Raw genomic sequence first — 128510 nt, 5'->3', positions numbered from 1 at the left:
GAACTTATATTCAATATAAGTTAGTCACTTATATTGTCTCATTTTGATATCTGGTGTAATCTAGCACAAGTTACTTATTTGTATTAGATCCTTGACTTTCTTCTTCCGCTAATCAAAATGTTTATTCATTACATGTTGGTGTTTATGTCATCTTGTTAGTAAAAGAGTTGCTTAAGTTGTGTTTGTTGCTTGGTTTTAAACGTTCCATGGGAAAATCATTTCAACAGAATGTGAGCTTGCTTCCAGCCTATACTTGAGCTTGCATCATTAAACCAGAAAAGTTTACTTTTACTTTTATTATCTTTTGTACGATTCTAGAACTCTGCATATACTAATAGTGTATTATTCTTATCTAGGGTTGTAATAATTAAATTTTTGCAGTTGTAAACTTATTTATGTAGATATGCTTTGAAGCATGAGATATTCATTCCTTTGGATGAGAGAGCTGAGCTCTCATTTGATTATATATCTGCTTTGAGGATTGTGAGGGTGAGCTGAACTCCCCATGTTATTATTTTATTAGTTTATAGGTCGGGTGAATTAAGACTTCTCATTGGATAGTTTAATTTATGGCTGGATTCTGTCCGTTTGATTTTTTGAACTTGGACTCTATTTATGAGCTTTATGATTGGGCCAAAAATAGTTAATCTTACTATGGGCTTTGAGGGCCTTATGCTGATCCAAGTCCTAGTGCTAGTCCGGCTCAGAAATTGGATCGTGACAAAAATGAACACAAGAATATTATAATTTTAGGTGTAAGATTTTAAATGAAATTAAAATCGAAATTAAAATCAAAATAGAGTTGAAATTAGAATTAAAATCGTACCAAAATTGTTTGGAACTGAATTAAAATCGTAACTGAAATTTGATTCCTAAAAGTAAAAAAATCAAAGGTTTGATTCTAGTTTCAGTTCTTAGCTAGAACTAGATTGAAATTGAAACCAAACACCCCTATCACCAAGTATCAATTGATGAGCTATACAATAGAAGGTAGTCATTTCCTTTTCTTATTATAAACGTGAATTTTCGTAAAATAAGTAGATAGAGAGATTCGAATTTGAGATGTCCCTATCCCTTACATAGTAAAATAAGTAGATAGAGAGATTCGAACTTGAGATGTCCCTATCCCTTACATAGTCTTTTTGTCACCATATAAATTTTTAATCATATTATGGACTGTTTTAGTTTGTCAAAAACTAATTCAGGAATGGGAATAAATGGATTTTATTCCCTTTATAAGTGTTTGGAATCTCAATTTCTTTTAGTTCCATTCCCATTTCTGTTTTTAATTAAATTTAAAAATTATAATTAACTAAAATTAAAAATATGAAAATATTATTTTTATTTTTTCATATAACTAATTAAAAATAAAAAAATAAAAAAATATATAAGAATATAAAAAAGTAATTTTATGTTAATTTTCATTTAGATTAAAAATTTTTTGATTTATATATAAAAGCCAAACACCTTAAAAAATTTTAATTTCAAATTCACAATGAAATAAATATAAAATAAAAATTTACCATTTTATTTTTATTTTCGTTCCATTTCGGTTTTAATGTGCAAACCTTACAATCACTATGCCTTTTGTTTTGTGGCTTCTATGATTACTCTGTTTGAATCAAGAAGAATTACTTTGATTCATTCAAAAAAAAAAAAAACCTTAAACTTTACGAAATTATTATATTTTATTTCATAAGTTTAACGTAAAGTGGTATTTAATTTTATAAACACTTTGTACAAAACATATTATGGAAAAAGTAATAACGTATACTTTGAAATATATATATATATATATATATATATATATATATATATATATATAATTTTTTTTTAAGTTGATACAATAAAACATTATAAAATTAATAACAACCAATTTAGTTATTTACTTTTAATAATAAAAAAATATAATACCATTATTATTAATTTAAAATAATATTTTAGTAAACTATTTATAAAAATACTAGATGCTTATATTTTTATAAAATATCGTATTTTTGGTTAATATAATAATTTTTTTATAAAATAAAGTTTTACAAAAAATTTGTATCACTTTATGTAAAATTTATAAGATAAAAATTTATAAACTTTATGAAGTTTTAGTTGAAAAAAAAAAAAAAAATTGTCCTACTTTGTTTTAGATAAAGTAAGCATTAAAACTACCCCTTTATTAACAAAGATTTAAATTCATATGATATGTTATATCAAATTTGAAAAAATTATTGGGTCAAAAGGTTTTATAGAACCTTGTAATTGATTCATACAAATATCAAATTACAAAGGCAGAAGCACTAATTAAATCGTTTATAGAACCTTATAATTGATTCAAAACCATTTGACATCAATCAATAATTATATAATAAATTATTTAACTTAACTTAATCTGATAGTTAAAGATATATGATTCAGTTGATAGATTTAAATTTGAGTCTTCATTTTTTTAATCTCTGTAATGAAAAAAAAAAAAAAAATCTTAATATGAGGAAAAAAAAAAAAAAACTGGCAAGTGGCAGCTTGTATGAAACGCAGCGTAAAGTTGGTAGGTCTTGCGAAGACAAATTCCATGACTATGACTCTTGTGAGCAAAAAGTCTTAAAGTATAGAAGAAGAAACGCACAACTACCATATCATAATACAATAGTATTTTATTGTATTAATAAAGACTAGATATATAGTTTTGAGTAAATTATAAGTTGGAAATCAAATTTATTCAATTTAATTGATTGAAACCTTGCTCTAATCAATGGTCGGGCCAGACCAGGAAATCGTCTAGGTTCTGGGTCCAATTCAGTCTTATCATATTTATTAGGTGGGTCAAGTCAAGTTCGACCTTATCACTTTACAGATTTAGAAAAAGAAGACTTCGATTGTAATTAAGATAAAAGTAAGTGTTTACTAAGATTTTTACGATTAATTTTTGTTAACCGACTTTAAATTATTTAATTTTTGTCACTATCAATTATTATTTAGAAAAATAACAAAAAATCTAAAATTTACAAATTTTTATAATTACATTCTAAATTAAAAATGTTTATAATTACACTCTATTTTAAATTTTAAATGGTATGATTTTAAAATTTTAATTTAATTTAAAGTTTTATAAAGGTTTGATGAATCCAAAAATACTATTGAGCACTCGTAGGCTAAGGAATATATAAAATGATAATTTTTTAAATGATCATGAATTGTAAAATTTTAAAAGACCAAATCATTGGCAGATGGGTCTTCCTCGATTACTTATATTTCTAAATCTTAGAGAGATTACTTATATTTGATGGGCATTGGTGGAACGAGACAATATCAGAGATGGCTAGTCTTCTTCATGGCTCGCATCTCTTCATCAAGATATAACTAGTTTCTATCTTTGGGCAGGCCCGCATCTCTTCATCGAGATACATGTAATGGATGAATATTTGGCCACGTTGCGATTTTAATTCATAATTGAATCAGAATAAAATTAGATTAAAATAAGTTTAATTTGAATATATTTTAAATTTATGAATTAATATTTAAAATTTTAAATTTTTTTAAAATTAATTAAAATTTATTTTTAAATATCTCAAAACGTTTCAAATTCGATTACTATTATTTAAAAAATATTTGAATTCGTTTAATTTTATATTTTTTAATTAATAATTTATATAAAAATTATTTTTATTAATAATTATATTTTAAAAATTTAATAATTAGATAAAATATTTAAATTTTAGTTTATTAAAAATAAAATATATAAAAATTTATAAATATTATTATGAAAAAATATATTTTATATTTAATTAAATATTTATTTAAATAAATTCAAATATATTAATAAAATTCTTTTTAAATTTCATTATATGCTACATAAATTCCTCTTATTAAAATTTGATTAGATTGATTCTTTTTTTTTTTATTAAATGCTACCCAACTTGAACTGAACAAAGACCATTCAGCCCAGTTTAACATCAAAATTGAGTTTTATTTTAAAAATTGACAAAAATAAATAATTAAATTTAATTAAAATTAAATTAAATTAAAATGAAATTGAATCCAGATTGAAACCAAAATTAAAATAAGAAGGAATCCTATAATCTAAATCCTTGTCCCTCTAAAACACTGGGGATCACCCTTACACGGATGGATGTTTCCTTGTCATGCATAAATTTTTGTTTAGTCAACTCGGCTTGAAATCAGACTAACTGCTAATTATTTATTCATCACCAAAATCGAAAGTATTAATTTGTGGAAGGCATGACAATATATAATTACAGTTTTGAAATTGAAATTCGTCTGGGCCTATGTATTTATTTCTACCCACCTGCCCTTGACTAAGAAACAAGACTAAATTTATACTTTTGTAGAGACGGCAACGCCATGAAGTGATTTTCTAATTTGAAACAATTAATTTTATCCTATAAATTTTATTTTATTAATAAAATGATGATCCTATTTAAAGTTTATATTTAAGTAATTATTTATTTTATATTTAGATAATTATATATTATTTATTATAATGTATAATTAATTAAATATTTGAAATATTTAATTAATTTTTCTATAATATATTATTATCTGTAAAAAAAATATTATAATTATTTATTAAATAAAAATATATTTTTATATAATTATTTAATATATATTTTTATTGAATAAAGCATAATGGATAAAATAATTTTTATTAAGAATATTAATAAATATAAAATAAAGAATTTAATTGTAATTTTTATATATTTATTTAAATAAAATGAAAAATAATTAAATTATAATTTTCTTAATAATATTTATAAAGTATAGATAAATTATAACTTTAAATGAGTTATAGATGGTTATGAATTTTCAAAATAAATTGCATGAAATCATATCAAAAAAGTTTTATAATATAATTTTTTCTTGAAAAATTACAATAAACTAATTTTTATACTATTTTTTTATTAAAAAATATCACTATAAATAAAATTAATCCTTTTACAAAATTATAGGCCATAATAAAAAAAATTAGCTATTTTTCTAGTATTTTATATTTAGATAACTACATAATGTAAAAATATTTAAATATTTTTTAGGATAAAACATATTATATAATATAATAATACACTTAAATTAAAAATTATAAAGTGATTAATTTAATATATTTATAATTAAAATTATATATATATATATAATTTTTTATTTGTTTCAAATTCAATATGATTTGACTCTTAATAAAGAATTAAAATGAAATTAAAACAATAAAATAAATTTAATTCCACGCTGTTTTCATCGGTTAAATATGTTACTTTGATTTGAGATCCCTAACGACTATACACACCCTCTATTATAAAAGTTTCTGTAATCCCATTAACATTTACAATCCAAACACCTCTTTGTTGGATAGAGAAGCTGTCACGACCCGATCTTATGGGTCAAATCGATATTAGGACTTGAGTCGGTATAAATTCTTTAAAATTTGTAATAAGTTTTACTATTCTCAAATTTATAATCAAAATTAAAATTAAGGCCCAACATGCATATAAAATAAAATAAAAAGTTATATTTTTATTTAGGCCAATTTAACCTGATAACTATCAGAAATCAAAATTAGGAGTTTTCATTAATGAATACTATAAGTACAAAACTCAATATCACAGTGGAATTCTAGTTATTGAACAAATAAATAAATAAATAGACACAAGAAACTATTAAACTAAGAAGCACAATTTGTGAAGAAAAATACATGTTAGACTCAAAGAAATAAACTCGCTCCTCTTATAATCTAGGAAAAAATATTTAAATAAAAATAAATATTCGATTCAGAAAGTTTAGATATTGATTATAAGTGCAATTTCTATAACTATCTATAACTAGTACAATCCTATTATGAAATGAACATCCAATACATAAAATAAATAATTTGTCCAATATTCGCACGAGGAGTTAATTTGGAGTTACTCACATATTCAGTGTATCACATTAAAAAAAAAAAAAAAAAAAAAATATATATATATATATATATATATATATATATATATATATATATATATATATATGAAAACTGATCCCTATATAGCTCTCTTAAACCAATTCCTATATAGTTTTCTTAAATCAATACCTAACAACGAAGTCTTCCAAATCACTTAGGACGGTTTAAATCTCTAGAGGTTCTTAATCTTCTTAAAAATGCTTTTTGGGGTCGAATTCCTGCGTCAATTGGCCAGCTTTCCAACCTACTGTTTCTTGATCTTTCCTCCAACACTTTTGGGGGTCCAATTCCACTATCAATTGGACAGCTTTACAAACTATTAACTTTAAATATCCGTAATAATTCACTGGATGGGATAGTTTCCGAACTTCATTTCTCATAACTCGGGAGCTTGATGCATTTGAGGATGAGTAGGAATTCATTAGTTTTTGATATTGGCCCCAACTGGGTGCCTCCTTTCCAACTTGTACAGACTTGGTTATCATCTTGCAAATTAGGACCACAGTTTCCACAGTGGCTCAAAACACAACAGTATATTGAAATATTAATGATGTCTAATGCAAGCATCTCAGATAGCATCCCTTATTGCTCTGGAAACATTTCCTCCTATTTTATGGGATTGGATCTATCTCATAATCAAATTTTTGGAACCCTGCCAAAGTTGAGAAAACTCTATAATGGTAATGGATACAGTACCATATTGTTAAATTCAAACACGTTTGAGGCTTCTATAATTGATTTTCCTTCTGATTGATGCATGCATTTTAGATCATCATTTAGGAGTAATTTTTGCACATAATTTACCCTTATTCATAGCTATTATTTTAGATATTAGTATATATTTAGTCAATTTTACAATTTTCACATTTCTTAGTTTAATTTTTGGAATTTATTTGTTTTGTAGGTTAAATCTGGAGAAATTTGATGTATTTTGATCAGAGTAGCCATTTGGAGGAGATTAAAATCGAATTGCAAAAATTTTGAAGTTGAAAACAAAAAAAAAAAAAATGGCCGAGCGACACAACTCGCAAAGACAACCGAATTAGCTCATGTCGCAGTTGTGTCGATCGTCGATATTCACGCCGAAGCGACACAACCCGCGACACAACCGACTGGCTTATGTCGCTTTTCTTGGAAAATTTTTGACGTGGCATTTCCGTTACTCCAGCCTTTTTACCTCACTTTCTCTGGATCCTTCCCCCTTTTACCCATTCTAGAACAGTCCCCTTGCCTATATAAAGTGCCCTTTATCACTTTCTTTCCATAGAGAGCAAGGGAGGCATTTTTAGAAAGATAGAAAGAGGGAAAGGGAGGAGCATCTTCTGCATCTTCTTCCAGCAGCAAGGATCACGTTTCTGCACTTTTCTGCAGAGATCCTTCTGCAATTTGCTGGGTTTTTCTACCCCTTTTAGCTTACATTTCCATTATTTCTTCATTTCTTCATTTGGGTTTGTCTTTAAACAATGATTTGTGAGTAGTTGATTGAGATTCTAGAGATGGGTTTGTAAATATTGATTTGTTTTGTGGCTTTGAACTGATTTAGCCATTTAAATGAATATTGTTATATTTTGATTTATTGCTTGTGTGCTTATTTCCTTGCTTGATGAATGGGCCCTCATTAAGTTAAGTTTTAATCCTTAATAGATGGACTGAAAAGTGAATATTGGGGATGGATAATCTTGCAATAAACTTTATTTTCTTGGTGTTAGAAATAAGCTAAGAAGATTAAGGGGAACTTTCCAAAAATCAATTAGAGCATTAATTGGGTTTTTGTTAGATTTGAAATACCGTGAAAACAGGGTTTGATTTAATGAAAACCAATTTTGAGATGCTTGAAAAAGGTTTCAAAAATTTAAGAATTGATTTCCCTCAAAATTGCAATTCTCATGTGTTTGGCTAAATTAGGGAAAAATCACATGCAAACAATATTGAAAATCCAATATCTAGAATCAATTTATTTTTCATTGAAATTAGATATAAATTCTCCAAACCTCATAAATAGCAATTTCAATTTAAATCCAATTTAAATTTAAATCCAATTTCTAGAATCACTTTATTTTTTTTAGATTTAATTCTTCTTAATTTCATAAATAGAAATTTCAAATTAATTTTTGGTAATCTAGTTTAATTAATTTTAGTTAATTGATTGATCTAGTTTTAATTCCTCAAATACCAATTTTAATTCCAAATTTCATTTTACATCTTTAATTTTTGTCTTAATTTTAATTTTTAGATTTTATTTTTAATATCTTTTAATTTTTGTCATTCTAATTAGCTTATACTTTTATTTCCAATTTAAGCACAATTCCCTGTGGGATCGATATCAATTTTTAAAACTATACTCTGTGACCCGTGCACTTGAGGAAATCAAGTATAAAGTTTTTGGCGCCGTTGCCTGGTAATTGTTTATTTTTAAATTGGATTTTAATTGTTTTAAGCTAATTAGAAATTTTATTTTCTTTTATTTTCACTATTGTTCCTTGTGTTTTTTTTTTTTCAGGTACTTTTCTTGTTTATGAGAAAATCAAAAAGCACAAGTGATACTGAATTGTTGTTCAATCTCGAAATTGAAAAATTATCGAGCCAACAAAAAGGAATACAAAAAAAGAAAAGAAGCAGAAAAAGAAGAACAACAAATATTTGGGCAAGAGGAGACAATCGAAAATATGGAGAATCAAAATAGAGCTATTGGTGGAGATAATGGAGGAAACGAGCAAAACGGGCAAAATGCTAATCAAAATGATCCTCAAAGAAGATCCATGTTAGATTATGCTTTTCCTAGATGTACTGATGTGAGAGATAACAGACCTATTATTGGAGCTAATCAATTTGAATTAAAAACTGGTCTTATTCAAATGGTTCAGAATTCACAATTTGGAGGTAGCCCACTTGAAAATCCTCATTCTCATTTGAAGAAATTTTTGATGATATGTGGTACACAAAGACAACCTGGAGTTTCTGATGAAGTTATTCGGCTCACCTTATTTCCATTCTCTCTTCGGGATTCAGCATTGGAGTGGTATGATTCACTTCCACAAGCTATTATAGCTACTTGGGAGCAGTTATCTCAAGCTTTTCTATCTCAATTTTTCCCACCTGGGAAAACTACTCATTTGAGGAATTTGATGGTAGCTTTTAAACCAAGGGATGATGAAACTTTGTATGAATCTTGGATGAGATTTAAGGAGCTTGAAAGGCAATGTCCTCATCATGAAATACCCAAATGGATGATTGTTGAATTTCTACACGAGTTACTCCACCATAAGAAACACAATTGATTCACAAGCAGGAGGAGATTTCATGAGAATGACAAGTGAAGAATGCTATGATCTATTAGAGAAGATTGCTCATAATACCCATTTATGGGGAAATCCTAGAGCACTTGAGCCAAAGAAAGCTGGGATCTATGAACTAGACTCAGTTAGATACATGAATGCAAGATTTGACCAGTTGACTCAGCTTCTTAGTGATTTTTGCACAAAGGCAACAACCTCAACTCCTACAACTATGCAACAAGTTGCCTTCACAGATGGAACTCAAAGTTGTGGAGTTAATTACTCTTCTTATGGTGATGATTATTTGCAAGAACAAGCTGCTTATGCAGGAGGTTATCAACAGAAACCTATGGGAAATGCTTATTCTAATGTGAACAACTCAACATGGAGACCACAAGCAACTTTTGCTCAACAAGGCCAAAGCTCAAATTATGCTCATAACCAGCAGTTTATGCAGCAAAATAGGCCTCAATTTCAGCCTCAATTTCAGCCCACAAGGCAGCCACCACCTGGATATCAAGCAAGAGCACAACAATCCCTTCCATCCCATGAACCGAAGCCATCTTTGGAGAACATGATGGAGAAATTTTTTGCTGAACAAAGCAAGATGAATAACAAATTGGAGGAAGAAATGCAACACATGAGACAAACCATGGATCAATTACAAGTCCACAACCGCATGTTGGAGACTCAATTGGCGCAACAAGCAAGCTCATCAGGAAGCAATTCCTATGGGAAACTACCTAGCCAACCACAAAACCCTCATGAACAATGTAAGTTGGTGACCTTGAGAAGTGGTAAAAAAGTTGGTCAAGAGAGTGAAAACAAGAGAGAAGAAAAAGAGAGCACAAAAGAAGAAAATTCAGTCGAGAGCAAGAAAAATGAAAAAGAAGAAGAAAGCAAAAGTGAGCAAGATGAAGGAGAGAAACCATACATCCCACCTGAACCTTACAAACCCACCCTTCCCTACCCTCAAAGATTCATCAAGCATAAACTAGACAAACAATTTGGCAAATTCCTTGAAGTGCTAAAGAAGTTGTATATCAATGTGCCATTCACTGAGGCACTATCCCAAATGCCAAGTTATGCCAAGTTTTTGAAGGAGATTCTTTCCAACAAGAGAAGGCTAGAAGATTATGACACCATCAACTTGGGAGAGCAATGCAGTGCTATAATTCAGAAAAAGTTACCTCCCAAACTCAAAGATCCGGGTGTGTTTTCCATCCCTTGTCATATTGGTGATAATTGTGTGGCAAATGCTTTATGTGACCTTGGAGCTAGCGTCAGCCTAATGCCTCTTTCAATATATGAGAAGTTGAATATGGGAGAATTGAAGCCCACAAACATGTATCTTTCATTAGCTGACCGTTCAATTAAGTATCCGGAAGGCATTCTTGAAAATGTGCCTATCAAGGTTGGGAAATTCTACATTCCGGTAGACTTTGTCATTTTGGATATGGAAGAAGACACAAAAGTTCCTATCTTATTGGGAAGACCCTTCTTGGCAACAGCTGGTGCATTAATTGATGTGAAGGGTGAGCAATTGACGCTTAGAGTGGGAGATGATCAAATGATATTCAACATCAATCCAGCCATGAAAAGGAAACATGAAGAAGTTGAGTCTTGTTTGCTGGTAGACATTATTGATGAGATTGTTCAAGAGCATTTCAGAAAAAGCTACCCACAAGACCCACTTGAAAATTGCTTAGTCCATGGTGAGAGCATTGATGATGATAATCACAACATAGCTGCTTTTGCACAACACTTGGAGAGTTCTCCACCACATCCTGAAGCCACAATTTTTCAACTTGAAGGAGTGCAAAATTTGGAGATCAAACCACCATCATTAAAGGTAGAGGATGCCCCAAAGGTAGATCTTAAACCTCTTCCTTCCAACCTCAGGTATGCTTTTCTTGGACCAAATGAAACATATCCTGTTATAATTAATGCATGTTTGACTGATATTGAGATTGACAAATTGTTGAGAGTTTTGAGAAAATATAGGAGAGTTTTGGGTTATGCAATTGATGATATAAAGGGAATTAGTCCAACAGTTTGTATGCATAGGATTTTCCTAGAGCCAAATAGTAAACCTTCCATTGAACACCAAAGAAGATTGAATCCTACAATGAAGGATGTTGTGAAAAAGGAAATCCTAAAATTACTAGCTGCTGGAATTATTTACCCCATTTCTGACAGTGAGTGGGTTAGTCCTGTGCATGTTGTACCAAAAAAAGGTGGAGTGACAGTTGTTAAAAATGAGAATAATGAATTGATACCCACTAGAACTGTTCTGAGGTTGGAGAATGTGCATAGACTATAGGAAGTTGAACAATGCCACAAGAAAAGACCATTTTCCCCTTCCTTTTATGGATCAAATGTTAGAGAGATTAGCCAAGCATTCATTCTTTTGTTACTTAGATGGGTATTCTGGTTTCTTTCAAATTCCAATACATCCTGATGACCAAGAAAAAACTACCTTTACCTGTCCCTATGGCACCTTTGCCTATCGAAGGATGCCATTCGGATTGTGTAATGCGCCTGGCACATTTCAAAGGTGCATGATGGCCATTTTTTCTGATTTTATTGAAGAAATTATGGAGGTCTTCATGGATGACTTTTCAGTTTATGGTACTAATTTTGATTCATGCTTGACTAATTTGTCTAAAATCTTGCAGAGGTGTGCTGATAATGATTTGGTGTTGAATTGGGAGAAATGCCACTTTATGGTCCAAGAGGGAATCGTTTTAGGGCATTTAATCTCCAATAGGGGAATTGAAGTGGATAGAGCTAAAATAGAAATTATTGAAAAAATGCCCTCCAACCCTTTGTCAAAGAAGTGCGAAGTTTCCTTGGACATGCTGGGTTTTACCGGCGATTTATTCAGGATTTTTCTAAACTTGCTAAACCCTTAACAAATCTTTTGAATCATGATGTTAAATTTGATTTTAATCAAGATTGTATGGTTGCTTTTTGCAGGTTAAAGACGGCATTAACAACAGCTCCTATCATGCAACCCCCAGATTGGACTTTGCCATTTGAAATCATGTGTGATGCAAGTGAGTTTCTTTGTTGAGCCGCCCTGGCCAATGGAAAGATAGGAAACCTTATGCCATTTAATATGCAAGACGAACCCTTGATTAATCTCAAGTTAATTATGCCACAACTGAAAAGGAGTTCCTTGCGGTAGTATTTGCACTCAATAAATTTCGTTCTTATTTGGTCAACTCAAAGGTAATTGTTTTCACTGATCATGCAGCAATAAAGTATTTAATGAGCAAGAAAGAAGCTAAATCTAGGTTGATTAGATGGATTTTATTACTTCAAGAATTTGATTTGGAAATAAGAGATAAAAAGGGTGTTGAGAATGTGGTGGCTGATCACCTTTCTAGGATAAAGCGAAAATAAAGATGATGAAATTGTGCCAATTGATGAGTTTTTCATGAATGAGCAATTGTATGTGTTGAATTCTGCACTTCCATGGTTTCTCGATATTGTGAATTTCTTATCTTGTGGTGTCTTGCCACTGATTTATCTTGGCGAAAAGAAAAGATTCTTGCATGATGTTAAATTTTATTCTTGGGAAGAACCTCTTTTGTTTAGAAGATGTAATGATGGAATAATTAGGAGATGTATACCAGAGGAAGAAATAAATGATGTTATTTACCATTGTCATTCCTCTGAATATGGTGGTCATTTTAGTGTCTCAAAAACTGTTGAAAAAGTCTTGACATCAGGTTTCTATTGGCCTAAAATGTTTAAACATGTGAGAGACTTTGTAAGCAAATGTGATAGGTGCCAAAGAGTAGGCAACATTTCCAAGAGGGATGAGATGCCCCAACAGTCCATATTAGAAGTCGAATTATTTGATGTGTGGGGAATTGATTTCATGGGGCCATTTCCATCTTCTTATGGAAATAAATATATCTTGGTAGGGGTGGACTATGTATCTAAATGGGTAGAAGCTATTGCTACACCTACCAACGATGCAAAAGTTGTGGTGAAATTTCTGAAAAAATTTGTTTTGACAAGGTTTGGTGCCCCACGTGCCATAATTAGTGACGGTGGTAGCCATTTTTGCAACCACCAATTTGAAAAATTGATGAGAAAATATGGGGTAAAGCATAGGATTGCCACACCATATCACCCTCAAACAAATGGCCAAGTAGAAATCACAAATAGAGAAATCAAGCAAATCTTGGAGAAAACTGTCAATAAGTCCAGAAAAGATTGGTCCCTTAAATTAGATGACACTCTTTGGGCATATAGAACAGCATTTAAAACCCCCATAGGAACTACACCTTATAGGTTAGTTTTTGGGAAATCATGCCATTTGCCCGTAGAATTAGAACACAAAGCTTATTGGGCCATTAGAGCAATCAATTTTGATTTACAAGCTGCTGGACACAGAAGACTTTTGCAACTTGATGAATTAGAAGAATTGAGACTTGATGCTTATGAAAATGCTAGGATCTACAAAGAAAGAACTAAAAAATGGCATGATAAGCATATCAAGAAAAAGGACTTTAAAGAAGGAGATTTGGTTCTCTTATTCAATTCAAGGTTAAAATTTTTTCCAGGAAAATTAAAATCAAGGTGGTCCGGTCCATTCAAAATTGTGAAAGTTTTACCTCATGGTGCTGTTGAAATTTTTGGTGAAAAATCGGGTAATTTCAAGGTAAATGGGCAAAGGTTGAGGCATTATTTAGCTGGTGAGCCAATTGAGAAGATAGCAACTTGCTATCTTTCTCATTCTCCATAACATTTTGAGTGAGTATGGTCAAGCTAAAGACCTAAACTTAGCATTTTTGGGCATAACTCATAATTTTTCATTGATTCTTTATTTCTTTCATATATATATTTGTTTTAAGTTTTTCTATACTCCTTATTCAGAGTTTAACATTGTTCTAATTTCCTTGTGCAGATGGGATGCAATGCATTGCAAGCAAATGAGCATAAAAAAAAAAAAAAAAACATTTCATGTCTTTAATTTCGTTGCTTAATTAATTAGTATTTTGAACTTATTTAGTTAATATTTTGTTTGTGTTGTTTTTCTTGAACTGTTTACTTATTCAGTTTTTTTTTTTTTTTTAGTTCCTCATAACGTACATTTTTCTTTTATATCTTTAGTACAATTGCTCACTTGCTTTGATTTGCTATTTCGGATTTACACTTGATGGTTACATTTTTGAGCTTAACTTCCTATTTCAACTTTTTGAGTTTAATTGATTTAATGGATTCCATTGCCTTTCTTTTCTTTGCAATGAGTGCAAGAATTGTCCAAATTTTACCTAATTAAATTGGCTGCACTTCAATGAGGTAACACTTCTTATCTCAGCTTGTGTCACTTTCAACACAAGTTGTGCTATCGCTTATGCAACAGGGTAATAATTTCTCTATGCACATATAGCCAAATTATCCCATTCCTTGCACATTTTTAACATTGAGGACAATGTTCATTCTGAGTATGGGGGAGAGGGTAAATTTTTTGCAAAAATTATTTTTCCTTGCAAAAATTATTTTTCTTTTTCATTTGCATATAGCGACACACTCATTACTTCATACTTGTACATATTCACATACATACACTGCATATAGCTTCATATACTTAGTTATGCATACTTAGTTGCATATAGGTTGACTATACATTTATACTCATGCATTTCATTTAAAATTTTTGGATTTTTAAACCAGTCTTTGAACTCCATAAGCCACTTATTCAAGCAATCCAACTTGCCTTTAGATGGTTAGTGGAATGAAAGTTCCAGCTGGGTACAAAGTCTTAAGCATTATTCTTTCTCTTACTTAATAGCTGAAAATTAATACATTCATCTAGGTATGCAGATTCTGATTAGTTATTTTGAGTTTTGAGTGTCTGGATAAGCCTTTAAGAAAGAAAATGGTCATTGTCGTCTCACCATTCCTAGAACAAGCATCTTAGATCTTTCAAAGCGAAATTTTTAACTTGCATTTGATAAGAATATGATTTAGGCATTTCTTCATATTTTAAACCTCACATTTAGCCTTAACCTACCTTAATTTCATTTTAACCCTTGCAAACCCCCTTGAACCTTAATTCCCTAATTTCTTTGGAACCCAAATCATTTACCGAGCCATTAAACCTAAACACTACCACCTATTATGAGAATAATATTTTAGCAATTAAGTGCATAAAAAAAAAAAAAAAACTTGGAGGATTGAAACATCTTGAAAAGTGCTAGAGTAATTGTGAAAAGTTGATAAAAAAAAATAAATAAATAGTCACAAAAATATCCCAAAGGTAATTTTGGGTGTGACGTGAAATAGGGACACATACAAAATAAAAAAATATATTATAAAAGTAGTCCCTTTATTGTGTTAGCACTTAAGATGCATTGTGAATTTCTTTCCTCTTGATAAAAAAAATTAGTATTATAAAAAAAAAAAAAAAATGGATGCACTTTGAGTTTCATGGTTAATATTATTCTCATATTTTGTTTACCTTATTCCCTTTCTTTGTTAACCACAATTTTACCCTATTAGACCCCATTACAACCCTTAAAAAAAGACCTAATGATTCTTTGAAAAATGCTTGTTACATTAGTAGAGTTAGATCTTTTATGCTTGCATATGGGTTTGGCAATATAATCTTCCATACATTACTCACCATCTATTTGAGACACATTGGCTATCTATTTCATTTAGGTTTGTTTTGGCACAATTGACTCTTGTAGTTGGTTGGTATTTGTTGCTTGGGTTGATTGGTTAATTCTTAGCTATTCTGTAATAGTTGAGAGTGCTTGCTTCATTCTTTGTGCTTTTGCTGGTGGGAATTTGGAATGTTGGTGGCTAGAGGTAAGTTGGTAGTTTGGATTAGTGAATTTTTGAGTTTTCAAAGACTGATTCTATTCCCTTCCAAATGAGTTTTAATGAAATTTTGCTTGAGGACAAGCAAGAGTTTGAGTATGGGGGAATTTGATGCATGCATTTTAGATCATCATTTAGGAGTAATTTTTGCACATAATTTACCCTTATTCATAGCTATTATTTTAGATATTAGTATATATTTAGTCAATTTTACAATTTTCACATTTCTTAGTTTAATTTTTGGAATTTATTTGTTTTGTAGGTTAAATCTGGAGAAATTTGATGTATTTTGATCAGAGTAGCCATTTGGAGGAGATTAAAATCGAATTGCAAAAATTTTGAAGTTGAGAAAAAAAATGGCCGAGAGCGACACAACCTGCAGCACAACCGAATTAGCTCATGTCGCAGGTTGTGTCGATCGTCAGATATTCACGCCGAGAGCGACACAACCCGTGACACAACTGACTCGGCTTATGTCGTTTTATCTTGGAAAATTTTTGACGTGGCATTTCCGTTACTCGACCTTTTTACCTCACTTTCTCGGATCCTTCCCTTTACCCATTCTAGAACGGTCCCTTGCCTATATAAAGTGCCCTTTATCACTTTCTTTCCATAGAGAGCAAGGGAGGCATTTTAGAAAGATAGAAAGAGGGAAAGGGAGGAGCATCTTCTGCATCTTCTTCCAAAGACAGCAAGGATCACGTTTCTGCACTTTTCTGCAGCAGATCCTTCTGCAATTTGCTGGGTTTTTCTACCCCTTTAGCTTATATTTCCATTATTTCTTCATTTCTTCATTTGGGTTTGTCTTTAAACAATGATTTGTGAGTAGTTGATTGAGATTCTAGAGATGGGTTTGTAAATATTGATTTGTTTTGTGGTTTTGAACTGATTTAGCCATTTAAATGAATATTGTTATATTTTGATTTATTGCTTGTGTGCTTATTTCCTTGCTTGATGAATGGGCCCTCATTAAGTTAAGTTTTAATCCTTAATAGATGGACTGAAAAGTGAATATTGGGGATGGATAATCTTGCAATAAACTTTATTTTCTTGGTGTTAGAAATAAGCTAAGAAGATTAAGGGGAACTTTCCAAAAATCAATTAGAGCATTAATTGGGTTTTGTTAGATTTGAAATACCGTGAAAACAGGGTTTGATTTAATGAAAACCAATTTTGAGATGCTTGAAAAAGGTTTCAAAAATTTAAGAATTGATTTCCCTCAAAATTGCAATTCTCATGTGTTTGGCTAAATTAGGGAAAAATCACATGCAAACAATATTGAAAATCCAATATCTAGAATCAATTTATTTTTCATTGAAATTAGATATAAATTCTCCAAACCTCATAAATAGCAATTTCAATTTAAATCCAATTTAAATTTAATTCCAATTTAAATCCAATATCTAGAATTACTTTATTTTTTTTTTAGATTTAATTCTTCTTAATTTCATAAATAGAAATTTCAAATTAATTTTTGGTAATCTAGTTTAATTAATTTTAGTTAATTGATTGATCTAGTTTTAATTCCTCAAATACCAATTTTAATTCCAAATTTCATTTTACATCTTTAATTTTTGTCTTAATTTTAATTTTTAGATTTTATTTTTAATATCTTTTAATTTTTGTCATTCTAATTAGCTTATACTTTTATTTCCAATTTAAGCACAATTCCCTGTGGGATCGATATCAATTTTTAAAACTATACTACTGTGACCCGTGCACTTGCGGACACACCGTATCACTGATGCAACCGTATTGGATATCTCCAACAACTTGCTTCAGGGCCAGATTCCTGAGATGCTTGGCAAGAGAATGCCACGATTGAAATTTTTATTAATCTCCAACAACCATTTGAATGGGACCATTCCGGTTTCTTTATGCAGGATGGAGAATTTAAGTCTTCTTGATCTCTCAAAAAATAAGCTGTCACGAGGACTTCCTCATTGTTGGAGAATTTTGCAAGCTTTAAAACTGATCGATCTATCAAATAATATGCTGAGTGGCCATGTTCCAATTTCATTGGGTTCCATAAAGCAGCTCCAGTCCCTACATCTGCAAAACAATAGTCTCCAAGGAAAGATCTCCATGTCATTCAAGAACCTCAAAGACTTAAAATTTCTTGATCTTAGTAGGAATGCTCTTGCTGGTCTCCTTCCTCCGGGGATAGTTGAGAACTTATCTTCATTGAAACTATTAAGCGTTCACTCCAATAAGTTGGAAGGTGAGATCCCTCTGCAGCTTTGCTACCCTTCTTTTCTTCACATATTGAACTTGGCAGACAATATGATGAATGGAACCATTCCTGGTTGTTTTGGAAATTTCACAGCAATGGCTGTTTATGAAAAGGCAACTGAATATTGAGGCAATGAAGCTTTTGCTTATAGTGAATCTGAAAACTGCGGCAGTTATGGTGAGCATCTTTTGGTTTTTCTAGTACACTTCATTTTCTATGTTCGATTGACTTTTGAGAAAATAATTTCTTTGGAGACATTCCAAAAGGGCTATTTAATCTTTCAAATCTAAAAAACTTGAATTTATCATGGAACAAGTTAGACGGGCATATCCCCTGGAACATTGGCAACTTGAAATGGCTCGAATCACTTGATTTGTCTAAAAATGGTCTTTCTGGCTCTCTTCCTTCTAGCATTTCTAATCTGAACTTTTTGAGTTACTTGAACTTGTCGTTCAATAACTCATATGGCCAAATTCCTTCGGGAAATCAACTCCAGACTTTGAATGATGAATCCATCTACATTGGCAATAGCGGACTTTGTGACCTTCCGTTAGAAAGTTGTCCAGAGGATGGAGGTTAATTGCCTACAGGTCATCAACAAGCTGAAAATACGAGGAAAGACAATATTGAAATGCCATGGTTCTACAGTGGTTTGGGAATGGGTTTCTTGACAGGACATGTTGGAGTTTGTAGCATTTTGTATTTCAAAAAGTCATGGAGGTATGCGTGTTTTCAGTTAGTTGACAGTGTCTACAATGAGCTTTGGGTAGCTGTTGCAATTAAGGCAAATCAACTACAGGAGATTTTTCGAAGAAAAAAATTTGAAGAAAATACTTAAAACAAAGTCAATTCTCTCTCTCCGTCTATCTCTCCAATGGTCACTAGCGTGGATAGGCAAACTTAAACCATTGATGTAGGTTAATATAATGTAAATTCATTAGTATTTTACTTATTATTTTTTAAACTTACTCTACCTTTTAATAAATGTAGGTTAGAGGTTGGAGGACCGCAGCAGATGTGCCAAAATTAAATAAAAACTCCAGTCAAGATTAGCGGAAAAAAAAAAATTGTGCTATGAATTTCAAGATGATTTGCTTAAGGATAAATTTAGGTCCAGTATAATAGTCTCTTGCTATCTCTGTTTGTTCTTATGGTTGTGGGTACCTCAATGTCCTATGAATTTGATAGCCTCTCTGTACTTATTTCAAGACATGGAATGCATCCATAAGAACGTAATATATATATATATATATATATATAAACATTAGAGAGTAAATTATAAAAATAAGCTACTTGGCTTCTTAAAAAACGCATGTGGCATATTAAAAAATTTAAATTAATAAAATTTAGAAAATAATAAAATAATTTATTAATTAACTTATTTTAAAATTTAAAATTAAATGATATATATCTTTATATTTTTTATGGAATAAAAAAATTATATTATTTAATATTAAAAATATATGATATTATTAATAGAAATATAAAACTATTATTGGAGTTCTCATTTACAAGTTTAAACTTTTAGGTTGAGCGATTCCTTGACATGGTATAAGAGTCTCCTAGATTAAAAAATCCATAATTTAAATTTTGACGAGTTTAGTGAGCTTTTGCGTGCAGAGGTATAATAGAAAAATATAAAAATATTATTGGAGCTCTTGTCTACAAGTTCAATCTTTTTAAACTTTTAGGTTAAACAGTTCTTTAACAATTATATTATTACATTCTTAATGAATGTATATTTAATTTATTTTAATTAATAAGCATATAATTATTCAAAAATTTAATAGAAATTTATATTAAATTTAACAATTTTATCATTTATTTTCAGAATTCTAAATCCTCAATCAAATTATGTCGTTTAGATTTGTATCAAGATATATCAATTGCTTGTTTAAACATTTGATATATTTATAAGATTTTTGAAATTATCGTAGAGCTTTTGATTCCTAGATAAAATAAATTTAGTGGTACTTAGGACAAGTTAATTACCTAAAATATACTGAATTTAACCACTAATCTTTTTAAAAACAAAATTAATATTTCAACCGAAAATATTCACAATTTATAAATTAATTTAAATTTAATTTAAAATTTTTTATCGAGTAATATAAACTTAAAATGATTGGCTATAAATTTAAATCTACTGACACGATACATTTGTATCTACTAATTGACCAAGTGTATACATATTCCTATCTGACTCGGGAAAGCAATGTGCATCACGTATAGGCTCAATAGAGTTGATAGAAATCCCAACAACGTAGAATTCAATTACTTTTTTCTAAGTCCATTGAGAAAAGTTATCACAATAAGCTCAATAAAATTGCTAGAAATTTGAATAATTTATTTTCCAATTGGAAATATGATGCCAAATCAATTCAGTAACTTGTTTTTCTAAGTCTATAGAGTAAAATAGGGGTCGGCATAAATAAACTTTACTTGAAATGACTGGCTATAAATTTAAATCTATTAACACGACCCATTCGTCACATCTATTAATTGGGCCAGTGTATACATATTTCTATCTATTTAGGGACAACAATGGCTCAGTAAAGTTGTAGGAATCCCAACAATTTGGAATTCAACAACTTTTTTTTCTAAGTCTATTGAATGAAGTAGGGGTCGCAAAAAGTCATCACAATAAGCTTAATAAAGTCTATACAAATTGCTTTAATTGGAAATATGAAGCTAAATCAATTCAATAACTTGTTTTTCTACGTCTATAGAGTAAAATAGAGGTCGGTATCAATAGACTTAACCCGAAATGACTGTTATAAATTTAAATCTACCTATATGACCCATTTGTTACCTCTACTAGCTGACCAAGTGTATATATATTTTTACCTGGCTAGGAACAGCAACTGGCTTCTCGCACATTTTATTTTTATCTATTTTTCCTTATAATTAATGATTATTATATGTTAACATTAAAAACAAATCAATCGGTACTTTTCACGAGCCGAGGCCGGGCTAAACTATCATTCGCATATCAACCTGAATATTGTCTCCAACCTCAGTCGGAGGTTCCTGCAATTGTAAAATGTGTAGCCCCATCTAGGGTTGGCCATGGTTCAAGAACTGTCGGTTGCATTTCTTGAACCATCGATTCAAGTTCAATTAAATTATGAACCTGAACTAAATTGACATGGGATGGTTTGGAAGACGATTTCTGAACCGTCGGTTCTTGTTCGAAACCCTGTTTAAAACAATTTAAAGGATGATTAAAAAAAAAGATTTAAGATGGTTTGGAGGACAATTTGAGAGCAGTTTAGAGGTGGCTTAGACAAAAAAAAAATTAGAGAAAAATTTAATTTATTTAAAATTAAGTTACATTTGTAAAAACATTTTAATTTTTCTTAGAAATCTTTTAATCAAAATAAAATAAGAAAAAAGAGAATGAAATTAAATTAATTTAAGAAAAATTTAATAACAAAAGACTTGGACTTGATTAAAAAATTGGAGATGAAATTAATTTTTTTAAAAGAAATTAAAAAAAAAAGGTACATAAACTTAATTTTACCTATGTATCCTCTTGGGATTTAGAGGAATCAAAGTTTCCAGTTCTATTGCTTGCCCTTTTTTTAAAAAATTGTATGATAATTTGATAATTAAAAAAAAAGTATAAAAGAGAACAAAAAATAAAAATTGAGGATATTGGAAATTTTATTGAGGATATAAAATAATAACAGAGTAAGATAGTATTGAAAATTTCAGTGAATGTATAAAATGATTAAGTAGAAAAATTGAGAGAGTACTGGGATTAAAAAGAGTGTAGAAAATAATTATTTAGAGAATTTGAGAGAAATTAAGAAAATATTGACAATTAAAGAGAGTGTATAGAATAATTTTATAGAGAATTTAAGATTTATACAAATAAATTAGGGGTAAGGTGAGGTATTTATTGAGTTCTTTTATATTTAAACTACCGATTTGATCCAATTAGAAACCATCGGTTTAATTCGGTTTAGAACTGCCAGTTCACAATTCTTGAAAAATATAAATCTGAGCAAAACTGTAAAACGGCAGTTTCAGTCCAGTTTGAAGCCGGTTCCGATTTTGACCGGTTTTAGTTTCATTTTGGTGACAAACAATGACGTATCCTTACCTACTCAGGTTTTCAGATCAGTTCCCCGTATTAAGTTACTGGACCCAGGAATCTCAAGCTTGGCAAACTCTCCTGCAACCAAGCTCAACAAAGCCTTAGAATAATCCAACTCCTACCTTACGATATCCCAAATCCCAGGCCAACAGTAGACCATTAACTGAAGCACAAAGCTCTACTTGCATAGAAAATTAATGTAACATGAATAAAAAGATAGCTTGAGAAAAGCATAAGAGACGAAGAATATTGTGGGGAATGAAAAACCAACTTCATTTCTATTGTACAATTGTTTATATACAGCTGAAGGTCAACAAAGCATCCAATATCTCATTGCCAACTCAACTTTAGCTAACTGACTACAACAACAAACTCCTAATAATGATTATCGCTTTTTTATTTTCTATTATGTTCTAGATAACTTACATTCTTCATCCCCCTCGAGATGGAGATGGGTTAAGATTAACAATCCCATCTTGGAAAGAAAAAAATGAAAAAGATGTGAGGCTAATGGCTTAGTAAAGAGATCGGCAAATTGTTCCTTGGTAAAAAGATGAGTGGTGCAAATAAAGTCGTTGAGGACTTATTGCCGAACTAGATGACAATCTATATCTAAGTGTTTGGTTCGCTCATGGAAGACCGAGTTTTCAGAGATATGAATTGCTGCCTTATTATCACAATACAATGGGATAGGCAATGAAAGATTAATCTGAAAATCACGAAGCAAGTATGATAACCATTGTAATTCACATACCATCAATGCCATGCTTTGATACTCTGCCTCAGCAGACGACCGACTTATTGCGGTCTATTTTTTGGACTTCCACAAGACCAATGAAGAATCCAAAAACATTGATAGCCCGTAAGAGATTTTTGGGTTATGGGACATGTGGCCAAGTCCGCATCCAAAAATGCTTGCAACTGAAGATCATTACCAACGAGGAAGAAATTGCCTTTAGCTAGGGAGCCCTTAAGATAACGAAGTAAATGCATAGCTACATCCCAATGGGGCTGCCTAGGAGCTTGTAAGAACTAACTTAAACGCTGAATAGAATAAGTGATGTCCAGACTAGGTAAACGAAGGTAGAGCAATCGACAACCAAATGTCAATACCTTTCAGGCTTAGATAGTAATACACCAGTATCATTATCAAGCTTAATTCTTTTAACCATCGAGTAATCAATAGCCTTGGCGTTAAGAAAAACTGCGTCTTTTAAGATGTCCAACATGTATTTATGCTGATTAAGGAACAAACCAGATTGAGTTCTTGCAAGTTCTACACTAAGAAAATATCTAGCATGCACCATATCTTTGATGGTGAACATGTGATCAAGAAAACACTTGACGTGAACAATAACACTTTCACTGACACCCATGATTAACACATCGTCTACGTAAATAAGCAAGGCTAGAAAATCATTGGCAGAACCTTTAAGAACAAATAATTATCATGTGTTGATTGTCGAAATCCATACTAGTGCAATTTTGAAGTCAACTCCTTATTCCATTAACATCCCGCTCTTACATTAATGTATCCATAGAGGTAAGCATTATTAATATCAAGCTGATGGATAAACCAACCACAAGTAGTTGCAATGGCTAGGAATACTCGAACAGTCATTGTTTTTTGTGACTAGAGAAAAAGATGCATTATAATTAATGCCCAGAAGTTGATTGTATCCTTTAGCCACAAGTTTGGCCTTGTAATGGTCCACAGTTCCATCAAGATTATATTTCATCCTATATACCCAGTTTGAATCAATAGCTTTCTTAGTCGGAGGCAAATCTATAAGAACCCATGTTTTATTTGCTTCTAGAGCAATGAGCTCTTTGTTCATAGCAGCATCTCAATTGGGATCATTTTTGGCATGGTAATATGAAGTATGCGTAGGAATAGGTGAAACATTAGCAACAAAAATAATATAATCAGGAGTAAATGTGAGGTTATGAAAAATAATAGAAGAAGAAAATGTACCTTTGTCATTCATTGAGACCATATTGACGTTGATCATGATTGAATCAAAAGATGCAAGTGTGTCATCAAGTCGAACATTAGCTACAATCACATAACCATGAGGGTCTATTTGTAACTCTTGTATTTTTCCTTATGGGCAAAGGATTTGGTGTAGGTGATGTATTTTGTATAGGTGGTGGTGTAGGTGATATACAAATAGATTGAGTATCCATATTGTATAACTTGTAAGCTTTGTAACCCAGAAGATATCCCAAGAAAACACAATGAAATGCCTGCTGGTTGAACTTGGTTTTGTGAGGTGATTCATTAATTGCATAATAGAGAGAGCAAAAAATCTTCTTTGTTTAGTAGTCTGGGGGTTCACCATTTAGTAATTCATAAGGTGTCTTCCAATGAAGAATCTTGGATGGAAGACGATTAACAATATAAGTGGCTGTAAGTAGTGATTCTCCCCAAAATTTTGATGGAAGTTTAGACTGAAACATGAGTTTGGTGGGTTTAAGTTTCGTCATAAAGAAGAAATGTCCAAGTTGATATACTATGATCATCAATAATGGCCAACATATAACTTGCACCCATAATGGAAGAAACTCTATACGGGCTCCGAAGGTCAATATGGACAAGTTGGAAGGCATAGGTAGAATAGGTTTGGCTGGCATTGCTGTTTGGAAATATGGCAAATATCACAGGTGGAAATAATTGGTTCGTGTTTTATCTGTGGGACGTGATTGATGACCTCTTGTGAAATGTGTCCTAGCTTATAATGCTAGATAGGAAAAGAAGCACTATTCTCTTTATTTGAGTCATGAACAGGAATACAAGAGGCGTTAAAGGCTTTGTTTCTAGTAAAAACATCATATGTTTGAATAAGGCAAGACTTGATGTTGAAAGATTCACTTTCCAACCTGTATAACCCGCCTTGCATATTCCCAATAGCAATCACATCCTTAGTCAATAGGTTCTACAAAAGACATTGGTTGGGTTAAAAGGTAACACAAATATTTCAAGAAGTGGTCAATTTACTAATAGACAACAGATTGTGCTGAAAAGTGGGTATGTGGAGTGCATCAAATAGTTGTAACTTTGGATGTAATTTAATATTGCCTATTATTTTTATGTGGCTTGAATTTTGGATATATTTTCATGAATTTGAATTGTGATTAGACTCAAAAGTTTTGTGTTGTGACTCGATTGAGATAAAAAGTGAGATCTATAGTGGTAGCAGAGAGCACGGGCCGACAGGGCATGGACCAGTATATTTGCCTTTTGTAGTAGAGTTGTGAGATATTCAGGAAACACATTGAGATTATTGTCGAACCACGTTAAATCCTGTGTTATTCTTCTTTTTTTTTTTCCATACTGTATAATTGTGCAATTCGTGTGTGTCTTAAATTTGTGTGCATATTATAACATTGCCTATATGATGGATAGCTTTAGTTGTACCGTTAGGTAAGTATACGGGTGGGGTATTCTTGAGAGGATGATGATTATCAAATAGGTGAAAGTTGCTTGTCATGTGAGAGGTTGCTCCTGTGTCAATGATATAGGTATTCATTCTTTTATGTCTAGAACAATTAAAAAAACCATTACTCACAAATCCTGAAAAATTTTCAGAGTTTGCCTTTGCCATGGACTTACCTTTCATGTATTTGACAATTTTTTCTTGTACCATCGCTATAATGCCCCAAATTTACAGACCACGTTCATTTTATTTTAGCAAGCATATCAACTATTGAATATGGTATGTAAATTTGACTAAATGAGGGGTTAAATTAAAAAGCTTGTAAAAGCATCTATGGACTTAGTTGCAAAGTTACTAAAGTTTGGGGGCAAAATTAAAATTTTGCAACTTAGCATCTAATTGAGTTTAATTAAGTTCCCTAAATATGATTAATTAAGCTAAATACTCACTAATTAGAACAAGTGAAAAGGGGACAAGTGGCTTAATGTAACACCCCTGATTTTTTATATATTATTATTGGGCTTCGTGTAGGTATCCTCAATTCGCGGAAATTCGACAGTTGTCCGGATCTGTGAATTTCCGGCCAGACAGATCAGCTAATGGAAAAGTCTCCGAATTGGATCGAGGTCTTGGCTACCCCACCATTGTCAGGCATCCCGAGCACGTTCCCGAAGTCGGAATCGGCAAAGGTAAACCTGAACCTTGCTTTTTCGTAATTTTCTAGTGCTTAAATAGGATTAAAAATCCATAAAATATTCGTGGTAGCTTAGAAAGTTACGATTCTTTTTGCAATAGCCTAGTAATATTGCTAAGGACCGCGGGGCAAAAATTTTAGAATTTTTAGAGCTTATTTGGGCAGTTTTTGCAAAAATGATCAATTATAAGGACTAAATTGTAAATTTACATATTGTGATTGAGGACTGTTTGGATGTGCCCAGGAGGGGCTGTGTGATATGATTGAGTTGTGGATATATGGATTGTGGATATAGAAGTGTGTTTTGAGCTCTTTTGCAGGTTGGGTAGGTCCTAGGTATAGGGGAGATTCTGCCGGATTTTCGGCACGACTTAGGACGTATTTGGTCTTTTTCCTTGTTTGTATAGAGTCAAATTTATTAAATGATTGTCTTTGTAATTGTCGTGAGCCGATGACCTTCTTCCTACTCGCCCACGATGACCGTTGTCCAGTCTGTGAGTAAAATATTAATTTTAATTGTAATTTCGATATTATTATATGTTCAGCATGCCCATGCATCACTTATATGCATATATTTATGTAGTTAAACTCTAGGCACGATTTTTGATGCATTGATAAATGTTAAAGTGCCATGTATGTTGTTGTGGTAATTTGGAGCAGTGTGCGTGCGTTGGCGTGCGTGTGATGTGGTGTGGACTATGGATAGGACGGGTAGACACGGCTTGAGTTCTTCGCTGGGACCCAGTCCTTCGGGGTAGACACGGCTTGAGTTCTTCGCTGGGACCCCGATTTGGTATTTAAGTGGAAGTCCGAGCTGAGTTCTTCGCTGGCACCAGGTTGGATTTAAGAGAGCTGTATAGGGGATCAGCTCCCATATATTATGATTGATGTTACAGGGTGCATGAGTGCTCCAAATTACCTTTTTGATGTTATGATGTGAAAATGATGTGGATGTTGCATTTCACTCTACAGGGTGCATTAGATTTAGATAGTTATAGAGATTATGGTTAAAATTGATATTTTACTCTCTGAGTCGAACGCTCACTCCTGTTCATTATTTTTCCAGGCCACAGGAGGATATTTTTGAGGTTAACCTGCTTCCTTTCCTCGCAGGTTGTTTATCAATAGTTTTGTAATTTTATTTACTCCTAGAATTTCCGCATGTGTTAGAAATATTTAAATAATTCGGGTCTGTAATATAAATTGTCATGTGGACCTGTAAAATTATATGCATGTTTGATGGATTGGATGAGGGAGCTGAGCTCCCATTTATTTTTATGCCGATATGAGTATGTGGAGGGTGAGCTGAGCTCCCCAATTGATGATATATTTTGTTTACAGGTCGGGTGAGTCAAAAACTCCCCGTTGAAAGGTCCACTTTATGGCCGGACTCTGTCCGGTTGGTTTCTTGAAATTGGGCCCAAATGGGCCTTAGAGTTGGGTTAATGAACAGTTAGGCTTACTACGGGCCTCGGGGGCTTTAAGCTGGCCCAGGTCCTAGTGCCGGTCCGGCCCATAGGTTGGGTCGTGACAAATATGGTATCAGAGCTTAGGCTCCAGATTCATAGGGAAAAATTATCTAAGTGTTGGGAAGAGTCTACTAGGAGTCACATGCGGAGTATAGGATTCTGTTTCGTCTTTTCCTGTAATTCTTTGTTTCTAGATTCTACGTTATACCTCGGGAAATATAAGATTACCTCAGTTAGTGTCTGGATTTTCGTGGAGTACACAGAAATGTGAAATAGAGTTAGTAGACATGTGAGATCTATCATGAGGATACGTACTCCAAGAAATGTTATATTTTTGTCAGTATGGGTTTAAATGGTGTGCCCATTTCGTGTAAGGCACGAGTACATAAAAGTGAGTCTTAAAAGTACAGTTGCCCTAGATAAGGATGAGGATACCACTCTGGCGGTCATCGGTAGATGACCCAGTCGAATAAGTTTGTGATAATAGAAGATTCGGAGAGATAAGAAATTAGGAGACCTAGTGCACGGGGCGTATCGTAGTAACTATACAATGTTCTCGATGTCCGCTCTGTAGCTGCACTGATGCACGACATGAGATTATTGTGTAGAGCTGCGTGCATCCCGTGGTGCTCCATAATGAGGGTGTTTGAGATGGCTTGTTTTGGTACGATTATGCGAGCGAGTTACGTATTTGCAGAGGAGTTGGGAACTCTTGGTTAAGAGTCTAGAGTTAGAATATTGAAAGGTCACGGTTGGGTGATAACTAGAGTCGGTGACTCGATTACTGACATGAGCTAGAGTTACATCAAGAGTTGCCAATGACTGGAGGTTTAGGACTAGTTGCAAAGTAAAAGTGACACCTATAGAGTGAGACCATCTAGTCTTGGTATGGAATTTTGGATGATTTTTGCAGAATGCGGACGTTTTGCTTAGAACTTAGTGAGAATAGGATACCTTGTGTGTATTAGCAAGATGTAAAGTGCAACCCTACTACCTAGGGAAGGTAGAAACTATGAATTGATGATTTATAGAGCTATGATATGATAAAAGAGTCATTAACTTTACATGGTTACGGCAAGGTGGTAGATGTAGTACCTTTGTTGCGACAAGTTAGGATATAGTCCTATCTTTTGAGAATGGATCGAAGGTTATTACCGATAATGATGACTTATGGAATAGTGTCCCGGATGGGGTGTAGAGTGTGGTAGAGAGTAGTTGGCTCGGGTATCTGGAGAGGATACAAGTTCCATTATAGGAATCATATATAATCGGATCATGATGGATGTAAGTCCTTTGAATTGGATGACAGTTTGGGTGCGGAATCTTAAGTTTTAGCTAGTTGAGTAAACATGGAAAATAATAATTATAATAGTGTTAAGAGTAATAAATTAGCGAAGATAAATCACAGAAGGCCAATGGATAAAGAAAGTGCAGAATAAAAGTTTGGACAATTGATTGCATATGCAATATAATCTAAATGCTAGTGGAAGTACTAGCTAGAGTGGTCAAAGGACCAAATCTGAGTATACAGGACATATGATAACGCGATAGAGACTCTGAAGATATAGTTAGCAAATCTTGCTATTATGTTAGGAAAAAGAATGAAACCAGGATAGAATGGTCAAGTTCTATTTTGGGTAAGACAAAGGAAATAAATGAAAGGACAACCTAAAGAGCGCATAATAAAAGGAACAAAGTTAAGATATAGGATAGGCTAAGCGTTATTCTTGGCAAGGAGAATGACAAGGATGGAAAACCCAAAATGGGACCACATTAGTGAGAAAAGTGATGGAGGTATGGAATACAATAATAATGAGTAAATGTTAGAAGGTGTGCGATGGTATTGCGGACTACCTAAATAGGTAGAGAAAGAGAAGTTAGTAAGCGATAAGTTGAATAAAAGTCTCTAAGGGATCAAATAGGTATGATGAGAGGAAAAGAATGATAGATAATGACACATAGGTTTTAGGTTAGACTTTTGAGATAGTGAGAAGGTAGTTAGAGGTTCGTTATGAATGTCAGGCAAACATTTTTAGTGTGATCAACAGAATCACTTTGTAGTGAATCAATAACGACAGGACAATAGTAGGTGTATAACGAAAAGTGACAAGTCTGGATGGTTATAAATCACTAGAAAGTTCAAGGATCAAATTAATGACCCTAGATAAGGGTGGAATTAGTGTTGGAAGAATTTATTAGTGAGAGAAATCTTTCAGGAATCAACAAAAGTTAAGGGCACAATAAAAACGATGATAGATATGAATCATAGGTCGAGTATAAGTAAAGTTAATAAATTATAAAATATTATGTCAAGAAGGAAAATGGTACGGTAAAGGGTTCATGCAGATGATACCTTATAAGTAGAGCATAATTGTGCTAGGAGATGATGAAATTTGGAGAGAAAGACCAAGAAACTTAGGTGAAACGTTATAATATGACAATCGGGTGTAGTTGAATATAAGAGGATATTTTCTTTCTTTTCAAGTTTAGCTTGTGCTTTTGGTTCTAGAAGGTTATATAAGGAAAAATGAGTCAAGGAGACCTAGTTATTGAGAGTTTAGTAGGCACAAATTCATACATAATTTCCTGATATGAGAATGACAGTAAGTGCATACCTAGTATTAAGTATGAAAGGACGAACAGAGTAATGACAGGAGTTAAATTGAGTTAGCTACTAAGGCTTGCAACTGTTTTAAACTATGAGCTGGAGGAAGTGCTATTTATGGTTGAGATTCAATAGATGAAATTGTTACTGATGGGTAATTTGAGGTTGAAGTTTAGAAAGCTATGGGCAGTATATATGATTATATTAAGGAGAATGAACACGTGAAGTATCTTGTTTGGAATTAAGGCATGACACATATTTCCTACAGCCGTGTTAGTTCAGATGGAACTTATAGTTTATGGGGCTCATATTCATCCAGGATAAGCAATTTCCTACTAAGGCTGGTAGGGAATGATAATGTTCTGATAGTTAAGTTGGAAAAAAGGGGGTACAAAAAAAATTTTCTCTATGGGTAATTATAAGTGTTACATAAGGTGAAGAGTGTGCTGATAGGAGTAAATCATAGGGTTAGAATTCTCGAAGTAATGAAACTAGTAATCAAGATAAGACTAAGAAATAAAAAGAAAGTTAAAGTTGATGATGGGATAGACATCTTTGAAGGAAAAGGTGTAAGGATGAGATAGAACTAAAATTAAGAAATAAGTACAGCAGGTTGAAAAGATACCAACAATACCAAAAATAGGAAAAGGGAAGTGGATGAGATCCAAAGGACAGGAAGAGAGCTCGATAGAGTCAGTTATAATGATGAGGATAAGGAGTGTCTAACCACTGCCCCTGTGTTAACACTACCTATGAGCGGTGAAAGATACACCGTGTACTGTGACGCCTCCAGAGTTGGCCTAGGGTGTGTTTTGATGCGGAATGGAAAAGTAGTGGCTTATGCTTCAAGGCAGCTAAAGAGACATGAGCAGAACTATCCCACCCATGATTTGGAAATGGCGGCTGTAGTCTTTGCACTAAAAATCTGGAGACACTACCTGTATGGTGAAGTGTGCGAGATATACACCGACCATAAGAGTTTGAAGTACATCTTTCAACAGAGGGATTTAAACTTGAGACAGAGGAGATGGATGGAGCTTCTGGAAGACTATGATTGCCCCATCGGTACCACCACAGGAAGGCCAATGTAGTAGCAGATGCTTTAAGCAGAAAATCTTCTGGCAGTTTGGCGCACATTTCAGCAGAGAAGAGACTGTTGATTCAGGAGGTACATGAGTTGATGGATCAAGGTTTAATCCTAGATCTTTCAGATGAGGGGGTATTGTTGGCTCACTTTTCAGTGAGGCCAGACTTGAGGGACAGAGTTAGAGTTTCCCAGCACAGAGACCAACAATTGATGAAGATTATAGAAAGAGTACAGCAAGGTGAAGGTGGTGAGTTCGGATTTGCCAATGATGGCGCCCTAGTGCAAGGTTCTAGGATATGTGTGCCCGATGTGGACAATCTCAGAGATGAAATCATGCGAGAGGCACACTTACACTGTACAATGTCCACCCAGGTTCCATCAAGATGTACCATGATGTGAAAGATAGCTATTGGTGGAATGGCATGAAGAGAGACATAGCAGACTTTGTGTCCAAGTGCTTGACTTGTCAGAAGGTGAAGTTTGAACACCAGAGACCGTCAGGGAAGCTGCAAGAGCTCCCTATCCCAGACTGGATGTGGGAAATGATCTCTATGGATTTTGTGGTTGCCTCGTACCACGCGAGGATATGATTCGATATGGGTAATTGTAGACCGCTTGACCAAATCGGCTCACTTCTTACCAGTAAAGACTACATACTACGTGAGATGCGGCTCTACATTCGAGAAATAGTCGATTGCATGGAGTTCCGCTTCCATAATATCGACAGAGGGCCCCATTCACTTCTCGGTTTTGGAGAAAGTTGCAGGAGGCACTTGGCACACGATTGAACTTCGACGGCTTTCCACCCTCGACGGATTGAAGGACAATCCAAACACTGGAAGACATGCTTTGCATGAGTGTTTTGGATTTTGGAGGTCAATGGGATGAGCAGCTAGCTTTGGTGGAGTTTGCCTACAACAACAGTTATCACTCCAGTATAGGGATGCCACCCTATGAGGCACTATATGGAAGAAAGTATAGGTCTCCTCTGTGTTGGACAGAAATGGGGGAAGCGAAGGTGCATGATGTAGACCTAGTGCAGTACACTTCAGAGGTAGTTCCTTTAATCAGGGAACGAGGACGGCTTTATGTAAGAGCTATGCAGACCCCAGACGGAGGGATGTGGAGTTTGCAGTGGGCGACTATGTATTCCTGAAGGTTTTTCCAATGAAGGGAGTCATGAGATTTGGAAAGAAGGGCAAGTTGGCACCTCGGTATATTGGACCTTTTGAGGTTACGGATAGAGTTGGAGCAGTTGCCTACCGGTTGGAGCTACCACCCAACCTTTCTCACGTTCATCCCGTGTTTCACATCTCTATGCTCAGGAAATACATTCCCGATCCTTCTCATGTACTACAGTCGGATGTAATAGAACTAAAGGAGAACTTGACATTTGAGGAGCAACCTGTAGCCATAGTGGACTACCAAGTGAGATAGCTAAGATCAAAACAGATCCTTATGGTTAAGGTTTTGTGGAGGAGCCAGTCAGTGGAAGAGTGCACCTGGGAGTCAGAACGGGACATGCGTAGCAAGTACCCTTATCTGTTCAATGTGTAATCATGTACTTTATTCTGCCTTGTGTAAAATTCGAGGACGAATTTTTACGTAAGGAAGAATGTAACACCCACGATTTTTATATATTATTATAGGGCTTGGTGTAGGTATCCTCAATTCGCGGAAATTCAGTCCTTATCGGATCGTGAATTCCGGCGATGCATCGACTAATGGAAAAGTCTCGAATTGGATCGAGGTCTTGGCTACCCCACCATTGTCGGGCATCCGAGCACGTTCCCGAAGTTGGAATCGGCAAAGGTAAACCTGAACCTTGCTTTTTCGTAATTTTCTAGTGCTTAAATAGGATTAAAAATCCATAAAATATTCGTGGTAGCTTAGAAAATTACGATTCTTTTTGCAATAGCCTAGTAATATTGCTAAGGACCGCGGGGCAAAAATTTTAGAATTTTTAGAGCTTATTTGGGCAGTTTTTGCAAAAATGATCAATTATAAGGACTAAATTGTAAATTTACATATTGTGATTGAGGACTGTTTGGATGTGCCCAGGAGGGGCTGTGTGATATGATTGAGTTGTGGATATATGGATTGTGGATATAGAAGTGTGTTTTGAGCTCTTTTGCAGGTTGGGTAGGTCCTAGGTATAGGGGAGACTCTGCCGGATTTTCGGCACGACTTAGGACGTATTTGGTCTTTTTCCTTGTTTGTATAGAGTCAAATTTATTAAATGATTGTACTGTAATTGTCAGGTGAGCCGGGACAGCCTTCTTCCTCTGCCCAGCCGCCACAGTGACCGTTGTCCAGTCTGTGAGTAAAATATTAATTTTAATTGTAATTTCGATATTATTATATGTTCAGCATGCCCATGCATCACTTATATGCATATATTTATGTAGTTAAACTCTAGGCACGATTTTTGATGCATTGATAAATGTTAAAGTGCCATGTATGTTGTTGTGGTAATTTGGAGCAGTGTGCGTGCGTTGGCGTGCGTGTGATGTGGTGTGGACTATGGATAGGACGGGTAGACACGGCTTGAGTTCTTCGCTGGGACCCGGTCCTTCGGGGTAGACACGGCTTGAGTTCTTCGCTGGGACCCCGATTTGGTATTTAAGTGGAAGTCCGAAATGAGTTCTTTTGGCACGTTGGATTTAAGAGAGTATAGGATCAGCTCCCATATATTATGATTGATGTTACAGGGTGCATGAGTGCTCCAAATTACCTTTTTGATGTTATGATGTGAAAATGATGTGGATGTTGCATTTCACTCTACAGGGTGCATTAGATTTAGATAGTTATAGAGATTATGGTTAAAATTGATATTTTACTCTCTGAGTCGAACGCTCACTCCTGTTCAATATTTTTCCAGGCCACAGGAGGATATTTTTGAGGTTAACCTGCTTCCTTTCCTCGCAGGTTGTTTATCAATAGTTTTGTAATTTTATTTACTCCTAGAATTTCCGCATGTGTTAGAAATATTTAAATAATTCGGGTCTGTAATATAAATTGTCATGTGGACCTGTAAAATTATATGCATGTTTGATGGATTGGATGAGGGAGCTGAGCTCCCATTTATTTTTATGCCGATATGAGTATGTGGAGGGTGAGCAGACCAACACAATAGATGATATATTTTGTTTACAGGTCGGGTGAGTCAAAAACTCCCCGTTGAAAGGTCCACTTTATGGCCGGACTCTGTCCGGTTGGTTTCTTGAAATTGGGCCCAAATGGGCCTTAGAGTTGGGTTAATGAACAGTTAGGCTTACTACGGGCCTCGGGGGCTTTAAGCTGGCCCAGGTCCTAGTGCCGGTCCGGCCCATAGGTTGGGTCGTGACACTTAAACACATGTCAAGTGGAGATTAAAAGTAAAGGAAATAAAAATCAAGAAAAAGTGGTCTTTTTCTCCCTAGCATTCTGCCGTCCCAATTCTCTCTCTTTTTTTCCATTTTCTTTCATCCAAACTCACTTATAAAAGCCATTTCATATAATTAAGATGTTGTTTTAGTGATGGAATTGAAGAAGTTGATGATAAAGTCATGAAAGCATGGTAAAAGTGAATGAAGAATCAAGTATTGGTGAAGCACAATTTGTTGATGTGGAGAACGAAGACCATGATCTGAATTAGCCTGGAATTTTTGGTGGAAAGTTGCTACAATTAGGAGCAAATTTCTGAAATTAAGTTGAGGTAAGTGCTTTTCTAAGCTTGTTATAGAAATTATTACTTTATGAGGCATTGGTTGGTGGCTGCCAGGATAATATACCCAGTGAGCAGTCTGTGTTAACTTGGTTATAAGTTGAGTTATAGGGCTCCAATTGAGATGTAATTTATACCAAAATTTTCTTAAGATATAGACCTACAAATTCTTTGTTTTGACTCAGACCTAATTCTTAGGGCAAAGTGGTTGAAATTTTAGAGAAATTTGGCGTTACAAAACTAGAATTCCTGGAATTTCAGCAATCAGTCCTGTGACCTCTGTGTAGGAAATAGAGCATATCTTCCTCTGTACAACTCCAACTGAGGTGATACAAGATGATTTGAAAACTTAAAACATAGGCCTAAAACTTTGCTTTAGAGACCCTCTACAAATTCTAGATGTAAATTATTTGAATATTGAGTGCAAATCTGAGTTAGAAATCTGAAACCCTAGAATTCTCAGGACTCTATATCTGTGAACAGTGGGTAGTAATTTAGCTATAACTCATGATTTAGGCTTCCAAATTAGGTGATTTTTGAACCACTGGAAACTTAAACATGTAGGAACATATCATATAAAGACTACTTTGATTGAATCTATCTTTAAGATGGTCAAATTGACCTATGAATAGAAACTATAAATCCTAATTGTATCCAAACCTGGTTAGGTAGAAACTGGACAGTATGTAGAAAAATGAGTTTAACTTGAGATCTGGACTTTGAAATGGGGTGATTCTTGATTTAAATGGAAGGTAAGACATAATATTAAACTTTCATGATGGAATACTGTCCAAAAATTGTGGGTAAGTAACCTTAAAATTAACTAGAAGAAAAGGCACAGAATCTGGAACCTGGTGGGATGCATTCTAGACTAAAAAGTTTATAACTTACCATGGGAAACTCCAAATGAGGTGATTCTTATTTTGTTCGAAAGTTAAGATCCAAGGGATCAACTTTCATGAATGAATTGATAAAATCTGATTACAACTTATTCAAATTTACGCTCCAAAATGTGTCCAGAATCAGCCCTGTAACTGATAAAGTTGAAATTTTACTTAAGGACAGCTGTTGATTAATTGACCATAACTTTTGATCATTGAATCCAAATTAAGTGATTCAAAAACTATATTAAAGCTAAGACATAAATCTAAAAATCTTATGAAGAAAGCTTAAGCTAATTCTTGCATTTACTTGGTCTGATTTTTGATAGAAAATAGTATATACCTTTAGGAATTTGCAAGATTTTGCCGTGATCTTCATTAATGCAAGTTGTACATGTATTTAGTATGCTTGAATGCAAAGGCTATGCATATATGGAAATGGCATGAGGATGTTGGCACACATATCTTGACAATTATGGAAACAAAGGATGTTGAATTAATGTTAATTAAAAAAGTTGAGCCTAAGTAAGTATAGACAGTGAGTATAGGATTGGATAGGTGGGCATGCTACCAGTCAGAGTTACCAAGTGGTCAGTACTAAAAATGAAAGCTAGTGATATACCGGTTAGAGCCACTAAGTGGTCAGTACTGATAATGAAAGCCAGTGATATACCGGTCAGAGCCACCGAGTAGTCAGTACCGAGAATGTAAGCCTGTGTTATACCGACCCAAACCACCGAGTGGTCAACACCGCAAGTCCTATTATCCAATCTATATACTATCTGTCATAAGTTACTATGGCATAGAAGCAAAGCTCCCATTTGTGATTATAAAGGATTGTTGAGTTAATAAAGTGCATTTAACCTCATTAAATGGTATGATTAACAAGTATGGATTTATTGACTTATATTTATGTCATGATGTTATATAATTGCTTTTAAATTTTTAAATACTCTTGCATAAATATTATTAGCATATTTTGTGTTAATGTGCATAATGAAAATTATTTTATTCTAAATTAAGAGTGCACCACTAAGCTATTTAGCTGAGTGCGGAGATTATTTTCTCATGCAGGTAAAGTAGATAAAGTGTAGATTTTGGCTGACAAGAGGTAGATTGAATCTCTAGAAAAGTCTAGAGTCACTGTACCTCGAACTTTTAGGTAAATGCATCATCATCATCCTCATTGCATATCTTTACTCATGTGTGTGTACATTATGTTATAATAAATAGTTTGTAAACTTTATTTTGGGAATTGTAATCATAAGTATGTAAATTTAATTTAGCCACACGAGTTGGTTAATAAAATTTTAAATTAAAGATATTTCTAGTGTATATGCAACATGAGTGAAGAATCGATGTTGATGAAATTTGATGATTATTATGTGATGGAAATTATATGGAAATTGAGAATTTAACAGGTTATGAATAATATTTTAACCGGTGAATTGTTAAAATTTAAGAGAAACTCTTGCAGTTTTTTCATTTAACAAAAACAGATAAATTATTGTAAATAAATTGGTAAGAATTGAATAATAATAAATAATGATACAGAGATAAGTGCTCCATGCACCGAATGTAACAGCTCATTTTTGATTTCACTATAGATCGGGTAACGGATGTTACAATCGCTGCAGAATTTGCATTCCAAAGATCAACAATACTGAATTGTGAATTGCTTTCCACATCTAATGATGTATCCTGTGATCATGTATGCCTTACAACTCTGATCTGGTATGGTGTGAAAAGAAAATATGCCGAATCTACAAATCTAGCCGGAGATCAAGAAAGAATGGTGAGAAAAATAACCGCCAGATCTACACAGGTTTTTTGCTCTGATACCATGAGAAAAGCATGAGAGACGAAGAATATTGTGGGGAATGAAAAACTAATTGCCAATTCAGCTTTAGCTAACTGTCTACAACAACAAACTCGTAACAATGATTCCTGCCTTTTTATTTTCTCTTATATTCTAGATAACTTACATTTTTCATAGCTGCTAAATGTTATATTGATGAAACTATTTTTTTTCAACTCAGGATTGTGTTGGACAATCTCACTCACCCGTTAATTTTATTCCCAACCCTTGCATCCTACAAAATCGTCAAAAATGGATTTTCTTGGGAACAGATCTTGGTTAATTAATCTGCATCTTCTTGATCAAACAGTTTAGTGCTGTTGAAATGGTCTCAATGTCAAGTCCCTTAGAGTTTCATTTTTAGGCCTTTAAGTGTCCGGTAATTCTCCTAATATAAGCCACTTTAACTCAACAAAGAACTCAAGCAGGCATGCATGTTTTCAGCTTGCTGACAGATTTTTACAATAAGCTTTGGATAGCTGTTGTAACTATGGTAAATCAACTACAGAGAGTGTTTGATAGAAACAAAATTTGAAGCAAATACATGAGAAGGTCAACTCTGTGTGTTTTCATGCATGAGTCTCCAAGGGCAAACTAAAACTTTGATGTATTTAAGCTAAATATGAAAACTCATGACTGATCTTCCAGAAAACAAGAACTTTGGTTATTTTGGCATGCTAATACATTGTTGAGCCAACAATGTGCGGCTAATTTATGATACTCTTTTACAAGCCTAAAACATTAGGTCCAAGTTCTAATAAGCAAAATGTTTTTCATTTCTTCTCTCTTTTGGTTAATGGAGGAAAGAGATGCAGAAATGCCCATATCACAAGTTTTGAGTTTTATTATTAGTTGAATTTGGGTTAAACAACTTTTTCCACAGAAGAAACACAAATTGTCAGAGAATATCAAGTGGAAGCAAACATGGTTCTCATTTTTCAATTATTAATTTCAAAGTGATCGTTGATGTATTTATAGCAAGCTTAAATTCAATAATCAGCCAGATAAAAGCAGAGTTCCACACAAATGTGCAAGTCAAAACGTCCGTGGCTATGAATCCTGCCATGACCCCCTAGTTAACATAAAGCTTCAGAGAGAGAACACCATTTAAGTTCTTTCAATCATCAGAACCGAGGAAAATTAAGAGCCATTTAATAACCCAGATGCAAATTTTTGTCAGCGCAAGGCCAATATGAACAGTTGAATTCTGATAGAAACGTGTAAAATTACATGGCCAACGAAGAAAAAGATAAAGAGCACAAAAGTTTTTCAGGCATTTAGGTTCTCACTTGGGGTGGCCAACGGATCGAACTGGACCAAAATTAGCAATTTCAACTTTAGAATCAAGGAGACCAGAATCGGAAGGTTCCGATTCCGTTCTGATTCTAGTTCGGATTCAATCAAATTGAATGATTGAATTTATACGGAAAATCCGGTTTTGAACTGAACTGGACAGTTCCCATCCAGTTCAAAGTCAATCAAAACAGATTTGATCAACTCCGATTTGATTTTGTTGATATTCTAATCGGCATCAGGAAAGCATAAACACAAAAAGATAAATATGCGTAAAACAATCTAATCATTTATATAAATTCTAATTAAAATGAATTAAATTATAATTTGACGGACACTCCCTTCGAAATTAACAAATTTTAATTTCAAATTTGAACTGATTCAATTTTACTCCGATTTCATTCCAAATTGGCCCCCGGCAAGGTTTAGTGGCTTAGTGCTCATGACTCATTTTCGCAAGAAGCTTATTTCCAATGAGATCTAAAACGCAAGAGTCCTACGCGTGGCTCTAAACATGTTTAATAATTGAATCAGCAACCATGAAAGATCTTTTATCAAAAAAGAAAAGCAACCATGACTTGCAGGTGTTGATTGTACTGCACTTAACCCCACAATGTTTCTCATTTATCTCCTCATGAAGCCACTCATTAAGAATGAAGCTCAACCACAACTCAATTCCTAAAATAGTGCAGAAGGTTGACTGCATGTGGGATATCAGTTTAAATACCAAACAGTTTCCTATAAACATGGATGTGGCATATCAATTTCTGATTAATATGGATGCTAAATAGGCTATAAAACTATCAAAGTTTCTTAATGTTATAGGGAAAGATGATGGAAAGGAAAGAATGGCGCAAAGAGCATAAAGCAAAATTAGCTAATACAACATTAGGAGTGTGCGTGGAAGTTAACTACATTGAAATTCTCACATTTTAGTCTTTAGATTTAAATAATATATGTTCGCAATTGCAAACCAAAAAATACAAATTTATATTGTGCTCATATTGAAGAAAGTTTACATAAACATAGAAAACTATGATCCTCAAAGGTATAGTTGTATGGACAACACATGATTCAAAAGCGTGTCATAATACAGAAAGAAGCAATCAATTAGAAAAGAAAAACCCTCAAATGGCACAGCCCATAAAGCAGAGCTTTCTGAAACAGTTGGTGCTAAAATTGTGTATGGTCATCATGTGACCAGCTTCATTGTTACACTATGGTTCTCAGTCTTACCTGCTGGCTAAGCACAATTCATGCAATTCATTTAGTATCCATTCCTCCCCACCCAATACCAGGACTCTTGTCCCTCCAACCACACACGTGCTATGGCCCCAGGCAAATTTAGGTGGCTGGCCAGGAACATTGAGAATCCTCCATGATGGTTTCTCCTCAGAAGGATCCAACAGGAAAAGTTGAGAAGGAGAATGCAGCCCAGCAATTGAACCACCAAAGATTATAATCCTCCCACAGGGCATGGTGACAGCCACATGATCAAGTCTTGGAGGAGGAGCCACAGAAGTTTGGCTGCCTATGCCAGTGATTGCATTACAATCTAGTTGCCTCCACAGTGGCTCTTCATCCTCCAAATCAATGGTGTAGGCCTCACCTGATCTCAATCGCAAGTGCCCATCAAGGCCACCAAACATAAGAATTTTTGTTCGACCATAAACTGAGAGTGAATGTCTTAATCGAGATGGAGGAGCCCAAGAAGTTGGAATCTCTCTCCACATTGGCTTGTCTGTAGTGAGATCCAATAGGCAAGTGTCACTCAGAAGTAACCCAGCATCTGTGCATCCAACTGAGACAACCAATTTAGAACCTTTTATTGTGCAAGAGCTACGCCAAGATCGAGGAAGAGGAGGAGTTCCACCAGAAACTTCCTTCCATGTCGGCTGTTTGGCATCCAAGTCCAGAACAAAAACATCATTGAGCAACCCTTCCCTTCCACATCCTCCAAATACCACCAACCAGGAACCATTGAGACAGGAGAGTGTGGCCCCAGCGCCCAGGTGGAGATGATTTTACACTCACCCGCTGCCACTCTGGATTTGCAGCATCAAGATTAGGAACAAATGTATCATCCATTGGCTGCATGTCAACTCCCTCCCCTCCAAACAAAACAAGTCTATTCCCTGCCGCACACGCACTGAAATTACAACGAGAAGGCTCAACTGCTCCTCCAACTGTCGGTTTCCTCCAGCACACAGCTTCAAGAGTGGTTAATTCCCTAGCCAGACGTCCCCAACCTAACTTCTTAGTCATCAGCTCCAGTGCACCAGTGACTTCTCTTCCCCAAGCATTTTGGCATAACATCTTCCTCACATGCTCATTTTTTGTTAATTGGCGAATCCTTCTGCATACAGACCCAATGGATGCAAAAGCGAGATAAAATGTTGTGAGCCAATACTTATCTGATAATTGAAGTATCCCACATATTTCCTGATGATGATTAAATGGTGATTGTTCACTCAAATTAGAAAATGCAGCTGATTGATCACACTGCTGATTGCAAGTCTCTTTGAAAACTGGATAAGACACATGATTCAGATCTATTTTTGCTTCTGAAAACACTTGAATACCAATGATGTGTGTAACAGTCCCATGATCATCATGTATAGGTGCAAGTCTTAATCTGTTTACCAATGGAGTAGCCTCCTTCCAAAAATTGAGAAGCACACCCTGGAATTCGACACCTTCCTCAAGACATCTTCTTACTTCAGAAACAACAACAGGATCTACTAATGGATGCCATCTTTGAGCACGAGGATCCCTATATTGTAAGAACCGACTGAAAACAATTTTCCAAAATGGTTAATATGTCCACAACATAGAATTCTCAAAATAAATAATACAATGACAGAATTGCAAAAAGTATAGAATAAAAGCATAGAATTGCAAGAAAAAGTGAATGTGTGTGAAAGAGAGACTGAAGTTGTTGCAGTTTTCTATTTATTGATTTGAATTCTCAAAACAAGTACAATTTCCAAAATGGTATATGTTGGAGTTGATGAGATTTAGTAGGTAAAAATATATGTGTACAAGCAAAGAAATAGCCATACTCAAGCATGGTGCAAGTATGGGCTATGTTAACTAAAGAAAACATTCTTTCCATATAAAGGAAGAGAGTGCTTGATAAGCACCCAAATGAACATTGCCTAAGGATGCAGACCTCTAATGGAACCCAAGAATCATCAACACCAAAACAAGTTTTCTTTGAACAAAATAAGATGCAATCTCTATGGAAAAAGAAGCACCAGAATATATATTTCAAAGAGGAACAGATCAAGTGTCAACACAATAATCCAACTTGTGAGAGATTACATTGATCATCAAGTAAAATAGGCAAGTGATCAAATTGCCTAAGTTCTAGTTCTTCCAGAAACTAGCAAGAAAGAAAACTCAAACTCTCTCTAAGGGAGGCTCTCATATACAGCAGAAATAAAAAATGAAGGAAGAAAATGGTATTCTCTTCCTTATAAACCTAGGGTTACAGAAACACAAGCTAAAATTGTTAAGACAAAAGTTACAAATAATTGTGCCATGTTGGCTATCCTAACAAAAATAGTAAGTGCATTAATTATAAAGACAAAAGATGGCAGCAGGATTAATTGCAAAAGGGCAGAAGGTAACAGCAATTAGTCGCTCTTTGTGGCAGAATATTGAGGCCCACTTGGTCAAAAAGTAGCTCTCTTTGATTCAAATGAACCAATAAGCTCCCTCCACGTGGTGTGAACCCTACAAACACCTAAGTGGCTGCCAAATGGACTCCAAGGTGGCATGAGGCATGTCCAAAGTGGCTAGTGACGTGGTCGGTGACGTGGCAATGGAATCTGACGTGGCTGGTGACGTGGCAATCAAAGCTCCAACTTGGCACATGGTGATTCACTTAGATTCTTGGAGCAAGCAAGCTAGGTCTTCCTTATGCAGCTCCCCTCCTAAGCCGAAAATTCTTTTATGGTCCATGAGCATGCTTTGAAGTTGCTTAGCTCTCGCCCTAGTGATTTCCCCTTTGAAAGGTGGTGGTGCTCCATGATGATCCTCATCATCCTCTCCCACTTGAAAATAATTCGTCCTCGAATTTGTTTCTGCACCAAGGAAATGAGTAAGATCAGTTACATTAAAAGTATTACTAACACCATAATCACTAGGCAATTCTATCTTATAAGCATTATTCTTAATTCTTTCAAGCACTTGAAAAGGGCCATCACTTCTAGGATGCAACTTAGATTTCCTTTGGTTAGGAAACCTTTCCTTTCTCAAATGGATCCATACCAAGTCACCAGGTTCAAAAATCATAGGCTTTCGCCCCTTATTAGCATGAGATGCATATTGCTCATTTTTCTTTTCTAGATGCAACCTAGCTTGTTCATGCATCTTTTTAACCATTTCAGCCTTTTTCTCACCATCCAATGAAGCAACATGATCAATAGGCAATGGTAACAAATCCAAGGGAGTAAGTGGATTAAAACCATAAACAAGCTCAAAAGGAGAGTATCCACTAGATGAATGCACAACCCTATTATATGCAAATTTTATGTATAGTATGCATTCCTCCCAAGACTTTAAATTTTGTTTCACTAAGGCTCTCAAAAGTGTGACTAAGGTCCTATTCACTACTTTTATTTGGCCATCAGTTTGGGGATGGCAAGTAGTAGAGAAAAGTAGCTTAGTTCCCAATTTTTCCCAAAGAACCTTCCAAAAATGACTCAAGAACTTGACATCCCTATCACTCACAATGGTTATAGGTATACCATGTAACCTAACAACCTCCCTAAAGAATAGATTAGCAACATATGTAGCATCATCATTTTTGTAACATGGGATAAAATGAGTCATTTTTGAAAACCTATCCACAACAATAAAAATTGAATCATGACCCCTTTGTGACCTAGGCAATCCCAAGACAAAGTTCATGGACAAATCAACCCAAGGATGCTTAGGCACGGGTAAAGGTGTGTATAGCCCATGAGGCATCACCTTAGACTTTGCTCTCTTGTAAGTCTCACATCTAGCTCATAGTCTCTCAACATCTTTTCTCATGTGGGGCCAAAAGAAATGCTCCCTAAGGACATCTCGTGTTTTGGCAGCACCAAAATGCCCCATAAGGCCTCCACTATGACTCACATTTACAAGCAACTCCCTCAAAGAACTTTTAGGCACACACAATCTATTTTCTTTAAACAAATATCCATCATGCCTAAAGTACTTTTGGAATGCAGATTTCTCACATGAATGGAATATGGCAGCAAAGTCATCATTATGCTCATATAATTCTTTAACATACTCAAATTCCAATTATTTAGAATCAAGAGTAGTAACAAGATTATACCTGCGGGAGAGTGCATCAGCTACCACATTCTCTTTGCCCTGCTTATATTTCACAACATAAGGAAAAGACTCTATAAATTCTACCCATTTAGCATGTCTCCTACTCAACTTATGTTGGCTTTTGATACACTTCAAAGACTCATGATCAGAACATAGTTACCTGGAACGCGGTACACAGCGGTTCGTGGTACGGGAACGGGAACGCGATACGCCACTTAGTTAATTTTTGGGTACTTTAGGGGTAGGCTTAGTCGGTTCGCTCTTTCGGGACGCTGTACGTTGGAATAGTACTTTGGGTTCGTTGAGCCTAAAATAATGATCTTTTTAAATTTTTTGTCATTACCAATCTTTTATCTTGTGCAATTTTTTATTTAATTTTGTTAGTTTTAGAAATTCAATAGGATATATTAATATTGAAATAATATAAAGAAAAACCATTAAATATCAAATCAAAAAAAAAATCAAACTTCAAATATAATTGCATTCCATAACACAAAGTATAATTTCAAATGCAACATATATTAAGACACTAAAACATGATTGAAATTTAGAAAAGTTCATAAATCAATAATGTAGAAAAAAAAAAAAAAAAGCTAGTTTAAATCAATTTCAGTTTTTCCTTTGCTTCTTCCCTTTGTTTTTGGTGTAGTTATCTTCATCTTCTTCAATGGTCTTTGTGACATCAAAATCATTGTCATCATCTAACGATCTCCATCCCATATCCTCTAGTTTTATAGCTGAATCCTCCAAATATGAATTTTCTGGATCCATATCCCATCTTTTATGAGGTCTTGTCACATAACTCTCAAAGAAACGAGATTGAAAGCGAATATTTGAGTGAATAAATACTAATTTATCTGCCCTTGTACAATTTAACCTGTTTCTCTTAACATTATGAATATAAGAGTATGTACTCCAATTCCTTTCAGCTGAAGAGCTACTAATTGGTTGAGATAATACCTTTTTTGCTACCTCTGCTAGTTCTGGAGTTTCAGACCCATATGTTGACCACCAATCAATTGAATCCATTGTTACAGCATCAATTTGAGCTGCTGGCATGCTGTATATCCCTTTCTTCATATGAAAAATTACAAATTGCTCACGTAAAAGCTTTTGTTCTGCCCCATTTTCTGCTATCCTTTCAAAAGCATCCATAACACCTAAAACAACTTCTTTATCAAGATTTGGAGCCTTTCTAGGTACTCCTCTAGGAGCTGGTGTTTCTAAGTAGTGATGATCATAAAATTTGGGTGTGAGAGCAAAACCAAAACAATGCATGGGAATATTCATCTTCGCCCATCTTTCTACTACAATAGCTTCCATTTGTTCATAACTATCTTTATATTTATTATTTGTCATTATATCCTTTAATTCTCCAAGCATGCTGTCCATTTTTTCATAAATCTCTCCTAGCTTTGGGCCTTCACCATCACTAAACTTAATCAACAAATACAGTGGCTTAGTTATAGCTACTATATTTTCTACTTCCTCCCAAAATTCATCATCACTAATTGTTTCAGCAACTAACGCACCCGTTGTCTTCATTTTCTCATCCCCATTTTTTGTCCACTCCTTCCATGATTTAAGAACAATAGTGGTTGCAAGAGCTTCTCTACAAACTAACAACCTTTTCAACAAGATGTAATGTGAAGCAAATCTAGTTTTTGCTACTTTTAGCAATTCCAACTTGATTGTGTCCTATAGATGGATAATGCTTGTGTGTGATTGATAATATATTTCACAATGCATTTTCCTCTTTTATAAGTATCATTTAACCAATCAAACTTTTGAGCAAAATCCTTGAAAATTAGGTTGAGAGTATGGACAACGCAAGGAGACTAAAAAATGTGTTTATATACCTTCTCTATCTCCTTTCCTGCAGCTTTGCAATTTGATGCATTATCAGTAATTACTTGAAGAACATTAGAAGGCCCTACTTCTTCAATAGCCTTGAGTAAGTATTCAGCTATAGCATGACCTAAAAAAAAAAAAACATTTTAGAATAATTTTACTATAATTTAATGCTCAATTTTCAACAAAAATAATTGACATTCGAAGATATATATAACCAGATATATATAACCTGTTTTTTCGATGCCTGAAAAGTCATCAGCATACATGAACATAGCTCCTCGATTGTTAGCTGCAATAACATTAATCAAAGGTCGATGTTTAACATTGGACCACCCATCAGAAACAACAGACACCCCTTGAGTATACCAAGTATCCTTGATCATAGCTAAGTCTTTCTCTACATCTCTTTTACATTCATCTAACAATATAGTTCTTGCTTTTTCATAAGAGGGTGCTTTATATCCTTTTGGGGCATTGTTAATTGCTGTAATCATCTCACAAAATTGAGGATTTCGTAGAACATTAAAAGGAATTCCATTAGCACATAGCCCTCTCATCACTTTTAAGTCCACCGCATCCCTTTCCATCATGCTAAAAGCACTTGCTATAGGATTAGCTTTAGCAACAATTGGTTTAAGCTTTGTGCAAATTGTGGAATTTTTTAGAGATGAAGACACACCTGATTTCTCTGCTTCTTCAACCATTCTTCTCACCTTTTCATATTTAACTCTATCTTTCATGAGTGCTGGGCAACGTTGAATTCCTGCTTTCTTCCCTGGTGGAGCTCCAAAAAAGTGATAGTGAATTCTTGTGTATGAACTATTGAATTGATTGTTACAATGCTTGCATGACCAACACTTTGTTCCTCCTGAATTCTTTCCTTTGGATGCTCCAATAACATTGATTTCACTCAATAGTGGCTTTGTTGTTGAATCTTGTTGTTTCTGCATTGATGCGTTTTCAATTTTGAGATTTGGTTTCTCAATTGATTCTACATCTTCATTCTCATCACTTGAATCTTCATGTATTTTAATGGAATTTTTTTCCTGATCTGATCTATTTTTTCCGAACACCATGTTTATGTGAAAAAGAAAATGAAACTTTATTCTCTGCAAAGGGTGAATGGCGTGCAGCAGCTGCAGCTTGCTTTACATTAGAAAACTGCACTGTACTAATGTAAAGTCAGCAGACCTAGTTTTCGTATCCTACTCTGTTTCGGCATTTGTTTTGTTTCATATCCTACTCTGTTTCTATATCTTTACTTGATTTACAATTGGTACAGATGAATGATTCTATTTTGTTTGATATGTTTTCCTTAATAATATTAAATTCCATATATATTCCAACTCTGTTTCCTATTATTTCTTTAATATAATATCAATTATATAGATATTAATACAAATCAATGACTTTTCCGTATTATATTCGTATTCTGTGGGCAATTGTCTTTTTCCTTTGTTATAATTTTAATTTTCAATTACTTTTATTTACATTTAATTACCTAAAAACGTGAAGAATAATTATTAAATTAATATCTTAAATTATAAAAGTTATTTAATTATAAAATACAGCCTTTAACTTAAATGGTCCTTTTATTATAATTTAAGTTATTTCATCAAATAATTAGGATTATAATAAGTTACTTTATTATTAAGCAATTAAAATGATGTATATTAATTATTAAACTATTTTAGTCGGTATTTAATATAATACTTCATGACTTACAGTATAATCTTTATTATTGTGATTATATTTAACTACATGAATCGTATACATATAATATTATAGTATTATATGATTATGTGTATATCTATAAGCTACTTAATACTAATTCATATTTCTGTGCAGTTATTTTTTGAGTAAAATTATAAAATAATCTCTATTTAGTGATGCTTGAACTATTATTGCTAGAAATTGTACTCTGAAATTATAATAAATTAAAAATTTGTGATTCTCCACTTGGAGTGAATTTGATTATATTGAATATTAATTTATCTATTTTTTTTAATATATGAGCTAAGTTTTGTAAAGTTTTAATATCTAATTATCTTACAATTTAATTTGATTGGGATATGAGAAATTTTTAATAGAATACCTTACACTCTTATTTAATTATAATTGTAATATTTTTATTATATTATTGTAAAAATTAAAAAGATATTAATAATATCTAGCATGATTTAATCCAATGACTAAATATATATCATCCATCTCATAAAATTATATACGAGTCTCACTGTCCTAATCTCCTATTTTAAAAAAAGTATTAATATTCTCATCCAATAACATACTAGTAGTACTTATTAAAATTAAAGGGCTTATTAATTAAAATATAACTCATCAATTTTTAAATAAGTAGGTAAAAAAAAATTTAATCTTTATTAAAGTCTCATAACTAATAAATATATGTAAAATATTATTTTTAATATATATAAATATACACGCAAGCACATATTGGCCTTTTGATATATGTGCATTGCATGTATGTCTTATCATTTTTAATGTAATTATTTTTATTATTTTTAATTTAAATATTTTATTTTTATGCGTAAAACAAGTAATTATATATATATCATATTAATATTTTTTTAAAAATCAATTATTAAAAATTGAATACTTTACTTTTAATATTAAAAAGAATAAATAAAAAAATTGAAATAAAATGCACTAGACAGCTGGAGCCACTAAAATTAAATAAAAGTGTGTTTTATTTTTTTAATAAATTAATTGCTAGATAGAGGCATAGAGTCCAGACTCCAGAAGCTTCTTGCTCAGAGACGTGTTATGGAGAGGATTTGTCTCCTACTCAACTTCATCTTCATCAACGCTGATTTTTTCCTTTCATCCCATCCTCTGCTTTTTCATCCTGTTTTTTTCTTTTCAGTTACCAACAATTCCAGAGTCCAGACTTCAAATTGTTTCCTTCTTGTATATTCTTGGTCCAAAGTCGAATCGAATCTCCTCCTATCCTTCATGCCTTTTTTTCCCTTTTTTAAATGGTGATTTGTTGAGATCTTCATGATCCTGTTGGTGATGATTCTGTGTTCGCTGCAAGCTCCCAAGTCCCAACAATGGCAGATACAGATTTTTCACAATGGTGATTTTATTGGTTATGATTTGAGGCAGAAGCATTGTACCCACTGCTGAGAAGAAAAACAGAGAAAAAAAATCAATATTTAGATTACGATTATTCAAATTCTTTGTATTTCTTCCCCTTACTTCAATTTTTCCCCTTTGATTTTCTATTCACAGTGATGCTTAATGTTGAGTGAATGGATTCACTAGATTTGATGTTTCAGAACGCGTCCCGCAGCGTTGTGGGACGCAAACGTCCCCCGATCTGGGACTCGCGATCTGGAACGCGGTACCCAGGTGAAGGTGACAAATCTGGTAACTATAAATCAGAATGTATGACAAATTCCTTAGGCCATAGATAATGTTGCCATGTCTCTGATGCCCTAACTAATGCATGCAATTCTTTGTCATATGTAAAATAATTTAATGTGGCACCATGCAACTTTTCACTAAAGTAAGCAATTGGACGTTTCTCTTGCATGAGAATAGCTCCAATCCCTACACCTGATGCATCACATTCAATCTAAAATTTCTTGTAAAAATTAGGCAAAATTAATAAAGGTGCAGAACACAATTTCCCTTTAAACATGGCAAATGCATGTTCATGTTCTTTACCCCAAACAAATGTACAAATCTCCTATAAAAACTTGCTAATTCATGAAAGCTCCTAACTTCAAATGCATTTTTAGGTGTTGGCCAATCTCTAATTGCCTTAACCTTTTCATCATCTACTTCAACACCTTTGCTACTCACAACAAATCCCAAAAACACAATTCTTTCTAAGCAAAAAGAACACTTTTTCACATTTGCATATAATTTTTCTTTTCTCAACACATCAAACACAAATTTCAAATGATGTAAATGATCATCAATGTTTTTGCTATAGACAAGAATATCATCAAAGTAGACAATAACAAACTGTCCAATAAAAGCTCTCAAAACATGATTCATAAGCCTCATGAAAGTACTAGGGGCATTAGAGAGACCAAAAGGCATTACTAGCCACTCATATAAGTCATGTTTTGTTTTGAAGGCAGTTTTCCATTCATCACCAACTCTCATTCTAATTTGATGGTAACCGCTCTTCAAATCAATCTTACTAAAAAAACAAGAACCATGCAATTCATCCAATAAATCATCCAATCTAGGAATAGGGTGGCGATACTTTACAGTGATTTTATTCACAGCTCTACAATCCACGCACATCCTATACATTCCATCCTTCTTTGGCATAAGCAAAACAGGAACCGCACAAGGACTCATGCTCTCACGGACATGTCCCTTAGCCAAAAGCTCATCTACCTGTCTTTGAAGCTCCTTAGTCTCAGCTGGACTACTCCTATAGGCTGGTCTATTAGGAATTTGAGCACCAGGAATGAAATCTATTTCGTGTTCAATACCTCTAATAGGTGGTAAATCCGAAGGTATCTCATCAGGAAACACATCCTAGTATTCCTGCAAAAGAGACACAACAGAAGAAGGAAGATTGGGGTCAAGGTCAGAAACATTTAAATCCTATACATGAGAATGCACAATGGCATCCCACCCCTCAAAGCTCCTCTCAACTCCCTTCCCCCAACATACAAGCTCATCTTTTTCTCTCTTCTCTCCTTTTGTCCCGAGCCCTCTCCCTTTTCCATTACACTCACTTTCTTTTCTTTCACTTCTTTCTTTTTCTCTTTCCCATCACTCTTTTCTTTACTTTCTTCACTCTTATGCTCGGCCTGTAACACCCCTATGTTCAGTAGTGCGTTCTACTGTTCCGGTGACCAGTGTTGTCCGGATAGCTAGAATGCCTAGAACTACACTTCGATATGAGTGAGGAGACATAAAATAATGAAATACAAGTAGAGAAAATACAAGAAGGAAGATTGGGGTTAAGGTCAGAAACATTTAAATAATTCTCCCTATACATGAGAATGCATAATGGCATCCCACCCCTCAAAGCTCCTCTCAACTCCCTTCCCCCAACATACAAGCTCATATTTTTCTCTCTTCTCTCCTTTTGTCCCGAGCCCTCTCCCTTTTCCATTACACTCACTTTCTTTTCTTTCACTTCTTTCTTTTTCTCTTTCCCATCACTCGTTTCTTTACTTTCTTCACTCTTGTGCTCGGCCTCTCTTAATTTTTCTCTCCAACTTTCTTTTCTCTCCTGAATAGCCCTCAATATTCTCATTTAGTCCTCATGTGCTTGTGATGGTGACAAGGGCACCAAGGCATGTGTGTGGCCATCTTTCTTCAAATTGTAATAATTCTTCCTCCCATCATGAATCACATACCTATCATACTGCCATAGCCTACCTAGCAAGATATGTGTAGCTATCATGGGCACTACATCACATAAGACCTCATTATGGTAGCTCCCTATAGTGAAAGGTACCACTACTTGCTTAGTTACCTTCACTTAGTTGCAATCACTTAGCCATTGTAACCCATAAGGTTTAGGATGCTTAAGGGTAGGCAATCTTAATTTCTCCACAAGTAAGGAACTAGCCACATTGCAACAACTAACCCCATCTATAATCATGCTACACAATTTCTCCTTCACCACACACCTAGTATGAAAGATGTTTTCCCTTTGCAACTCATCACTATCCACAATAGGTTGAGCACTCAAGGTCCTCATGGTAACCAATGCAAAGTCATACCCATCGGATGGCTCTTCAACGTGCACATCCTCTTCATTTTCATTCCCCTCAACTAACATCAAAGGTTCGGATTCATTTTCTTCCTCACTCTCTACCTCCCCATCTTCCCTAATCACCATGACTCTCTTGTTAGAATATTGGGAAGCATAATGCCCGTATCCTAAACACTTGAAACACTTCACATCTCTAGTCCTAGTAGTGATAGTACCCCCCCCTTTCCCTTATCTTTACTTTCTACCTTTTCTTTCCCCTTCCACTCTTCTTTCCTAAACTTAAGAATTTCTTTCTCACCCTTAAAAGTCTTATCTACATTTGGTTTCCAAGGGGCCTTTAGAGCTAAATGGACACCACTACCATACTTCAAAGCTCTCTTCATCTTCAAATGTTTTTCTACTTTAATGGCTATGTGCACCAACTTAGTCAAATTAGTGTAAGAGTGCAACTCAACAACATGTGCAATTTCCATGTTAAGACCAGCTAGGAAACGTGCCATAGTAGCCTCTGGAGGTTCATCTAATTGTGCCCTTGCTAAGGCTATCTCCATTGCCTTATAGTACTCCTCTACACTCTTCCCTCCTTGTGTCATCCTTTGCAACCTTTGGTGGAGTTCCCTAAAGTAGTGTTGGGGAACAAACCTCTCCCTCATTGCTTCTTTCATAGCCTCCCAAGAAGCAATGGATCTAAGACCTAATGTCCTTCTCCTAACCATCAACTGGTCCCACCATACTATAGTATACTCCTTAAACTCTACAGTTGCAAATTTCACCTTCTTTTCTTCACTATAGTTATGACACTAAAAAATTAGCTCAAATTGCCTTTCCCATTCCATGTAAGCATCCGAATTCTCCTTCCCATGAAAGGGAGGAATTTTCATCTTAATACTACCCACATTAGTGTCTACCCTCTCTTCTGGGCTCCCATATCCATAATCACCAAATCTATACTCCCCAAATCTAAGCAACCTACCTCCTCTTCTACCTCTAGCTCCCCTGGGCCTAGATGGTCTATAACCCCTACCACCACAGTTGTAGTTTCCAACATCAAATTCTTCTTCTATTGCTTCCTTAAACTCTTCCTCAACATGCACTTCACCCTCAAGGTTCTCCACTCTTGGTTCCCCTATATTTCTCACATCTTGCCTTCTATCCCTAGCATCATCTTTACCCCTTGCTCTCTCTTCCCTATCCCTTCTCATCTCCTCCAAAATCCTATTCACGTCATCCCTCAATGTATTCATGCCCAAGGTCAACCTCTCAAATTGTGCAGCCATGGCGTCCCTATACATAGCTTCATCAACTAGGACTCTCTCCCCACTACTACCAGTTTCATTTGACATGATTTTGAGCTGCAAGAAAACAAGTTAGTAGGAAATGGCTAACCCTTTCTAGGTGTTTCACACAAACAGATGGCTTTTACCCTCTAATGCACTCACACCCTCAAGCCTTTTACCACTTACTTCTTCTTACTTGGTTCCCTTGGAACTAAGATACCAATGGCAATTCAAAAACTTACAAATTTTAAACAAAATGATCAAGAACGACAAGGAACAACACGTGACACAAGAACAAGCAATGTGACACTGGGGTCAAAATAAGATATAGACACCAAATGAAGAGTTAGTAAACTGGAATGAAGACAACTTAATGAAATGATATCAAGCTCAAATATTAAAATTTGTAATCAATGCAGCACAGATACCAGCAGTTAACATAATTTACCAAAAATATGCTCCAATTTTAGTTCACCCCACAAACGACTATATTTTGATCTGAAATTTGGTACACACTAGAAACCCAATACTGGCCAACAACTAGTAAAATTTCAGGAGTTTCTAAGGGGGTTTACTATATAAGCTAAATTTGATCAGGTCTACCGCAAAATTTTGGTTCGATTAAAGAACAGTATCAAACGATCCCCAAAATTGACATGGGAACTACTGAAATGGGTTATAAATAGCCTATAAATTTTCAGAGTTTTCTGGATTAGTTTCTTATGTGAACTAAATTTGATCAAGTCTACCGTAAAATTTTAGTTTGCTAGGCAAACAATGTTAAAAAAACTCCCAAAATTGACACAGGAACTAGTGAAATGAGATATAAAAAGGCTGTAAATTTTCAGAGTTTTCTGGGTTGGTTTGCTATGTGAACTAAAAATAGTTCAGTTTCTCCGCAAAATTTGGTTCAATAGGCAAACAGTGGTATTTTCACCTCAAATTTGGTATGAAGCAAAATAATTATACTCAAATGATTCTAGTGAAATTTCAAAGCCAAATTCAAACTTTAACCCCACATTTCTATAATTTTCCCCAATGGTAAGAAATCACAATTCCAGCACAAACACCACGAACTCCAAATAGGGCAGTAGATATATCATCAAAATTGCATTGCTATCAGTTACTAATCATGTCAATTCCCAATTTCAGTCATCAATTCATCAATCTCTCATAAATCAAAATTACTGCAGTAGGCTCAACATGCTTGATATTATACAAGAGTTCAAAGAAATTAGCTAGCACAAAGATGGTATAAGCTAGAATATAAATTAAACCCTAAGACAAAACTGGAATCAAAGACAGATCTAAAGAAACTTCTCTAAAACCCTAGATGAAGATTTCAGTAGCAAGTATTAGAAACAAAAATGAAAAACATGGAAGATGAAGAAAAACAAAAACCCTAGAAATGTCATATTTGGCAAAATGCCTTAGAAGATTAAACCAAACAGAAAAATCAACTAAAGGAAGATAAGGAATGAAGGATACTTACTTGATTTGATGCCCTAATGCTCTGATACCAATATGATAAGCACCCAAATCAACATTGCCTAAGGATGCAGACCTCTAATGGAACCCAAGAATCATCAACACCATAACAAGTTTTCTTTGAACAAAATAAGATGCAATCTCTATGGAAAAAGAAGCACCATAATATATATTTCAAAGAGGAACAGATCAAGTGTCAACACAATAACCCAACTTGTGGGAGATTACATTGATCATCAAGTAAAATAGGCATGTGATCAAGTTGCCTAAGTTCTAGTTCTTCCAGAAACTAGCAAGAAAGAAAACTCAAACTCTCTCTAAGGGAGGCTCTCATGTACAGCAGAAATAAAAACTGAAGGAAGAAGATGGTATTCTCTTCCTTATAAACCTAGGGTTACAGAAACACAAGCTAAAATTGTTAAGACAAAAGTTACAAATAATTGTGCCATGTTGGCTATTCTAACAAGAATAGTAAGTGGATTAATTATAAAGACAAAAAATGGTAGCAGCATTAATTGCAAAAGGGCAGAAGGTGGCAGCAATTAGTCCCTCTTTGTGGCAGAATATTAAGGCCCACTTGGTCAAAAAGTAGCTCTCTTTAATTCAAATGAACCAATGAGCTCTCTCCACGTGGCGTGAGCCCTACAAACACCTAGGTGGCTGCCAAGTGGACTCCAAGGTGGCATGAGGCATGTCCAAAGTGACTGGTGATGTGGTCGGTGACGTGGCAATGGAATCTGACGTGGCTGTTGACGTGGCAATGGAAGCTCCAACTTGGCACATGGTGATCCACTTAGATTCTTGAAGCAAGCAAGCTAGGCCTTATGCAGCTCCCCTTCTAAGCCGAAAATCCTTTTATGGTCCACGAGCATGCTTTGAAGTTGCTTAGCTCCCGCCCAAGTGATTTCCCCTTTGAAGGGTGGTGGTCCTCCATGATGATCCTCATCAGTGCTGCTGCTGCTGCTGGAAAGAGTGAGAGTTGCTGCTGGAATTAGAGGGTGCAGAGAAAACTTAAGAGAGCTAGAAAGAGTGTTTTGAGAGAGCTAGCAAAATGAGGAAGAAAAGAAAGAAAAAAAAAATCTTTGAATGTGTATATGTAAATCCTCTATTTAAGTGATGTATTTATGGTTTTCTTTCTTCTACTTGTTCTAGCATAAATCTCTCTTAAATTTCTTAGTTTTTTCTTCCTCCAAATCCAACAGTATCATTGCCGCATTTACCTTCTAAAAAGGAAAAGCATAGTATAAAGCTCTTGCAATTTTCATTCCATCTATACCATTGCACAAGCACTGCCAACATTGATGCTGGAACCAACCTTCCACCACCCCCACCATAAACCCACACCGGATGAAAACACCCTGCTTTCTTTTAAGAAATTTTTCCTTTTAATTTATCCTTCTTGAAGGAAAAGTCAAGACGAAGTTGGTTGACCACAATCGACAACATCATAAATCCAATTCCAGAAATTACCCTCGCAATTCAGAATTGAATAACCAAAAACCAAAAAATCTAAACCATTTTTTACCTACAGGAAAACTCATCATCCACCACAACATTCCCAGTTCAATTTTCTTCCATTTTCTCAGCAACCAAACAGAAAATTAAAGCAAAAAAATTTGTTCCTTTTCTTTACCAAATCAAAATAATTACCAGTTTCAGCCAGCCTCCACCTAACTATCCAACATACATTTCAATCAAATCACCATCATTTTCCTCCATTCTCTCAGAAAACGAAAAGGGGAGGAAAAAAGGAATTACTAAGAAAAGACAACATTGGAGCAATACCAGTTGCGACCGAGGACCTCGTCAGCACGGTAGCCAGTGAGGATCTCGAAGACGTTGTTGACATAAATGATGGGAAAATCTGGCTCGAAAGCATCGGAAACGACGATAAATGTAGGCGTAGTTGGGTGGAAGAAGAGTCCTGCCTCGAACGGAAGCTCGTTTCGCCCTTGTTCTTCCAGTTCCTCTTCATCTTCTTCTGCTGCTTTGTGAATTTTAGCCTTTTGCCAGAGCTCTGAGACTCCTCCTTATCCTCTTCTAGTTCAAGGTTCGACATAAGTGTTTTTCTCCCTCTGGCGAGTCTCCGTGTGTGCGTGGGAGACAGAAAAGGAGAAAGGGGCTAGTGGACTGAGTATGGTGCCATTGCGTTCTGCGTCGGAACTTATTTTTCAAAATTCTAACGCTACTTTTATTTTGAAAAAAATAATTTATATATAAAATATTTTTTTAATTATTTTATAAAAAATAAAAAAAAATATTTTTTTATTATTTAATTATAATATTAATTTATATTAAAATATTATTTTCATAGAATTTACTTTAATAAAAAAAATCAGCTTAGATTTTCCAATGCTAAAATGTAAGGCATGGGATGATGAGAGCTGAAATTGAGAAATGGCAATTTGGTAGTATAAAGAAGCAGTGGGGGCATAGTGAAAGAACATACATCCACGTAGGTTAACTGATAAACACGTGTCGGAATATATCTTGAGAGAAAATATGTCGACATGACAGTCCACCATTTAAAGCATCCACGTCATCGATCTTGCGGAGGAGATATATATATATATATATATTTTTTTTTTTTGGTACAAGAGGAGATATTGATTTTGATTTGCCCCAATCCATACATTTGATCCTCGAATTTATGTCCAAATTTTAGAATAAATAACGGTTTTGTATAATTATTAATATGATAGATTTTGTGTAAATTTTATTATAATTAATAAATAAAATTTATTTATTATATATATATATATAGTAATTATATAAAATAATTTTTAAATCTTATATTATAATTATTATATATATAATAATTTTATTTTTAAATTATTTCAAATCTAATTAAAATTTATTATCAACTACATAAATTCATTTTAAACTCAATTTTATTATCTAAAAACTATTTAAACTCATTTAATTTTTATATATTTTAATTAATTATTTATATAAAAAATTTTTATCAATAATTTATATTTAAAAAATTAATAATTTTATAAAATATTTTAATTCTATTTTTTTAAAAAAGTAATATATAAAATTTTATAAATATTATTTTAAAAATATATATTATATCTAATTAATTATTTATATAAATAAATTTAATATTTAATATTTAAAACCCAAAGCTGTAATGAATATTAACTTTTAAGTTCAAACCTATCTCAACTCAATTATATGGTACCAAAATTCATTCTATTATAATTAGATTGGATTAAGTATATGCAAATAACCAATCTGTTGTCATTTTTAGTTACAGTTCTTATTCGATTCTCAGTTCTTACACTCAAAATTATAATATTAATATATTCCTTTTAAAAAAATAAAAATAATTATATATTTCTAATATCAAAATATCTAAAAAAAATAATAATGCTATTAAAATAACAAAATTAATATAAAAATAGAAAATCAATAAAAGTAACATAAAATCAAATTAATAATTTTCACATAAAAATATAAGAAAACAACAAATATCATAATAAGTCACTATATTTCTATATTCACAATTACAAAATAACAATAAATCACTTCATTAAAGATTCTATAAATTATGATTAAAATTTTTTTAAAATAGCTAACGTAATTTTAAATCATTTCATAATATGTCCCTTAATAACTATATTTTACTATCTTATATATATTTTTCAATTATATAATTTTTAACTTAAAAATATATTACATGACTAAAAGGTAAATTTGCCATATAATTAATTACTATAAAGTGATTTAACATATTTATGATTAAAAGTGATAAAATTAATATTGAGTTACCTATATACATTTATAATTAAGAAAAAAAAATTAGTTTATATATAATTAAAGACAAATTAGGTTATCTACATCTATGTATGATCTTCATTGTATATAAAAATATGTAATTTTGTTAAAATTGTATAATAATTTTAAAAATCATTAAATATATATATATATATATATATATATATATATATATATATATAATTTTAATTTTTCAATTCAGTTCGATTATTGATGAAAAATCAAAACTAAACCAAATTAGTAAAATAAATTCAATTTAATATGATTCAATTCCTACAATAATTATTCTTTTTCAATCCAATTCGTTTTCAATTATAGTTCAATTTCATACCGTTTTTCGATTTAGTTAGAGACTCAAAAACCGTGTACAATTCTAATATTAAATACATTATAATACAATGTAATGCAATTAAATTTTTTATTATAATAATATATTTGAAACAATTTAATAATACAAAAGATTGTTCTAGTATAATAATAGTAATTAATTAAAACCATTTCATTGCTAAAAAGGAAAAAAAAAAAAAAAAAAAAGCCAAACAATTCATTGGTACATAAGAAAGGGACTAAAGTTGAATTTGCCCCACTAACAAAAGGTTGTTATCTTATTGAAATGAGACCCAACACAACAAACAGCAACAATTCCACGCACTGATATCTAATTGCAAGGTTTTATAGTATTCTGTCTATAATGTTGAAGAAGAGCCGCAAGCTTGTGAGGGGGAGAGAGTGACTCTTGCACCAATGGAACTTGTTTCAAGGCTATCACCCATTTGTATATCAATGGGTTTCTTTCAGGCACAAGAATTTTTACACCAATCACTTCCTCAAAAACCTTGAAGGACCCAAATGTTGTGCTCATCAAGATGTCTAGTAATCCAATTTTTGTGACGTCTATATCCTGAATGCCCTCCGGAAAGAATTCACTCATTCCCTCTTCCAATGCTTTCATTTTCTCAAACACTTCATCTGCAGCTTTCTCTTGTGCTTCTCCATCCTGCGTCATGACTTTGCCCATAGCCTCAAACAACTGCATCCATAAACCTGTCAGGATTAATCCCAATCCTAGCAAGCCAAAATAACATACAATTCCAATTAGAATTAGGGTGAATTTGGTATTTACCTGTTGCTGGATAAAACTAGCCCAGAAGCGAACTTTGGCTTTCTTATAGGGATCTTCAGGCAGAAGGGGAGAAGCATTTTTCCAAGTTTCATCAATATATTCAAGGATGACAAGCGACTCTATTATGGGTTTCCCATTATGAACAAGTACAGGAACTTTCTTGTGAATTGGATTGTACTTAAGCAGGGATGGACTCTTGTTGGCTAAATCTTCCTCCACATACTCATAGGGTATGCCTTTAATTCTGAGAGCCATTTCCACTCTCTTAGAGTAAGTACTTGCCCACATTCCATATAGTGTGACTTTGTCTTCCTTCTCCATCTCTCTCTGTTTCAGTAATGCCAGTGAAGCCTTTATCTTTGCCTTTCTTTCCAAGTGAGAAATGGAAACAAGTAGAGACTCGGGGCTTCATTATATGGCAAATTATTGAATGCCATGAATTCTTCCACAAAACGTGCACCGACCAAAATAAATAAATGCAGTAGCCAAGGATGACATTATTGGATATCCACTTGCCCCATGGTACCCATGAAATTAATGAGCAAATATATTAATAGTTATCCTTACAAGGATAAGCCTTCTAGCCCCATTAATTGACTAAACAATAAAATTTTAAAATGATCATGCTTTTGACCAAACCCACCATTCCTCTATCAATCAATGTATTGGCCAACCATTATTATTAATTTAGTGATTAATGCATTAATTAATATTTGGTGTTAAAAATTCACATATGAATGGAATAACTTTGTATTAATTTTTAAAAAATTATCATTTATCACTTCTTTATATGGATGAAGAGTAAAGAGAGCCTCAATATTTATTAATTATAGTCACCCTATACATCAACTCAACTCTAACTCAACTTTTATTCAAAAAATTTGGGATCGACATTAGTAACAAGACTCAATTACAGAAAAAACACGAAGAAATTGGGAGACTTAAAATGTATTTTTACAAAATCATGCTGAAGCAAAACGGGTTTTGAAGGATTCCCAAGTTAGGCCTTTCTCTATATACTCTATATTGGAGGGGTCAAAAGGCCCCTTAATTCTGTCTATGGACTTGATTACTGCCCTCGTCGGAAGAACACTCCTCGATGGATCCGGTGAAGTCTCGTAGCTCAAGCTCGAAGAGAATCCCTGCCATTCATAATCAATAAATTAACTAATTTCAACAGAATTTTTCTTATTTAAATTTAATTTTTATTTATTAAATATATAAATTTTGTAAATTTAATTTTTAATTTTATGATGAATTGAATCTAAACAATAATTTTTAATCAACAAATTATTATTAACATTTGTTGAGAGTTGACATTACAATATTAATATGACAAAATGATAATCTTTCAAAAATAAAAAATGATTGGTTTAGTTGGTAAGATACATTCAACGCCGTTCTAATATAATTTTAAAAAGTTGATAGTATGTTCTGACCTTGAATTGGAGAGCCGACTAAACTTTTTTGAATAATAATAATAATAATAATAAAGGAAATAGCAAGAATTTTGAAGAGCTAACCTTGAAAATGAGCACTTCTACTTCTTGCTCATCCACAACTGCTTGAACAAGAAGAGCTTCTTCTCTTGCAGATTGAGTATACATTTCCAACAAAGCAATCTTCTCATTATGTCCAGACTCATCTTCTTCTTCATCTTCATTTTCATCCTCATATCTCACTCTTCTTCTTGCACTACAACGAATGCTTGAAACTTGTACCTGAGTGCTTAATATTAGATCTCCGATTTTGGGGATTAAAAATACAGTATTGTGAATGTGAAGATGAGGGTTGAGCTTTGAGAGATTAGGTAAGCGTGAGGAAGATATGGCCCATTTCCCTGTTTGCTTCAACATTGAAGATAAACACACCACAGACACCCAAGGGGGTGTTGGTTTGCTTGGATAAGGTTAATTATATGGGTGTGGATGGCAACTAGCTTGTGAAAACCCATATACAATTATTATTTATTATTATTTTATTTTATTTTAATTAGCTAATAATAATTTAATATATTTACAAAAAAATATATATATATATTTTATTAGATGGTCTGCTTATTTATTTTTAGATAAATATATTATTTTTGAAATTAAATATATATCTGCAATCTGAACAACCCAGTTCAATGATAACTCTTATCCCATTCTACACCTAACAGAACTCTTGAAATATATATATACCCTAATCATCTCTTCTGCTAAACTTTGCTCTCAAAACCTATTTGTCACCTTCTTTTTCTATCAAATACTCTCAACAGAGAAACCCTAAATTTTTACTTCTCTAATCATCACTTTTGATTCTGTTTCAAGGTAAGAATTCTCATTCCTTATTCAATAATGGTTGAATCTAATTTTATTTTATTTTCTTAATCTGTTACAACTACTTCATAAAATTATTTTTGATCATTGGTATTAAATTGTGTTCATCATAATTATTATTGGATAATAATATATATATATATATATATATATATGTAAAGCCATAACTATTCGTCCATCGTCCGTCCATCGTCCCATTCATCATGTAATCGTTCGTCCATTGTCCCATTCATCATGTATATATATATGTAAAGCTATAACTATTCGTCCATCGTCCGTCCATCGTCCCATTCATCATGTATATATATATATATATATAAACAAGAGTTATTATATTTTATTATTATTTGATATTTTTCTCTTATATTTTGGGTATGTAGGAGATTCAAATATTCAATCAGTCAGTTGAAATTGTCTCTCTTCCATTGAAAATAACTATTGTCTTGGAGGTTCCAGGTGAGTGGTAATTATAGTACATGACACCGTTTTAGTCCCTTTTAAAATTTCTTAGCATTAAATTTGTTATTAAATAAAATTTTAAATCAATATTTTAACAATTATTTTATATATGATTTTCTAGAGTTTTATTTTGTTATTGAATTTTATTTCGATTTTGATTAAATAATTGATTTTGTCAACTATTTCTGCATTAGACCCATTAGGATTCCGGGAACAGGCCTTTAATGTATTTATATTGATTGATATTTGACTATAAAATTTACCGATGTGTTACTGAATTGATTTGAGATTGATTTGATTTTATTGAATTGATTTGAGATTGATTTGATTTTATTGACTCTCTGAAACTATTGAAATACACTATTGGAATTGCACTATCAGTTATTATTTGCTATCTGAAATTTTTTATTGATTTTGATTGATTTGTACAAATTGATTTTCTGTTTTGAATTGGTACCGTGCCCGATTCATTTACATTATCGCCCGCCGTGTGGACTATCACGGTATTAGGTTGCATTGTCGAGTCATGCATCATTGCAGTTTATGGTTTGCATTAGTATCATATGCATTGATATCTGTGAAGGAGGAGTAAGGTATCTGATATCTGGTAGCGTGCTTACCATCTGACCTTTGGTGATGTGGGGTATCATCACCCTGGTGCACTGTACCATAAAATTTTTATTGAATAAATTTCTTTTATATATATGTTTTACGAAGTTATTTTATTAATGATTTTGACAGCATGAGCATGATTTTATTGAATAGAAAATTTATTGTGAAATTAATCAAGCGTCTGCCTGTTCCTATTCCGTTGTGTGCTATAATTATCATTCACTGAGCATCTAGCTCAAACCACGTTTTCTCTGCATTTATCTATTTGGATCGGTAGAATTGCGGTGATCCAAATATTCAGTTCATTTTCTGGAGAGGGACAATTTTGATTGGTTCTCATGGTATGCTCGAATTCATGTTTTCTCGGGCTAATAATTAGTTTAGTTTATTGAACAGTTTAAGTTTTTATTTGAAATCTGTAGAGACTCCGCAGTTTACTTATGGGATATTTATGATGTTTATTCAGCATTTTATTTATTTGGATTTTGTCTAGTTTTGGGATTAGTAAGTGACAATATATTTATTCAAGATACTCTGATAAGGCTTGCATGATTTAAGAATACTTAAATTATGCGCGATCCTGATTGTAATTTTGGGTCGTGACAAAGTTGGTATCAGAGCTCGGTTGAGGTCTAGTAAACTTGCGGAGCATAAGATCCTTAACGTCTTTTCAGTTTATCATTGCTTTAGATGTCTGCGTCCTTCGTACCTTTTCACCTGTCTTAATTTAGCTCACATTTTCAAATTTAATACTTATTTATTAAAATGAATAGGTGCCTGAGTCTATTAAATGTAAGAGGAGAGCTAAGGCCAAGGGTCTTAATGGTGCAAACCTTGATCCAACAAGGGAGGTACCACCTTAAACTATTAATCAGACATCTGAACAGACGCCTATGGATAAGACTGCGGCACAACCATTCCTTTGTTTCTTCATACTTTTCCATGATATTTAGCACACCACCTACTTTGTTAGAGTATCCTTCATCTGTATCAACACCTATGAGGAATGCAATAGACACTAATATGGTGTATAGGGGATGTATAGTGCACATTGGAGATACGGAATTAGCTGCAGATCTTGTTTCTTTGGATATGTTTGAGTTTGATGTGATTTTAGGCATGGATTGGTTAGCCACTTATTACGTTTCATTGGATTGTCATAATAAAGTTGTACTCTTTAAAATTCCTGGAGAGGCTTCAATTTCATGGAGATCGCAGTATAGCCTCTAGTAATCTTATCTCCGTAGTGAGTGCTAGACGATTATTGCGAAAGAGGTGTAAAGGGTATCTAGCTTATGTTAGAGATGTTCAGGTAGAAGGTGCAGGTTTGGAGAATGTTGCAGTGGTTAAGAAGTTTCCTGATGTGTTTCCATAAAATTTATCAGGTTTACCCCTGGAGCGAGAGGTAGAGTTTGGTATAGACTTAGTTCCTGGAACTAAGCCCATATCTATGCCATCTTATCGTATGGCACCCGCAGAACTTAAGGAGTTGAAGGAGCAACTACAGGACCTACTAGATAAGGGGTTTATTCACCCTAGTGTTTCTCCATGGGGTGCTCCTGTGTTATTTGTACGGAAGAAGGATGGGTCTTTGAGAATATGCATTGATTATAGGCAATTGAATAAGGTGACTGTGCGTAATAAGTATCCTCTTCCATGCATAGATTACCTGTTTGACCAACTTCAAGGTGCAAAATATTTTTCCAAGATTGATCTTCGATCTGTGTATCATCAATTGAGGGTCAAGAAAGAAGACATACTCAAGACGGCCTTTAGGACTAGGTATGGACACTATGAATTTTTTGTAATGTCTTTTGGTTTTACCAATGCTCCGGCCGTTTTTATGGATCTCATGAATAGAGTTTTCAAGCCTTTCTTAGATCAATTTGTTATAGTGTTCATCGATGACATTCTAGTGTACTCAAAGAGTAAGGAGGAGCATGAACAGCATTTGAGAATTGTCCTTCAGACCTTACGAGAACACAAGCTATATGCCGAGTTCTCAAAATGTGAGTTTTGGTTAGATAGTGTGGCTTTCCTAGGCCATACAGTATCTAAGGATGGGGTGTGCGTTGATAAGAAGAAAGTTGAGGCAGTGCTTCATTAGCCTAGACCCACAACTGTGTTAGAGATTCGTAGTTTCTTGGGTTTAACAGGGTATTGTAGACGGTTTGTTCAAGACTTCTCTCTTATTGCAGCACCTTTAACTAAGTTGACACAGAAGAATGTGAAATTTCAGTGGTCTGAGGCTTGTGAAAAAAAAAAAAAAAGTTTTCAGGAGCTTAAGACTCGTTTAACTATAGCACCAGTGTTAGCCCTTCCATCTGGATCAGGGGGTTATGTAGTATATTGTGATGCTTCTAGGATTGGTTTAGGATGTATTTTGATGCAGCATGGACGGGTTATTGCATATGCTTCTTGTCAGTTGAAAAGGCACGAGCAGAATTATCCAACTCATGATTTGGAAATGGCTGCAGTAATTTTTGCTTTGAAAATCTGGAGGCACTATCTGTATGGTGAGACTTGTGAAATCTTCACTGACCACAAAAGTCTCAAATACATCTTTGACCAACGTGATCTTAATCTTAGGCAAAGAAGATGGGTAGAATTGCTGAAGGATTATGATTGTACCATATAGTATCACCCTGGAAAAGCTAATGTAGTGGCTGATGCTCTAAGCAGGAAGTCTTCTGGTAGTTTAGCCCATATATCTACCAAGATGAGGCCTTTGATTGGTGAATTACATGAGTTGCTAGATCAGGGAGTAGAGTTTGAAATCATAGCTGGATCATTCTTAGCACATTTTCGAGTTAGGTCTATCTTGATTGATCGAATTAAGGCTGCTCAAAAGAGGGATTCTCAGCTGTGTGAGATTATAGATAATATTCATCAAGGCCAAGCTCAAGGATTCATGTTGAATGATGATGGAGTTCTTCGTTATGGCACTAGACTTTGTGTCCCCAATGTTGATGAGTTGAGAAGAGAAATCATGGAGGAGGCACACCATTACCTTTACAGTACACGAGTTCAACTAAGATGTACCGTGATTTAAGGGAGCATTATTGGTGGGGTGGCATGAAGAGGATGTTGCGGACTTTGTTGCTAAATGTTTGACTTGTCGGCGAGTTAAGCAGTAACATCGAGAGACCATCTAGGTTACTTCACCGTTGCCTATCCTCGAGTGGAAGTGGGAGCATATTGCCATGGACTTTTTGTGGGTTTACCTAGTACACGAGGTGGTTACAATGCAACTGGTGATAGTGGGATTGACAAAATCTGCTCATTTCCTTCCTGTGAAGACTACATATGACTTTGCTAAACTTGCACAGTTGTATATAAACAAGATTGTTAGTCTTCATGGAGTTCTAGTTTCCATTATCTCTGATCGTGGTACTCAGTTTACTTCTCGATTTTGGAAGAAATTCCAAGAAGCTTTAGGAACACGAGTAGACTTTAGTACTGCTTTTCACCCTCAGACGGATGGACAGTCAGAAAGGACCATACAGACATTAGAGGACATGCTTCGTGCATGCGTTATGGATTTTGGTGGTGGTTGGGATCATCATTTGCCTTTAGTAGAGTTTACTTATAATATGATTATCGTGCAAGTATAGAGATGGCTTCATATGAGGCATTATATGGTCGAAAGTGTAGGTCACCGGTTTGTTGGGATGAAGTTGGAGAAAGAAGGCTTACTAGACCAGAGTTGATACAATTAACTTCAGAGAAGGTTCGACTAATTCGTGATCGACTTTTGATTGCTCAAAGTCGACAGAGAAGTTATGCTGACCCTAAGCGTAAAGATGTAGAATTTATGATTGGTGATCATGTATTTCTGAGAGTTTCCCCTATGAAAGGAATCATGAGGTTTGGAAAGAAAGGGAAGCTTAGCCCTCGATTTGTTGGTCCATTTGAAAATTTGGAGAGAATTGGAGCAGTTGCCTACCGTTTAGCCCTTCCACCTGGTTTTGCACATGTACATCCAGTTTTCCATATTTCTATGCTTAGGAAGTATGTACCAGATCCATCTCATGTTTTACAACCTCAAACCATGCAATTTAGGGATGATATGTCATATGAGGAGCAACCAGTAAAGATTTTAGATCGACAAATTAGGAAACTCCGGTCTAAGGAAGTAGCTTTAATCAAAGTCTTGTGGCATAATCACTCAAGCAGTGAGACCACATGGGAGGCAGAATCTGAAATGCGAGCCAAATATCCTCACTTATTTGATTCTTCAGGTTAGAATTTTGTCTATTCAAATTCGGGGACCGAATTTTTTTTAAGGAGGGAAGTATGTGAAAACCCATATACAATTATTATTTATTATTATTTTATTTTATTTTAATTAGCTAACAATAATTTAATATATTTACAAAAAAATATATATATATTTTATTAGATAGTCTGCTTATTTATTTTTAGATAAATATATTATTTTTGAAATTAAATATATATCTGCAATCTGAACAACCCAGTTCAATGATAACTCTTATCCCATTCTACACCTAACAGAACTCTTGAAATATATATATACCCTAATCATCTCTTCTGCTAAACTTTGCTCTCAAAACCTATTTGTCACCTCCTTTTTCTATCAAATACTCACAACAGAGAAACCCTAAATTTTTACTTCTCTAATCATCACTTTTGATTCTGTTTCAAGGTAATAATTCTCATTCCTTATTCAATAATGGTTGAATCTAATTTTATTTTATTTTCTTAATCTGTTACAACTACTCCATAAAATTATTTTTGATCATTGGTATTAAATTGTGTTCATCATAATTATTATTGGATAATAATATATATATATATATATGTAAAGCCATAACTATTCGTCCATCGTCCGTCCATCGTCCCATTCATCATGTAATCGTCCGTCCATTGTCCCATTCATCATGTATATATATATGTAAAGCTATAACTATTCGTCCATCGTCCGTCCATCGTCCCATTCATCATGTATATATATATATATATATAAACAAGAGTTATTATATTTTATTATTATTTGATATTTTTCTCTTATATTTTGGGTATGTAGGAGATTCAAATATTCAATCAGTCAGTTGAAATTGTCTCTCTTCCATTGAAAATAACTATTGTCTTGGAGGTTCCAGGTGAGTGGTAATTATAGTACATGACACCGTTTTAGTCCCTTTTAAAATTTCTTAGCATTAAATTTGTTATTAAATAAAATTTTAAATCAATATTTTAACAATTATTTTATATATGATTTTCTAGAGTTTTATTTTGTTATTGAATTTTATTTCGATTTTGATTAAATAATTGATTTTGTCAACTATTTCTGCATTAGACCCATTAGGATTCCGGGAACAGGCCTTTAATGTATTTATATTGATTGATATTTGACTATAAAATTTACCGATGTGTTACTGAATTGATTTGAGATTGATTTGATTTTATTGAATTGATTTGAGATTGATTTGATTTTATTGACTCTCTGAAACTATTGAAATACACTATTGGAATTGCACTATCAGTTATTATTTGCTATCTGAAATTTTTTATTGATTTTGATTGATTTGTACAAATTGATTTTCTGTTTTGAATTGGTACCGTGCCCGATTCATTTACGTTATCCGCCCCGCCGTGTGGACTATCACGGTATTAGGTTGCATTGTCGAGTCATGCATCATTGCAGTTTATGGTTTGCATTAGTATCATATGCATTGATATCTGTGAAGGAGGAGTAAGGTATCTGATATCTGGTAGCGCGCTTACCATCTGACCTTTGGTGATGTGGGGTATCATCACCACAGTGCCTTTGTACCATAAAATTTTTATTGAATAAATTTCTTTTATATATATGTTTCTGAAGTTATTTTATTAATGATTTTGTGACAAAGATGAGCATGATATTATTGAAAAGAAAATTTATTGTGAAATTAATCAAGCGTGCTGTTCCTATTCCGTTGTGTGCTATAATTATCATTCATCGAGCATCTAGCTCAAACCACGTTTTCTCATGCATTTATCTATTTGGATCGGTAGAATTCAAATTGATCCAAATATTTAGTTCATTTTCTGGAGAGGGACAACTTTGATTGGTTCTCATGGTATGCCCGAATTCATGTTTTCTCGGGCTAATAATTAGTTTAGTTTATTGAACAGTTTAAGTTTTTATTTGAAATCTGTAGAGACTCCGCAGTTTACTTATGGGATATTTATGATGTTTATTCAGCATTTTATTTATTTGGATTTTGTCTACTTTTGGGATTAGTAAGTGACAATATATTTATTCAAGATACTCTAATAAGGCTTGCATGATTTAAGAATACTTAAATTATGTGCCGGTCACGGTTCAGAATTTTGGGTCGTGACATAGCTACTGTCCAATCTATATGGAAAATCTTTTAGAAAGAGAAAAAAAACTCAAATTTTATTTTATTTATTTTGATACTTTCCAAAATATTTTCATGGTTGCATATTAATTTCTTTTTTAAAGCCCATCTAATTTTCATTATATATTAAGTTTTTAATAACAATTTATTAAGGATAAAAAATATAAAGCAAATGATTTAATATTTGGAGTACTTTAATTACAAATGAATTTAAAAAATTCAAATATTTGCACTGCATTTCATATAATTAGTAAAAGAAGGAAAGATAGGTTTTTTATTTTTTATTTATTACCCTATCAATCATAAAACAAATTGGAAAAGTAAAAGAAAATGACAAAATTTTCTTCCACTCCCCTCTCTTGTAATTGGGAAACAAAATGGTGAATTATTAGATATCAATCATTGTGGGATGTTGACGCATTGCGAGAAGATAATTGTTGTTAAAGCTTTTAATTTAGCTGCACTTCAATCATGATTTCTTTTCCGTCTGCAAAAAGTGAAAGGTAGAGCAACTTGAATATGAAATTTCTTTCAAAACTACCCAATCATAATCATATTGACTTAATAAAAATTTGTAATCAAATTATATATCTTCAATTTATATTAAATTTTGAGTTTTGAATTAAATTTAATTAACTAAAAATTTTAAATATGAAATTATAGAAGTCCAGATAAATTTATAGAGAAAACTAAATTCATCATAAATTTGCAATCAAATTATATATCCTCAATTTATATTAAATTTTGAGTTTCGAATTAAATTGAATTAACTAAAAAATTTAAATATGAAATTATAGAAATCGAATAGATCACAAGAAGAAGAAGCCAGGGAGGCATAATAGATAGAAAGCTAATATATGCACTTATTACAATGTTCAAATTTAGTATATTTTTAATTTTTTATTTAAATTGAATTAAAAATTTTAGTTTAAATTTAATTTAATTTATAAATTAAAAATTTTGAGTTAAATTTTTTATTTTTTAATTTAGAAAAAAATCAGTAAATTGATTTTTTTTAATTTTTGAGCTCAATTTCTTAATTTAATCTAAAAATCAAAAAGTTCAATTTATTTTTAAACTTAAATTGAAAGTTTTGTGATAATTTAGATAAAAAGTTAAAAATATTTAAATTGAACATTCCTCACGGGTATATGAGCAAAATTGAGCATTAAGCTACACATAGAGAATTGAAAATCAAAGAGAGCAAAGATATTCATTTATTTATTCATATTCATGTTTAAATAGTAATACTAATATTATTTATTTATATTTTATGCTTAAATATTTAATTTTTTTTTATTTGGTAGGTCTTAAATTTGATATTAAATGACGAGAAAGATGTAAATTAAAAAAATAAATAGAAATAGAAAAAAAAATTAAAACTTAAGATAATAATATTAAATATATTATTTAATTAGTATATTGTTTATCAAGATGAAGTATATTTAAATTAATGGAAATATTAAAATTGTTGAACAAATTAATAAAGTAAAAAATATATAGTTTGTTTAAATTAATAAAAATATTAAAATTATTAAATAAATTAATAAAATTAAAAAGATTAAATAAAATTAATAACCAGGAAAAATATTTGAATTATTATTGTCAATAATAAAATTAAAAATAATACGAAAGATTTATGATTAAATTGATAAAAATTAAAAATTTTGATTGAAGTAAAGTCTTAATTTTTGTTTATTATGTAGACATTTTAAAATAATAATCACATAGATTTTAATGATTTGTTTGTGAATTTTGAATTTTTATTTCTTCAAATTTTATATTTAAATTTTTTTTAACAAAGAAAATAAAGAAAAAAAGTAAAAACATAAATAAATAGTAGTATTATTTTCAAAAAAATAAATAGTGGGACTAACGTTTGATTAAAATTGATGCTAAGTTATTTTTTAAATATTATTAAAAAATTATTTTTGTATAAAAATTTTTATAATTAAATAAAAATAAAAATTTAAAAATTTTAATAAATACTTTTAAAATTTTTACTTTTCGAGATAAGTTCAAATGCTGACAGATTTAAATCTTATTTGGCATTAAATTTTAAAATTTAAAATTATTTTTTTAAATAAAAATATTATTAAAAAAATAATTAAAAATTATTTTATTATTTTAATATTTTTATAATTAAAATTAATTAAATTTAATTTTTAATTATATTTTAATATTTTTTAATTAATATATTTAAAAAAATAAATTTTTCAGACAAACGGCCCAAAAGCTAGGCAAAACCGCAAAAGCAGTAATTGGTGTACGGAACCAGAAAAATGCACGCGAACCAACCAACCACTGCCTTTGGTCTCAGCAGCTGGTAGGGACCACACCCCACGCCCATCTCGCTAGTCGCTACCTCTCCATCACAAGACAAAGAAAATCCTCCGAATTATTTATTTATCTATAAAATAATTATATAAGGAAATTAACTAAATATTTTTATTTTAAAATATATCAATTATTTTCTAAATTTTTATAATTTTCTATTATTTAGGAGAAAATGAAATATTTTTTTAAGCATATGAAAGCTTTAAAAATAATTTTTTAATTTTTTAATTTAGTGAGTTAAAAAATAAAAATTTTTATATTAAATTTTACATAAAAAATCAAGTATTCTCCTAAATACCAATTTAAGGTACAGAAAAATATATTTCCAAACAAAGGTTAAGTCTCTTCATATAATATAAATTAAAATTTTTATTAATTAATGTATTTAAAGAAAAATTATCTTTATAAAAATTAAATAATTTAAAATTTATAAAAATTACAGAGATGAAATTAAATTTAAACTACCTTTTAAACGATGTGAATGATAAAAAGTAAATAAAATAAAAATATATAATTAATTAATATATATTAAAATAAAATAATAAAATAATTAATTTTATTAAAAATAGAATGATAAAATAGTTAATTTTGTGAACGGATTGAAATTCAAACCATGGAAGGAACAAAACAGTAAATAAAATAAATTTTTTAATTAATTTTTTTAAATAAAATACGATATTAATTAATTTTGTTAAAATAAAAAGGTTAAATAAAAAATTATTATTTAATTCTCTATTGAGTACTTTATATTTATTATTATTATTATTATTATTATTATTATTATTATTATTATTTCTCATTTCGTTATCTCTCGCGTTATCTCACTCTCTTTCTTCCCCTTTCTCTCTCCCTCTCAAATTCAACGCTTCTCAATCAACAGAATCCCGCAAATTTTCCAATTTTCTTTAATTTCTGACGGATCTCTTCACAAATATCTCTCTAAAATCCCTCCTTTTTCGCTTGTTTTCTCCAATCTTAGTCCCTTTTCTAGGGTTTCTTCCCATAGATCTAGCTATATTTCACTCCAATTCCTACTCCTGCACTGCCCAGTATGCTGAATTTCAGCTCTCTACGGCTGCAATTTAATGTTAGAGAGTGTGATTAGGGTTTGATCACGTTGTCAGGGAGTGTCAGAGACTGCACTGTAACTTCGTTGTCTGTGTGTGTGTTTGTGCTTTGGCTAGTAATGGCTGCTTTGCAGCCAGTGGCGTCGAGCGTGAGCGCGACTGCCAGTAATTATGGTTCTTGTAAAGCTGGTGCTGCTGATGTGGTGGTTTCTGATCAGTTTCCGATGGGTTTGCGTGTTTTAGTTGTGGATGATGATACTACTTGCTTGAAGATTCTTGAGCAGATGCTTCGCCGTTGCCTTTATCACGGTTAGTCTAGTCTCGATTTTCTGTTTTGGTAATTTATTATTTTTTACTAAGCCCCGTTTGGTTGTTTTGAATTCTATATTTTGTTTTTTTCAAAAGTATGAATGTATATATTTCAACGCTATGTTGTTTGAAGAAAATTGGAGCAGAATGGCCAAGTTTAATAGTTTGTGATAATGATAATGATGTTAAATGATACTATCTTAACTGGAGGGCATTGTCATGGTCATTCTTTTTGAGAAATGGTCCAAAAAGGATTTTGAATTTTATGTACGGAATTGCTAGTTGGAAATGAAATAGGCATAAGGTTAATAGCATAAGTTTATTGAACTGAATGGCGTGAATTTGATCACGAGTGTTGGTTAGTGTATAAATTTATCATCACCTGTGCGTTATCGTTTTGCTTTTTTGGGTATATCATTCTTAAGTCCCCTCCAATGTAACAGACACAAGTGACATGCATTGAATGTTAGCCCTAAAGGACCTGATCTATAACCCCCTTATAAATCTATTTTTAATTGAGTCCTGCATTGCCTTCTTGGTTCGAGGTCAACTTCAGCAAGAACGAAAATTAATGGGGTTTAGGAAGAAACATTGGTTCAACAGTAATTACATGTGAAAATCTGTTAAGTTTGATAGAGTTTACTTTCTAAGATTCCATAATAGCGCAAAGTGATACTCGGAGAACCAATAGGGTGCCTGTGTAATTCAGGCCACACTATAGTACCCTTTTGTTGAAAAGCAATCTTCCCTTTTCTAAACCTTGATTTAAATCTTTTAGTATCGTTAAATTTGACTATCATAGATTCAGTACAGTTGTGTAAATTTATGCATCATTTTTTAGTTCGTTATTTGAGTTTGATAGCATTTTGTCCACAGTAATATTCCACTCCAATATGTCCTTGTAAAACATGAGCTACAAAACTGTATATTATGTTGAGTCAGTCTGTTTCTTTTCTTATGCTTATGGGACTTAATTTTAGTTGACTTCCTGAACTGCTTGTGTTCAAGTCTGATTCACCCTTTTCTGCAGAAGACAATAGTTTTTTTTTTTTAATCTGCTGTATAACTTGAAAGCACTGTTATTAGAATCTTACGATTCTGGATTCCAATCTTACAATTCTGGCTTCAAATCTTACAATTTGATTCCCTGTCATAGCAATTTGAATCTATAGGATGAATCTCAAATGTACTTGAATCTTGACCAAATATTATGATTAGGGAAAGTGGATAAATCGATAAGAATCTACAAATTCGGTTGATTCTTTTTTCTAGAGGGTTGTTAGACCCTATAGCTTTAAAATTTAATATTTCACTTCATTTTTTGTTGTGAAAAGTGCACACAAAACCTTTCCTTAGCTATTTTTATTCCACTAACCATTCTTTTACCTCTCCCTCTTTTTTCTTTCTTTTTTTTTGTTAATATACTTCGCTAATTATAGTTGTCAAATTATGATATTTTATATTAGTATGTTCTGACATTTTAATTTAACTTACTATCATTTTTTATTATTTAATTATTTGTTCAAATTTAAATGGGAGTTTCAACACATGCACAATGATAATCATTGTCTACAATTTGAGAGTACATAATTTATAATATAAAAGCACATAAAATAATGAAAATATTTTGTTCTATTATAGAGGATCCTTCTCATTAGCTAAATGATAATTCTATATTTATTAAAATATGTCATTTTGATAATTTTTTTTTACTTAATTTTTAGAACATATGTCATTTTTAATTAATTTTGAGAATTTTTATTGAATCTTATGATTCAATAGATTCTTGTTTCTCGATTCACAAAATGAAGATTTCCAATCTCGATTTTGACAACTATGCTTGGAAGGTTTACCATCTTGTTTTAATGGTTGCAGTTACAACTTGTTCCCAGGCCAAAGTAGCTTTGAATCTTCTGAGGGAAAGGAAAGGTTGTTTTGATGTGGTACTAAGTGATGTTCATATGCCTGATATGGATGGGTATAAACTTCTTGAGCATGTTGGCTTAGAAATGGACCTTCCAGTTATTAGTGAGTGTTTTATCTTTCTTTTCTCTAAAGTTTTTCAAATTTGTACCTATCCATTTATGATAATTTGTATTGCAGTGATGTCTGCTGATGGAAGAACAAGTGCTGTAATGAGGGGGATTAGACATGGAGCTTGTGATTATTTGATTAAACCTATACGTGAAGAAGAGCTCAAGAATATATGGCAGCATGTTGTTAGGAAAAAGTGGCATGAAAATAAAGAACTTGAACATTCTGGAAGCTTGGAAGACAATGATCGGAATAAACGAGGAAATGATGATACTGAAATTGCTTCTTCTGTTAATGAAGGAACAGATGGAGTTTTGAAAGGTCAGAAAAAGAGGAGCATTTCTAAAGATGAAGATGATGGTGAACCAGAAAATGATGATCCCTCCACATCGAAGAAACCGCGTGTTGTATGGTCTGTGGAGCTTCATCAACAATTTGTCAGTGCTGTAAACCAGCTTGGAATTGACAGTATGGTCTTCAATGCTTTGCTTTTTCTTTTATTTTTTAAAGTTATTTTAGATTTTAGAAGCAAATATTTTGAATGGCTGTTTTGTCTTTTTGCTGATTACAATTTTTTAACTTCTATTTCAGAGGCTGTACCTAAGAGAATTCTAGAATTGATGAATGTACCTGGTTTAACCAGAGAAAATGTTGCAAGTCATTTGCAGGTTTGGCTCTAACCAATGTCAACATTTCCTATATTCCCTCAGTCTGATTTGTTTTTTTTGTCATTGTGATATTAGCTATGGGCAGCTGTGTAGATGAGCACATGGTAATATAGAAAAATGACCTTAAGTTCCATCCAGCAGTGTTGTGCTAATATGATAGTCTAGGGAAACTACTCTGTGGGACATTTTGAACCTGCAACTAGTTTGAGTTGGAAATTCAATAAGAGTGTGAGTGTGTGACTCAAATTGGATCAATGATGCCAGTGAATTTCCTAAATGCATTTTGCACTGTGATACTTCAATAACCATCAAATGCTTTTTTAGATAACCATAGGAACATCTGTGTTGAATTGTTGTTCTATTGATGGGATGAAGTTGTGTTAATTTCATTGTTTGTTTTCTAGAATACTCCCTATCCCTATCACCTTCCTTGATTGGAATTATTGTGATGTCAATGTGCAGAAGTTTAGACTGTATCTGAAGAGATTAAGTGGGGTTGCTCAACAAGGTGGGATTTCCAATGCATTCTGTGGCCCCATGGACTCAAATGTAAAACTTAATTCACTTGGAAGATTTGACATTCAAGCTTTGGCTGCCTCGGGTCAGATTCCTCCGCAAACATTAGCGGCGCTGCATGCTGAACTTCTTGGTCGACCAGCAGGTAGCCTAGTTGCAACATTGGACCAACCGGCTCTCGTACAAGCATCCATACAGGGGCCCAAGTGTATTCCTGTTGAGCATGGCGTGTCATTTGGTCAGCCATTGGTAAAATGTCAATCCAACATTTCTAAACCTTTCCCACAAAATATGGTATCTGTTGAACTTGTTACTTCTGGACTTGGAGCCTGGACTTCTAATACTAATCCTGGAGGTATGAGTACTCAAAATGGTAGCATGTTGATGGACATGTTACATCATCAGCAACAACCACAGCAGCAGTCATTATCAGAGCCCAGCCGTTCAATTAATGTACAGCCATCTTGCCTGGTGGTCCCTTCTCAGTCATCAGCCAGTTTTCAGGCCGGAAATAGTCCTGCTTCAGTCAATCAGAGTTGCAACTTTAACAGGAATTCTGTCATTGATTATAGCCTTCTGTCATCTCAGTCAAATAATTCTTCATTGAATATTGGGCACATGCCAGATGGGAATCTAAAAACTACAGTTGTTGTTAATGGGTACTCAGCCCCTGGTTCCATATCTCCTTCTGCATCATCATGTTCTGTCAATGCTGACAGTGGCATCACTCGTCAAGTTCAAAATTCAGCCATTACCTTTGGAGCTGCTAGACATTTACCAGGGCTGGATTCAAATATTTGTGACATCCTGTGTTCTTATGGTGCAAAGTCAGGTGAAGTTCTTGATCAAGGGCCACTTAGGAACCTTGGATTTGTTGGTAAGGGGACTCGCCTTCCAAGCCGATTTGCAGTGGAAGAATTTGAGGCACCAATTAATAACTTAAGCCACGGGAAAATTTATGTGGAGAATAGTGGCAGTAAAGTGAAGCAGGAGCCAAATATGGAATACTTAGATGTTGCGAGAGTGGGCATTCCAGTATTGCAGCAATTTCCTCCAAATGATCTCATGAGTGTCTTCACAGAATAGGTAATTTGGTCACTTAAGTTTGACTTAAATTTGTCCTTGTTTTGCATGTGTGTGTAAGAAGTTCTATGTTGTTGATTTAAAAAAAAAATTCCTTGTGAAATTTGATCTAACCTACTTATACAATTTGGAGGATTTTTCTTTTATGGTTTCACTTGTAATTAGGATCACAAATGGTCATTTTCTATTTTATTATAAGTTGGGATAGCAATTGACAATCGATTTAATTCTTAATATGTTTTGTGGCAATCCGCAATAGTTAGATATTAGTTTTCTTTTCTTTTTTCTCACTTGATGACTGCTAGTTACAAGTGTGGCACTTCAACACTTTTGATTTTGTGTATGTAATGATTACTAAAATCAACAACTTAATATTGATTGAAAAGAAGCTTTTATTGATCTTCGAGAGCATCAACTTAGAAGTTGCATTTGTCGGGAATTGACATGTTTAAATATATGAATATGAATTTAAATTTTATCATAATTGTTGCATTCACTTTTATGGGTGACCATTAATTGTTGTCTGACCTGATTTCTACCTGAAAAGACCATGTAGGATTGGCCATGTTAGGTTCTAAAATTTGTTAACATACAGCGCCCAATAGTGTTGTACATTGGCATTTTTATTACTCTATTAATATACAACACCAATTAGGGATCCTGGGGTATTGGTGGTCAGGTTGCTTTTGAGATGAAGGTGAGGTAGGGTAATGGTAACAGTATCTTGGTGGCTGTTCATATTTTCAGGAATGGTAACAGCCAACCGTCATCCTTTTATACCTGAAAATTTAAAAGTTTTAACAACTTGATTGCCCATCATTTTGTTATGTATACAATACTTGTGATACTAGAATAGGGTTATTGTTGGAAGGAAATTTTTTGGGATCTTCTGTGACTTAAAACTTCACATGATAATAGCTTGCAATTCACATAGACTGCCGTTTGGCCAAAGTACATAATTTAATATGATGCAGTGGTATGTGCCTAAATGTATATAATTTAATATGATGCAGTGGTATCTACGTAAATGTGGAAAAGCCTAGATGATGGTGTGCATATGCACACCCTTGGAACTTGTAAGGCACTGGCACTCTGGCAGCCAGTTGCCTGCATGTTAGTGGTATCCTTTTCTATTTTTTGCACACCTATTTTTGTGGCCTGCATTATTCTTCCACATCCATTATGAGCAGGACCTCATGGTTTTTCCTTCCTGTTATTGGATTTTGTTTCAGCTACTAAATTCCATGTATTGAAAAGTAGAGCTAGAAGCAGTGCAATTTATTAATGGGAATATAACCATGCTATTTAAATGTTTGAAATGACACTGTTCTTGGAATTTTTCCCTCCATTACTTCTGGTTTTGTTTTGTATACTTAGTTATCTAGACAATTAATTTTGTTTTTTTGGTGGCATCATCAGTTGATTCCCTTTTTTTTTTTTTTTTGACAACAGGCTTTATTTGTTTGGTGGATTCAGGGGGGGGAAGTTGCTAATTGTCGTGGAAAGTACAGATTATTTGGTATCAGAAGGGATTCAATTAGATGTTTATTATGGACTTGATTTCCGGTGCTTGCACTGTTTTCAGGCGAGCTGTGGAGCCTCCTCAGTATTTACAGCATTGAGAGGAAAAATTGTACCTGTTATTATGAGTAATTTCCGTTGAAGTGCTGGGGCCAAGCTCTACATGTATCAAGTAGTATTTCCTTTGCTTTTCTTTTCTTTTCTTAAGTCCGTGGGAAAAATAAGTTCCGTTAGATTTCAACAGCTTGAAATGAAGTCACATATGATGGCATCTTGCTTATCGGTAGTTGTGTAGTTATTTGGGTTCAATGACGATGAAATGCTAATGTGTTTATATTATGCAATTCATTCACGAAGTGCAGTTCTCTTTCCCTGATTTACAATTTATAATATTTCACCTCGCAGCATTAGGGACTTTCTTTTTGCTGCACATCATGTCACTGTAGAGGAATTCAGAATTCTATGCCAAATTGAGATAAACATGTGACATCGTGACAAAACTTGATAATTCCAATAGGTTGCATTTTATTGGTGTCAAACCTTTATCGTTGGCTATTCCAGATCAATTTATAGTTTCCTGCAGAGTGCATGTAAAGCTGGCTGACCTGAGGCTGAGATCTTTGAATTCCTGAAACAATGGTTGGGGGTTATTGGGCTTCAGAGAAGAGTTCGGCTGAGGATTCGAAATTAGAATCAAGAGTTCCTGACTCGCTAGAGGTTTTATTGTTGCCGCCGCCTTGTGACTAGGCAGTCCGTGACAAAAGTGAAGAGGATTAATGATAAATGCTAAATACGTGTATATAAGGTGTTTTATTAATTACCTGTGTAATTATCGATTGTTAACCCAACTAGACCAAGATGTTCTAACCGTTTGTGCCAAATGACTGGAGAAACTTTGCAAGCCGCTAACAAAAACTTTGGAAGATCAAGGAAAAGAGGATGAAAACGACGCTGGATAAGAAGGACCCAAACTAATGCAACGACGCAGACTTATCTTTTTTTTTTTTTTTTAATTATCCTTCAAAAGAAAATCAGTGAAATCAAAATTAATAGAATAATTATTATCTTTGGAAAATTTACGCACAAAAGTTTAAATTTGGAGCGATGGAAGGAACAATCAAAACATTATTCAAACTAAAGAAAGTACGAGAATAATGAATAGTTATCAAAATTTTTGTAAATTTTTCTCTATATATATGATTGCATTTATTAAATATTAAAATTATTTTTTTTATTTAAATAATATTATATTAATATAAAATAATTAATAAATATTGATGACAAACTTCTATTTGCACAATGAATTGAACTAATCCTCCAACTTAGTTAACTATATTAGTAATTAACTATATTAGCAATGTCTTTTAGCTTTAATTGTATTATAAATGTCCATGAATTTTAATTTAAATATTATTAAAATCTTTATGACCTACTATCATTAAAATTTATGTCTAAATTTTACTTATTGTCCCTCAACTCTAATAAATATACTACATACATTCCTCAACTTTAATTTATCTCACAAAAGTATTTAAACTTTAATTTAATATATAAATAATTTTAATACAAAATATACTAAATCATAATTAAGTTTGGATATATTATTTTGCTAATTTAAGAAATGAAACCAAAAGCTATTTGCAATATCAATCTATATAAAAAAAAATAAAATCATTCATAGTTAATTAGGGTTTAAATATTTTCAAAGTAAAGTAAAATAAGTATATGGTCTTTTTTTTTCATAAAAATAAAATCAAAGAAAATTAAGATAAATTTATATAAATCTTTTAAATTTTAACCTAAAATCGAATTGAAAAAATAATATATGTAAAAATAATATTTTTATATGATAAATTATATAATTAATTAATTATACATATTTATAAAAATATTAAATTATTTCTAAGAGTATAATTTTATTTTAAATAAATTAAAAATAAATGAATATTTAAAATTTCAAACTGGTTACAAAATTAAAGGACGATTAATGAAATTTAGCTATAAGTTAATAGGAAGACCTATAATAATAAATCACATAGATTTTAATAATATTTGAATTGAAGTTTAAGGATTTTATGATGTAATTTTAAATTTACAATAATTTAAGTTAAAGGATTATTAGTGTAACTAATCATGAAAAATTATTTAACCATTAAATTATCTCAATTAAATCGAATTAAAAATAAATTGAGATCCAAACTCCTTTAAATCGATTTGAAATCAAAACTAAATCATGGGAACCAGCCCTCTCAAGTCGATTCAAATCCCCTAAGCCATAAATGAAAATTATGAATTTTGACTCAAAATAGGAGCAAAAGTGGCTCTAGCTACTCTTCTTATGGAAGAGAACGAAACAAAGTAAAGAATCATGCACATGCACACTTATAATTATATAAAATTGTTTTTCAACATTTACTCTTTGTTTGGATGGAAGAAAATAAAGAGAAGGGAATTTTTTTTAATAGTGAAAAATAAAGAAAAATAATTATTAAAATATTTAAATATTATTTTACAATATAAACATAAAAAAATAATATAATAATTATTTTTTCTTTATTTTTTAAGAAAAAATTATATTTTTTTATTTTAATAATTTATTTAAATAATATAAAATAAATTAATTTTTTTAATCTGTCCAGTTAAAGCAAGCCTTTTTTAAAGAAAAATATAGTGTTGCAAGAATATTATATAATTTTCCAATAAAGTAAATTCCTTGGCTCGGAGAACATCAAGGATTCGAGGAAAAAAACGACCATTATAGGCCGCGGAAAGCCGCCAAAGGAGAAAAGATGGAGTTGCATAGCAACAATTAAGAAACAGTATGAAAATGCTTTTCTAAGTTGTGATGTAACCCATTAATTTTTAGCATCACTCGTCTTTTGCGTGGCCCTGCTTCTGCAACCGCATCTTAGATCAATCCACCACCATGATTAAGGAAAAAAAATTGGTTTTTTTAACATAAAAATTGTTGCTTTCATAAGCTACTCTGCTTCTTTATTATTAATTTGACCATAACTCCCTTAACTAAAATACCAACCAATCATCCTTGTTTAATTTTCCTATGCCTCACTTTCTTGTTTCTGTAACGCTTCCTGCGCCTTGTTCTCCTTTGTCACCATAAGCTCTCTCTCCCTTGCTTGATTCTCTCTTGCCAAGTTGCAGGTTTTGGACTCACAAAATTGGTCCTTTTGAGAGAGGGCCGATACCCCCTCTCTTTTTTTCTTCTATTTTCAACCAAGACTCGACTCCACTGCCTCAAATGGAGAAAACCCAAGAAATTGCGGTGACCCAGATGAGGAAATCAAGTGAGAAGTTTGGTTCTTCAACTGAGGTACTTTTCAAGTAATGCTCATAATTGTAGAATTCTGTGTGGGTAATGTGTATATAATTAATTTGAGTTCCAAGTTCGCTTCTTTATTTCAGGTCTTCATTGATTCTGTATTTGTGGGTATTTGATTGAGTTCATTATAGTAATCGACTTTATGGGTTTGGATTTGCAGAGCTATGGGGACACAACATTGATGAGATTCTTAATTGCGAGGTCAATGGACCCAGAAAAGGCAGCAAAGATGTTTGTACAGTGGCAGAAATGGAGGGCTGCATTTGTTCCTAATGGGTTTATAGCAGACTCTGAAGTTCAAGATGAGCTGCAAACAAGGAAGATATATTTGCAGAGTTTAACAAAAGAGGGATATCCACTGTTGATTGTCAAAGCAAGCAAGCATTTGCCTGCAAAGGATCATCTACAATTCAAGAGTAATTAGCTCAACTCTATAAGTGCACTCTTTTTGTGACGATTAGTTTATAACTATGCATGCTATTCAATTTTTGTTCTAGTTAATCAAATTTGGTTTGATTGGTGAACAATTCCTTTTAATCTAGATTGAAACATACATGGGCCATATCAAGAACTAGTTTTGACATAAAGGTGGGTGGATGGTTGTGACTGTTTGGACTGTATGGCTTGTTTCGTGTCCTGTGGGGTTCACAATTCTTTCTTTTTCTTATGTATTCTGCCTTCAATTATTGAACTATTCTGTCTGGTATTGTTTAGTTATTTTGTACTTTAGGATCATCAATGCCCAATGGAAATAATGTGTGGTCACAATCACGATAGGCAAGAATGCTTTTTCTGGAAGATGATCCTCTTATTATAACTGTTGTTTTTGAAATCTGCAAAAGATGGAGCCCATCAATATAAAAAATGAAGAGATTAGGCCCGTGAATGAAAGCCTCCCATCAACAGTTAGGAAATAGCATATGGGACATTTGAATAGGATCAGAAGTTCAGAACAATAATTGCTGGTTTGTTGGGCCGATTGGTTTTGCCATTTATTTTTAACAAGCATATTTATTGTGCATTTTTTGTTTATGAATGATAGAACTATACAAATTAGACTATGAATCTGTTAAATGTCAGAATTTGGACCTGTATTATCAACTGATGTGGGAAGTCTATTTGCTCTCTATCAATCAGTTACTTGTGCGTGGGAAATCAATATTATTCTCCAGGTGTTTCTGGAGTTTGTTTGTCCCTACAATTAGTTCTGTAGTCCACAATCATTCTTCAAGAATGGTTTTGCAAATCCCCTTTAATAAAATATCTCCATATTCTTGTATCTGCATGCTTGACTGTGAGACTTGATAATCCATATTATTATCAATTATGTGTCCATCATTATGTTTTGTAGGCTAAGTAAACAAGGGGATTTCTTGTTCTCATTTTGGAATATCTTTGAAGCTGCTTCATGATTGCATTTGATGATCTCCCCTACCCAAAAATAAATGGGTGAAGATGATTACATAAACCAATAAGGCATCTGAGCTTTTACCTTTTGTTCTCTTTGTGAATATAGATAGCATGTTCTATAGGTCAAGATAAGCTGCTTTGGGATTAGAAATATCCATGTTTAGTGCACCAACAATATGATTGGGATTGATGAATTGGATCTCAATTAGGATATCAATGTTTATATTTCTGCATCATATGCTGTATGCTGTATGTACATAACAAGACTACAATTTAAATAAGCTCAACTTCCCCCTTTCATCATCATGATAATACCTAGGAAGTGAACATTTAGCTCATTTTGTTTCACTTCTTGGTGCAGAGTTTGTGGTTCATTTGCTAGACAAAACAATTGCAAGGTACCACTTACTTTATATAATGCTTAATGTCATTAGAAATTTACACAGAGAATCATTTTTCCATCTGGGTTTGTTTGCATGAACATCTAAATGATATGGTATCATGATTGTTTAGAAGGCATTAAAGGGTTTAGGGGTAAATTTCAAGAGTATTCCTTGAATTTTAGGAGTCGTAACGAAAGTATCTCTGAATTTAAAATGTAACATAAGACCCTTTGAACTTTAAAATTTTGCACAGTAAAATCCTTTGAACTCTCGATAGCTGGTTTATAAGTAATACGCATTGATGTAGATAATCCAGAGTAGTGATAACGTTGATAATTGCTATTGTTTTTTTGGAGGTAAAGTCCCTCTAATCAGTTGCTGTACATCTCGTGCTTCATTATCTCGTATGACTAAGATTCTTTCATGATTGTGTTAGGATCTAAACCCTTACTGTCAGTTACAGAAAGAAATAAATTGGAAATAGGGAAGAGAGTTAAGGAATAGACTCGAAAATAGAAGGAAGAAGATAGATTGTGAGAAAGAAAAGAAACTGAGAGATTGAGATTGAGAAGTAGAAATTGAATCTTTATTACTCTTATGATGATTTTTATTTCTCATGCAACAGTATTTATACTACTCTGCCACTTTCTAATAATTGTTCCCGCCCTTGCCTACAATTTGATATTTCCCTCCAAAATCAACTAACTCAGCTCCAACACTTCTTTATACTTTGCATTACATTTAATAATTCCTCTACTCTATTTTTTTCCTAAACCTCTTTCTCTGGTATGTAACAATACCCCTTCCTTGAGCACCTACTTGTCCCAAGAAGGTGTACAAGGCTGGAAATTGAGATCTGAGAAAGGAATCATCCTCCCAAGTGGCATCCTCTTGGGGTAGCCCATTCCATTGAGTAAGAGATTGTGGCACCTGCATATTCTGCCTGATAATTACTCTATTCTGTAACACCTGAACTGGCTTAACTTTCACCTGATCGTCTACCAATTTAGGAAGCTCCAAAATAGGTATCTTGTTATCCCCAATCTTCTTCTTAAGTAATGAAACATGGAAAACTGGATGGACAGTAGAAGATTCTGGCAACTTCAATTTGTAAGCAACTGCTCGCACTTTTTCCACAACTTGAAAAGGACCATAATATTTGGCAGATAACTTGAGATGATTCCTCACAGCAATAGTGGTCTGCCTATATGGTTGCAATTTGAAATACACCCAATCCCCAACTTGAAAGTCCCTTTCGCTCCTCTTTTTATCCACTTGCTGCTTCATTCTACTCCTGGCCAGCTGTAAATTCTCTTTGAGTAAGGAAGTAATAGTTGTCCTGTCCTTAAGGAATTCTTCCACTGCAGCAACTGTTGACATTTCAGTAGGCAAAGCTGGTAGCATTGGAGGATAGTAACCATAAAGAGCTTCAAATGGAGTCATCCTAATAGCACTATGGTAGGTAGAATTATACCACCATTCTGCTAAGGAAATCCACCTACCCCAAGTGATAGGTTTCAAATGAGCCATGCTCCTCAAATACCCTTCCAAACACTGTTTTACCCTCTCAGTTTGGCCATCAGATTGAGAGTGATAAGATGTGCTAAAACAAAGAGAAGTACCCAGCTTCTTGAACAATTCTCTCTAAACAAGGCTTGTAAAAACCTTATCCCTATCTGAAACAATAGTTTGAGGGGCACCGTGCAACTTATAAACATGGTCCAAAAATAGTTGAGCAACTGAAGAAGCAAAATAGGGATGAGAGAGAGGCAAAAAGTGGGCATCCAAGATGGTATCTTTGCCAGCTGACTTGGGCAATTGTTCTACAAAATCCATAGAGATATGCTGCCAAGCCTGGTTAGGAAGTGGTAGAGGCTGTAGCAAACCAGGAGTAGCACAAGTTTCCCCCTTACGCCTTGCACAGTCATCACACTGCTTTATCCAATCTAGCACATCCTCTTTCAATCCTGGCCAATAGAAATGTTTCTTCAACCTATGACAAGTTCTCAATACCCCTGAATGCCCTCCTAAGGGTGAATTGTGATACAAAGTAATGAGATGACTTCTTAAAGAAGTATTACAACCAACATATAATCTGCCCTTATAATACAACAAGCCAGATTTGAGAGTAAATCCCGGAACACTACCTGCTGCCACTGAAAGCTGTTGAATCAATTCCGCAGACCTCACATCTCCTTCATAAGTAGCTGCAGCATTAGATATCCAGGTAGGAACAGCAGCAGATTGCAAAGCAAAACAATTAATTCCAGGCTGTTTCACAAAGCTTCTTCTAGACAAGGCATCAGCCACCTTATTTTCAATACCCCTTCTATACAAAATCTTATAATCCAGCCCCAACAATTTAGAAATTCCCCTCTGCTGCAAGTTAGTATGAAGTCGCTGTTCTAACAAGTTTTTAATGCTTTCACGGTCTGTCTTAATGAAAAATTGCCCTTGTTCTAAATAATGTCTCCATTTAGAAATAGCAAAGTAATTGTCATCAATTCCTTCTCATAAAACCCATACTTCTTACTCCAAATGCCTTAGAAATAAAGGCAATAAGGTGCCCTTGCTGCTGCAATGCAGCTCCCATACCTTGACTACTAGCATCAGTTTCAACAATGAATGGTTGAGTAAAATCTAGCATAGCCAACACAGGGGTAGAAGACATAGCATTCCTCAACCTCTCAAAGGCATGTTGTGCTATTGAAGACCACTGGAATGCATCTTTTTTTAGTAAATCAGTCAAGGGTTTACTAATAAGGGCATAATTCCTAATGAATTTTCTGTAATATCCAGTCAGCCCCAAAAAGCTCTTCAATTCTTTGACTGACTTAGGCGCAGGCTACTCAACCATAGCCCTTATCTTGTCAGGATCTGTAGCTACCCCTTTTGCAGATATTATATGCCCCAAATACTCCACTTGACTTTGAGCAAAAGAACACTTAGAAAGCTTAGCATAAAGCTGCTGTTCTGCTAAAACCTTAAAAACATCTTCCAAATGGGAAATATGAGACTCCAAATCAGGACTGTAAATGAGAATATCATCGAAGAAAACTAACACACTTTTCCTAAGGAATGGTTGGAATATATCATTCATAAGGGCTTGACATGTTGCTGGTGCATTTGTAAGGCCAAAAGGCATGACTGTAAACTCAAGGTGCCCATTATGTGTTTTAAATGCAGTCTTTGGAACATCTGGAGTGTCCATTCGAATCTGATGGTATCCAGCTCAAAGGTCTATCTTAGAAAAGATTGTTGTACCATGCAATTCATCTAATAAATCCTCAATAATAGGAATTAGAAATTTATTCTTAACAATAGCATCATTTAACTTCCTATAATCCACACAAAATCTCCAAGAACCGTCCTTCTTCTTAACTAATAAAACAGGGGAGGCATAAGGACTAGTGCTATGCTGAATTACTCCACTGTCAAGCATTTCAGACACTAACTTCTCAATTTCAGTTTTCTGGAAATGAGGATATCTATAGGGCCTGACATTGATAGGTTGTGCAGTAGTTAATAGAGGAATGGAATGATTATGAGATCGAAATGGTGGAAGTGACTTTGGCTCCACAAATAAGAAGGAATACTTATCCAATAGAGATTGAATTCCAGGTGGATAAGTGGATGAAGAAAAACATCCAGAAGATTCAGAATTTACCTATTGCTGTTCAGAAAACTGAATACTGAATAAAGGAGTTTGGAAGTCTGACCCCTGCTTCTGCAATAGCTTGTGGTAACTACTACAAGGTAACAGCTTTATTGGAGTTGTTGCATCACTAACCCCTTGCAATTCTACACTTTTCCCATCCTTTTGAAATCTCACCAATCTAGCTTCAAAGTCAAACACGATAGGGTTGAAACTTCTCATCCAATCAACCCCTAGTATCATGTCAAAACTGCCCAATTCCAGAGTCTAAAAGTAAAAGAAAACTTGTAGTTGTGCATCTTCCAAGTGAAATTATTACAAATAGAAGAACTCATAATTTTTCTCCCATCTGCTACTGTAATTGCTGTTGTTGTAATTGGCACACAAGGCAGCTTCAGTTCTATTGCTACTTTAGCTTCAATAAAACTACTAGTACTTCCACTATCAATAAGAACGACTAATTGTCTATTCCCACAATACCCCAATACCTTGATTGTATCCACCCCTTGAGAACCCTCCACTGCATTCACAGACAGTGCGAATTCCTCTTGAATTCCATGATCCAACTCATCATAACCTTCACAATCCTCATGCCAAACTTCCTCCCCTTGATCTCCTTCTCCCTCATCATGCAAAGCCATCAAAGTCTTCTGCTTACATTGATGACCTGGAAAATATTTTTCTCCGCACCTAAAACAGGGCTTAAGAGGCCTTTTATCATTAGTTAATTGTTGGCTATTAGGTTGTATGGTGGTTTGGTTAACGGAAGAAGCACTCATAGTCTGAGTAGGTTTAACTCCTACAGAATTAGATTTGTGGCTAATACTGGAATTAATTATTGGTGGCTTAGGAGCATATGGATAACTGGAATTGTATTGAGATGGTTTGGTGGTAGTAGAAGAACAAGAACTGAATTGAGAAGGTCTTTGGGTACTGTTATAGGTTCTGAATGATGGTGTAGTGTTTCTTTGGACTTCTAACAATTGTTCTTGCAACTTAGCTTCTTCAAAAGCATTAGCTAATGTCACTGGTTTAAGCATCCTCACCATCAACCTTATATCATCCCTTAATCCCCCAATAAATCCAGAAAGAAAAATAAGATTCCCCCAAATCAGGCATTACCTGCTCCATTCTCACCCTTAAGTCTTCAAATTTATCTTGGTACTCATCCACACTTCTTTCTTGCCTTATTTTCATAAATTCCTCCACTATATCCTCCAATCCCTACTCTCCAAATCTCTTGCACAAATTCTGCTCAAACTCCTCCCAAGAACTCTTTTTCCCTTCCTTACTCCAATTGTGAAACCAAGCATCAGCTCTTCCTATGAAAAACAAACTTGCCATCTCTACCATCTGCTCTCTAGGAACCCTATACACCTCAAAAAATTTCACGCATTTTCTTATCCAAGATCTAGGATCTTGGCCATCAAAAGTAACTAACTCCACCTTAGGTAACAGTTTGGATCTGGCTTTCCAGTCCATTACAACTGTGGTAGAAGAACTTCCTGCTTCTTTTAATTGAGGTTTCAAGTTCTCCTTAGGGTTTGGCAAAATGCCTTTCCCTTCAAAATTGATTATAGGTGGTTGATCATTTCCAACCCCGCTCCCTTCACAACAAATTCCTTTACCTTTATCATTGACAAGAGTAGCCACAAAAATCTCCAGGTCCCCCAAAACTGACTCAGCAGATTGCTTGATCTCTCCCCTCAGATCTTCGATAGCCTTCTTGGATTCCAACTGGTAATTGTTAAGCTTCTCCTCCAACTCCGCAAGCCTTACAGCTTCGGCACTAATTACCACAGATCTAGTCATAATTGCAACCCCCAAGAAGGGAAAACCCAACAGATTTCAGGGATCTTTGAGCTCTGATACCAATTTGTTAGGATTTAAACCCTAACTGTCAGTTACAGAAAGAAATAAATTGGAAATAGGGAAGAGAGTAAAGGAATAGACTCGAAAATAGAAGGAAGAAGATAGATTGAGAGAAAGAAAAGAAACTGAGAGATTGAGATTGAGAAGTAGAAACTGAATCTTTATTACTCTTATGATGATCTTTATTTCTTATGCAACAGTATTTATATTACTCTGCTACTTTCTAATAATTGTTCCTGCCCTTGCCTACAATTTGATATTTCCCTCCAAAATCAACTAACTCAGCTCCAACACTTCTTTATACTTTGCATTACATTTAATAATTTCTCTACTCTATTTTTTTCCTAAACCTCTTTCTCTGGTATGTAACAGATTGGTCTTGAAAGAAAATTATAGTCAGTTTTGCCACTATTACATAGAGGATGGAGAATTGTCCACGTCATTGCTACTCTGGATTGTATAAAAGGGCTATTGAGAGTTAAAAGGATTTTATTGTGCAAAATTTCAAATTTCAAGGGGTTTCTTATTACATTTTTAAGTCTAGGGATAACTTTGTTATAACCCCTAAAGTTCAGGGATAACTATTGAAATTTATCCAAGGGTTTAGCTTACAAGGACTCAAGAAGCTTTATGTTTTTGATGTAGCTCATAGTAAAAGATTTATTACGTTTTTTTGATTGGTGGCTTCTTGGTAAAAAGAATATTGTGTTTTGATATTACCGAAATGGTGTTTAGGGCACATATATAACCACTCCCATTTAGATAACAGTCACTATTTCTAATAATAAATGAGACATCTGATTGGAATTTACTTAATACGTTTTATAAATTACTTTAAAGAAGAAATTGTGAATATGATGGATTTGTTTTTTGAAATTTTAGAATCTCAATATTCTAAAATTTAAGTGCATGCATGTGAGAACAGCTACAAGCTGAGACTGAATAAACACTGAGATCTAGCATTTTCTTGTTATCCTAGATAACTAAATAGGTAGATAGTGTTTAACAGTGAAGCAGCATATGATTTTTTTTTTTCTAAGTTTTGGACTGCTTATGTCTGTCCAAATCTTCATCCCAGCTGGTTTACAGTTACAATTCCAATGTGGGATGCTCCTGAAATGTGATTCTTCTCAAGTTCGTTTATGCTTTCACAACTTCATAGGAACTCTATTTTTCAAAAGCCTTGTTAATGGCTCATGTATTCATATAACATGATTCCTGCAATACTTCCTCTTTTTATAATGATGCATTATTGAATACAGAAATTGGTTTCTTAAGGGATTTAATTGACTTTTCAGCTCATTGAAAGGAAAAGAAAAAGGAAATGAAAAGTTGATTGCCATTCTCGATCTGCAACAAATTGCATATAGGAACATTGATGCACGTGGTTTGATCATTGGTTTTCAATTTTTGCAGGTAACTCCTCTATTTATAATTTTTAAAACAATAAAATATTCCCTCTAGCAATAGATAAAACACAGGGAAACAAAGGGTTCATGACGAAAAGAGCTAAGAAAACTTCATATATGTAATAGAGGAAAAATTTAACAGTACCGGACAGCAGACAGGTACCAATATAATTTTTGGCATGTCTTTTGTTGGAACCTTTGCTGTGGTGCAAATCACACCAAGTTTTAATTTTTAGTTTGCAAACTGGTTGGACTCGAAATCTTTTTTTATATTTCATCAGTTAAACTTGTGTTTCATATATCATTGTGAATTCTGATTCATGCAGGCTTACTACCCTGAGCGTTTAGCAAAGCTCTTCATTTTACATATGCCATGGTTCTTTGTTAGTGTATGGAGGATGGTTTCTCGTTTCCTTGAGAAAGCAACACTGGAAAAGGTATTTATATATATTATGATTGTAAATTTATGCAAATGTTGGGAGTGGATATAGCAATAACCCTATGTGCAAGTCATTTTCTTGATTGTAAGTTTACAACAGATTTAATGCTATCAGCATCTTAAAAAAGTTCTGTTTGTACTTGCAGTTTTAGCTATCTCCAACATGTTAATGTATATGGTCACTGATTCTTAATTGAATTAAAAAAAAAATGTTGACCCGATGCACGAAGCATTCTATACTTGTGGACTCTGGAGAGGGTTGATATACGCAGCCTTACCCTTTGCTTTGTAGAGGTTTTTTCCATGACTTGAACCCGTGACCTTGGTCACAAATGGAGTAACTTTATTGGTACACCAAAGCCACCCTCTTTGATACTTATGTGAATACTGTACCTAATCGTTGGGTTTTCTAAGCTATTTTATTATTCTGAAGAGACAGTTTTTAATTATTGTTGTTATTAGTGATATAAAGGGGCTTGGGAGTGGGGAGGGAAAAATGTTATTTGCTAAACTTGTGGCATCCTGTTGGTTTCTCTCTGAACTTTATTTAGCTAGCTAATAGCTATCCTGTAATTTGGGTCACTTTAGATTCCCCCTTAGCTAAGAATTATGTTTTGAAATTGATCTGTGATATTAATGTATCATTCTACATTAACTGGGTTTGAAGTTGGCTTTTGCTTTACGGTGATGAATGCAGATTGTTATAGTCAGCAATGAAGAAGAAAGAAAAGATTTTATGAAGGAAATTGGTGAAGAATCCTTGCCTGAAGAGTATGGTGGTCAAGCGAAGCTTGTAGCTCTCCAAGATGTTATTCTGCCTCAGTTGGAGGTTTGAACCCAAAAATAGGTTATTGTAGTTCTATATATACCATATAGATGATACTTACTGTCAATAAGAGGTGTTGACTAATTCCAATTTGAAAACATGTTAATCAATGTTGACTAATTATATTCTCTACTGTTTTTGAAGTTACCTTGTCATTGACATTAATGGAAAGGTTCCTCAGAATAAGATGGTCTCAATTGTTTGTGTACCTGGAAAGTGAGGAAACTGATTTTGCTATTGACAATCTATCTTGGGTGAACTATGATTTTGCATGATTCCATTTACTTTGTCATTGAATTTCAACTCTAGCAGAATCTAGTCCTTTGATTTTTAATTGCAACTTGTTTCTCATCCACCTTTTCTTGATTACACAAAAAGGGCAGACTTCTCCTGTTACTGTGTGATCGCACGGAAAACAAATTAATTTGCCAATAAATATTTAGTAAGAAATTAGTATTTATGAAAGCAATACTAAAACAGAGAAACCCATTCTAGGAATCTTTAATTTACACCTTTTGATTGGTGGGTTGTCCAGCAGCAGAATTCTTGAGTGTTTCAACCCTCCCATGCATTAACTAGTAGCAAGCTTTACAATTGAATATATTAACTTGATCTGCAATTAGAGTCTTGATTGAATTTGGAGAATAGTTTTATGTTTGCATATGGGGAAACCACAGTAAAGGCAATCTGGGATGTGGGTTCGGTTTTTCGAGCAAGATGTTGCTGGTGTGAAATTCCTCTTTTTGGTTTTACTGTAAGTTTGCTAAAGGTTTGTTGAGCAAGACTCTCTTCTCTCTCTCTCTCACCATCTCTTCAAAACAAAGTGACCTCCAATCCCCTCCAATGATGCTTCCTCCTAGATCATTGTTTTTCTTTCCCTCCTTTGCAACTAAAAAAAGAAAAATCTTACAAGTTGATAAGTAGTTTAGAGTTACTTAAATTAATGTTTGTAAAATTTATATTTTAAATTAAAATTTAGGATGATATTTTTATAAATTATAACTTTTTATAACTCATAACTACTCTTTAATTTTTGAAAAATTATATTGTAAAACAATAATTTCATATAGGTATATCATATGAAATAATAAAAAACAGACACATGCATAATTATAATTATTAAATTAAAAAAATTATTTGATAATTATAATTTTATAAATTTCACTATATATATATATATATATATATATATATATATATATATATATATATATATATATAAATTTCTTATTGATTTACCAACGTATAAGATGATTGCGTTTTATAAAAAAAATATAGATTATTGGAAGATTATTCAATATTTTTTAAAATAAAAGCTCTTTCTTTCACAATTAATAAGATCCATTTTTTCCTTAATTGGAGAAATAATGCAATATTTTTTAATGCTTATAAATTTCTTAGATTATTCCATATTCAGTGACGAGCTGAATATTGAAGATAGTCAGCCTTTAAACCTCTCAGCCTCCGTAGACCCCATTGTCTCTTTTAGCAGCCTGTCTCTGTTTCACTCTCACTCTCTCTCTCTCTATACAAACCCACTTTTCGCTTCTCTCTCTCTCTCTCTCTCTCTCTTCCCAATGCTGACTCTTGCCAGCAAACCTATTTATTCTCCAAATTCTGCCTCAAACCCAAATTCACTGCTTCTCCTTCAAGAATCCGAATGTCCCTCCAAGAAAACGCCCCCTCCCTCGTTGTCGCGGGCGTCACTGGCGCAGTGGGCCAGGAGTTCCTTTCTGTCATCTGCGACCATGACTTCCCTTATCGCTCTATCAAAATGCTTGCCTCCAAACGCTCCGCTGGGAAACAGATCACTTTCCAGGACAGGAACTACATGATCGAGGAACTGACTGCCGAGAGCTTCCATGGGGTTGACATTGCGCTGTTCAGTGCTGGAGGGTCTATTAGAAAGCACTTTGGGCCTGTGGCGATGGAGAAGGGTGCTATTATGGTGGGTAATAGTTCGGCTTTTAGGATGAATGAGGGGATTCCGCTGGTGATTCCTGAGGTGAATTCGGAGGCTATGGAAGGGATTAAGGTCGGAATGGGGAAGAGGGCTTTGATTGCAAACCTGAATTGCTCTACTATTATTTGTTTAATGGCTGCCACACCCTTGCATAGACATGCCAAAGTAAAACGAACAAATGAAATGAATTCCATTTTTTGTTATTTTACTGATTTTTTTGCTGTTAATGCCAATTGATTATTGGGTGTTGTAGGTGCAACGCATGGTTGTTAGTACATATCAGGCAGCCAGTGGTGCTGTTGCTGCCGCAATGGAAAAGCTGGAGCTGCAGACTCGTGAGATATCTTCTTCCATTCCAGTTTCATTGTCTTGGATCATTAGTTTGTTCCTTTTATCTGCAGCTGATACTGTCATGTTTATTTTCATTTATCTTGAGGAAAGTTTATTTCTTCTGTTTCTTGTTTATAAGGTCTTGGCAGAAAAACACCCTTATGCAAAATCTTTAAGCGAAAGGTTTGTCTATTTGTTGTACAACATCCCTACATATTTTAGTTAGAAGTTTCTTTGTGTGCAATAAAGTTTCTAAATTCATCTCTTAATACGTTTGATTGGCAGTGTTGCAAGGTATTTTGCGGTCACCTGGACGAACACTCACCGAAGTGTGAAAGAGTGAGGAGTAGCCACTTTAATTTTGAGGGAAATTAAAGAAAACAATTCATGAAAATAAATTTAAATGAAATCACTTCGAAAACAGAGATTCTAGGTTCGGGGTCCATACACGGGCGGGGAAGTTGTTAGGCACCCCGCCTCGTCCCTCAATGAGGGTAAACAGATTTAATCTTATGCTCTTTTATGAATTAAAAGGGTAATTAGGGGATTGGGATAATGATGATGTTAATCCTTTGTGCAAAATAAAGAATGTTTGATATTTCACTTATTTTGGGTTGTCTAGGAACACAAGTTCGTGAGATGGTCCTTTGGTGAGTAAGTGTTTGAGTGAATTTGTCTTGTGTATTAAGGTCATGTCATTTAGTTTGAATTTCGTTCAGAGAGCTCGGGCAGGGAATTTCTCCCGATCTCTAGATATATTTATTAAGGGTTGGGAGATTTCGAATAAGAACTCTCATCCGATCTCTCTATTTTAATTTAAGCGAGAATCAGGTAAGAACTCTCTCCCGATCTCTTTTGATTTAAAATTTGGTGAAGGATCTCGGATAAGAACTTTCCTCCGATCTCCGCATTTTATTTGAATGAGGATCGGGTGAGAACTCTCTCCCGATTTCTTAAAGTATTCGGTTTAAGATTTTAAAGAGGGATCTCAGATAAGAACTCTCCTCTGATCTCCACATATTTAATAAAGTTTTTGGTTGAGAATCGGATAAGAACTTTCTTCCGATCTCTTTAAGTATTTAATTTAGAGTTTAGTGTGAGGAATCTCGGATAAGAACTCTCCTTCGATCTCTACATATTTATTAAAATTTTTGGTTGAGAATCGGATAAGAACTCTCCTCCGATCTCTTATTTATTAAAATTTCGTATTGTATAATCTTATGAATTAAGGAATCTAGTGACTGAAGGGGCAAAAGACCCGCGTGTAGATTTTTGAACCTACTGAGCCTTATCTAGAGGGTAGACACGACACCGAACTTCTTGTCGATCTTTTATGTGATCTCCTTATCAGAACTCTTTAGTTCGATCTCTTTGGTTGTTCGCTCGGAATCCGAACTTATCGAATTCTCGATTTATTACATCATCCTCTGGGCTCGCTCCATGGCCCGACCTCTAGACTTATTTGGTTTGACCCACTATTTGACCTTTTGTTACAACTTTTCTTTTTGTCATTTTTATTTGTTTTGAAAACTCTCATATCGAAATACCCATGCCTATGCTCTTTTGAATATTTATAAGTTGCCTACGGGATGAACGTCTACTGTTGAAGAAAATAAAAACTAGATGATGATAAAAAGGATTTGCAAATAAAAATAAGAGAAGATACAGAAAACGACTATTGGCCTCGATAACTTATTCTGAAATTTAATGTGACTGGATATGAAAGAAAACTTAAAAAAACTGGGGAAAACAAACCGAGGGTATTCAACGAAATAACAGTTTACTGCAACTGTTTTGGGATTTTAATGTAACTGAATATAGAAGAAATTTTTTAAAAAGGAAAGCTGGAGAAGATAGACAAGGGCATTCAACAAAATGGCAGTTAAAACACTTACCTGTGAAAGATTGAGGCTATTGAACTAACTCTGGAGCCATAAATATTGCTGCGTTGAAAGCTAGTGGTACAAGGACCAATGCTTACTCTGAGATTGGGAGAACCAGGTTGAAATGTAGTAGAACCAAAGTGACGAAAACCGGGTCAGAATAAGATCAAGCTGAAAGAAATAATGGGTTGAGATTGGGGGGGTGATGCGGATGAGACTGAACAAAAGTGGTAATAGAAGAGTGATGAACAAACTGAAAATGAAGAATTTCAGGGTTCGTAAACTCTGTCAATGGAGATACTCAAGAAAACTAGTTTTTGAAGTTCTTCGATTTTATGTAAGCTTAAAGTAGTAAGACCAAATTGAATTTCAAAGCCTTTTCACTATAATCGCCACCACCTTTTTTTGTCCGTCCCTCAACAGTATTGCATGCAGGTATTTATAGAGAACGGGTGCTCCTAATGAAGGGTCAGGATCTCTTCTGGGAAGATGGAAGGTTTGGATTTAGAAGGACATAATTCGATGTCTAAGAATTAAAGAGAATCAAAATGGACGACTGAGATCCTATTCAGAATATTTGTCCTTTCTCTTTTCCAATCCAACGGCTCAGTATCTTGCTATTAAGATGGATCCGAAGGCCGAGAATAAAAGGCGTCGGTCCTGTCGTCTACCTTTTGATCCAAGGGCTCCGGGTTTGTCCATACGAGTAAGATCAACGGTGGAGATTGAGAAGCACAGGACTGTCATAACTGTCCTGGCGTTTGTCAGCATTGCGGGCGATTCTGCAAATGAAGCGTGCGGTAAATGAAACGTGAGGTGAAGATTTGATCTTGCCTGCAACGCTTTAACTACCTTGGCTCTGATTATGGAGAAGGTTATTGCAAGTCTTTTGTCTTCTTTTTCGATCTCCATTCCTTCCGTTCTCTTAGTCACGACTCTTACGATCTCTCATATCAGGCCCCTCTCCCGATCTCTCCCATTCTAGAACCTTCCCTTCTATCCGATCTGCCTCAGTCAAAGCATTTAATTCTTCGGTTACCGATGTGTCCGCTTCGGTTTCCGCCAATAATAAATGCTCAAGCCCCCTATATTTATGCCTCAGCGGGGAATCTCTCTCACATTCCATTTCTTCTCTTCCCATTTTTCACTTCTCCTGTCCAAGTTTTTCCGATAACAATTCCGGCCATGGTGACCGCTTGTGATCTTTTTCCGATTGTTCTCTTCATTCCTCGACTGAAAATTTACGATCCCGGTGATCGGAGAATCATGAGAACCACATCTGATGACAGTGAGAGAACCAGACTAATTTACCGATCAAGATTGAAAATGTCGATCGTATCGATCTCGAATCAGTCTACCGATATAATCAGTGAACTGATTTCGGGCGAGAGGACTGTTAATTTCCCTCTAAATATCGATGACCGCCTTTTGAAGTTCATTTGGCTCCTCACCACATCGGGCGTCCCGACTGCTGCTCGGTTCTGGTCGGTGACATCGATGATGACTCCTCATCATCATGAGTCATAGTCACTCCATCTGAGCTGCACATCTATCCGGTGCCTATGGCTGGCTTTCTGATCAAACACATCTTTTGATTCAGCCACAAGACTAAGCTTTGACATAGGTCCTTACTAGGTAGGATGTAGCGCCGATCTTTAGAGATCGCCCAAATGATGTAATCTGACATTTTGGAAATGAAATCAAATTTTATTTGACAGTTGTCATTTAATTATTGCATTGGTTATTTTTCGATCTCTGATGTGCCTATCCGATCTGGTTCCTAACTAAATCACCCTTAGCCGACCTATGACTCTGAACATCCGCCTTAATCTGACGACCTTAGCTAACCGATCTTATTTTATTTTATTTATTGTGTTTCTGGAATCTTCCTGTGACGTGTCAGGAAAGCGGGTGGATTCCGCTAACCGATGCACCGCTTGGGACTCTGTGAGCATTGAATGCTCACACGGGTATAAATAGGGGGAGGGTCTCTCAGTTGCTCCCTATGCCATTTTCAGCACTCTGCTCGCAATTTCAACTTTCTCTCATTTCTTCAAGTTTTTCCAGCACCGATCACACTTCGGTAAGGACTTTAATCCTTCTCTTACTTAAGTTTTTTTATTTCCTTGAAAATGAGCGGCGTCGAGGGTCAGAGAGCGGCGAGCCCCCCTTCCGTCCATGTCTCGTGGTCATCAGATGAAGTCGAGGTGATTAGGTCTAGTGGGCGACCTGAGCCTCCTACGACCTCTGCTTCAGCCCATGGTCAAGCGGCACAATCAAGACGAACACATTCATCTGGGAGAGAAAATCTTCTCGTGGATGAACTGCCGTCAATCCTTCAAGAAATCGATCTGTAGTCGATTAGTCAAGAGTACAACCTTCGGACCGACTCCTTCGAGCTCATCAGATGCCATGGCGATCTCCGAGCCGATCACTTTTTCGATGAAAATAATGGGATCATGGTGTACGAAGAGCAATTAAAAGCCGGGCTTCGATTTCCCCTTGATGACTTCTTCAAGGATGTTCTGAAGTTTCACCACGTAAGTGTAGCCCAAGTACATCCGAACTCGTGGCGAATTCTAATAGCTTTCAGAGGCTTATGCCGGGCCAAGAAGCTCGATCCTACAGCAAAGGTTTTTGCGGAGCTGCATAGGCTTACTCGCCGAAGGGACGACGAGTACTGGTTCTTCTAGGCAAAACCGCACTGTGGGCTTTTTACTGATCTCCTCTCCTCACTGAAGAATTAGAAAAATCGCTTCTTCATGTTGAGGAGCAAGATTCTGAACGGTTTTGAGGGTTTCCCCCGTAGCTGGCAATATCTGGTCCCTCCGATTCCGAAGAGGATCGCTCTGAGTAGGGATGAGGGTGCCATGGTAATGGAACTTAAGGATCTGGCGACTACAAAGAAGTTCTCTTGCTTATATGCGGTGATGGTCGAGCTGAAACATTGGATGATGCGGCTGATCACTGATGAAGGATGCGAGCTCCAGCTCTCTGACCTCCACCCTGGTACCTTCCCCATCTCTGATCTCTGAACTTTAGCGAACTCACTGACTTTTCTTTGTGCAGGTATGGCGGGCAGCGAGGCTTCCAGGGAGAGCCGCAAACGAAAGAGGGAGGTTTCTAGAAAAGTGAGGGCAATGAAGGGGGCCGCCACTGTCGATGCTCAGACCCCTCATCGTGAATCAATAGAGGTGCCGAGCTCTCCCCCCCTCGACCTCAGGAGCAACCGATCCCTGAGGTGAATGTCCTTCCCCCGGCTCCTCAATAGGTCGAGCTTCCACCTCCCCCTTCTCCTCCGAGCTCTTCCAATGTAGAAGGGGAGTCATCTGGTCCTGCTGTCAGGACACTTTTCCGGGGCGCACAACTTCTGATCCAATCATTGGAAAGGAACCGCTCTACTAGGGGGAATCCCGGCTTGGCCAAAGTTATGGGAGCTTCTATTTGCTTTCAAGAAGACCGGAACCGGTTGACAGAGGAGAGCATGGATGATATCTTGGCTCAGACAATAAGCTTAGGCTTAAAGGCCATCGCAAACCAGCATATTCTCAGAGAGAAAGCCCACGGCTTGAAGAAAGAGATTCTTAAGGCTGTCCAAGCTCAGCTCTCCTCTGCCGCACAAGCTCAGCTCTCCTCTGCCAACGAGTACATCGCCAGAATGGAGGATCAAATGAAGCGTTATGAGGAGAGGATCATTGAAGTGGAACGGGAACTCAAAGACTCTCGAGCTAGTTGGTCTGCCGATCTTGCTCGTCATGCTGAAGACCTTCGGGCGAAGGAGGAAGAGCTCCGATCCAAGGATGAGGAGCTTCGAGCTAAGGAAGAGGAGAGCACTAAGAAGGAGGCTGGGGCTTATGTGAATGCTCATAACGACCTTATGGCCGAGCTGAAGAAATGGTATCCTGAAGAGGATTTTTCCTAGATGAACGAGCTTGTCCCAGAGGCCGAAGACGAGAGCGAGGAGGAGCCCGAGGGAGATAGAGAGGGTGAGCGAAATATTGATGTAGAATAGGCTGGGGGTGATCCTCCAGCCGAATGACTTGTACTTTTATTTTGAAATGAAATGGAATCTCTTTTGCTCAACTTCTTGATGAGATCGGAAAGTATCCAAATGGTATGAGTGTTTGATTGTTTGAATATATTGGAACATTTACTTAAAACGATTATTAATCTAAGTATAAGAGACCGGAAAAATATTGTAAGCATGAGATCAGCCTAAGCAGAGACCAAACACCGGATAGAACTTTAGATCATTAAAATTGGAAACTTGATTTGAACACTTAAGATCGGAAACACCGTTAAGTCGGACTGAAACCACAATATTTATAAAGGAGAGATCGGAAATAAGACTGGATGGCATGGAGACCTGACATTAGTTTGATTTCCTTTGACGAGAGATCGAAAATGAGATTGGACGGCATGGAGACTTGATATTAGTGTGATCTCCTTTGTTGGGAGAACGGAAATCATTTGACTAGATGCGGGATCGGTTTATTTCCTAATCGAGTCATCTGCAACTGAAGCATGTCGGGTGGGGATCGATTTCAAAGTTCATTGACTTGGGGGATTGGCCAAAATATGGTGTCGACAGACAGTATGCTTTTAATTTATTTTCACACAATGCACCAGTCCTATCAAATGGATACAGTGAAGAGGAAATGACATTAGTAAAAGGAACCCGTAAAATTTGGGTAAGTTCAAAAGGTGGAGTTTCTCTCTCTCCCTCTCTCTCTCTCTCTCTCTATTTTATTTTTTATCATTACATCATGGATTCATGATTGGCTTAGAAATTTCTATGGAAAATGTGTGCCTTTTTTGGTCTTATATATAATGTTTCCCTTTTGCTTTATTTCTCAGAATGACATGAATGTTCAAGTTACTGCAACATGTATACCAGTTCTTGCAAAGCGAGCGCATGCCAAAAGTGTGAATCTTCAATTTGAGAAGCCCCTTGATGAGGTAATTTAATGATACTTTTGAATTTGAATGTATCTGTACTTAGTAAATAATTTACTTTTGGTTCTCCTTTCATTTGTTTCATCTGGACATAATGATACATGTTTGGAACTTAGACGTGTTAAATATCATCATCCTTTTCTCCAGTTTCAATTTGTATTATTTGCCAACAAGAATGCCTGAATGCAGATTCCTTGTATTTTGTTTTTCTAAGGTTTTATAGGACTGTTGAACAATAATTTCAATCATGAAAAGCATCTTAAATTGGTTTCTGATAAGGCATGTTATCTCTTATAAACCTCTTTGCTCCTGCACATGTATCATGCCTTTCTTCCTATGCTTCTGATGTTCGTTTGTCAACAGGGACAAAATGGAATTGCTAAGGATCAATGAGTAATTAAAGGTTGTCTTAGTTTTATGTATCTTTTTAATATATGCATGTGATGGATTACTAGTTCAGGATGAAAAAGGCAGTGAGTTAGATAGAGAGAGGAAGTAAATGGATGAAGCTATTTGTATGATACCTTTTATGTTTTTACCTTTTAAGTTTTTCCCCCTATCCTTCTATTTGGACCAATATATATTAATATTCTGTTGAACTAGGGGAATTTTTTGCATTGGTATCTCCTTAAAATTATTCTCTGCAGTTGTTGTAGGAGCAATTTTGAGGGTTGTTTGATGTGGGACCTTTTACTGTTTCTTCTTCATTTTTCTTTAACTTAATGTTTTCATGGCTTTGAAGTTAAAAGAGTTGATTATATAATTCCTTGATTTAATGCTGCTATATGTAGTGGTAGCCAAAGGGCTTGTTATATCTCTAATTTTGTGCAGTCATTTTGCCCACAAGTAGATACAATTATAACATAATAACTGCTGAATCCATTGGAGGGGAATTATAATTTGGGCAATTATATTTTGTTCTCTTTCTCTTTGAAAGTTGAGCAAACTCGTAACTTACGTAAATTTTATTGCTTATCCAGGACACAACAATGGATATTTTGAAGAATGCCTCGTGGGTGGTGGTTATTGATGACTGCATCCAATCACTTCCCTGCACCATCAGAGGAGAAATTATTTGGTATACCTGGTGCACATGTATTATCTTTCACAATTATGTGGGACCTACTTTCTATATTACAAGAAAGACTCACTTTTCTATGAGTGAGGGACTACTATTTTTTAGTGCTCCCAGTGTATCTAATAATTAGCCCCATTAGAGGTATCAAACAAAAAAGATGTTGCAATTGGTAGAATCCGCTGAGATGTGTCTCAAGAAGCGAATTAGGGGTAAAAATTCTTAATGGTTTATATATATATTTTTGTACTAAATAATTGTGTATCTCTAAAAAAACTACATTACTCATTTTAGTAATTTTGGAATTCCAAGTAGGTTGGATATCTTTGTCTATGGAAGTCAAATATGCAAGGGGGCTGCACTTAATGCCATCCAGATAGCTGAGTTGCTGCTGGAGTCCACTTAGCTTTAGTGTTAGGTTTTATATTATGTTCAATCATTGTGGTGAGATGAGGTGATTTTGTATCGTTATATTTCTATTCTTGAGATGCAGATATTTATCTTTGCATTGTGTCGTGCAAATTTGCCAAATTTTATAGTGTGAGTGGGTATTTGGCTTAGTTTATGAAAAATTTATAAGTATTTAGTGTTTATAAGCTAATTTGAGTTTACAAGTATTTAAAATTTTAAAATTAAATGAGGATGATATGATAAAATACTTGTTAAACTATTTTATGAGCATATGGCTTATCAGTATTAAAATGATAAGTTAAGTTTCTCCAACTTTGTTTTTTACCTTATAAGCTCAACTTATAAATGTAAAAATTGTTATAAACAAACATGTCAGTCTATTTTTGTAGCTTATGTATTAGTTTGATTAGTTATAAGTTAAGACCAAAACTCTCTAAAGCTTGTTAATCCGCTGCCTTGATGATGTTATTATCAGTCATGTATTTTATTCTCTTCTATTACTTGCATTCAAGCATTCAATTAAATCTTATAAAAATAGCCCTACAACTTGTGAGAGTCCATTATAACTTCGGATGGATTGCTTTTTTTTTTTTTTTTTCTTTTGTTGGATAACATTAGTGGATAACACGGGAAGGGTGGGATGTGATTCGTTGTAAAACAAGTTGAAGATTTAGGGATAAATTTTAACAATTGTTCTTAAACTTATGCTATTGTAACACCACAATTTCTTAACTTAAAAATATAATATAAATTTTTTTTTTCAACTTTTAAATTTTATATAGTAAAATTTTTCTAACTTTCAATTACCAATTTCCCAATTAAATGCTAACGTGGATAAATCCAACGTGACGCTTAGTCAATATTTTTTTTCTCTTCTCTTATGTCATGTGTAATAAGACAATCCTTCAACTTTACTAGTTGTAATAATGTTATCCTTCAATTTTGTTATTTGTAACACCATTATTCTTCACTTTGTCAACACCATTAGCGTATAACTTTGCATCAATGTAACACAATCATCAATGTAACACCATTATGGTTTAAAACTATATTCTCATTGTAACACCCATCATTTTCTGGTATTGGAATTTCTATCATTGATAGAATATTCTAGCAGAATTCAAGATTCTACAAGTGAAGGTATGGTGGTGGAAAGTGTATATATGTACATATGTATGTATGAATCTGATGGTTAAGAGTCTTAAGTTATTGATGGGTTAAGTGTCTTTTGGTTAAGAAAAGAAATCAAATCACCCTTGTGGGCTGAAAGAACTTTGGCAGCTGAAATCTTATTTACTGTTCACATGTCTTTTTGGATAAACTAGACTCTGGTAGCCAAGCGTCCCTCGACAGCAAAGGTATAAAAGGGGTAAAGACTCGTTTTTCTGCCCAAAGGAGACTTGAACTCTCATTTCTCCCTCTTACTTAAACTCTGCAACATGCAAACGGATTTGAGAAGATTTTCTTTGAAATTTCATGCCTTGAAGCTTGATTTTTCTTTTGGGAAGTTTGGTGAGAGTGGATTAAAACTAGGATCGCCAACTCTCATTCTTTCTCAAATTTAAGAGAAAGAGGAAAACTCTATTTTTTTTTTTATCTTTTAGAAGGATCTAAGTGTTGCAGTCCATGGAAATTTCTTATGGGTATAGACTTGCAAAATAGAAAATAAATAGGTCAGAGGTCTACTAGATATGGACCTCCATAGATTTTTAGAGCTGATATAAGAGAATAGTATATTAGATTTTTAGGAATAAAGAACATATCTCCATAAATGATCTGATCTCTTTATATAGGACATAGATAATAGTTGGTTATGGTAAGTCAACTATGTAATTATATAGATATTATTAGCTAACATAATTATAAGATTATATTTTTATTTATAGTGTATAATTATAGTCATTTCTATATTTGGCAATTATACCAAAATTACTTATTTTTAATCAAGATTCTTTTCTTTTGTTGAGTCAGTCTTACAGTGGTTGAACCAATAGAATGAATCTCATGGTTAAACTATTAAATTTTATTAGACTCATGGACTATCCAAAAACTCATGTTACTAGATTAATTATATATATTTGAGGAGCTATATCATTATTCCTCCCCCTCCCCCCTTCGGGGAGTATGAATCTTTAAGTTCGTTTACATATTGAAACTTTAGTCATCGCCTAAATTTTTTTTTTTTTAGTGCGGACTATAATCTTGATAATCTTTATAATGGTAGAATTTTCACCTTATGTGGATTTGCACCATCGATATGCTTAGTTTGATAAACTATTCCTTAGATGGACTTACACCTTTAATTTGCTTACTTGGTGGGCTATCATTTTAGATGGGGTAAGCACCTTTATTTTAGCCTGATGTACTATCATCGTAAATGGGCTCACTATCTTTGTTTTAGCCTGGTGAACTATCGTCGTGGATGGGTTAAACACCCTTAGGTTTTTTAGCTTAGTGGACTATCACCGCGAATGGGCTAAGCACTCTTTATTTTAGCATAGTGGACTACCATCGTAGATGTGTTAAGTACCATTATTTTATTTAGCCTGGCGGACTATCGTCCTGGATGGGCTAAGTATCCTTAGATTTTTTAGCCTGACGGACTATCGCTGTTGATGGACTAAGCACCCTCAGTTTATTTAGTCTGGTGAACTATTGCCATGGATGGGCTAAGTAACCTCAGTTAATTTAGCTTGGCGGACTATTGTCGTGGATTGACTAAATACCCTTTAAAATTTATCAGCAAAAATAATGCTTGTACAAGTATTTTTATTAAGATAATCCATATAATGCATGTTGTAAACTTATCTACAATTTCTTAATAAATAGTATTATAAATGGAATGTATAATGTACATTTCCAGGAGATTTACCAACTAATTTTGATAAAAAAATAAAGGTCTTCAGGTTTAAAGAATATTTGAGAGTGATATGTTATTAATAGACATATATACATTCCATTTATAATACTATTTATTAAGAAATTGTAGATAAGTTTACAACATGCATTATATGGATTATCTTAATAAAAATACTTGTACAAGCATTATTTTTGCTGACAAATTTTAAAGGGTATTTATATATATATATATATATATATATATATATATATATAGTTATAAAATGAATTTTAATTTCAATCACATCTACATTCTGCAGTATAATAAGTACGAGCTAAATAGAAATAAAAAGCAATGCTAAATCATAAAAATTAGAGTAATAAATTTTAAAATAATTTCAGTTGTCTCCAATTATCATTCATCTTGAAGAAAAACTTGAACTATAATTCAATCTAATGGAGTTTATGCTATTGCTCCCAAATAATTCTAAAAATTAATTTTTAGAGTCATATAATTTTTTCAAGTCCAATTAAACTAAAATACAATCATAATTTCTATTTGTTTAAGCCAAGCAATAAATTTAATTTTGATAATAATAAAATTTTGTGTCACGACCCAATTTCAATAATTCAACCGGACAGAGTCCAGCCATAAAATAGACCTTTTAACGGGGAGTTTTTGACTCACCGGACCTGTAAACACATTATATAATCAATTGGGGAGCTCAGCTCACCCTCCACATACTCATACAACATAAAAATAAATGGGAGCTCAGCTCCCTCATCCAGTCCATCAACATGCATAAAATAATAAGTTTACAGGTCTAAAATAACAATATATATTACAGACCCAATTCAAATAAATATTTCTAACACATGCGGAAATTCTAAGAGTTAACAGGTTTATACAAAAATAAATAAACGACTTACGAGGAAGAAAAGTAGGTTAACCTCAAAAATATCCTCCTGTGGCCTGGCAAAATATTGAACAGGAGTGAGCGTTCGACTCAGAGAGTAAAATATCAATTTTAACCATAATCTCTATAACTATCTAAAACTAATGCACCTTATAGAGTGAAATGCAACATCAGCAATATTTTCATATCATAACAGCAAAAAGGTAATTTGGAGCATTCACACACCGGATAATGTCAAACAATACATATATGGGAGCTGATCCCTTATACAGCTCTCTTAATCCAACCTGTACCAGCGAAGAACTCAGCTCGGACATCCACTTAATAACCAAATCGGGGTCCCAGCGAAGAACTCAAGTCGTGTCTACCTCGAAGGACCGGGTCCCAGCGAAGATCTCAAGCCGTGTCTACCCGTCCTATCCATAGTCAACACCACATCACACGCACACCAACGCACGCACACTGCTCCAAATTACCACAACAACATCTATGGCACTTTAACAGTTATGAATGCAACGTAAAACGTGCCTAGAGTTTAACTACATAGATACATACATATAAGTGATGCATGGGCATACTTAAATATATAATAATATCGAAATTACAATTAAAATTAATATTTTACTCACAGACTTGACAGCAATCACTGTGGCGGCTGGGCGGAGGAAGAAGGCTGTCCCGGCTCACCTGATAATTTTATTACAATTATTTAATAAATTTGACTCAATACAAACTAAGAAAAGACCAAATACGTCCTAAGTCGTGTGTCGCAATGTGTTTTGCGGTCGCCTGGACGAACACTCACCAAAGTGGGAAAAGTGAGTGATGCATGCATTTTATATCATCATTTAGGAGTAATTTTTGCACATAATTTACCCTTATTCATAGCTATTATTTTAGATATTAGTATATATTTAGTCAATTTTACAATTTTCACATTTCTTAGTTTAATTTTTGGAATTTATTTGTTTTGTAGGTTAAATCTGGAGAAATTTGATGTATTTTGATCAGAGTAGCCATTTGGAGGAGATTAAAATCGAATTGCAAAAAAAATTTTGAAGTTGAGAAAAAAAATGGCCGAGAGCGACACAACCCGCGACACAACTGACTTATGTCGTTTTCTGGAAAATTTTTTGACGTGGCATTCAGTTACTCCAGCCTTTTTACCTCACTTTTTCTAGATCCTTCCCCCTTTTACCCATTCTAGAACAATCCCTTAGCCTATATAAAGACCCATTTTATCACTTTCTTGGGATATAGAGAGCATAGAGAGCATAGAGAGCATAGAGAGCAAGGGAGGCATTTTTAGAAAGATAGAAAGAGAGCAAGGGAGGCATTTTTAGAAAGATAGAAAGAGGGAAAGGGAGGAGTATCTTCTGCATCTTCTTCCAAAGAAAGAAGAAGGATCAAGTTTACGCACTTTTCTGCAGAGATCCTGCTGCAAATTTGCTGGGTTTTTCTACCCCTTTTAGCTTACATTTCCATTATTTCTTCATTTCTTCATTTGGGTTTGTCTTTAAACAATGATTTGTGAGTAGTTGATTGAGATTCTAGAGATGGGTTTGTAAATATTGATTTGTTTTGTGGTTTTGAACTGATTTAGCCATTTAAATGAAGATTGTTATATTTTGATTTATTGCTTGTGTGCTTATTTCCTTGCTTGATGAATGGGCCTCATTAAGTTAAGTTTTAATCCTTAATAGATGGACTGAAAAGTGAATATTGGGGATGGATAATCTTGCAATAAACTTTATTTTCTTGGTGTTAGAAATAAGCTAAGAAGATTAAGGGGAACTTTCCAAAAATCAATTAGAGCATTAATTGGGTGTTTGTTATATTTGAAATACCGTGAAAACAGGGTTTGATTTAATGAAAACCAATTTTGAGATGCTTGAAAAAGGTTTCAAAAATAAAAGAAATTATTTCCCTCAAAATTGAAAATCTCATGTGATTGGCAAAATTAGTTAAAAACCACATGAAAACAATAATGAAAATCCAATCTCTAGAATCAATTTATTTTTCATTGAAATTAGATATAAATCCTCCAAACCTCATAAATAGCAATTTAAATTTAAATCCAATTTAAATCCAATTTCTATAATCACTTTATTTTTATTTTTATTGAATTTAGATTTAATTTCTCTCAATTTCATAAATAGATATTTCAAATTAATTTTTGGGTAATCTAGTTTAATTAATTTTAGTTAATTGATTGATCTAGTTTTAATTCCTCAAATACCAATTTTAATTCCAAATTTCATTTTACATCTTTAATTTTTGTCTTAATTTTAATTTTTAGATTTTATTTTTAATATCTTTTAATTTTTGTCATTCTAATTTGCTTATACTTTTATTTCCAATTTAAGCACAATTCCCTGTGGGATCGATATCAATTTTTAAAAACTATACTACTGTGACCCGTGCACTTGCGGACACCGTATCAAGTTTTTGGCGCCGTTGCCGGGGAATTGTTTGTTTTTAAGTTGGATTTTAATTGTTTTAAGCTAATTAGAATTTTTATTTTCTTTTATTTTCACTATTGTTCCTTGTGTTTTTCGTACTTTTCTTGTTTATGAGATGATCGAAAAGCACAAGTGATACTGAATTTTTGTTCAACACATAAATTGAAAAATTCTGTCGAGCCAACAAAAAGGAGTACAAGAGAAGAAAAGAAGCAGAAAAAGAAGAACAACAAATATTTGAGCAAGAGGAGACAATAGAAAATATGGAGAATCAAAATAGAGCTATTGGTGGAAACAATGGAGCAAATGAGCAAAACGGGCAAAATGTCAGGTTAATCAAAATGATCCTCAAAGAAGATCCATGTTAGACTATGCTTTTCATAGATGTACTGATGTGAGAGATAACAGACCTATTATTGGAGCTAATCAATTTGAATTAAAAACTGGTTTTATTCAAATGGTTCAGAATTCACAATTTGGAGGTAGCCCACTTGAAAATCCTCATTCTCATTTGAAGAAATTTTTGATGATATGTGGTACACAAAGACAACTGAGTTTCGATGAAGTTATTCGGCTCACATTATTTCCATTTTCTCTTGGGATTCAAAGATTGGAGTGGTATGACTCACTCCCACAAGCTATTATAGCTACTTGGGAGCACTATCTCAAGCTTTTCTATCTCAATTTTTCACACCTGGGAAAACTACTAATTTGAGGAATTTGATGGTAGCTTTTAAACCAAGAGATGATGAAACTTTGTATGAATCTTGGATGAGATTTAAGGAGCTTGAAAGGCAATGTCCTCATCATGAAATACCCAAATGGATGATTGTTGAATTTCTACACGAGTTACTCGACCATAAGAAACACAATTGATTCACAAGCAGGAGGAGATTTCATGAGAATGACAAGTGAAGAATGCTATGATCTATTAGAGAAGATTGCTCATAATACCCATTTATGGGGAAATCCTAGAGCACTTGAGCCAAAGAAAGCTGGGATCTATGAACTTGACTCAGTTAACTACATGAATGCAAAATTTGATCAGTTGACTCAGCTTCTTAGTGATTTTTGCACAAAGGCAACAACCTCAACTCCTACAACTATGCAACAAGTTGCCTTCACAAATGGAACTCAAAGTTGTGGAGTTAATTATTCTTCTTATGGTGATGATTATTTGCAAGAGCAAGCTGCTTATGCAGGAGGTTATCAACAAAAACCTATGGGAAATTCTTATTCTAATATGAACAACTCAACATGGAGACCACAAGCAACTTTTGCTCAACAAGGCCAAAGCTCAAATTATGCTCATAACCAGCAGTTTATGCAGCAGAACAAGCCTCAATTTCAGCCTCAATTTCAGCCCACAAGGCAGCCACCACCTGGATATCAAGCAAGAGCACAACAATCCCTTCCATCCCATGAACCGAAGCCATCCTTGGAGAACATGATGGAGAAATTTTTTGCTGAACAAAGCAAGATGAATAGCAAATTGGAGGAAGAAATGCAACACATGAGACAAACCATGGATCAATTACAAGTCCACAACCGCATGTTGGAGACTCAATTGGCGCAACAAGCAAGCTCATCAGGAAGCAATTCCTATGGGAAACTACCTAGCCAACCACAAAACCCTCATGAACAATGTAAGTTGGTGACCTTGAGAAGTGGTAAGAAAGTAGGTCAAGAGAGTGAAAACAAGAGAGAAGAAAAAGAAAGCACAAAAGAAGAAAATTCAGTTGAGAGCAAGAAAAATGAAAAAGAAGAAGAAAGCAAAAGTGAGCAAGATGAGGGAGAGAAACCATACATCCCACCTGAACCTTACAAACCCACCCTTCCCTACCCTCAAAGATTCATCAAGCACAAACTAGACAAGCAATTTGGCAAGTTCCTTGAAGTGCTAAAAAAATTGTATATCAATGTGCCATTCACTGAGGCACTATCCCAAATGCCGAGTTATGCCAAGTTTTTGAAGGAGATTCTTTCCAACAAGAGTAGGCTAGAAGATTAGGTCACCCTCAATTTGGGTGAGCTATGCAGTGCTATAATCCAGAAGAAGTTACCTCCCAAACTCAAAGATCCGGGTGTGTTTTCCATTCCTTGTCATATTGGTGATAACTGTGTGGCAAATGCCTTATGTGACCTTGGAGCTAGTGTCAGCCTAATGCCTCTTTCAATATATGAAAAATTGAATATGGGAGAGTTGAAGCCCACAAACATGTATCTCTCATTGGCTGACCGTTCAATTAAGTATCCGGAAGGCATTCTTGAAAATGTGCCTATCAAGGTTGGAAAATTTTACATTCCGGTGGACTTTGTCATTTTGGATATGGAAGAAGACACAAAAGTTCCTATCTTATTGGGAAGACCCTTTTTGGCAACAGCTGGTGCATTAATTGATGTAAAGGGTGAGCAATTGACACTTAGAGTGGGAGATGATCAAATGATATTCAACATCAATCCAGCCATGAAAAGAAAACATGAAGAAGTTGAGTCTTGTTTGCGGGTAGACATTATTGATGAGATTGTTCAAGAGCATTTCAGAAAAAGCTATCCACAAGACCCACTTGAAAATTGCTTAGTCCATGGTGGGAGCATTGATGATGATAACATGGCTATTTTTGCGCAAAGGCAACAACCTCAACTCCTACAACTATGCAACAAGTTGCCTTCACAAATGGAACTCAAAGTTGTGGAGTTAATTATTCTTCTTATGGTGATGATTATTTGCAAGAGCAAGCTGCTTATGCAGGAGGTTATCAACAAAAACCTATGGGAAATTCTTATTCTAATATGAACAACTCAACATGGAGACCACAAGCAACTTTTGCTCAACAAGGCCAAAGCTCAAATTATGCTCATAACCAGCAGTTTATGCAGCAGAACAAGCCTCAATTTCAGCCTCAATTTCAGCCCACAAGGCAGCCACCACCTGGATATCAAGCAAGAGCACAACAATCCCTTCCATCCCATGAACCGAAGCCATCCTTGGAGAACATGATGGAGAAATTTTTTGCTGAACAAAGCAAGATGAATAGCAAATTGGAGGAAGAAATGCAACACATGAGACAAACCATGGATCAATTACAAGTCCACAACCGCATGTTGGAGACTCAATTGGCGCAACAAGCAAGCTCATCAGGAAGCAATTCCTATGGGAAACTACCTAGCCAACCACAAAACCCTCATGAACAATGTAAGTTGGTGACCTTGAGAAGTGGTAAGAAAGTAGGTCAAGAGAGTGAAAACAAGAGAGAAGAAAAAGAAAGCACAAAAGAAGAAAATTCAGTTGAGAGCAAGAAAAATGAAAAAGAAGAAGAAAGCAAAAGTGAGCAAGATGAGGGAGAGAAACCATACATCCCACCTGAACCTTACAAACCCACCCTTCCCTACCCTCAAAGATTCATCAAGCACAAACTAGACAAGCAATTTGGCAAGTTCCTTGAAGTGCTAAAAAAATTGTATATCAATGTGCCATTCACTGAGGCACTATCCCAAATGCCGAGTTATGCCAAGTTTTTGAAGGAGATTCTTTCCAACAAGAGAAGGCTAGAAGATTATGACACCATCAATTTGGGAGAGCAATGCAGTGCTATAGGATTGCCACACCATATCACCCTCAAACAAATGGCCAAGTAGAAATCACAAATAGAGAAATCAAGCAAATCTTGGAGAAAACTGTCAATAAGTCCAGAAAAGATTGGTCCCTTAAATTAGATGACACTCTTTGGGCATATAGAACAGCATTTAAAACCCCCATAGGAACTACACCTTATAGGTTAGTTTTTGGGAAATCATGCCATTTGCCCGTAGAATTAGAACACAAAGCTTATTGGGCCATTAGAGCAATCAATTTTGATTTGCAAGTCTTTGGATATAAAAGACTTTTGCAACTTGATGAATTAGAAGAATTGAGACTTGATGCTTATGAAAATGCTAGGATCTATAAAGAAAGAACTAAAAAATGGCATGATAAGCATATCAAGAAAAAGGACTTAAAAGAAGGAGATTTGGTTCTCTTATTCAATTCAAGGTTAAAATTTTGTCCAGGAAAATTAAAATCAAGGTGGTCAGGTCCATTCAAAATTGTGAAAGTTTTACCTCATGGTGCTGTGGAAATTTTTGGTGAAAAATCTGGTAATTTCAAGGTAAATGGACAAAGGTTGAGGCATTATTTAGCCGGTGAGCCAATTGAGAAAATAGCAACTTGCTATCTTTCTCATTCTCCATGAAATTTTGAGTAAGTATGGTCAAGCTAAAGACCTAAACTTAGCATTTTTGTGCATAACTCCCAATTTTTCTTTCATTTGTTTTAAGTTTTTTTTTTATATACTCCTTATTCAGTTTAACATTGTTCTAATTTCCTTGTGCAGATGGGATACAATGCATTGCAAGCAAATGAGCATATAAAAAAAAAAATATTCATTTCATGTCTTTAATTTCATTGCTTAATTACTTCATATTTTGAACTTATTTTGCTTGTGTTGTTTTTATTTTACTTGAACCATTTACTTATTCAGTTTTTTTTAGTTCCTCATAAAATACATTTTTCTTTTATATTTTTAGTACATTGCTCACTTGCTTTTATGTGCTACTTCGGATTTACACTTGATGGCTATATTTTTGAGCTTAACTTCCCTATTCCAAATTTTTGAGATTAATCGATTTAATTAATGGATTCCATTGCCTTGTTTCTTTTGCAATGAGTGCAAAGAATTTGTCCAAATTTTATCTAATTAAATTGGCTGCACTTCAATGAGGTAACAATTCTCATCTCAGCTTGTGTCACTGTCAACACAAGTTGTGCTATCGCTTATGCAACAGGGTAATAATTCTTTATGCACATATGATCTACCCATTTTCTGCACATTATCCCATTCCATGCACTCTTCTAACATTGAGGACAATGTTCATTCTGAGTATGGGGGAGAGGGTAAATTTTTTGCAAAAATTATTTTTCCTTTTTCATTTGCATATAGTGACACATTCATTACTACATATATACACTTGCATATAGCCTCATATACTTAGTTACGCATACTTAGTTGCAATTAGGTTGACTATACATTTACACTCATGCATATCATTCACTCATTTAAAATTTTTGAATTTTTAAACCAGTCTTTGAATTCCATAAGCCACTTATTCAAGCAATCCACTTGCCTTTAGATGGTTAGTGGAATGAAAGTTCCAGCTGGGTACAAAGTCTTAAGCATTATTCTTTCTCTTACTTAATAGCTGAAAATTAATATATCAATTTAGGTATGCAGTGCTAGTTAGTTATTTTGAGTTTTGAGTGTCTGGATAAGCCTTTAAGGAAGAAAATGGTCATTGTCGTCTCACCATTCCTAGAACAAGCATCTTAGATCTTTCAAAGCGAAATTTTTAACTTGCATTTGATAAGAATATGATTTAGGCATTCCTTCATATTTTAAACCTCACATTTAGCCTTAACCTACCTCAATTTCATTTTAACCCTTGCAAACCCCCTTGAACCTTAATCTCCTAATTTCTTTGGAACCCAAATCATTTACCTAGCCATTAAACCTAAACACTACCACCTATCTATGAGAATAGTATTTTAGCAATTAAGTGCATAAAAAAATGATAATGATATAAAAAAAAAAAATAATAATAATAATAAAATAAAATAAAAAAAAATCTCGGAGGATTGAAACATCTTGAAAAGTGCTAGAGTAATTGTCAAAAGTTGAAAAGGTCACCAAAATATCCCAAAGGTAATTTTGGGTGTGACATGAAATAGGGACACATACAAAATCAAAATAAAATAAAATAAAATAAGCATAAAAAGTAGTCCCTTTGTATAATCATTGTGATAGCACTTGAGATTCATTGTGAATTTCTTTCCTCTTGATATAAAAAAAAAAAAAAATATTGGATGCACTTTGAGTTTCATGATTAATATTATTCTCATATTTTGTTTACCTTATTCCCTTTCTTTGTTAACCACAATTTTACCCTATTAGACCCCATTACAACCCTTAAAAAAGACCTAATGATTCTTTGAAAAATGCTTGTTACATTAGTAGAGTTAGATCTTTTATGCTTGCATATGGGTTTGGCAATATAATCTTCCATACATTACTCACCATCTATTTGAGACACATTGGCTATCTATTTCATTTAGGTTTGTTTTGGCACAATTGACTCTTGTAGTTGGTTGGTATTTGTTGCTTGGGTTGATTGGTTAATTCTTAGCTATTCTGTAATAGTTGAGAGTGCTTGCTTCATTCTTTGTGCTTTTGCTGGTGGGAATTTGGAATGTTGGTGGCTAGAGGTAAGTTGGTGGTTTGGATTAGTGAATTTTGTGTTTTCAAAGACTGATTCTATTCCCTTCCAAATGAGTTTTAATGAAATTTTGCTTGAGGACAAGCAAGAGTTTGAGTATGGGGGAATTTGATGCATGCATTTTATATCATCATTTAGGAGTAATTTTTGCACATAATTTACCCTTATTCATAGCTATTATTTTAGATATTAGTATATATTTAGTCAATTTTACAATTTTCACATTTCTTAGTTTAATTTTTGGAATTTATTTGTTTTGTAGGTTAAATCTGGAGAAATTTGATGTATTTTGATCAGAGTAGCCATTTGGAGGAGATTAAAATCGAATTGCAAAAAATTTTGAAGTTGAGTAAAAAAATGGCCGAGAGCGACACAACCCGCGACACAAGCTCTGGCTTATGTCGTTTTCTTGGAAAATTTTTGACGTGGCATTTCAGTTACTCCAGCCTTTTTACCTCACTTTTTCTAGATCCTTCCCCCTTTTACCCATTCTAGAACAATCCCTTAGCCTATATAAAGACCCATTTTATCACTTTCTTGGGATATAGAGAGCATAGAGAGCATAGAGAGCATAGAGAGCAAGGGAGGCATTTTTAGAAAGATAGAAAGAGAGCAAGGGAGGCATTTTTAGAAAGATAGAAAGAGGGAAAGGGAGGAGCATCTTCTGCATCTTCTTCCAAAGACAAGGATCAAGTTTCTGCACTTTTCTGCAGAGATCCTGCTGCAAATTTGCTGGGTTTTTCTACCCCTTTTAGCTTACATTTCCATTATTTCTTCATTTCTTCATTTGGGTTTGTCTTTAAACAATGATTTGTGAGTAGTTGATTGAGATTCTAGAGATGGGTTTGTAAATATTGATTTGTTTTGTGGTTTTGAACTGATTTAGCCATTTAAATGAAGATTGTTATATTTTGATTTATTGCTTGTGTGCTTATTTCCTTGCTTGATGAATGGGCCCTCATTAAGTTAAGTTTTAATCCTTAATAGATGGACTGAAAAGTGAATATTGGGGATGGATAATCTTGCAATAAACTTTATTTTCTTGGTGTTAGAAATAAGCTAAGAAGATTAAGGAACTTTCCAAAAATCAATTAGAGCATTAATTGGGTTTTGTTAGATTTGAAATACCGTGAAAACAGGGTTTGATTTAATGAAAACCAATTTTGAGATGCTTGAAAAAGGTTTCAAAAATTTAAGAATTGATTTCCCTCAAAATTGCAATTCTCATGTGTTTGGCTAAATTAGGGAAAAACCACATGCAAACAATATTGAAAATCCAATCTCTAGAATCAATTTATTTTTCATTGAAATTAGATATAAATCCTCCAAACCTCATAAATAGCAATTTAAATTTAAATCCAATTTAAATCCAATTTCTATAATCACTTTATTTTTATTTTTATTGAATTTAGATTTAATTTCTCTCAATTTCATAAATAGATATTTCAAATTAATTTTTTGGGTAATCTAGTTTAATTGATTTTAGTTAATTGATTGATTTAGTTTTAATTCCTCAAATACCAATTTTAATTCCAAATTTCATTTTACATCTTTAATTTTTGTCTTAATTTTAATTTTTAGATTTTATTTTTAATATCTTTTAATTTTTGTCATTCTAATTTGCTTATACTTTTATTTCCAATTTAAGCACAATTCCCTGTGGGATCGATATCAATTTTTAAAAACTATACTACTGTGACCCGTGCACTTGCGGACACCGTATCAGTGAGGAGTCGCCACTTTAATTTTGAGGGAAATTAAAGAAAACCATTTGTGAAAGTAAATTGAAATAAAACCACTTCAAAAACAGAGATTCTAGGTTCGGAGTCCGTAAACGGGTGGGGAAGGTGTTAGGCACCCCACCTCGTCCCTCAACGAGGGTAAGCAGATTTAACTTCACGTTCTTCATAGTTAGGAGGGTTTGAATGGAAATGTTAATCCTCTTGACCGAAAGGAATATTTGATTTTTCACTAATCCGGATTATCCAGATACATAAGTAAATGAGACAACCTTAGTGAGTTGCTGTTGCGTATTAATTTTACTTCAGGGGGAATCATCTTATGTATTTGTTAAAATTTAATTTAGGAATCGGATAAGAACTCTCCTCCGATCTCCTTTAAATATTTAAAAATTTTAGGTTGAGAATCGGATAAGAACTCTCATCCGAATCTCCTTTAAATATTTATATAATTTTTTTAGGTTGAGAATCGGATAAGAACTCTCCTCCGATCTCTTTTATTAAAATTTTAGGCGAGAATCAGATAAGAACTCTCCTCCGATCTCCTTTAAATGTTCGTTAAAATTTTGAGTGAGAATCGGATAAGAACTCTCCTCTGATCTCTTTTAAATATTTGATAAAATTTTAGATTGAGAATCGAATAAGAACTCTCCTCCGATCTTCTTTTTAAATATTCATTAAAATTTTAAGTGAGAATCGGATAAGAACTCTCCTTCGATCTCTTTTATTTTAATAGGAATCGGATAAGGACTTTTCCGATCTCTCAAAACTTGATTACAGCTACCCGTCACGAAATCCTAGAACTAAGGGTTCTGGCATTTAAAGATGCCGGGGCTCGGAATAAGGCTTCTTTTAACTCATTGGTACCTTGTAACTAGTCAGGGGATGCCAAACCGAATTTTCCAACCTTCCTATGTGGTCGCCGTACCAGTACCTTTTGATACCCGATCTATCCCATTTACCTATCTTAAGGTTTGGTTTTACTCTGCCTTGTGACGTCTTGCTCAATTGTCTTTTGCATTATTCTAGTGATTCGGCCTTACTATTTTCTCGACTTATTGTTCAGACCTTTCATTATTTTAAAGAGAGCCTTAAGATACAGTTACCTACATTTTATCCGACCACTTATATGCTACTCGGGACTAGAAGACTTACGTTCAGGAATAACAAAGATTAACAAAAAGAATGGACTGGTAAACACAGAAGTAAACTCGAGAATGACCTTCTTCGTGTTCTTTAGCTCAATATAAACTTGGAGAAAATTATATATATATATATATATATATATATATAAAGAACAAAGGAAATACGTAAAATAAGAACGAGCACTTAATAAAAAGAAAATATGAGCACTCACCTGTGGGCAGTCGGATCTATTGAACTAACTACGGGATCACAGAACGTAATGGGGGCCGCGGGCTTGTAACCTGAAGACTAAGGTTCGCCTTGAAATGAAGAATACCTTACTAAAATGCAGACTGATCAAAATTATAGCCGAGTATGAATGAAGTTGAGCTTGGACAACGGGAGTAGAAATAAAGATAACAAAGACAATAAGTGAGAATGTCACAGGATAATGAACGAACTAAAAATGGAGAATTTCAGTATTCAGAAATCCCTTTGCAAGAAAATACTTCAGAAAACAGGTTTCAAAAGTCTTTCTTACGAAAGCTCAAGGATAGCAGAGTAACGAGCTGAATTAAGTTTCAGAGTCCTTTCGCTATATTCACTATTCTTTTTTTTCGTCCCCTGTACAGTTTTTCATGCAGGTATTTATAGGAAACGGGTGCTTCCCCTGAAGGGTCAGGATCTATTTTGAGGGAGATGGAGGGTCAGGATTTCAAAGGACATGATCTGAGGCACAGGAATTAAAGAGAATCAGAACGGACGGCCGAGATCCCCTTCAGAATATTTGTCATTTTCTTCTTCTAATCTGACGGTCCCAAATTCTCTTGTCCGGGGCGATCCGAGGGCTTGGAATAAAAGGCGCCGGTCTTGTCGTCTTCTTCTTCGATCCGAGGGCTCTGAGCTCGTCCTTACAAGTAAGATCAACGGTGGAGATTAGGATGTACAGCGCTGTCCTGACGTACTCTGGCGCATGTCAGTAATGCGAGCGATTCTGGGGCATGCGGTTGAGATTTCTCCTGCAACGCTTTAACTACCTCGGCTCTGATTATGACGATAATTGACAGGAGCTGTCTTATTCTCTTTGTCTTCCGACCTCCCCTCTTTTCCGGTCTTTTCAATGTGATCCTTTTTCGATCTCTCATACCGGGTTCCTCTCTTCCTATCTCTCCTGACACGCTCTCTTCCGATCTTTCCTGACACGCTCTCTTCCGATCTTTCATGCCGGTCTCCCTTCTACCAATCTTTAAAGATCGCTCTTATGATGTAATCAGACCTTTAATGTAGTCCGATCTCTAGAGATCGCCCAAATGATGTGATTAGACCTTTAATGTAATCCAATCTCCCGAGATCGCCCAAACGATGTAATCAGATCTTTTCAGAAATAAAATTTATTTTGACAACTGTTGTTTTATTATTATTGCGTTGATTATTTTCCTATCCCTGAAGTATTTATCCGATCCAACTCTTAATTTGAATGATACTTATCCGATCCGTAATTCAAAACACCTTAATCTGCCGCCCTACAGTTAACCGATCTCTTTATGGAATCTCCGGAATATTCGTTAGACGTGTCAGAACAGCTGGCGAGTCCCGCTATCTGATGCACTACCTGGAACATAGTGAGCATTAAATGCTCGGACGAGTATAAATAGGGGCGGGGTTAGCCTGTTGCTCCTTTATGTCATTTTCAGTCTCTCGCAAACAACTTCCAAATTCTCTCGTTTTCTCAAGTTCCTCCGACACTGATCAAGCTCCGGTAAGGGTTTTGATCTTTCTTTTAGTTTAAATTTTCTGTTTCCTTTGAAAATGAGTGGTGCCGAGGGTCAGAGAGCAGTAACCCCCCCTTCCATTCAGTTCTCGTGGTCGTCCGATGAGGTAGAGGTGGTCGGACCAAGCGCGCAGCCTGAACTTCCTAGGGTCTCCGTTCCAGCTCGGGGACAACCAGCACCATCAAGGCATGTGCCTTCTTCGGGGAGGGAAAATCTTCCCATGGACGAGCTGCCATCAATCTTGCAAGAAACCGACCTGCAGTCGTTCAGCCACGAGTACAACATCCGGCCTGATTCCTACGAATTAATTAAGTGTCACGGCGATCTTCGCGCTGATCATTTCTTCGAGGAGAACGATATGATCGTGGTCTACGAAGAACAATTAAAGGCTGGTCTGCGGTTCCCTTTGGACGACTTCTTCAAGGAAGTTTTGAAATATCACCAAGTGTGCATCGGTCAAGTTCACCCGAACTCGTGGCGGATCTTGGTAGCTTTCCGAGGCCTATGCCGAGCTAAAGGGCTCCGACCCACGGCTAAGGTGTTCGCTGAACTGCACCGACTAACTCGTCGTAAGGACGACGAGTATTGGTTCTTCCAGGCGAAACCCCATTGTGGGCTTTTTACCGATCTACCTTCCTCCCTGAAGAATTGGAAGAACAGCTTCTTTATCCTGAGGAGCAAAACTCCGAACAGTTTTGAGGGCTTCCCCCGCAGCTGGCTGCATGAAGGTCCTTTGCTTGCGAAGCACATCGCCCTAAATAGGGAAGAGGGTGCAATGGTGATGGAGTTGAAGGAACAGGCGTCCAGAGAGAAGTTCTCTTGTTTGGATGCTGTGACGGCCGAGCTACACCATTGGACTATGCAGCTGGTCACCGGTCAAGATTGCAGGCTTCAGCTCTCTGATCTCGGCATCGGTATTTTTTATATCTCAGATCTTTGGACCTTAGCGATCTCACTGACCTCTTCTTTGTGCAGGTATGGCAAGCGGCGAAGCCTCTAAGTAGAGCCGGAAGCGAAAGAGAGAGATCTCCCGGAAGGTACGGGAGATGAAGCGCTCCGAGCTGCTTCAAACACCTAAATACAGGAAAGCTCGTCTCAACCTTCCGGACCGCCGATCATAGAAGTGGTCCGAACTCCTCCTCACCAAGAAGAGCCACCTCCACCTCCGCCGGTCGCTCCAAGTGCGGAAGGGACCCCTTCCCAAACTACTGTGAGGCCTCTTTCCCGCGGCGCTCAAGTTCTAATCCATTCTCTGGAGAAGAATCGGACTGTTCGGGAAAATCCAGGCTTGGCGAAGGTCTTGGGGGCTTCCATCTGTCTTCGGAAAGATCGGGACAGGCTGTCCTCAGACAACCTTGATGACATCCTGACCCGGTCTATGAGCTTGAACGTGGAGTGCTTGGTGAACCAGCACATTGTCCGGGAGAAGGCTCACCGCCTGGGTATGGAGGTCGAGAAGATGGGTCATGAAGTGTCTTCTCTCCGATCCCAACTTTCGTCCACTCAGGACTACATATCTCAAATTGAGGGACGAATGAAGTTCTATGAGGACAAGCTGGCTGAGCAAGCTCATGTTCTGGCCGAGCGAGATCGTGTTCTCGAGGAAGTTCAGGCACTCCGAGCTAATGAAGTTGCTCAACTCGCTCATCTTGCTGAGGAGCTCAAGGTGAAATAAGAAGAAATGGTGACTGGAGTGGCCGGCGCTTATGTGAATGCTCACAGAGATCTCCTGGCCGAGCTGAAGAAGCGTTATCCCGAGGAAGACTTCTCCTGGATGGCCAACCTGGCTCCCGAGGACGAAGGTGAGGATAGCAAAGAGGAGGCTGAAGGTGAGAGAGAAAATGAACAACATGTAGTTTAGGCTGGGGGTGATCCCCCAGCCGAATGACTTGTATAAATTTTGAAATGAAATGAAATTTCCCCTTTTGTTCAATGATTGATTGTGATCGGAAAGTTTCTAAATTGCGTAAGCACTTGATTGTTTGAACATATTAGAATGACAACTGAAAGTGATTATTAATCTAAGCATAGGAGATTGGAAAACACAATATGCATGAGATCAGTTACGAAACGGGACTTAATTAAAATTAGAAATTTGGCTTTGGACACTTAAGATCGGGATCATCTTTAAACCGAGTCGAAACCTTTATCATTCTCAAAATTTTTTAATGAGAGACCGGAAATCAGACTGGTGGTACGAAAGCCTAATGTTGGTTCAATCTTATTTGACAAGAAAGATCGGAAATATAATTAAATGATCAGGGGACTCGAGAATTGGTTTGGGGGATCGATGAGGCTTTAAATGACCTGGAGACTTGGTATTAATTAAATTCCTTTTGAGGGGAGATCGGAAGTGTGGTCAGTTGGCAAAAGGGGACTGTGTTGGGGATCGGCTTCAAAGTTTATTAATTTTGGGGGATCAGCCAAAATATGGTGTCGACATCGTGCCGACATTCGGCAGAGTCTCCCCTATACCTAGGACCTACCCAACCTGCAAAAAGGCTCAAAACGCACTTCTATATTCACCAACCATACACCCACAACTCAATCATATTACACAGCCCCTCCTGGGCCCATCCAAACAGTCATCAATCACAATATGTAAATTTACAGTTTAGTCCTTATAATTGATCATTTTTACAAAAACTGCCCAAATAAGCTCTAAAAATTCTAAAACTTTGCCCCACTGTCCTTAGCAATATTATTAGGCTATTGCAAAAAGAATCATAATTTTCTGAGCTACCATGAATATTTTATGGATTTTTAATCCCATTTAAATACTAAAAAATTGCAAAAAAGTAAGGTTCGGGTTTACCTATGCCAATTCCGACTTAGGGGACACGCTCGAGACGTCTAACAATGGTGGGGTAGCTAAAACCTTGATCCAATTCAGAGACTTTTTCGGTAGCCGGTCTGTCTGGCCAGAAATTCACAGTCCCAGACAACTGTCGAATTTCCGTGAATTGAAGATACCTACACGAAGCTCACAACATGGGAGTTAGTACATAAATTTTACGAAATTTTCTAAGCTCATTTAATGTTCGGAAAAATACTACGAAGTTCCATGGGACCCACCGAAAACGGTGTCAGAAAAATTTGAAATTTATATTGCCGCGAAGCTCTTGACGAGTGGAGCACTCTGGTACTCTCGGTTTTCTCGTGGGATTCATGGTTTGCGAGAAATCTAGCCCAAAAGTCAAAATGGGCGAAAACTTCCCGGGCAAAAATTGGACAAACCGCTCGATGGATTTCGGTGTTCTTGGTGTCTATGGAAAGCTCTGGACGAGTAGATGGGTTTAGACATAAGACCAGGCCCAATCGGTGGCCGGATCGATTGAATTTTGGCCGGGAAGACGAAGCATCGTGCGCTGCGCGTAGCATCGCTTGGCGCGACGTTTGCCGACGTTCTAGGCGGCGGCCAACGAGCTGGGGTGACTGAGGAGGCGGCTGGCCGGCGAGGGGAGGTGGGAGGAGAGAGAAAATGGGAGAGAGAGAGAGAGAGGAAGGAGAACGCGCGCGGGAAGAGGAGAAGAAGGAGAAAAGGAGCCGGCCCGATTCGGCCGGTCCGATCCGATCCGGTTCGATTCAGGATACAAAATTTTAAATTTTTACTCTGCCTTGAGACCGAAAATGAAGTCCAAAAATTTCGAAGAAATTCTAGAAAACTTAGGAAAATTTATAGACTCCAAATATATTTTTAGTTTTGCCACGTAGCCTTTAAATTAAATTTTAAAAATCATAAAATTTTTTATTTTCGGAAAATCGAACCCGATTTCTAAAATCCGAAAAATTTCAAATAATTTTCTAAAATTAAAATAAAATAAAATATCAATATTTACCTAAAAATAATAAATTTAAAAATTAGGGGTGTTACATTTTGTGTCAAGAAAATTAACTAAAATTCACATAATGTTGATTGGAAGTATTATAGGTATTTTTTAACAAACACAGTAATGGCCCAAAATACAAAACTGAAGGTGCAGTGATGGACTTATTAAATATGACTTTTTTTTTTATAGCTATTAGCATAAATGGATACTGTTTTCTTACCATATAAACATTGATAATTTTGCAAAATAAACAAAGATTATCAAATAAGAATTTTTATAAGTTCAGATAATTTGAAAGTTCTACAGCTTCATAATGATCTCCCGTCAATTGCTAAACAATTAAAAATACTTCATAGCAGTTGAAAATGTGGTTTTTTTTTTCTTAATATCAAATCTTTGTAAAATAAAATATGAAAATATCACATGAGGCGCATGGGTTATATATAGGCAGGAATAGCAAAGAAGAAAGAGTGACAAAATAATAAAGTATTTATACTTACTACAAGAAGAATGTCATTGATTGATCATCTAATAGGATATATAGCCACTTGACAAACTTAAAACAAAACTCATGTGACTGTAAATAAATTTTTTAGATCGTACCTCAGTAAAATTAGAAATTTCTTCAACATGATAAAAAAATTTTAGTTAGGTTATTTCAAACCACAAGCCATCCTCTCACTTGGTTCATTCTCCTATTTTGGGTTCAGAATATAAAGAATATAAGAGAGAGACACAGCTTCTTGTGTCATTTCTCACAGATGGCACCGCTATTGTAATACATGGAAATTCCTTGTGGGTATGGACTTGCAAAATAAAAAATAAATGGGTCAGAAGTCCACCAGATATGGATTCGGTGAAGACCTTTTCACGCTCAAGTTAGAGCTGATATGAGAAAATAGTGCATTAAATTATTAGGGAGAAAGAATATACCTCCATAGATGATCTGATCTCTTTATATAGAACATAGACAATAGTTAGTTATGGTAAGTCAGCTATGTAATTATATAGATATTATTAGCTAGTATAATTATAGGATTATATTTCTATTTATAGTGCACAATTATAGTCATTGCTATATTTGACAATCTTATTAAAATTGCTTATCTTTAATCAAGATTCTTTTCTTTTATTGAGTGAGTCTTATAGTGGTAAAACCAATTAAACGAATCTCATATTTAAACCATTAAATATTATTAGGTTAATGGGTTATCCAAAAATTCGAGTTACTAAATTAATTATATGTATTTTGAGGAGCTATATCACTAAATATATTTATGTATGTTAGAATGGTTGGGTGTTGGTTGCATATGGAGTTGAGAAGTTTGAATTTTGATAAGGTTAAGAATGAGGTTTGTATGTTGAGTTATTGATGCATATTTGCTTAGGGGTATGTTTTTCATATTTGGTTTTGGCTTTGATGCTAAATAAGGTATTGTTCTTTTTTTTTTTTTTGTCAAGTTTAAGTGGTTATAAGCCTTAAATGGCTAGTTTCCCCTTGAGGAATTTAAGGAATTCCTTGTTAGTGTAATGTTTTTTTTAGGTAGAATTTGGAATTCAGGCTCTTAATGGTTGCATAGAGTTTTGAGCTTGATTTTGTGTTGTTTTAGGCCTTATATCTGTGTTAGAATGTTTGGATTGTGTTTTGGAGCCTTTTCTTGAGTTTTGATGTTATTGAAAGTGGAATTCTACAGATTTTTGACTTAGAAATTCTGGAAATTCTTAGTTTCGACCATCGAAGATTATTAGTTCAGCGGCCAAAGTCATGCAGTTTCTCAAAAAAATCTGAAAAATCTCCAAGTTCGGTAGTCAAAGTCTAAAACTTTGGCAACCGCAGTTGCTACTGGACCAAAAGGAAAAAAAAAATTAAGGCCCAAGACTTCAGTAGCTGAAGTCCAAAACTTCGACAGCCGAACTTAGTTTTCTGCCAACCTTATTTCTCCTTTAGTTTTAAGGCTCCAAAACTTGATTTTAACTATCCAAAAGGACCTAAAATTGTTTGTTTGATGTATGAATAGAGTTTTAGAACTTCAGATAACTTCTTAAGTTCTAATATTTATAGGATCAGACTTGAGAAATTCGAAAAGCTAAGGATCCAAGGCTAGCTACCGTTCAAGTAAGGAGTTTGATAGGCTGCAAAAAGTGAGTAACACTAACCTTAATGAATGTAATTTATTTAAATTGAACTCATTATTATCCACATGCATCATTTCATTTCTTATTATGGTGTATGTATCTAGAACATAAATATGTTACATTTTTGCATAATTATTATTGATGCTCGATGGACCTTAGATGACTCACTGGCTTATCCATGTTATGTATATGTTATGTTTATAATGTGATCATGCATGATCTGTCGTGGTAAGATCATGTGAGGTCTAATATGCCCATGGCACATTACTTTTAAGCGAAAATCCTAAAGAGCCTCTGTATGAATCAAGCACATTGGATATGTTACTTATTTAAGCGAAAGTTCTAAGGAGCCTCTGTATGAGTCGAGCACATTGGATTTGGGAGTCTACTGGTGATAAGACCATCTTATGTGAAATATTTGTGATATGAAAAATCCATATGTTTGATATATTTCATATATATGAGATGAATGACATAATTAGCGTATGTTGGTTAGTTTACTCACTGAGCTTTTTGAAACTTATCCCTTTCCCCTAACCCCCAGATGCAGGGTTACATAAATAGAGAGATGCTTGGGCAGCTAGCAGCAGGAGGAGTCTTAGTTTTGTTATGTGATTTGGTGATATTAGTGTGGACATGTAAATATTAATGGATAGATATTGTGCTTAGTTGTAAAAGTTTGGTTTTTAAATGATGTTTGAGTTAAATATATTTGTCTCTTACCATATGTTTAAGCATATTCTTGATGTCTAAAGTATAAATGTAAAAGTCACACTTTGTGATTGTTATGAGAGGTTCAATTTCAAAACCATTTTTCACAATTTATGTAACATGTTTTAATGTAAAGGTGCAAAGTCTAGATGGCATGGAATTGCTTAAATTATGGTTTTTATGAAAATGTTATACGTTTAACAGGTTTTAAACTTGCTATGGATTCCGACATCCTTAAGTTGACTTAATCTCTAGCGCTGGTAATAGCCATGGTTTGGAGTTGTTACGCTCATGATTCCATCCAATATAGATATAATATAGCTAGAATGTGTGATGTTAGTTTGTTTATTAACCAATATAACTTTTAATATTTTTTTAAAATTTTGTTAGTATATTTAACTTTTTTATATTTTTTTATTTTAAATAGTATGTTATTAAAAAAATTAAAAAAATTGTTAATCAATGTTTATTTTTTAACAATATATTATTTATAATAAAAAATGTAAAAAAAATTAAATATACTAACAAAATTTTTAAAAAATATTAAAAACAATTATATTGTTCAATAAATAAATTAAGATTAAAAATTTTATGGTTTATTTATATTGGATGAAGCTATAGGAATGTGAATTTAAATAACTATGATGTTACACATTGATGATTGTGTTACATAAATTGAAGTTGCGGAGCAATAGCATTATAAATGATGTAGCTAAAGGATAATGTTGTTATAACTAGTAGAATTGAAAGATGGTCTTATTATACGTGATATGAGAGATGTGAGATAAATATCGACTAAGTGCGACGTTAGATTTATATATGTATGTGTTTAAAAGGAAAATTAGTGAATATAAATTAATAAGATTTTATTATATAAAATTTAAAAATTAAAAGAAATTTATATTATATTTTTAAATTAAAAAATTATAATGCTAAATTATGTAAGTTTAGAAATAATTATTTAAATTTATCCGAACACTTGAAAAAGGCTTATTTTGCGACTTGTAGAAGGGTTTTTCTGTAGTTATATTCCATCAATGATCATTCAAATCATACCTTTTCGGTCAGTTATCTATAAAGCTAATGCCAACTCTCCACTTTGGCAGCAAGCCGAAGGATGTCTCCTCATGGAAAGCATCTTCCTGTAACTTTTTTCCCCTTCAATGTGAATTTCAGTGCCATTTCCACTACTTTTTGGCCACGTCAACAAGAAGGACGCGTGTTGGTGATGTGTTCTCAAAGCACTGGCTCTTTTTGTTGTGAAACTGTGGCCTCTGCAACAGTGGAAATCTCTCCTCGTCGACGACAAGGCTTGTGAGGAAAGGGAGAATCTAAGTAGATACGCATAGCAAAATTTTAGAAATGGTGAAATTTAGTGTGAGCTTTCGTACGTGTTAAATCTCCATTGGCCTAGGGACAAATAGGTCG

General features: G+C 34.3%; 5 protein-coding genes, 2 non-coding genes and 1 pseudogene across 12 annotated transcripts; 3 read left to right on the top strand and 5 right to left on the bottom strand.

The window, feature by feature from the left end:
• Nucleotides 1-9048: 9048 nt before the first annotated feature.
• Nucleotides 9049-9155, bottom strand: LOC131176152 (small nucleolar RNA R71). Its single transcript, XR_009146277.1, has one exon. It is a non-coding gene; the product is annotated as a small nucleolar RNA R71 (small nucleolar RNA).
• Nucleotides 9156-40390: 31235 nt separating this feature from the next.
• LOC110653695 (adagio protein 3-like) lies at nucleotides 40391-57242 on the bottom strand (annotated as a pseudogene).
• Nucleotides 57243-59420: 2178 nt separating this feature from the next.
• LOC110653696 (glutathione S-transferase U10) lies at nucleotides 59421-60568 on the bottom strand. Its single transcript, XM_021809443.2, has 2 exons — nucleotides 59997-60568; nucleotides 59421-59903 (listed from the first exon to the last, which is right to left on the bottom strand). Exons 1-2 carry the CDS (start codon nucleotides 60315-60317, stop codon nucleotides 59532-59534), a joined length of 693 nt encoding a protein of 230 aa, XP_021665135.2. The 5' UTR covers nucleotides 60318-60568; the 3' UTR covers nucleotides 59421-59531.
• A 294-nt stretch (nucleotides 60569-60862) lies between these two features.
• Nucleotides 60863-61917, bottom strand: LOC110653698 (uncharacterized). Its single transcript, XM_021809444.2, has 2 exons — nucleotides 61520-61917; nucleotides 60863-61138 (listed from the first exon to the last, which is right to left on the bottom strand). The coding sequence occupies exons 1-2, from the start codon at nucleotides 61850-61852 to the stop codon at nucleotides 60959-60961; spliced, it is 513 nt and encodes a 170-aa protein (XP_021665136.2). The 5' UTR covers nucleotides 61853-61917; the 3' UTR covers nucleotides 60863-60958.
• A 10969-nt stretch (nucleotides 61918-72886) lies between these two features.
• Nucleotides 72887-79647, top strand: LOC110653699 (two-component response regulator ORR21). Its single transcript, XM_021809445.2, has 6 exons — nucleotides 72887-73469; nucleotides 75345-75497; nucleotides 75573-75971; nucleotides 76095-76171; nucleotides 76634-77773; nucleotides 79223-79647. The coding sequence occupies exons 1-5, from the start codon at nucleotides 73280-73282 to the stop codon at nucleotides 77771-77773; spliced, it is 1959 nt and encodes a 652-aa protein (XP_021665137.2). The 5' UTR covers nucleotides 72887-73279; the 3' UTR covers nucleotides 79223-79647.
• Nucleotides 79648-82163: 2516 nt separating this feature from the next.
• On the top strand, nucleotides 82164-92833 carry LOC110653700 (CRAL-TRIO domain-containing protein YKL091C). Its single transcript, XM_021809448.2, has 6 exons — nucleotides 82164-82622; nucleotides 82792-83047; nucleotides 84403-84439; nucleotides 91250-91367; nucleotides 91687-91797; nucleotides 92497-92833. The coding sequence occupies exons 1-6, from the start codon at nucleotides 82551-82553 to the stop codon at nucleotides 92632-92634; spliced, it is 732 nt and encodes a 243-aa protein (XP_021665140.2). The 5' UTR covers nucleotides 82164-82550; the 3' UTR covers nucleotides 92635-92833.
• Nucleotides 92834-93956: 1123 nt separating this feature from the next.
• Nucleotides 93957-103433, top strand: LOC110653701 (uncharacterized). 6 transcript variants are annotated; one of them, XR_009146222.1, is made up of 7 exons: nucleotides 93957-94753; nucleotides 94842-94923; nucleotides 95058-95101; nucleotides 101659-101760; nucleotides 102121-102160; nucleotides 102738-102835; nucleotides 103148-103180. XR_009146222.1 is itself a non-coding variant. In XM_021809452.2 (6 exons), exons 1-5 carry the CDS (start codon nucleotides 94286-94288, stop codon nucleotides 102148-102150), a joined length of 726 nt encoding a protein of 241 aa, XP_021665144.2. In that variant the 5' UTR covers nucleotides 93957-94285; the 3' UTR covers nucleotides 102151-102160; nucleotides 102738-102939. The 6 variants fall into 6 exon arrangements, 4 of the variants coding, with proteins under 4 accessions (XP_021665144.2, XP_021665142.2, XP_021665143.2 ...); XM_021809452.2 differs by lacking the exon at nucleotides 103148-103180 and having other exon boundaries at nucleotides 102738-102939; XM_021809450.2 differs by lacking the exon at nucleotides 102121-102160 and having other exon boundaries at nucleotides 93967-94753; nucleotides 103148-103433.
• A 6735-nt stretch (nucleotides 103434-110168) lies between these two features.
• LOC131176273 (small nucleolar RNA R71) lies at nucleotides 110169-110275 on the bottom strand. Its single transcript, XR_009146396.1, has one exon. It is a non-coding gene; the product is annotated as a small nucleolar RNA R71 (small nucleolar RNA).
• Nucleotides 110276-128510: the final 18235 nt, after the last annotated feature.

This window comes from Hevea brasiliensis, chromosome 18, assembly GCF_030052815.1.
Source record: "Hevea brasiliensis isolate MT/VB/25A 57/8 chromosome 18, ASM3005281v1, whole genome shotgun sequence".
NCBI classification, from domain to species: domain Eukaryota; kingdom Viridiplantae; phylum Streptophyta; class Magnoliopsida; order Malpighiales; family Euphorbiaceae; genus Hevea; species Hevea brasiliensis.
Note: the sequence above shows the minus strand (reverse complement) of the source record. Positions and strands in the feature narration are given on the sequence as shown.

Bases quoted from the DNA above. Each gene is read 5' to 3' on its own strand.
- LOC110653696 (XM_021809443.2), bottom strand. From the start codon at position 60,317: ATGGAGAAGGAAGACAAAGTCACACTATATGGAATGTGGGCAAGTACT. The intron at 59,904-59,996 runs GTAAATACCAAA...TTATGGATGCAG, and splicing joins CTAGTTTTATCCAGCAACAG to TTGTTTGAGGCTATGGGCAA.
- LOC110653698 (XM_021809444.2), bottom strand. From the start codon at position 61,852: ATGTTGAAGCAAACAGGGAAATGGGCCATATCTTCCTCACGCTTACCT. The intron at 61,139-61,519 runs GTTAGCTCTTCA...TATGAATGGCAG, and splicing joins TAGAAGTGCTCATTTTCAAG to GGATTCTCTTCGAGCTTGAG.
- LOC110653699 (XM_021809445.2), top strand. From the start codon at position 73,280: ATGGCTGCTTTGCAGCCAGTGGCGTCGAGCGTGAGCGCGACTGCCAGT. The intron at 73,470-75,344 runs GTTAGTCTAGTC...TAATGGTTGCAG, and splicing joins TCGCCGTTGCCTTTATCACG to TTACAACTTGTTCCCAGGCC. The intron at 75,972-76,094 runs GTATGGTCTTCA...CTTCTATTTCAG, and splicing joins AAACCAGCTTGGAATTGACA to AGGCTGTACCTAAGAGAATT.
- LOC110653700 (XM_021809448.2), top strand. From the start codon at position 82,551: ATGGAGAAAACCCAAGAAATTGCGGTGACCCAGATGAGGAAATCAAGT. The intron at 83,048-84,402 runs GTAATTAGCTCA...TTCTTGGTGCAG, and splicing joins GGATCATCTACAATTCAAGA to AGTTTGTGGTTCATTTGCTA. The intron at 91,368-91,686 runs GTAACTCCTCTA...TGATTCATGCAG, and splicing joins TTGGTTTTCAATTTTTGCAG to GCTTACTACCCTGAGCGTTT.
- LOC110653701 (XM_021809449.2), top strand. From the start codon at position 94,286: ATGTCCCTCCAAGAAAACGCCCCCTCCCTCGTTGTCGCGGGCGTCACT. The intron at 94,924-95,057 runs GTGAGATATCTT...CTTGTTTATAAG, and splicing joins AAAGCTGGAGCTGCAGACTC to GTCTTGGCAGAAAAACACCC. The intron at 101,761-102,737 runs GTAATTTAATGA...TTGCTTATCCAG, and splicing joins TTGAGAAGCCCCTTGATGAG to GACACAACAATGGATATTTT.